At 42.5% G+C, this 144,179-nt stretch overlaps 2 protein-coding genes and 1 pseudogene across 2 annotated transcripts; 1 reads left to right on the top strand and 2 right to left on the bottom strand.

Moving 5' to 3' along the window:
- Nucleotides 1-30,062: 30,062 nt before the first annotated feature.
- LOC117980987 (uncharacterized protein KIAA2013-like) lies at nucleotides 30,063-32,221 on the bottom strand (annotated as a pseudogene).
- A 9,036-nt stretch (nucleotides 32,222-41,257) lies between these two features.
- On the top strand, nucleotides 41,258-134,691 carry LOC103783255 (integrator complex subunit 4-like protein 2). Its single transcript, XM_055114990.2, is given in 13 exon segments — nucleotides 41,258-41,424; nucleotides 52,919-53,039; nucleotides 67,717-67,788; nucleotides 70,134-70,308; nucleotides 78,915-79,067; nucleotides 79,070-79,119; nucleotides 82,600-82,742; nucleotides 85,030-85,145; nucleotides 86,032-86,165; nucleotides 88,382-88,539; nucleotides 102,506-102,586; nucleotides 111,806-111,865; nucleotides 134,453-134,691. Coding segments are annotated over 11 exon segments (1,317 nt in total). The 3' UTR covers nucleotides 102,534-102,586; nucleotides 111,806-111,865; nucleotides 134,453-134,691.
- On the bottom strand, nucleotides 90,424-94,294 carry LOC129393052 (ectonucleoside triphosphate diphosphohydrolase 6-like). Its single transcript, XM_055114989.2, has one exon. The coding sequence runs from the start codon at nucleotides 93,025-93,027 to the stop codon at nucleotides 91,573-91,575; it is 1,455 nt and encodes a 484-aa protein (XP_054970964.1). The 5' UTR covers nucleotides 93,028-94,294; the 3' UTR covers nucleotides 90,424-91,572.
- Nucleotides 134,692-144,179: the final 9,488 nt, after the last annotated feature.

Here is a 144,179-nt window from a genome sequence, read left to right as displayed (position 1 = left end):
TGTAGTCTCCTCTGTCGCCCAGGCTAGAGTGCCGATCCCTATGTTAGCTTGATGTGGTGGCTCATATCTGTAATCACACCACTTTAGTAAGCTGAGGCGGGAGGATCGCTTGTCAGGCCAAGAGTTCAAGACCAGTCTGGGCAAAATAGTGAGACCCCCTGCTATGGTTTGGATTTGGGTCCCTGCCCAAATCTCATGCCGAATTATAATCCCCAGTGTTAGGGGAGGGACCTGGTGGGAGGTGATTGGATCATGGGGGGAGAGTGCCTCCTTGCTGTTCTCCTGATAGTGAGTGAGTTCTTATGAGATCTGGTTGGTTTAAAAGCATGTAGCGCTTCCCCCTTCTCTCCCTTCCTCCTGCTCCAGCTATGTAAGATGTGCGTGCTTCCCCTTTGCCTTCCGCCATGATTCAAAGTTTCCTGAGGCCTCCCAGCCATGCCTCCTGCACAGCCTGTGGAACTGTGAGTCAATTAAACCTCTTTTCTTTATAAATTACCCAGTCTCAGGGAGTTCTTTATAGCAATGCAAGAACGGACTGATACAACCTCCATCTCTACCAAAAAAAAAAAAAATTGTTTTAATTACCTGGGCATGGTGGTGCACACCTGTAGTCCCAGCTACTCTGGAGTCCAAGGCAGGAGGATCACTCCAGCCTGGGCAACAAGAGCGAAACTCCGTCTCAGAAAAAAAAAAAAAAAAAATTTAAAAATTTAAAAAACGTAAAGAAAAAAATTATTTTGCTAAATCTGGCAAAGCCAAAGGGATGAAACTGACATTTACCGGGCACCTTCTGCACAAGTCAGTTCTCCTAGGAACCCAGAGAGGCAAGGGATTGGTAGCAATCTCTAGAGGCAAATATCCTCTAATATCCATGGTGTTCTTTGTGGAGCAGCTCAATGGATTTACTTAATGGGAACTGAAAGAAGGAAAAATGAAGACTTAGAAGGCTTCGATGATTTCCAATGCATTACTGTATACTTGTCTCTTCTTAGAAGCAATAGAAAAAAAAATCAGGAACTAAAGACAATCTATTACTCAAGCAAATGCTAAAGGCCTCCCATGGTCTTCAAACAAGAAGAGATGCTCTAAGATAAATTACTTCATTACGTTGATGCTTCATCATCCGTGGAAGCTGTGACTCAGAGCCCTCCAGCAACGATTAGGCAGTGCGTTCATGTCCCGTTAATGTCCCCAAACAGTGGGAGATGAATGGAGAACATAGGGCTGTGTTCGAATGAAAAAAGGGTTTTGTTCGGCGCTCTTTCAGCAGGGAATAAGTACTGATGTGGGAACTGAGCTTCAATTTACAACTAAGGATCACATTAAAAATATATTAAGATGACTACAGTGAAGCTTATTGTAGCTATTATTATTTCATTTAAATGAATCCCAGTTTCATAAGAACCACCAAGGGGGCTACCATGTCTAAAATGTAACTTCTCTTGCGAATCCTGAAATTTCTACTGACAAACAAAAGACTACGATGCACAATTAATTAATTAATTAATTAATTTGAGACAGAGTCCCACTCTGTCACCCAGGCTGGAGTGCAGTGGCACAATCTCAGCTTGCTGCAACCTTTGCCTCCCGGGTTCAAGCGATTCTCTTGCCTCAGCCTCCTGAGTAGCTGGGATTACAGGCATGCGCCACCACGCCCGGCTAAATTTTTTCGTATTTTTAGTAGAGATGGGGTTTCGCCATGTTGGCCAGGCTGGTCTAGAACTCCTGACCTCAGGAGATCTGCCTGCCTCGGCCTCTCAAAGTGCTGGGATTACAGGCGTGAGCCACCATGCCCGGCCAATGTGCAACATGTTTAAGACCAAAAGGACTGTTTTGCAATGAAGCAGATGAATCAACCAGTAAGGCCAACCCCTCAAAAAATGTAGCACTGAAGTTTCTTCAACATCTGCCTCTGAGACTTGTTCATATGTGCAGACACAGAGCAGGAAACTAAAGCAACTGCCTTCCTCTTTGTCACCTGAAATGAGAATGGAGAGAGGCTGGCAAGGAAATGATATGTAATCTTCCCTCCTTCCTGATTTTCTTTTCTATCCTTTTTTTTTTTGAGTTGGAGTCTCGCTCTGTCACCCAGGCTGGAGTGCAGTGGCACAATCCCAGCACTTTGGGAGGCTGACGGGGGTAGATTACTTGAGGCCAGGAGTTTGACACCAGCCTGGCCAACATGGTGAAACCCCATCTCTACTAAAAATACAAAAAATTAGCCAGGCGTGGTGGCATGTGCCTGTAATCCCAGCTACTTGGGAGGCTGAGCATGAGAACTGCTTGAGGCCGGGAGGTGGAGATTGCGGTGATCTGAGATCGTGTCACTGCATTCCAGCCTGGGCGACAGAGTGAGACTACCTCTCAAAAAAAGAGAAAAAAAAGAAAAGAAACATTTACAATCTATTCACTCTGAAATTTACAGTCTATTTACTCTGAAGCCTGCTACCTGAATGCTTCATCTATGAGATAAAACTTTAGTCTCTGCAACCTCTTATTGTAACCCAGATATCCCTTTCTATTAATAATAACTCTTTCAACCAATTGCCCATCCGAAATTTTTTTTCTTTTTTTTCTTTTTTTTTCTTTTTTTTTGTTTTTTGAGACGGAACCTCGCTCTGTCGCCCAGGCTGGAGTGCAGTGGTGCGATCTTGGCTCACTGCATGCTGCATGCTCTGCCTCCTGGGTTCACGCCATTCTCCTGCCTCAGCCTCCTGAGTAGCTGGGACTACAGGCGCCCGCCACCACACACCACTAATATTTTGTATCTTTAGTAGAGATGAGGTTTCACCGTGTTAGCCAGGATGGTCTCGATCTCCTGACCTTGTGATCCACCTGCCTCGGCCTCCCAAAGTGCTGGGATTACCGGCATGAGCCACCGCACCCAGCCCAGAAAATTTTTAATCTATCTATAACCCAGACCAAACCAATGTAAATCTTTAAATGTATTTGACTAATGTTTCATCCTTCCCTAAAATGTATAAAATCAAGCTGCGCCCGGACCACCTTGGGGATGTGCTCTCTTGCTGCTACGCTTTCTGCAAATTTTCCATACAATTTTTCTTTTTCTTTTTTTTTTTTGAGACAGAGTCTCACTCCATTGCCCAGGCTGGAGTGGAGTGGCACGATCTTGGCTCACTGCGACCTCTGCTTCCCAGGCTCAAGTGATTCTCCCACCTCCGCCTCCAAAGTAGCTGGGACTACACGCCCAGCTAATTTTTGTGTTTTTTGTAGACAGGGTTTTGCCATGTTGCCCAGACTAGTCTTAAACTCCTGGATTCAAGCAATCCGCCCTCCTCAGCCTCCTAAAGTGCTGGGATTACAGGCAGGAGCCACTGCACCCAGCTAGAAGAGGGAAAGTTCAATATAGTTGATCCTCATTATTCAAGATAGTTACGTTCAAAAAAGTCACCAAGGACACTGGATTGGTGAATATTGAATCATTTGCTGTAAAGGAAATGCAGGATTGGGTGTCTCCAAGCCTCTGGTCACAACATTTTTATAAAGCAATCAATACATAATCTTCTTTTATGTGTGTGTGTTAAAGGACGCCTTATCTAATACATATTGTTGATTCATTGACATTGAACTCACGCCCAACAGCATTGTAACTCATGCCTGAGCAAAGCTTATCTAACAAATGTACCTTCTCCATTAGGTACTTCACAGCCTTCTTGCACTCAGAGACACTGGATAGCACTTCAGGAGGACACTTAGGGGCCTTCTGTTGTTGTTGATGTTGAGATGAAGTCTCGCTCTATTCCCCAGTCTGGAGTGCAGTGGCGTGATCTCGGCTCACTACAACCTCCACCCCAAGATTCAATCGATTCTCCTGCCTCAGCCTCTGGAGTAGCTGGGATTCCAGGTATGCGCCACCATGCCCGCCTAATTTTTTTAATTTTTAGTAGAGACAGGGTTTCACTATGTTGGCCAGGCTGGTCTCCAACTCCTGACCTCAGGTGATCCACCAGCCTTGGCTTTCCAAAGTGCTGGGATTACAGGTGAGAGCCACCGCACCTGGCTGGGGGCCATTTTAAGCAGCAAAATCACAAAAAGCACAGAACTGTGAAAGATGTGACACTGAATACACTGCAGAGAGGACACTTGTTTGCAGTCTGAAAGCTGAGACAAGAAGGCAGAGTGTGGCCAGGTGCGGTGGCTCATGCTTGTAACCCTAGCATTTTGGGAGACTGAGGCAGGAGGATCACTTGAGGTCAGGAGTTCAAGACCAGCCTGGCCAAAATGGTGAAGCCCTGTCTCTACTAAAAATACAGAAATTGGCCGGGCATGGTGGCTCACGCGTGTAATCCCAGCACTTTGGGAGACCAAGGCGGGTGGATCAAGAGGTCAAGAGATCGAGACCATCCTGGCCGACATGGTGAAACCCCATCTCTACTAAAAATACAAAAATTAGCCAGGCATGGTGGCACCCGCCTGTAGTCCCAGCTACTCAGGAGGCTGAGGCAGGAGAATCGCTTGAACCTGGAAGGCAGAGGTTGCACTGAGCTGAGATTGTGCCACTGCACTCCAGTCTGAAGACAGAGCAAGACTCTGTCTCAATAAATAAATAAATAAAAATAAAAATACAGAAATTAGCCGGGCATGGTGGCACATGTGTGTGGCCCCAGCTACTCGTTGAGGCAGGAGAATTGCTTGAACCTCAGAGGTGGAGGTTGCAGTGAACCAAGATCATGCCACTGCACTCCAGTCTGGGCGACAGAGCAAGACTCTGTCTTAAAAAAAAAAAAAAAAAAAGAAGGCAGAGTGTCACCTTGTTGGACCTCAGCTGGGAATGGGTGCATCATGTGACTTAAATATTTTGCTGCTCTCTGCATGTACATGTCTTCAGATAATAGCAAAAGCACCAGAGGTATTGATTTGGGGTCCAAATACATTTTAGAAAGGTAGACACATTTATATATATGGAACCCATGAATAATGAGGATGGACTGTATGAAGAATTGTTAATAGGAGACTAGAATAACGAGGGTTTGAGTAGTAAGAAGGGAACTCTGAAGAGTATACAGGCAGATGCGGGGGGCTCATGTCTGTAATCCCAGCTCTTTGGGAGGCTGAGGCAGGTGATTAGCTTGAGCTCAGGATTTGGAGACCAGCCTGGGTAATACAGCAAGACTCCATTTCTAAAAAAAAAAAAAAAAATTTTTTAATTAGCTAGGCATGGGGGCTCATGTCCATAGTCCCAGCTACTCGGGAGGCTAAGGTGGGAGGATTGCTTGAGCCAGGGAGGCAGAGGTTGCAGTCAGCCGAGATTATACCACTGCACTCCAGTCTGGGCAACAGAGTGAGACCCTGTCTCAAAAAAAACAAAAAGTATACAAGTAGTAGATACAAGGAACAGCTACTACCCCTAGGACTGAGATATGACACTTATGGAAACAATCACCCCTGGAGGGCTGAGATCTTGACCAGGTAGAGAGGGTACAGCCCTGGGTCACTGAATAGCAAAGAAGACAGTTGACGTGATGCCCTGCTGGTTGGTGGATCTTGCTGGAAATCTACCCTCAGGGTAAACTTTTCATGGCAAGGTGTCTCACTGAAGGTACTCTGCTGCAAGACCACCAGAGGGGAGTGCCAGGGGAAGCTGCCTGCCAATGAGTGGTATAGGAGCTGGGCACTGGAGAAGCCATCAGCAGGAACCAATAAGCAAAACCCTTTCCTCCTGCAGTGTCTCCCCAGCGCCCTGTACTGACAAAACTTAAAATAACATTGTGCCTCCTGGCAAAGGAAAGCTATTTAAAGGGCCCAGATCCATTTTTACCCAGAAGGCAAAAAGGATGGATTTGGAGCTGGAAGGCAATAGATCAAAAACTGACTGTTTTGATGTTTTTTATTTTCTTTTTTTAGAGATGGGATCTTGCTGTGTTGCCCAGGCTGGCCTCAAACTCTTGGGTTCAAGTGATCCTCCCACCTCGATCTCCTGAGTAGCTGGGACCATGGGCTCCTGGCATTGTGCCTGGCTGTTTAGTGGTTTTAAAAAATAATTCTACAAGTATGAAAAACAAAAAAGTGTAATTAAGAAAATTAACATCTTGGCTGGGCGCGGTGGCTCACACCTGTAATCTCAGCACTTTGCGAGGCCAAGGTGGATCACCTGAGGCCAGGAGTTCGAGACCAGCCTGGCCAACATGGCACAACCCCATCTCTACTAAAAATACAAAATTAGCCAGGAGTGATGGTGGGCGCCTGTAATCCCAGCTATTTGGGAGGCTGAGTCAGGAGAATCCTTTGTGCCCGGGAGGTGTAGGCTGCAATGAGCTGAAATTGTACCACTGCACTCCAGCCTGGGCAACAGAGACAGACTCCATCTCCAAAAAAAAAAAAAAAAAAAACAAAATTAACATCTCTAGTGTTAACCACTCTTTTCATTTTTTATGAATTTTTTATAGTCTTTTCTATGCCTGTAGTTTTTCATTTAAAAAAATAAATTAGGTTCATATTACACATGCTGTGTTCTTACCAGCCCTTTTGAGTTAACAGTGTCATCTTTCCATATTAACAATTGTGTACCTGCATCACTTTTTTTTTTTTTTTTTTTTTTTTTTTGAGAAGGAGTCTCACTCTGTCTCCCAGGCTAGACAGCAGTGGAGTGATGTCAGCTCACTGCAACCTCTGCCTCCCAGGTTCCAGTGATTCTCCTGCCTCAGCCTCCCAAGTAGCTGGGATTCCAGGTGTCCACCACCATGTCCGGCTAATTTTTTTGTACTTTTATTAGAGATGGGGTTTCACCATGTCAGCCAGGCTGGTCTCAAACTTCTGACCTTAAGTGATCCTCCCACATCGGCATCCCAAAGTGCTAGGATTCCAGGCGAGAGCCACCGCACCTGGCACTTTTTTTTTTTACAGCTTGTGTCTTAACCAGTTTTATGGAAGTGCCACTATTTAGCCAATTCCCTGTTATTTTGTTGTATATACAGTTTGTTTTCAATTTTGTTTCATTTATAAGCAGCGCTACTGTGGACGGTCTTATAGTTAAACCTCTAACATATTTATGTATTTAGTTTACACTTTGGGAGTAGAATTTTAAGTACAAAACCTAGGTATATTTTAAGTGTTTTTGTTACTGAATACCCAGTTCCATTCAGTTCAACACAAATGAAATACGTCAAAGGTTTTATAACAATCTGAAATTCTACCAGCAATCCATAAGAATACTTATTTTCTTCTATTTTTTTTGAGACAGAGTTTCGCTCTTATTGCCCAGGCTGGAGTGCAATGGCACTGCCTCGGCTCACCACAACCTCTGCCTCCTGGGTTCAAGCGATTCTCCTGCCTCAGCCTCCCAAGTAGCTGGGATTACAGGCATGCACCACCACGCCTGGCTAATTTTGTACTTTTAGTAGAGACAGGAGTTTCTCCATGTTGCTCAGGCTGGTCTCAAACTTCCAACCTCAGGTGATCGACCCGCCTGTGCCTCCCATAGTGCTGGGATTACAGGCGTGAGTCACCGGGCCCGGCCGAGAATACTTATTTCCGTCTACACTAACACGGGATGTTATTTTATTTTATTTTTTGAGACAAAGTCTCGCTCTGTCGCCCAGGCTGGAGTTCATTGGCACGATCTCCACTCACTGCAACCTCCGCCTCCCGGTTTCAAGCAATTCTCCTGCCTCAGCCTCCTGAGTAGCTGGGACTACAAGGCATGCGTCACCACACCCGGCCAATTTTTGTATTTTTAGTAGAGATGGGGTTTCACTATGTTGGTCAGGCTGGTCTCGAACTCCTGACCTCACGTGATCCGCCTGCCTCGGCTTCCCAATGTGCTGGGAGTACAGGTGTGAGCCACCATGCCCAGCCGGATGTTGTTATTTTTTTAAAAAACTTTGCTAATTATAGGCAAAAATGCTATTTGATCCATTTCTGCATTTTTTTGGTTACTAGTAATGTTGAACTTTTTGTCATGTTGACTATTTGCATGTTTTTCCTTTTTATATTGTCTGTTAATGTCTTTGCCCATTTGCCTTCTGGGCACACAGTTTTAGAGAAGCCTGTTCACTTTCATGAAATGTAAATAAATCTGAAACAAATTAAACATCAATTATAGTTTAAAATGCTAATAAAAATTCTTATTTTCAGCCAGGTGTGGTGGCTTATGCCTGTAATCCCAGCACTTTGGGAGGCCAAGGTGAACGGATGCTTGAGCTCAGGAGTTTGAGACCAGCCTGGACAACATGGTGAAACCCCATCTCTACCAAAAATACAAAAATTAGCCAGGGGTGGCTGTGTCCTAGCCACTGTGGAGGCTGAGGTGGGAGGATGGCTTGAGCCCATGAGGCAGAGGTTGCAGTGAGCTGAAACACCACTGCACTCCAGCGTGAGAGACAGGAGTGAGAGCCCAGCTCAAAAAAACAAAACCAAAAACAAAAACAAAAAGGTCCTTTGAGTACCAGAAAAATTGTCAATGGGAATACTTTCCTCAAGGTCTTGAAAATTAATAATAAATCAACAAATCATTGATGGTAGTGGCTGGTGTTGCTTTCTTCTATATCTAGCTAGTTATCACTGAACAAACATTTTCTAAAACATTTTCGATGTTTCAGAGCAGAGATTTCAAATTGACAGCCAAGGGACGGATTCATGCATAATTTACTCTCTTTTATTTTGCTTTATTTTTCTTATGGTATTTACAAGTAATTAACATACATTATATAGCTACTTATCTCTCTGTTACAATAGGATATAAGATCCACAAAAATAGCCAGACACAATGGCTCATGCCTGTAATCCCAGCACTTTGGGAGGCCAGGGCAGGAGGATCACTTGAACCCAGGTGCTCAAAGACCAGCCAGAGCAACATAGGGAGATCCCACCTCTTCAAAAATTAAAAAATTAGCTGGGCGTGGTGGTGCATGCCTGTAGTCCCAGCAGTTTGGGAGGCTGAGGTAGAAGGCTCACTTGAACCCAGGAGGTTGAGGCTGCAGTGAGCCAGGATCATGCCACTGCATTCCAGCCTGAGGGACAAAGTGAGACCTACCTACCTCAAGTTAAAAAAAAAAAAAAATCCACAAAAGGCAAAGACTTAATCTCTTTTAATGATTATTGTATCTCCAATTTCTAAAATACTGTGTGGCATATAATGCACCTTCAGAAAATATTTGTTGAATTCACGCATTTAGTAATTATTTATTGAACTCCCACTGCATCCTAGGCACTGGATTAGCTAGACTTGGGAGGTAAATGCCTCTGCCTCCATGTAGTGTCTTTAAAATATGATTCTCGGCCAGGCATGGTGGCTCACACCTGTAATCCCAGAGCTTTCAGAGGCTGAGGCGGGCAGATCACCTGAGGTCACAAGATCGAGACCAGCCTGGCCAACATGGTCAAACCCGGTCTCTAATAAAACTCCAAAAACTAGCCAGGCATGGTGGGGGGCACCTGTAATCCCAGCTACTCGGGACGCTGAGGCAGGGGAATTGCTCAAACCCAGGAGGCAGAGGTTGCAGTGAGCTGAAATCAAGCCACTGAACTCCAGCCTGGGTGACAGAACAAGACTCTGTCTCAAAAAATAAATAAATAAAATAAAGTATGATGCTCATTAAAACCAGATTGAAAACAATGGAAATGTTTTGGAAATAAAATATACACACTGTGCCAGTATGTGGATTCATTACTCATTAATTCTATGACTATTTTTTGAGAGCCTATTTGCAGTCACTTGGGGACACAATAATATTAAAGACAGATTCTGTCCCTGCGGATATGGCATTGATAATCTATCAAGGGAGGTAGACATTAAGCAACTAATTAATCGTGATTGTGCCAAGTACATAAAGGAGAAAGACAGGTGCCTATAAGCACTCATGAGATTTCCCTGAGAAAATGATACTTACACTTCTACCAAAGGGATTAGAAGTTACACAAGACAAAAGGGAAGGGAAAAAAAGAACAGTCTCATCGAAGAAAACAGCTGGTCAGGAAAGATCTTGCTGTACAGAAAGACCAAGGGGGGCACTGTGGCTCCCGCCTGTAATCCCAGCACTTTGGGGGGCCGAGGCAGGTGGATCATTTGCGCTCAGGAGTTGGAGACCAGCCTAGGCAACATGGTGAAACCCACAAAAATACAAAAAAATTAGCCAGGCATGATGGTGTACACCTGTGGTCCCAGCTACTCGGGAGGCTGAGGTGGGAGGATCACTTGAGCCTGGGAAGTGGAGGTTGCAGTGAGCTGTGTTCACACCACTGCACTCCAGCCTGGGTAACCAAGTGAGACCCTGTCTCAAAACAAAAACAAAAAGAAACAACAACAACAACAAAAAGACCAAGAGAATAATCAAGGGAATAATGACAGCCAGAGACCAAAGAGGTAGGCAGGGGCCATATTATATACTCATGGGCCAAGTGAAGGATGCTCGCTTTATTCCATGGACAGCTGAAGGTTTGTAAGCAGATGATCTGATTTCTACATTAAACAGATGACTCTGGTTTCTGTATTGAGAATGGTTTGGCTACACAGACTGCTTAGATATGGCAGTAGTCAAGGCGGTAGCAACGGAAATAGAGATGCAGACAGCTTTGAGAGATATTTAGGAGGTGGAAGTGGCAACACTGATTGGAAGGGGTTAGGGAAGGGAAAGTGTGAGAGAGAGGAAGACACCCTGGTTCCTGGCGTGAACAGCTGGGTGGATGATGGGGAGCTTTTATGGGATGTGGAGTGCGAGAATCCGTGGTTTAGGGTAGAAGAGGAGTTCAGTGCAATCAAGGCACAGCTATAAATGTGGAGGCAGAAGTTTCAGAAGCAATGAGTACCCTTACTACCATAGAAGATGCTCTGATTTTTTTTCTTTTTTCTTTTTTTTTAAGAAATTTTTGGCTAGGCATGGTGGCTCACACCTGTAATCCCAGCACTCTGGGAGGCTGAGTTGGATCATTTGAGGTCAGGAGCTCAAGACCAGTCTGGCCAACATGGTGAAACCCTGTCTCTACTAAAAATACAAAAATTAGTTGGGCATGGTGGCTCACACCTGTAGTCCCAGCTACTTGGGAGGCTGAGGCATAAGAATCGCTTGAACCTGGGAGGCAGACATTGCAGTGAGCTGAGATCACACCACTGCACTCCAGCCTGGGCAACAGAGTGAGACTCGGTCTCAAAAAAAAAAAGAAAAGAATTTTTTTACCCAATAGTAAAATAACCAACCAATGCGCTGATATTTTTTAATCAACTTCGTTGAAGTATGTTTTACATAATAGATTTTCATATGTTTTACATAATATAATAAAATTCACCCATATTACATGTACAGTTCAACAGGTTTTGACAAATGTATATACCTGTGTAACCACCACGATTAAAATACAGAGCTCTTCTGTCATTTCCAAAAATTCCCCAGCACCCCTTGGCAGTCAATTCCCCCTCCATCTCAGCCCCAGGCTTTCTGTCATTATAGTTTGCATTTTCTAGAATTCCATATAAATGAAACCATAGAGCATATATACAGTATACATATGAAATAGGTATTCACTTGTATCTGGCTTTTTTATTTCCTTGGAGACAGGGTCTTGCTGTGTCACCCAGGCTAGAGTGCAGTGGTGCAATCACAGCTCACTGCAGCCTCAACCTCCCAGGCTTGAGAAATCCTCCATTCCCAGCTAATTTTTTTTTTTTTTTTTTGGTAGAGACTGGGTCTCTCCATGTTGCCTAGGCTGGCCTCAAATTCCTGGGCTCAAGCAAACCTCACACCTCGGCCTCCCAAAGTACTGGGATTACAGGCTCCAGGCCATGTATCTGGCTTCTTTCACTCAGCATAATGTTTTTAAGATTCATCTATGACAGGGACCAGCAAACTAGGGCCTGTGGGCCAAATCTGGCCCAGTACCTGATTATGCAAAGGCCTAAGAGCTCAGCATGACTTTATATTTTTAAGTGATTGAAAAAAAAACTCAAAGAAGAATATTTTGTGACACATGTAAATTAAATGAAATCCAAAATTCAATGTCTATAAATAAAGCTTTATTGGAACACAGCAACGCTCACTTGTTTACATACTGTCTGTGGCTGTTTCCATGCTACAGAATCAAATACTTGAGACCGAGATCGCAAGAACCGAAACTACAGCTTGCAAAGCCTGAAATATTTACAACCAGGCCCTTTACAGAAAAAGTCTGCCAACTCCTAATCTGTGGTGTCCCATGGATCAATAATGTACTCCCTTTACTTGCAGTACAGTACTCCATTCCATTGTAGGGATAGGCCACAAGTTGTTTACCTGTTTGTCTGTTGATGGACATTTGGGTTACTGCCCAATTATCCTTAATCCACGTGATATGCTCTGATGTTTTGCATCCTATTTCATTTTTTTAAAAATTGCTACTCATGACCCAATGGTTGATATCACAACCCACTGATGAAGTACTCTCAGTTTGATATAGATGTTAATTGAAATAATGGAGGATGAAATTATGTAGAAGAAGAAATCAAAAGGACTTTCCAGGCTGGGCACAGTGGCTCACGCCTGTAATCCCAGCACTTTGGGAGGCTGAGGTGGGTAGATCACCTAAGATCAGGAGTTTCAGACCAGCCTGACCAATATGATGAAACCCCGTTTCTACTAAAAATAAAAAATTAGCTGGGCATGGTGGCACGTGCCTGTAATCCCAGCTACTCAGGAGTCTGAGGCAGGAAAATCGCTTGAACCTGGGAGGTGGAGGTTGCAGTGAGTCAAGATACGCCACTGCCCTCCAGCATGGGCAACAGAGCGAGACTCTGTCTCAAAAAAAAAAATAAAAATAAAAATAAAAAAGGCTTGCCAGCTGAGTGCTGAGGAAATCCAACAATTAAACATTGGGTGGAGGAGGAGGAAACTCCAAAAGACATTGAGAAGGAACAGGCAGAAAGGGAAGGTGACGATCCGGAGAATTTGATATTGTGGGAAGCATGGAAAGTCAGTTTCAAGAAGAAAGTGATCATCTGGTTTTAGGGCTGCTGAGAGGTCAGGTGTGATGGACTGAGATGGTTTTAGTGACACTGGTTTGGGTGGAGGGAACAAGGCCGAAGCTAGATTCAGATGAGTTGGTGGTGCTTGTGTGATGAGAAAACTGAGACCATTAGGTGTAACCAGAAGGGGATGTGGATGAAGATAAGGAGTTTTTATTTGCTTGTTTTTTGAGCATAAGAATGTTTAACAAACACTAAAAGGCAAGCATAACCAGAATTTTACAGATGAGGAAACTAATATACCAAGAGGTTAAGTAACTTGCCCAAGTAGTTTTCACTTATACAGCTTAAAAAAAAAAAAAAGAATCCAGTTCTACTTGTAGCCACAGTCTGAACTCTAACCAATGGGCTATACTATCGACAAGGGAAAAAACTGGCCCAGACATAATCCAATTTTTGTACCTTTGAGTTAAAAGTCTACAGTTGAGGCTGGGCCTGGTGTCTCATGCCTGTAATCCCAGCACTTTGGGAGGCCGAGGTGGGTGGACCACCTGAGGTCAGGAGTTGGAGACTAGCCTGTCCAACTAGTGAAACCCCGTCTCTACTAAAAATACAAAAATTAGCCAGGCTTGGTGGCACGCACCTGTAATCCCAGCTACTCAGGAGGCTGAGGCAGGAGAATTGCTTGAACCCGGGAGGCGGAGCTTGCAGTGAGCAGAGATGGTGCCACTGCACTCCAGCCTGGCGACAGAACGAGACTCCATCTCAAAAAAAAAGGAAAAAAGAGAAGTGTTTGAGGCCAGGCTCGGTGGCTCAGGCCTGTAATCCAAACACTTTGGGAGGCCGAGGCAGGAGGATCACTTGAGGTTGGGAGTTTGAGACCAGCCTGGCCAACATGGTAAGACCCTGTCTCTACTAAAAATACAGTGTGTGCGATGGCGCACGCCTCTAGTCGAAGCTACTCGGGGAGGCTGAGGCAGCAGAATCACTTGAGCCGGGGAGGCAGAGGTTGCAGTGAGCCGAGACTGCGCCGTTACACTTCAGCCTGGACAACAGAGTGAGACTCGTCTGGAAAAAGAAAAAGAAAGAAAAAGACAGGTCTGTTAGCAGCACATAAAGCCATATGTCAGTAGAGATTAAACCTCCCCACAATTGATGGCTTCATGCTCCAAACTGTACAATATTCTGCTTATCTCTCTTCACTAGTCCATAGAATGTTGCATTATAATGTATCAGTTTTCCTATCTGTGCATCCACAAGCCAAATGGTTTCAACTTTTTTTTTTTTTCGGGGATGGGGGAATCACAGACTTGAGTATATAAGGAAGACAATGGATGTTTTCCCCAGAAAAATGCACTCACTCACACACAAAATGTTGAGTATAGTTTCAGAGACCTCCATCTGCATCCCAAAGTAAAAACTTCTACCCAAAATAGTGTTTTTCTTCAGGGCAGAGAGCTTGTCTTTGGTGTGTGTGTGTGTGTGTGTGTGTGTGTGTGTGTGTGTGTGTAGACGGAGTCTTGCTCTTGTCGTCCAGGCTGGAATGCAGTGGTGCAATCTTGGCTCACTGCAACCTCCGCCTCCCAGGTTGAAGCGATTCTGCTGCCTCAGCCTCCCGAGTAGCTGGGATTACAGGCGCACACCACCACACCCACTAATTTTTCTATTTTTAGTACAGACGAGGGTTTCACCATGTTGGCCACGCTGTTCTCCAACTCCTGACCTCAGGTGATTCGCCCACCTCGGCCTCTCAAAGTGCTGGGATTACAGGCATGAGCCACCGCGCCCAGCCTTTTTTAAATTTTTAAATTTTTTATTATATTTTGTTTTTGAGACAGAGTCTCGCTTTGTCGCCCAGGCTGGAGTGCAGTGGTGCGATCTCTGCTCACTGCAAGCTCCGCCTCCCGGGTTCACGCCATTCTCCTGCCTCAGCCTCCAGAATAGCTGGGACTACAGGCGCCCACCACCATGGCCGGCTAATTTCTTTTTGTATTTTTAGTAGAGACGGGGTTTCACCGTGTTAGCCAGGATGGTCTCGATCTCCTGACCTCGTGATCCGCCCGCCTCGGCCTCCCAAAGTGCTGGGATTACAGGCGTGAGCCACCGCGCCCGGCCCAGCCTCTTATTTGTATTTTTATTGTTTTTTGAGATGGAGTCTCGTCTTATTGCCCAGGCTGGAGCGCAGTGGCACAATCTCGGCTCACTGCAACCTCTGCCCCCGGGGTTCAAGTGATTCCCCTGCCTCAGCCTCCCAGGTAGCTGGGATTACAGGTGTTTGCCACCACGCCCAGCTAATTTTTTGTATTTTTAGTAGAGACGGAGTTTCACTCTGTTGGCCAGGCTGGTCTTGAACCAGCCTCTTATTCTTTTACATACTATTTCCAGCACAACTGTCCAAGATGGCAGTCAATAAATGTTTGGCTAAATATAATAAATAATACGGTTGATTATTTCCACTTTTTCATGTTGGGTTTTCAAAGTCTACTTTTAAAACAGTCAAGTTAACTTTTCTCTCTAGTATTTGTTTTGTAGAATCTATTATACTTTGTAATGTAATCCACAGAAACTTGGAGGTGACTTTAGTAAAATTTACTAGTTTTGAATGATACCCATGCTGAGGTGCTCAGAGGTGAAATGTACTAACATATATCGATGGATGGATATATGGATGCATACGTGATTAAAGCAAATATAGGGAAAATTAACCGTAGAATCTAGGTAGTGGGTATATGGTTGTTCACTGTACAACTGTTTAAACTTTTCTACGTTTGAAAAATTTCATAACACGTTGGAAAAGTGACTTGTTTTGCTCAAGCAGGGGTACATTCAATCTTCAATTCTTGAAAGACATAAATCTATCTTTCCTTCTGTTTGGAAAGCTCTTTAGAGAGTCAGAATAATCCCCACAGTAGAGTCTAAACCAGCACACAAGGGTTTTTTGGTAGAAAATAATTTTATTAACATAACCAGGCAATTTACCAAATACAACGTAGATAGCTCAAAACATGGAGTTACTGCGCTGAAAATGTGACCCTGTTTACACAGATTTTGGGACGAAGAGTATAAAACAGGAGAGAAAAGGAGTAAGATTGCGGTTGTAGCGTCATCGCAGAGGTGAAGTGTTCCATTGATTGCCACTGTGGTAGTCTATATCAGTTTCCCACGTTAAGGTGGGAGGAATCTACTAAGCAAATGTACGCCCTCCCCATTCGTTCGAAACACATTGCAGTAAAATTGCAAAAGTGGCCGGGCGTGGTAGCTCACGCCTGTAATCCCAGCACTTGGGGAAGCTGAGACGGGAAGATCGCCTGAGGCCAGGAGTTTGAAGCCAGCTTGGGTAACATAGTGAGACACCCCCATCTTCTCTATTAAAATGAGATTTTAATTTTTTTTTCTCTTCAGTTCATCGGTTAACAAGATAAAAAAATTAATAAAAAATTAACTTTTTAAAACATTTAAAGTAAAGTAGGAGTGGAAGCAGTATGTGGACTCATGGGGCTTGGGTCTGAATCCTACCTAGATCGGCACTGCGAAATGGGGATAATGATCTCCTAGAGCTGCTGAAATAGGAAAATGGACGAACAGCAGCTGATGTATTAATATTATCATTATTACTACTACCCATTACCTGACAAGTCATAGTTGTGACATGAAAGAGGCTGGACCGGTTGTTTCAACAATTTTTTCCGTCTAGAATTCGGCGGTAAGGTCTGAGACAACACCTCAGCTTAGATCAGTGCCTTCTCTGAACAGCGTTCACTAAGCAGCCCCCAACCCCAAAACCCCCAAGTCCCCGGGCGCCGAGGACGCTGCGAGTCCTGCGCATGCGCAAGGTTGCCCACTCGCTCACCGCCTCCTTGGCGAATGGCCTGTTCCATTCTCGAGGGATGCCGGCGGGAGGTGAGGCGGGAGACTTGGAAGCCTGGGCCCGGAAGTGAGGTGCGTCACTAGTATTTCCAGCCTTTCACTCCATGAATAGTACTTTGTGATTTTATGCTTCTACCTTGATGATTGCAACAGGCTGCTGGAAAAAGTTTGGTGAACAATCCACCGGGCATCCTCCCCCCTTCACCTGCGCACGTTAGGGAGGGCCGGGGTGGCGCCCAGGTACGGAATCCCAGAGGGCTCCGCCCACCGCTACCGGAACCCGCCCCGCCGCCCCTCAACCGTCAGGTTCGCCAGCCGGCGGCGCCGCCTGGCAGCTCCTCCTCTTCTCCGCCCCGCTGGCCGCGGGCGCGGGGGACGTCAGCGCTGCCAGCGTGGAAAGAGCTACGGGGCGCGGGAGGAGGAAGTAGAGCCTGGGACCGCCGGGCCACCACCGGCCGCCTCAGCCATGGACGCGTCCCTGGAGAAGGTCTGTGCCGGGAGGGGGCGATGGGGACGGTGCTGCGGCCCGGGGCTCCCGCTTCCGAGGCAACTGTTTCCCAGTCGCGAGCTGCCATGGTGACCCGGACAGGGGGACGCGGGCTGACAGGCCCCGCCTGAGGAGGCCTCGCCGGGAGGGCGGCTGGGGCCCGGGCGCGTCACGGGGCCGGGTGTCTCTTGGGTCCCCGTGGGCCGAAGAGGCTGGGCGGGGTTCCGTGGGGGCCGCGAGGGGCCCGGAGCCCAGGACTGGGACCGCGGGGCCGACCTTGGGCCCTGCCGAGGTTCCGCGAGTGGCCGGCCTGAGCTCGGCTGGCCCTTTCGGAGGACTGGGAGCTCTCCGTTGGCGGCCCCAGATGCTCCCGGAAAGAAGCCGCAGTTATTTCAGAGCCAGCTGCAAACCTGTAGGTTTTTCTTGGTCTCCGAGTTTGGAATGAAAATTGCTAAAGCAGTGGTTTTCCAACTTCAGCCTGAGTGGGAATCGCCTGGGGCCTTTGGTAAAATGCGGAGGTTCAGTCCCGGGGTCAGAACCTCTGGGGGCGGGACCGGGAACTGCGTGTTTAACCGCCATCGCCCCCCTCCCACTCCGCCCCACGCAGGTGATTCTGATGCTGAGCCTGCGATCACCGGGCGAGAACCTCTGAGTTCCAGAAAGGGGTGGGTGTTGCGTAGATTGCGAATTGAGTTTCGGGGATCGCAGCTGCTCCACAACTTCCTGGCTCCCCCATTCCAGTGGCGAGGAGGGATCCCCGAGTCAACTCGAAATCCACTGGTAACAGAGCCTACCTCTGGTTTCCCCTTGGGGGAACGGCAGCGTGGTGTACCTGGCTGACTGCTCTACCATGTGAAACGGATTCTCATTGTCTCAGTGTTAGGGCTTGTAAATGGAAACCAGTTTGGGTTTCTTCACGGATTCCTGCTTTCGGTACCTGACATTCTGCCCTCCCTCAAAGCCCTTCTCTCTGTTCCAGCTTGGGAGTCTGCTTGTCCAATCCAGTGCATACCCGGTTTTTCATGCATGTGGCATTCAGGAGCAATGCTCGTGTTTTAAGACGGCTACATTTTAATTTTGAGCTGGTAGGAATAATATATTTTGTCTTTTTTCAAGGCAGCAGCTGCTGTAGATTTTGTTCACTTGTCACTGGAGAGTTGAAGGCAATAATTGTAAAGGTTGGGCCAGATGTCTTCATGTGCTCACAGTGGTATAGCCTACTCCTGGGTTGCTTAGCATAAATTGGGTGGAAGACAAGAAAAAGATAATATGGTTTTCTTGTGCCGTCTCTGGGGTGAATGTTACGTGTTTTCCTGGCTGGGAATAAAGTCTTTCCGGTCGTCTGATTAGCAGAGTGTCTACCTTTTGGTACTTTGAGTTTGTCCAGATGAGTGGTTCTTAAAGCAGGGGGCAATTTATTTCCCCAGGGGACATTTGGCTATCTCTGGACATAGTTTTGATTGTCACAATGGGGGCAGGGAGGTGCTGCCGGTACCTAGTGGGTAGAGGCCAGGGACGCCTCTAAACATCCTACGTTGCACAGGACAGCCCCCCACGCTGGAGAATTCTCTGGCCCAAAATGTCAGCAGTGTTGAGGCTGAGAAATCCTGGTCAAGATCATGTTTATAACACCAGCAGTTGAGTACAAAATGATGCAAAGTGGTGTTATCAATTTCCTAAGAAGGTGGGTGGGCTTCATGTGATTGTAATTGGAATCCTGAAGAACTGGGGTGATCTTTCCTCCAGGAATAATTAGCCTTTATAGGAAAATCTGCAGGGTGGGTCAGAATCCTGCTTTAAATATTACTTTTCTGGCATTTGATCAGTAGGTTACAGTAGTTGCTCCCTAAGTGTTAATTGATGATAAAAGATCTTAAACTCTCTCAATGAGGATCGCAAGAGGGACTGAAATTCCAGTGTGTTTAATATTGGAGCATTCACAAAAATTGTAGTGATCTTTTAGGAATTCAGAACATGTGGGCTGGAGGTTTCTGCCTTAGGTCAATGTGAAAATTCTGAGTGTAAGTTTTTCAGAACTATGGGACTTACTTTTTTTTTTTTTTTTTTTTTTGAGAGGGAGTCTCCGTCTCTTGCCCAGGCTGGAGTGCAGTGAGGCGATCTCGGATCCCTGCAGCCTCCACCTCCTGGATTCAAGTGATTCTCCTGCCTCAGCCTCCCGAGCAGCTGTGACTACAGGCGTGTGACACCACACCCGACTAATTTTTGTATTCCCAGTAGAGATGGGGTTTCACCATGTTGGTCAGGATGGTCTCAAACGCCTGACCTTGTGATCCTTCAGCCTCAGCCTCCCACAGTGCTGGGATTACAGGCGTAAGCCACTGCACCTGGCCGGGACTTAGATTTATATTCCCTGAAGTAATACAGGGCCTTAGATGGAATGAACGATTTATATTGGTGCTAATTGGGCAGAAAAGAAAAAGCATTGCTGTAATATGAATGTTGATGACTTTATGTTCTGAAAAATAGTCTGGGTCAAAGTGAAACATTTAATTGTGTTCATTATTCCTGTTTCTTTGAGGAATAGACTATCCTGCGTTAAATTCTACATTGTTAATATAAACTCAAGAGCTATGTGAGCAGTTGTAAATGATCCCATTTAAACTGATTGTTGCGTAATTTATACTGATTACAGAAACCACAATGTTATTTGATGCTCACTCTCTAAAATTTAAAATAATATCTCTCACTTTAAAATGTATGTGAAAAAACAAAAACAAAATGTAGTATGTGATCTTCATTTAGTAGAATCACTCAGTGATTTGGATTTGGTCCAAATGTAATTCTGTCCCTTGCTTTTTCTGTTATGTAAACGTGCAGACCTGTGATAACAGAGCCATTTTCTCGTCACGATTTGCTTTTCTTCCACAACAGTATCAGTTTTCTTGTATCTGAGATCAGTGATGTCCCAATAAATCAGATGGGTTAATTGAGGAGGCAAAGGAAATTCAAACTTAGGAGAGTAGGAGTAGGGGCTTTGCCCCTGCCCCCCACTGTATGTCCAAGGCATAAGGAACAAGGCCCTGTAGCAGAGTCTCACAGTGTGTACTTATGTTAATATTCAATAAGGAAAATGCCACAGGAAGTAATCACTATAATGATGAAGATTTTAAGTTATTAAACACACCTTCCAGTAAAAAACCTGTTATATTATTATTATTTTTGAGACAGGATCTCTCTCTGTCACCCAGGCTGGAGAGCCGTGGTACAATCTCGGCTCACTGCAACGTCCGTCTCCAGGGCTCAAGTGATCCTCGCGCCTCAGCCTCCTGAGTAGCTGAGACTACAGGCACTCACCCCCACACTGAGCTAATTAAAACAATTTTTTTGTTCTCGAGACAAGGTCTCACTATATTGCCCAGGCTGGTCCCAACCTCCTGGGCTGAAGCCATCCTCTTGCCTTAGCCTCCCAAAGTGCTGGGATTATAAGCGTGAGCCACCGTGCCAGGCCAAAACCTGCTACTCTAAACTTGTAGAATAGCCCAGACCTTTTTCTGTTGGTTAAAAGATCTCATTCTTCCTGGGTATTATGTTTAGGCAAGGTATACTGCAGTTTGTTTGCATTTACTTTAATTCTGTCCTTGAGCAAACTTAAAGCAGTTTCTCAGTGTCAGCACTAGTGATATTTTGGGTCAGATAATTTGCTGTTACGGGGGCTGGCCTGTGCATGGCAGCATGCTTAGCAGTGTCCCTGACCTCTGCTCAGTAGATGCTAGTCGCACTCCCTACCCCCAGTTGTAACAATAAGAAATGTCTCAAGATGGGGGCAGTTGTCCCCCAAGGGGTAGAGGGAATTGCCTGTCATTGAAAGTCCCTAATTTAGGGAATCTAGAGCTACAGTTCCGGTTTGGTCACCACTAGCCATATTTGGCAGTTTACATTGAGATTAAAATTAAACACAATTTATAATTCATTTTCTCAGTCATGCTAGCCACATTTCAAGTGCTCAGCAGCCACATGTGGCTGATGTCTGCTACACTGGGCAGCACAGATGTGGAACATTTCCATCGCAAAGAAGGTTCCACTGGACAGTGCTAAGAGCTGGCAATTCGTGTTTTTTTTTTTTGAGATGGAGTCTCCCTCTGTCGCCCAGGCTAGAGTGCAGTGGCACAGTCTCGGCTCACTGCAACCTCTGCTTTCCGGGTTCAAGCGATTCTCCTGCCTCAGCCTCTCAAGTAGCTGGGATTACAGGCACCCACCACCACACCTGGCTAATTTTTGTATTTTTAGTAGGGATGGGATTTCACCATATTGACCAGGCTGGTCTCAAGCTCCTGACCTCAAGTGATCCACCCGCCTCGGCCTCCCAAAGTGCTGGGGTTACAGGCATGAGCTACTGTGCCCAGCCAATTACTTGTTATATCTAATTCTCATCTCTGAAAGAGGCAACTTTGACCCTGTTTCTGACCTAAATCAGCACAACTCAGCCCATTTTTGGTTCTTGAACTCATCCTGAGCTAAGTGTTTCTTTCCTGCTATTTGGGACTGATTTTAGAAAATTCTTTGTCACCTTGCTGTTATGCTAGAGGTTTATAGTAGCATCAATGGAACGTTCCTGATCATTACTTACTGATAAGGACTCCGAGAATTTCTATTCCTGCTCCTTCCTTAAAAAGCATGAGAAAAGAACCCCTGTTAGGCAAGGTTGAAATGACCAGTTTCCGTGTATGGCTTTGTAGATCCCACTCTTTTATATAGAATGAGAGGAGATGAGAGGCTGTAATTGTAGCTTTCATATAAAGCCAATTCCAATGTTATAATGTGAGGGTTTTGCATACAGATGCATGGTGGCTATGGCTGTAAATGATTATCTAATACTGGCTGTCAGGGAAAACTGATGGGACTCGGCCATAGTACAAAGTTCCTGATCCTAGATATTTATGGCTTTGTTCATTCTTGATTTATTCAAGATTGCAGGGGAAGTCAGTGGCAGAGCTATTGATGGTCCCATTTCCGTCTTTGCTCCACTATATCTAGGATTATATGAGTTATAGGTAGAAGTTGGTTGAGCTTGATTTCATCTGTTGTCACCTAAAGCAGAAACCTGTTTTGATGTATAATTTTTTTTTTTTGAGACAGAATCTTGCTCTGTCACCCAGGCTGGAGTGCAGTGGTGCGATCTCAGCTCTATGCGACCTCTGCCCCACTGCAACCTCTGCCCCCTGGGTTCAAGCAATTCTCCTGCCTCAGCTTCCCGAGTAGTTGGGATTATTTTTGTGCCACGCCCGGCTAATTTTTGTTTTTTTTATTTTTTATTTTTTTGAGATGGAGTCTCGCCCTGTGGCCTAGGCTGGAGTACAGTGGCACAGTCTCAGCTCACTGCAAGCTCCACCTCCCAGGTTCACGCCATTCTTCTGCCTCAGCTGGGACTACAGGCGCCCACCACCACACCCAGCTAATTTTTTGTATTTTTAGTAGAGATGTGGTTTCACCAAGTGTTAGCCAGGATGGTCTCGATCTCCTGACCTCCACCTCAGCCTCCCAAAGTTCTGGGATTACAGGTGTGAGCCACCGCGCCCGGCCAATTTTTGTATTTTTAATAGAGACGGGGTTTCGCCATGTTGGCCAGGCTGGTCTCCAACTCCTGACCTCAAGTAATCTGCCCACCTTGGCCTCCCAAAGTGCTGGGATTACAGGTGTAAGCCACTGCACCCAGCCTTGATTTATAATTTTTATTAATCGAAGGTGAGCTGTGGTCAAAGCCCAGTGCTGAGTGCTGACAGAGACACAAGGTGAGTAAGATGTGGCCCCTGCAGGAGGTCACGTTCTGGTAAGGGAGTATACTTTTTTTTGGACAAATCCTTGTATAGAAAGGGATAAAAAGCATAGGAATTAAGAAACAAATTGTGAGTGCAAGGAGCAAGTGACCAGGAAGGATTATGTGAAAGAGATTCTTTAGGCAGAATATTTAGCTCAGAATTATGTTTTTCTAGAGTTTAATTGTAAATGTAATGCAGACCTTTACTTTACGAGTGTGCCTCATATTATTGCTGGTAGATAAAAATCAAGAAACAGGAAAAGCATCTCATCTTTACCTTTCTGATTTGATTGATCGCTCCCTAACAATCCCTGAACAAGGTAAATCCTGAATGGTGATAATCATTCAACCTTCATCTCTGCTAAAAGCATTTCTTTTCCTCCCAGGCAAAAACAAACAGTGCCTGCTGTCTAGCACTAGTTAAACTAGTTAAACACTGCCTATAAAGCTTATCTTAAGGAAGAGTTATAACAGTATCTGCTTCTGTTTAGCAATTTTCTTTTTGTTTCAGAATAAAGGTGTGATTCCAGGTAAACAGTAAAGTTTTTAGAAATAGAGCTTCCCTATTGTATGCTATTTTTCCATCAGTGTCATTATCTGGAAGTGTTTACTCATGTTATAAGATCTGTGTGAACTGACACTGCAGTAGTGGTCTCTGGGAACACAGGTTTTTGGAACACGGAGTTGGATCTCTAGCATCTCCAACGTATATCTGAGTCAAGTGATTAGAGGCTTTTTCCCTCCTTCACATACTGCTCTCTGACTGAGATGTGATCTGTGCAGTTAACTTTGCTGCCTCCTTTCCACTGTTGCATATTTTTGTCCTTTTCTTTTGTTTCTTTTTTTTTTTGAGATGGAGTTTTGCTCTTGTTGCCCAGGCTGGAGTGCAGTGGTGCGATCTTGGTTCACTGTAACCTCTGCCTCTGGGTTCAAGCAATTCTCCTGTCTCAGCCTCCTGAGTAGCTGGGATTACAGGCGCCCACCACCACGCCCAGCTAATTTTTTGTATTTTTAGTAGAGACAGGGTTTCATCATGTTGGCCAGGCTGGTCTTGAACTCTGTACCTCAGGTGGGCCACTGCACCCGGCCTATTTTTGCCCTTTTCTTTCCTATTTTCTGCCTATCTTCTTGAGGAATTTGTAAGGTTAAATACTTATAGTTACACCTTATACAGTACTTGGCTAACCCTTTTCAACTAGGAAGATTATGATGCTTAATCTTAATGAGCCAGTAATTACAGTATGTCTTCATATTCTCACAGACACACTCAAGCGTAGAGACCATGATGGTTAAAAATAAGACTTTCAAATGACAATATCCAGTTCTTAGAAGATGAGAGGAGACGGCTGAGCATGGTGACTCATGCCTGTACTCCCAGCACTTTGGGAGGCCAAGGTGGGTGGATCACCTGAGGTCAGAAGTTCGAGACCAGCCTGGCCCACGTGGTGAAACCCCATCTCTACTAAAAATACAAAAATTAGCCAGGTGTGGTGGCTCACGCCTATAGTCCCAGCTACTCAGGAGATTGTGCCACTACAACAGAGTGAGACTCCATCTCAAAAAAAAAAGAAGATGGGAGGAGACAAAAGTTCTGGTTCTTAATTAAATACTATACTGTTGAATCAGGCAAAAATACTTACAAATGTAGAAACTGAGACTCCAATAAGATAAACCAGGTTTACAAGTCACTGTATCAGCTTGGAGGATTCCTGTCCTCTTCTCTCATCCTTGGCCCATAAGGAACATTATGTTCTTGCTGTGGCTTCTCAGTGGTATGTATTATAATAGACGTGTGTGGTGTTTGGGGAACTTGTTTAACTAGTGCTAGACAGCAGGCACTGTTTGTTTTCGCCTGGGAGGAAAAGAAATGCTTTTTGCAGAGATGAAGGTTGAATGATGATCACTATTCAGGATTTACCTTGTTCAGAAAGCTGTGGGAGGCAAGAGTAGTTAAGTTAGGAACAGCTGTCTGGAGCTTTACCTCTTGCTTTTTATCTCAGCCGAAGGTAGATAGTGATTTTTTTTATGTCTAATGCATATGGTATAAACTAGCATCTCATAACTCCAAGGTCTTCTAATATGAGCAGCTGGTTTCTCTTTGGTTAGCCCTAAGAGGCCTCCGAAATAAGTCCTAAAAGTCCCCCAAATAAGAACATTCCTCTCCTGAAAAAAAAACTTTGTTGAAACAAAAGTATTATATACTTCTAGCATTGATGAATGTTACAATTAATATACTTTTAAAAATAAATTTTAGACTTTCTTTGTTATAGAGGCTGCTTCTCTTAAAAGCCTTCTCTTGGCCGGGTATGGTGGCTCATGCCTGTAATCTCATCACTTTGGGAGGCCGAGGCGGGCAGATCATGAGGTCAGGAGATCGAGGCCATCATGGCTAACATGGTGAAACCCCGTCTCTACTAAAAATACAAAAAACTAGCCGGGTGTCGTGGCATGTGTCTGTGGTCCCAGCTAATTGGGAGGCTGAGGCAGGAGAATCGCTTGAACCCGGGAGGCGGAGGTTGCAGTGAGCCAAGATCATGCCACTGTACTCCAGCCTAGGCGACAGAGCAAGACTCCGTCTCAAAAAAAAAAAAAAAAAAAAAAAGCCTTCTCTTTGAAGGCTTAGCTCTGTATCTCTTAAACAGCAGTTATTCATGTCAGTTATTCATGTACCATCTGTGAATTTGGCCACATCACTGTACCACCTATACTATTATTTGCTTAGTATTTTCTTTTAAATCTACTTTACATGAATTTACTCCCCCTTTATGAAAAATTGAGGAACAGTTTACGTATAACAAATATACCCATTTTAATTATATAGTTTGTGTTTTGGAAGTTGTATATAGTGATATTACCACCAGCATGATCAAGATACAAAGCATTGACCTGGTGCAGTGGCTCACACCTGTAATTTCAACACTTTGGGAGGCCAAGGAAGGAGGATCTCTTGAGCCCAGGAGTTTGAGGGCAGCCAGGGCAACACAGTGAGACCCCTATCTCTATAAAAAATAAAAACTTAGCCAGGCTTGGTGGCATGCACCTGTAGTCCCAGCTACTTGGGAGGCTGAGGTGAGAGGATCGCTTGAGCCCAGGAGGGTGAGGCTGCAGGGAGCCATGATAGTGCCGCTGCACTTGGCCTGGGTGACAGAGTGAGACCCTGTCTCAGAAAATAAGTCCCCTACCCACCCACCCCAAAAAAGGTACAGAGCATTTCTGTCTCCCTGAAAATGTCCCTATGTCCCTTTGCAGTGGATCCCTGCCCTGCTTTCTGTCACTCTAGACCTCTTTACCCACCCATCCCATCCCTGCACCCCCGCCTTTTTTTTTTTTTTTTTTTTTAACTTAGATTTGTGCTCAACTGTAATGTCTCTAAATTCTGGGATTTGAGGTGTGTGTTTGTGTGGGTTTTTTTTTTCTCCAAATCACATAAAAGTGAGAGAGAGAGAGAGAGAGAGAGAGAGAGTGTGTGTGTGTGTGTATATATATATACATATATATATATATATATATTTTTTTTTTTTTTTTTTTTTCTGAGACGGACTCTCACCCTGTCGCCCAGGCTGGAGTGCAATGGCGCCATCTCGGTTCACTGCAACCTCCGCCTCCCAGGTTCAAATGATTCTCCTGCCTCAGCCTCCTGAGTAGCTGGGGTTACAGGCACACCACCACGCCCAGGTAATTTTTTGTATCTTTAGTAGAGACGGGATTTCACCATGTTGGACAGGCTGGTCTCAAACTCCTATCGTGATCCGCCCGCCTCTGCCTCCCAAAGTGCCAGAATTACAGGCATGAGCCACCGCTGCCGGCCAAATGTATAATTTTTTAAATTCTCACTTTGGTGAACTGGTTTAACTGAGGAAAAGTGTTGATTAGTGTGTTTTCAAAAGATGAATTTTTTTTTTTTCCCCCTGAAACAGAGTCTTTCTCTGTCACCTAGGCTGGAGTGCAGTGGTGCATTCTTGGCTCACTGCAACCTCTACCTCCTGGGTTCAAGCGATTCTCCTGCCTCAGCTTCCTGAGTAGCTGGGATTACAGGTGCCCGCCATTGCACACGACTAGTTTTTGTATTTTTAGTAGAGATGGGGTTTTACCATCTTGGCCAGGCTGGTCTCGAACTCCTGACTTCGTGATCTGCCCACCCCGGCCTCCCAAAGTGCTGGGATTACAGGTGTGAGCCACTGCCTAAGATGAAAAAATTTTTAAAGTGACTAGTTCATTAATTCCCAAATCTTAGGCTCTAAAGACACCTTTTATTTCTATTGTAGTTACCAGTTTTTGAAGATATGATAAACAACTTTTTTTTTTTTTTTTGAGACGGAGTCTTGGTCTGTCGCCCAGGCTGGAGTGCAGTGGCACAATCTCGGCTTACTGCAAGCTCCGCCTCCCGGGTTCACGCCATTCTCCTGCCTCAGCCTCCCTAGTAGCTGGGACTACAGGCATCCGCCAGCACACCTGGCTAATTTTTTGTATTTCTAGTAGAGACGGGGTTTCTACTGTGTTAGCCAGGATGGTCTCCATCTGACCTCGTGATCCACCTGCCTCGGCCTCCCAAAGTGCTGGGATTACAGGTGTGAGCCACCGCGCCTGGCCTTGCCAATTTATAATTTTCCGTTAGCTTTTTTGAAAAGTTGAGAGTTGCTCCTTGACCTCCTTTACCATCTTACCTTGCATTTGATTCTTGACTTTTCCTCCAACATTTAAATTGTCAGAACTTTTAAGCAATTTTAACATTACATATGTAATATTTCTTCTGGTAGTGAGGGAATATTTTAATATCCCATACTGTCTGAAAGTGATAAAAATCACCTAGCATAAAAACGATTCTTGGCCAGGCACTGTGGCCCACATTTCTAATCTCAGCACTTTGGGAGGCCAAGGCAGGAGGATTGCTCGTGCAGCCAGGAGTTTGAGATCAGCCTGGGTGACGTAGTAGGACCATGTCTCTCCAAAAAATTTTTAAAAATTAGCTAAGTGTGGTGGCATGTGCCTGTAGCCATGTCTGCTCAGGGAGCTGAGGTTAGAGGATCACTTGAGCCCAGGAACTCAAGGCTGCAGCCAGCTATGATCATGCCACTGTGACAGCCTGGACAATAGAGCGAGGTCATGTCTCAAAAAAAAAAAAAAGTTTGTAAAAAATGCTCACGAAGGTATGAATAGTAGGGCTTGTTTTATAAAATGAGCTAACTATTAAAGTCTCAGTTCTGGCTGGGTGCAGAGGCTCACGCCTGTAATCCCAGCACTTTGGGAGGCCAAGGCAGGCAGATTATCTGAGGGCAGGAGTTTGACCCGGCCAACATGGTAAGACCCCGTCTCTACTAAAAATACAAAAAAATTAGCTGAGCGTGATGGCGGGCGCCTGGAATCCCAGCTACTCAGGAGGCTGAGGCAGCAGAATCACTTGAACCCAGGAGGTGGAGGTTGCAGTGAGCCGAGATCAAGCCACTGCACTCCAGCCTGGGAGACAGAATGAGACTGCATCTCGAAAAAAGTCTCAGTTCTGTGACAGTGAGCATGCAATTGAATGGCTGTTCTTAGGAAAGGAGAATTAAATCATACCTATCATGCAACTGTGTTAGATAAAATTGTAGCAAAAATATTGAACCCACGTCATTTATACAACAGAATTAACTGTACTTGAAATATAATTTATGAATTTGTAGAGAGGCAAAACTGTGTCTAAATTCTCAGCAATTAGTATCTATCAGAAAATGTGCATGTAGATATACCCACTCTGTAAATGCTTTGTTGCACTTTTTTTGGTTTTGGGATTTTTGTTTGAGACAGAGTCTTGCTCTGCTGCCCAGGCTAGAGTGCAGTGGCGCGTTCTTGGCTAACTGCAAGCTCCGCCTCCCAGGTTCGAGTGATTCTTGTGCCTCAGCCTCCTGAGTAGCTGGGACTACAGGCGCACACCGCCACGCCCAGCTAATATTTGTATTTTTAGTAGAGACGGGGTTTCACCATGTTGGCCAGGCTGGTCTCAAACTCTTGACACTGGGTGATCTGCCCCGCTTTGGCCTCCCAAAGTGCTGGTTTTACAGGTGTGAGCCACCATGCCTGGCCATGCTTTCACTCTTAAAAATGCTTGGGTTTAAGAGTTGGTGGAAAAAGGAAAAAAAAAAAAAAAGCCCTGATCTGGATGATGAGTTTACGGCCATCTAGTTGAGACTGTTGTAAAGTAGAAATTTTCCCTGTAAAGAGTCACTTTCTTCCCAGGTGAAAACATTAATCAAGCAAGGATAATCTTTAAAATTAAACCTTAGTTCTAAATATGATTTTTGAGTACAAGCTTTTTTAAAGTGTTGAGTTGCTTCATTTACTTACTTGATAAAATTGAGAAGCAGTATTGCCCAGTGGTTAAGAGCACTGGTCCTAGAATTTTACTTAGTTTTAAATTCTGGCTCTAAAATGTACTATGATTTGGGGCTTGTGAGGAAGTAATGTGTGTAGAGGCGTTAATTATTAGCACAATGCCTGGAATATAGTAAGCAACCCAGTAAGTGTTAGTAATTATAAGGATCATAAATCTGATTGAATACTTACTCTGTGTCTGACCCTGCACTCAGTGCTAAGGGATTCAGAAATTATTTGACATTCTTCCGAGGAACTTGACATAGAATACTGTTTTTCCTTTGTTTTTTTGTTTTTTGAGATGGAATTTTGCTGTCGCCTAGGCTGGAGTGCAGTGGCACCATCTCTGCTCACTGCAGCCTCCGCCTCCCAGGTTCAAGCAGTTCTCCTGCCTCAGTCTCCCGAATAGCTGGGATTACAGGCACCCCCCACCACGCCTGGCTAATTTCTGTATTTTTAGTAGAGACGGGATTTTGCTATGTTGGCCAGGCTGGTCTCAAGCACCTGGCCTCAGGTGATCCACCAACCTTGGCCTCCCAAAGTGCTGGGATTACAGGTGTGAGCCACTGCGCCTGGCCTGTTTTTTTTTTCTGCCAACATTATCAAACAGTTTCCTATGTACTAACTAATAGACATCTTTATACATCTTTATACAATTTAATTCTTTTTTTTTTTTTTTTTTTTTTGCTATACAGGTTCATTTTATTGAGTGGAAAGCTTACAAAAGGTCCACTGGCCCCTTCCCTCCCCACGTGACACTCATTCCTTCCAATGCAAACTCTGGTGTATCCACACTCACTTCTGTGTCACTGGTTTCCCCCAACAAGGCACAAAGGGCGGGTGCTTCCAAAGGATCCCTTGCTCCTGGCAGCAGGACTTTCAGTGCTGGGTGTCTTGTGCAAATGGTGGCTGAAAGCAGGACTGTTAGTTCACTCAGACACTGGGATCTTCCTTACTCCTGAAGAGGGGCTTGGCTCCAGGCCCACAGTACTCGTTGTAGATGAGCTTGAAGAGGAAGAGGTGGAAGAGGGTGATGAGGGAGGCCAAGCTGAACCAGAAGAGGAAGGGCAGCCCGGGGTCCTGCTGAGCCATGTGCTCATGATGGGCCAGGATGGCCTTGAGGTGCAGTGTGTGCCGCAGGTCCTGCAGGTGTGTGAGGTCGGTGGAGATGTAGAGCAGTGGCGTGATGGGCTGTGTCACCATGACCGAGAAGGTGTGGCCCGTGGGCGCCGAGGTCAGCTCCACTGGCTCGTCCAGGCAGCCTGCCTTGCAGGCATAGATCTTGACAGGCTGGCCACCGGACTCCACGGACTCATGTAGGTAGGGCTTGCCCTCGGCATCCGCCAGCACGGCCAGGTTGATATGGTCGTTCATGTAGCAGATGCCACGCAATGCATAGCTGTTCTGCAGCACGTCGGGGTCGGCCTGGAACTGGAGGTGGTTCTCTGTGAACTGCAGCCCCCCGAAGCTGAGCACCATGCCCTGCAGGATGCCTGGGGCACCCACCTTCACCAGCCCCTTGCAGCCACGCTTCTGGAGGGTCAGCCTCCACAGGTCAGAGAGCTGCAGGATCTGCTGGACGGAGGACAGCCGCCCCGGCCACAGGTTCTCGGCGTGCATGGTGGCGTGCCCGCTGAAGCAGTGATCTTCATAGTTGAGCGTCGACTCCATCTGGTCTCGCTCCCTGTGGCTCAGGGAGGGGCTGAGCAGCGGGGCTGGCGAGCAGGAGAGCATGTAATAGAGCGTCAGGTTCACGGTGAGGCCAGACGGCCTGTGGGTGTCAGTGATCTTCTTCATTTCCACTCCTGGGCTGAAGAGCTGAGCCCAGAGGAGCTGGTGGTCTTGAAGCAGCTCCGCCGCTGGCATCTCCAAGAGCTCCAGCATTTCCTTCTGTGCCAAGTCCTGCAGCGCCTTGAGCTCCTTGGCTGCTTTGCTTTTGGGCACCTGGGGGTTAATGGGGCCAGAGACGTGCACCACCCACAGCACCGTCTCATCCAGCTGCGTCTTGGGAGCCACTTGGAGGCGGTTCACCAGCTTCTTGGCGGCCACCACCACCAGGTGCACCAACCCAGTGGGCGTAGGCGGGGACCGGCCTGAGTAGAGGAGGAACTGATGGTCTCCGACCTTCTCCAGGGTACTGGTGAAGGCCTTGGGGGCTGGGCCGGCAGTGGGCCCCACAGTCTGCAGCGCGGTCACGCGCTCCGTGGGGTTGTTGAGCTGGATGCGCTGCAGGTAGACGTGGGGTCGGCCCCTGTGCGCCAGAAAGCCCTCTTGCAGCAGCACGCAGTCGCGGCCGGACCCCGCGGCAAGGCCAGAGACGGAGGCGGGCCCGGGGCCAGCGGCCACGGGGCCAGGACCTGGGGACCCCAGCTGCAGGCAACGCACGCGGCGCAGCAGCCCCTCCCGCAGCAGCAGCACCGCCTCTCCAGCTTCAGCCAGCGCGCTCAGCGGGCGCAGCTGCACGAAGGGCACAAAGTCCGGCGCCACGGCGGGCTCCCGCTCCCCGGGAGTCACCCACAGCCGATTGGCAGCCACGTCCAGGGCCAGGAAGCCGTTGGCCACCAGGGCCGGCACTCCAGGGCCCAGCGGTACCGCCTCGCCGCGCTCCCGCAGGCCGCGCCAGGCGCGGGTGGCCGCCTCCAGGCAGGCAGACGGCTCGGTGGCGCCCAGCTCACCCCGGGACCAGGGCAGCAGGTGCAGGCCGCCCGCTGCCCGCTGCGCGCCGGACCCCCCCAAACCACAGAAGCAGCAGTAGGAGGCCAAGCAGGCAGAGGAGGCGGCGGGCCCAGCTGCTCGACAGCAGTCCCGGCAGCCCCTTGAGCCCCTGCTGCAGCCACATCGGGCCGCCAGGCGCGGGCAAGGGCGCGAGGGCGGCCGCCGGGCCCGCCGCCCAGCCCACCGGCCCGGCCGCCCGCGCCTCACTGCCCGCCCCAGACCGCGGCGCCCACCCCGGCCCCCGCCGCAACCGCCGCAGCAGCCGCCATCGCTGCTTCCTCCTCCTTCTCCTACAATTTAATTCTTCATTTAGGTTTGTGTCTGGCTGTTGCCCTGGTGTTGTTTATTAATGTTGATCATACAGCTATTTTGGCATTGCCCACAGCTATTGAGGATAAGAAATGTGATGAAGAAAGTGGTAGCTGCCCTCAGTAGAAGCTTATGAAGACGCTGTTTTTAGTTTTAAGGGATCAGTTAATCTACAACTTTTCATAGAGCATTCATTGGTTTAGATCTTAATATTATCCTGAAACTGGATAATACTTTATATTTTGAATTATCCAATTAATGCAACAAACACATGAGGGTCTATGGCATTGGAGTCATTGTTCACATTTATTCACCCAAACTTAACAGTGCTGCTTTTCCTACCCACCCACTCCCCCCTGGGCTTACTCCCTGAAGAGCAAGAACGATTTATTTATTTTTATTTAATTTTTTGAGACAGTCTTGCTCTGGCGCCAAGGCTGAAGTGCAGTGTCGCAATTTCAGCTCACTGCAGCCTCCACCTCCTGGGTTCAAGCGATTCTCCTGCCTCAGCCTTCCGAGTACCTAGGACTACAGGCATACGTGACCATGCCCAGCTAATTTTTGTATTTTTAGTAGAGACGGGATTTTGCCATGTTGGCCAAGCTGGTCTCGAACTCCTGGGCCTCAGGTGATCCGTCCACCTTGGCCTCCCAACGTGCTGGGATTATAGTCGTGAGCCACTGCACCCGGCCAGCAAGAACAATTTAAACATAAGCCAGTTTACGTTTACGTAAACTGCATGTGCACTCCAGAGTCAGAGATTCACCTGGGGATTGTGAATCTGCATTTCCCTCCTGCCTTTCAGTTTAAGCATCTTGTCATTACACGGGATTTTAGTGTTTATAAATGCATGTTCACACAATGTGGCTTCTAAACTATTTTGTGTGTATATATATGTATTATATATGTATATAGATATATGTGTGTGTGTGTGTGTGTGTGTGTGTGTGTATTTGTTGTTGTCGAGACAGGTTCTCACTCTGTTGACCAGGCTGGAGTGCAGTGGTGTGATCATGGCTCACCACCAGAGCCTCAACCTCCCAGGCTCAAGTGATCATCCCACCTAAACCTCCCAAGTAGTTGGGACTACAGGCATGCACCACCACACCTGGCTGATTTTTGTATTTTTTGCAGATATGGGGTTTTGTCATATTGCCTAAGCTGTATTTTGTCTGTCTATTTTTTTTTTTGTGACAGGTTGTTGCTCTGTCACCCAGGCAGTGGCACAATCTTGTCTCACTGTAGCCTTGACCTCCTGGGCTCAAGCAATCCTCTTGCCTCAGCCTCCTGAGTAGCTGAGACCAGAGGCATGCACTACCATGCCCGGCTTACTTTTTTTGTATTTTTTGTAGAGACGAGATTTTGCCATGTTGCCCAGGCTCATCTCAAACTCCCGGACTCAACTGATCCTCCTGCCTTGACCTCTCAAAGTGCTGGGATTACAGGCATGAGCCACCACACCTGGCATAGTTTATCTATTCGTAACAGAAATATTCATTATAATTCTATTGAAAGAAATAGCTGTGTTGCACTTAGAGAACAGTATGTTGATATCCACTCTGGCATGCCTTCCTAAGGGATTTTCAGGTTAATATGACAATTGGAGAATTGAGCCAACTTTAGACCCGTGGTGTAAAGAGAAGTCAAAATTAGTAGGAGTCTGAATCCTTGTCTTCAAGAAGCTTGTAATCTAATTGGAGAGCACATTTATACTGGAAAGCACATCTATAAAACAATTCACAGTAAAGGGTGTAAGGAATCATGAGGATAAATGGCAGCCACAAAAACTGCAAGCATTCTGTCCCATTGTCCCCATAAATACAACCAACATTTTCAAGCAACAAGTCTAGATTTTTGGTTTAGGAAAAAAGGCATCAGTATCATTAGAGGGGATGGGAAAGAGCAAAAGTGGCTTTATCTGTAAAGGCTTCCTGGAATTATTGACTTGTAATTGAACAGGTGCTAGGAGAGAGATAGATAAAAGTCATGAGGATGTTTCAGACACGATGGTCGTTGGGAGCATGAAGGTGTGAATCAAGCCAAACTGTTTATCTTATCATTTGGCTAGATGGTAGGGGACACACGGGAGTGTCACAGCAGTGAGGATCGTCAGGAGCATCACCAGCTGACTCAGGGGTGAAGATAAATTCTCTTGACCATCATATTCCTCATTCTCCTCACTGTCAGCACTGAGGCCTTTTTCGAGTGCTTTCTGAGCCTTCTCATAGTTAAAGTGGTGAATTTTATTGAAAACACTTGTTTTAAAATTTGTCTATTTTATCTAAAAATTTGGTCGTGGCTAAATGATTACCTTGTAAGCCCTTGTGGGAGCCAGTGTGATATAATTAGAGGTCAGAAACAGGAGTCAGGGACCCCAGGTTTTGGCACCTCATTGTCATTTATTAGCTCCATGACCATAGGCAAGTCGCTTAACCTCTCTGCATCTTAGTTTCCTCATCTCCAAAATGTTAGACCAGAATCAGACGTTTTTATGCTATACTTTTTTTTTTTTTTTTTTTTTTTGAGACAGGGTTTTACTCTGTACCAGGCTGGAGCGCAGTGATACAATCATAGCTTACTGTAGCCTCAAACTCCCAGGCTCAAGCGATCCTCCTACCTCTGCCTCCCAAGTAGCTAGGACTACAGGTGTGCACCACCACACCCAGCTAATTTATTTCTCACTATGTTGCCCAAGCTGATCTGAAACTCCTGGCCTCAAGTGATTCTTCTGCCTTGGCCTCCCGAAGAATTTTTTTTTTCTTTTCAATGACACTTTAAAAAAAAATTTTTTTTTAAATTTTTTAAAATTATACTTTAATTTTTAGGGTACGTGTGCACAACATGCAGGTTTGTTACATATGTATACATGTGCCATGTTGGTGTGCCGCACCCATTAACTCTTCATTTAACATTAGGTATATCTCCTAATGCTATCCCTCCTCCCTCCCCCCACCCCACAACAAGCAACAGTGTATGATGTTCCCCTTCCTGTGTCCATGTATTCTCATTGTTCAATTCCCACCTATGAGTGAGAACACGCGGTGTTTGGTGTTTTGTCCTTGAGAGAGTTTGCTGAGAATGATGGTTTCAAGCTTCATCCATGTCCCTACAAAGGACATGAACTCACCATTTTTTATGGCTGCATAGTATTCCATGGTGTATATGTGCCACATTTTCTTAATCCAGTCTATCATTGATGGACATTTGGGTTGGTTCCAAGTCTTTGCTATTCTGAATAGTGCCACAATAAACATACGTGTGCATGTGTCTTTATAGTGGCATGATTTATAATCCTTTCGGTATATACCCAGTAATGGGATGGCTGGGTCAAATGGGATTTCTAGTTCTAGATCCCTGAGGAATCACCACACTGTCTTCCACAATGGTTGAACTAGTTTAGAGTCCCACCAACAGTGTAAAAGTGTTCCTATTTCTCCACATCCTCTCCAGCACCTGTTGTTTCCTGACTTTTTAATGATCACCATTCTAACTGGTGTGAGATGGTATCTCATTGTGGTTTTGATTTGCATTTCTCTGATGGCCAGTGATGATGAGCATTTTTTCATGTGTCTTTTGGCTGCATAAATGTCTTCTTTTGAGAAGTGTCTGTTCATATCCTTCACCCACTTTTTGATGGGGTTGTTTTTTTCTTGTAAATTTGTTTGAGTTCATTGTAGATTCTGGATATTAGCCCTTTGTCAGGTGAGTAGACTGCAAAAATTTTCTCCCATTCTGTAGGTTGCCTGTTCACTGTGATGGTAGTTTCTTTTGCTTTGCAGAAGCTCTTTAGTTTAATTAGATCCCATTTGTCAGTTTTGGCTTTTGTTGCCATTGCTTTTGGTGGTTTAGACATGAAGTCCTTGCCCATGCCTGGGTCCTGAATGGTATTGCCTAGGTTTTCTTCTAGGGTTTTTATGGTTTTAGGTCTAACATTTAAGTCTTTAATCCATCTTGAATTAATTTTTGTATAAGATGTAAGGAAGGGATCCAGTTTCAGCTTTCTACATATGGCTGGCCAGTTTTCCCAGCACCATTTATTAAAAAGGGAATCCTTTCCCCATTTCTTGTTTTTGTCAGGTTTGCCAAAGATCAGATAGTTGTAGATATGCGGCATTATTTCTGAGGGCTCTATTCTGTTCCATTGGTCTATATCTCTGTTTTGGTACCAGTACCATGCTGTTTTGGTTACTGTAGCCTTGTAGTATAGTTTGAAGTCAGGTAGCATGATGCCTCCAGCTTTGTTTTTCTGGCTTAGGAGTGACTTGGCAATGCGGGCTCTTTTTTGGTTCCATATGAACTTTAAAGTAGTTTTTTCCAATTCTGTGAAGAAAGTCATTGGTAGCTTGATGGGGATGGCATTGAATCTATAAATTACCTTGGGCAGTGTGGCCGTTTTCACGATATTGATTCTTCCTACCCATGAGTGTGGAATGTTCTTCCATTTGTTTGTATCCTCTTTTATTTCATTGAGCAGTGGTTTGTAGTTTTCCTTGAAGAGGTCCTTCACATCCCTTGTAAGTTGGATTCCTGAGTATTTTATTCTCTTTGAAGCAATTGTGAATGGGAGTTCACTCATGATTTGGCTCTCTGTTTGTCTGTTATTGGTGTATAAGAATGCTTGTGATTTTTGCACATTGATTCTGTATCCTGAGACTTTGTTGAAGTTGCCTATCAGTTTAAGGAGATTTTGGGCTGAGACGATGGGGTTTTCTAGATATACAGTCATGTCATCTGCAAACAGGGAGAATTTGACTTCCTCTTTTCCTAATTGAATACCCTTTATTTCCTTCTCCTGCCTCATTGCCCTGGCCAGAACTTCCCACACTGTGTTGAATAGGAGTGGTGAGAGAGGGCATCCCTGTCTTGTGCCAGTTTTCAAAGGGAATGCTTCCAGTTTTTGCCCATTCAGTATGATATTGGCTGTGGGTTTGTCATAGATAGCTCTTATTATTTTGAGATACAGTCCATCAATACCCAGTTTATTGAGAGTTTTTAGCATGAAGGGTTGTTGAATTTTGTCAAAGGCCGTTCTGCATGTATTGAGATAATCGTATGGTTTTTGTTGTTGGTTCTGTTTATATGCTGGATTACATTTATTGATTTGCGTATGTTGAACCAGCCTTGCATCCCAGGGATGAAGCCCACTTGATCATGCTGGATAAGCTTTTTCATGTGCTGCTGGATTCAGTTTGCCAGTGTTTTGTTGAGGATTTTTGCATCGATGTTCATCAGGGATATTGGTCTAAAATTCTCTTTTTTTGTTGTGTCTCTGCCAGGCTTTGGTATCAGGATGATGCTGGCCTCATAAAATGAGTTAGGGAGGATTTCCTCTTTTTCTATTGATTGGAATCGTTTCAGAAGGAATGGTACCAGCTCCTCCTTTTACCTCTGGTAGAATTCGGCTGTGAATCCATCTGGTCCCGGACTTTTTTTGGTTGGTAAGCTCTTAATTATTGCCACAATTTCAGAGCCTGTTATTGGTCTATTCAGAGATTCAACTTCTTCCTGGTTTAGTCTTGGGAGGGTGTATGTGTCGAGGAATGTATCCATTTCTTCTAGATTTTCTAGTTTATTTGCGTAGAGGTGTTTATAGTATTCTGTGATGGTAGTTTGTATTTCTGTGGGATTGGTGGTGATATCCCCTTTATCATTCAATGAAACTTTTTACAAATAAAAACTTTACTACTTTACTCAAAACCCTGTTATACAAAACAGAACTGATCTGCTAGGGAGTTAGAAGTCCCAACTGCTTACCTAACCCTTCCTTCTCAGAGTCCTCCCAGGGACCTTAAGGCTCAGGAGAACACAGCTGGAAAATCCCTGGACTAGATCCCTTAGGTCCCTTCTAGAATGTAACAATTTCTGAATCTTATATTGATAAATGGAGTGGAATTTCTTAAAAACAATTTTCAGGAGGCAATGCAGTTTTAAATACGTACGTATTGTATGCCATGCTGTAAGATATTGCTAGATACAGTGAGCAATAGGAAAAGGTAAACACAGCTCTTCCTTTAAGCAGCACACTTAGAAGAGTAAGAGGGGAACAAAAGAGCTATAACTTATATATGATATTGTATGTATTATATGTAATATAATATATAATATATAATTTATTGTTATAACACAACTCATACTACATAGATTGAAGTCAACAAGAATTTTCTCCCTAAAAATAACTACAGAGATTAAGAATAGCAAAAGGAAAATGAATGCGTATGTTTTAATTCTGCAAAAAGTTCGGGCACAGTGACTCAGCCTGTAATCCCAGCAGAAGGATAACTTGAGCTCAGGAGTTTGAGACCAGCCTGTGCAGCATAATGAGACCTTGTATCTACAAAAAAATTTTGAAAATTAGCCAGGCATGGTGGCGAGCACTTGTATTCCCAGGTACTCAGGAGGCTGAGGTGGGAGGATCACTTGATCCCTGGAGGTCAACGCTGCAGTGAGCCACGATCAAACCACTGTACCCCAGCCTGTGTAACAGAGCGACTGCCTCAAAAATAATATTTGTCAAAATAGCTTGTCTTTGTATCACTGCCACATTGCTTGTCTGAAGCGAAGCTGACTCACTTTGTTATCATAAGTGATCTTACCAAAGACCAAGTTGTCCAGTTGCCTTGGAGTGTAGGTCGTGCGTTGCCAGCACCCTGGGGCTGTGTACAATGGCCAGGCTGAGGGGACCTTGTGGTTACCCCCATGGGACTTGTAACTTGTCAAGTGGGAAGGTGGTACCAAGTGAAGAAGGGTAGGGTCCTTGGTTTTGGCCTCACGTGGTTCTTCCCAGAATGAATGGTGAAAAAATTATAATTCTGCAGAAAAATTTAAATTCTATTTTACTTACTTTTTGGATGGGAGATAGGTGTACACATGGCACTAAAATTCAAAAGGAACTTAAGGAGGCCAGGCACGGTGGCTCACACCTGCAATCCCAGCACTTTGGGAAGCCAAGGTGGGCAGATCACTTGAGGTCAAGAGTTCGAGACTAGCATGGCCAACATGGTGAAACCCCCCCGTCTCTACTAAAAATACAAAAATTAGCTGGGCATGGCGGTGTGTGCCTGTAATCCCAGCTACTTGGGAGGCTGAGGCAAGAGAATCACTTGAACCCAGGAGGCAGAGGTTGCAGTGAGCAAGGTCATGCCATTGCACTCTAGTCTGGGCAACAGAGTAAGACTCCATCTCAAAAAATAAAAATAAAAACAGCGTCTTCCTCTAGGAAGTGGGGCTGGAAGACTTTTACTTTTTCTGTTATACTTTTGTACTATTGCAAGTTTTAAAATCATGTATTTCACAGTAAATCCAGAAGAAATTATGCACTTAATTTTTCTGGGTGAATTGTGTTATAGAGGTAATACAGGATTATTAAATCATAGGATACACGGAGAGGAGTTTAGTGTGATAAGATCCAAACAGATTGGCAAATTTCGAAGAACTTTACTGCTAGGCCAACACGTTTAGATTCCAAAATAGAACAAACATATTTAGAAGCAATATTCTGGCCCTTTAACAGTTTATTCTGTTTGTTTTTCCTTCTTTGATTACTTACAGTTGTAATACCTTTTAAAGACATTTTATCTCTTCCTTATTCCAAATTTAATTTAATACATAGAATATGTATATTTACAAAATATGTTAACTAAATGAATTATTTTTGAATTATTTTGAGACTTTCTAAAATAGTTTAAAGTATCTTGAGTTGTCATGAAACTAACTTTGAAAGGTGCTGATTTAAAGTGACAATATTTGTGGCCATGCAAGAAAAGAGGCACTGGACATTTTAATAAGCAGTTTAATAGAATTTAAATATATGGCATCCAATTACCGACAGAATACAAAGCATCATAAAGTATGATTTGCAGACATATTTTATAAATTGGAACACCTTAAGGATTCATGGCATTTGTGTAAAATGTGTGGTCGTTAACACATTTTAATACATTGATTCTATTGTGGAAGGTCGTGTGACATGGAATGTTAAACAATTAAAATGGTCAAATGTACTTCCATGTTTATGTGATTTGCATTCATAGGAAGAAAATGGGTAATGCCGAAGGAACATTGGCCTAGAGAAGCTTACTGAAGCAAGGGAATTTGGAGTGAGACTTTCTCCCGCTGCGGCTTTCTGCCCCCACACCGCGGCTTTTGCAGCTTTTTGCCTCCGCCGCCGCGGCGTTTTGCCGCCGCGGCTTTTTGCCCCCGCTGCCGGGGCTTTTTGCTCCCCCGCGGCCGGGGCTTTTTGCCCGCCGCGGCTTTTTGCCCGCCGAGGCTTTTTGCCCCCCTTTGCCGCGGCTTTTTGCCCGCCGCGGCTTTTTGCCCCCCTTTGCCGCGGCTTTTTGCCCGCCGCGGTTTTTTGCCCCCCGCCGCCGCGGCTTTTTGCCACCGCCGCTTTTTGCCCCCCGCCGCCGCGGCTTTTTGCGCCCGTCGCCCTGGCTTTTTGCCCTCGCGGCCGCGGCTTTTTGCTCCCCGCCGCCGCGGCTTTTTGTGGGTTTTTTGCCCCAGCTCCCACTGCTTTTTGTCCCCCCCCCGCCGCGGCTTTATGCCCCCGCCCCGGCGGCTTTCTTCCACCGCGGCTTTTTGCCCCGCATTTTTGCCCCCCGCCGCCGCGGCTTTCTGCTCCCGCCGCCGCGGCTTTCTGCTCCCGCCGCCGCGGCTCTGAGGGCGGGAGCGGCAGACTCCGCTGCCAGCTCTACTGGCGTCCTGGCAAGGGCAGCGCCGAGGGGCGCTCCCGGTCCAGCTCTCCCGGCTCGGGGGTTCCTTGCCTAGGCGCCCGAGCCCCGGGCTCCCTGCCTCGGCCGCTGTGGCCTGCATAGAGCGGCACTGTGCGCGGAGGCAATGGGAGAGAAGAAGGAGGGCGGTGGCGGGGGTGATGCAGCGGCCGCTGAGGGTGGCGCAGGGGGCACGGCCAGCCCGGGGCTGCAGCAGTGCGGGCAGCTCCAGAGGCTCATCGGCATCTCCATTGGCAGCCTGCGCGGGCTGGGCACCAAGTGTGCTGTGTCCAACGACCTCACCGAGCAGGAGATACGGACCCTGGAGGTAAGGGGTTTGGGGACCTGGGCTGGGCTCGAGGAGCGGCCCGGACACCTCCCTTGAGGCCCCAGTTCACTCCTGGCCGAGTTGCATCCTTGAGCCCGCGTCGCGCCCTTGGAGGCTTCCCCTCCCTCCTGCACTCGCTGATGCGGCAGCCGAGGGACCCGGGACCAGCCCTCACCTTGGGCAGGATTTGTGGGGCGGGTGCTTGGTGGGAACTGGGATGGAGGCTCTAGGGTCCCGTGGGGCGAGGGGGGGGGTGGGTGGGCTGCGCACGGACATCCCCTTACCCCCCGAATTTCCATCTGGTCTAGCCCTCTCATCTTGTAGGTGAGGAAACCAAAGGCCTGAGGGGGAACTGACTTGCCAGGAACCCCTGTTAAGGAGAATTAACAAAGTGTGGTTATTAAAGGAGAACTGAGTTGGGAGTCAGACCTGGAGTCCCACACCCTTGGTTAAGTCATTATACCACCTTGAGTCTGGCCTGTTGACTGAGGGTGAGCCACTCCAGCCTCGTCTGATTGTGGGGTCTTGACCTCGAGGGGTTTCGTGCAGGAAGAAGCAAATGGGTTTGCTTTCCTAGCTCTGTCCAGTACTTTAGGGACCCTGAGGACTGAAGAGATTCTTGGAGAGCCATCTGGTGTATGTCATGGGTGGGCGTTTCTTGAAGGTCTGTCTGCCCAGTGGGCTGGCTCAGCCCGAATGAACTGTCTTGAATCTTTGGAGTTGTGTGTGTACTTTTAAGGGCTTCTCATCCTTGCACCAAAAGATCCCCTGGAAATTAGGTGGGAAAACCTTACCTTTTGTGGGGCCTTGTGTTTGTCTTAAAAGTTCATGCACATGGCCAGGTGTGGTGGCTCCCACCTGTTATCCTGTCCTGGATCCCTTGAGTCAAAGAGTTTGAGACCAACCTGGACAATACAGTGAGACCCCATCTCTACAAAAGATAAAATATTAGCCAGGGGTGGCTGTGCGCATCTGTAGTCCCAGCTAGTACTGTGGCTGAGGCGGGAGGAGCACTTGAGCCTGCACTGAGCTGTGATCTCACCAGTGTACTCCAGCCTGGGCCACAGAGCAAGACCTTGACTCAACAACAACAACAACAAAAATTCTTGAAGATTTTGCATTCTGTCCCAGTATCCATTGGTTTTCATGTCAAGATAATGTGAGAAATTCTTTACAATTGCTTCCAGAAGGAATAGCCTTTTGATTTAGTGCACAGGTGTCCAGTCTTTTGGCTTCTCAGGCCCACATTGGAAGAAGACTGCTCCTGGGCCACACATAAAATACACTAATGCTAACAACAGCTGATGAGCTGAAAAAAAAAAAAAGGTTTGTGCAGAATTTTGGTGATACCCACGACCAAAGATAGGCGGAAAAGTCCTTGTAGTCACAGGGTTGGACACGGCTGATCTAGTGTCTTGTCGTCCGTTTTGGCTTTTTCCCTGTTTCCAGAATGCAGGTAGAGATGTAGAGACGTGCTCTCAGGACAGCTGTTGAGATAAAAAAAATTCGTTGTCATTTATTCCCAAGGACAGCTGTTTGTCATTTGCATTGAAAAAGTCTCCATTCAAACTGCTGTCACATATAAAATCTATTTATATAAGTCTGTATTTTTCTGTTGTCTTGGCCTTTGTGGGCAGTAGTGTGTTTTAACCAAGCAAACTGTCCTTCCAAATAATGAAGCCGAAGTCAGCCTGCCTGCTTGCCATTTTTCTTCCCCTTCCATTTTTCTAACCTCAGGATGGTTGTAAGAATGAATTAAGATTTGTGTTTAAGGCCGGGCACAGTGTCTCAGGCCTGTAATCCCAGCACTTTGGGAGGCGGAGACGGATGTATCACTTGAGCTCAGGAGTCCAAGACCAGCCTGGGCAACATACTGAGACTCCGTCTTGTATAATTAAATTAAAATTTAAAAAAAGAAGAGAAAAAGACCTGTGCTTAAAATTTAAAAAAAGGGGGGAAAGTGTAATGCAAAATGTGGACTATGCCAGCCATGATTGGGAAAAATAATTTTTCATACAGCATTATCTGTAGACTTGTATTAGCAGCATACTGGTCATAAGCGTTTTGCTTTCCTCAAATATGTTGAGGTAAGCTACTTTAAAGTGTGGTGGGGCTTTCTTCCACGTGGCTCCTGGAGGTGTTGAGTCCCAATTTAGCCAATTAATTTGGGTTTAGTTTTGATATGGATAAGGGAGACCAGCTTCATTCACGGTGCACACACAGTTTTGCCAGTAAGGAAAAAAAAAGCCACCTGAATGTTCCTACTCATTAGATGCTATCTGGAGAGCTCCTACCCCACCCCCACCAAGGCCCGGGCCCTTAAAAAGACTCAATGCAGCCTTTCTGTATCTCATACTGTATTCTTCAAGATGCTCCTGTGAAAGAAAGTTGTGCTGCACCAGCCATCTCCCTCCTGAAGATCCCTGCGGATGAGGATTTGTGTTTTAAAGGTTCTGAGAAGTCCTGCAACAACAGTTCTCAAACTTATTTGTCCAGGGGATCTTTTCTTCCACTGAACGTAGTTGGGGAGACACGGCCTTAAGCCTTGAGCAGAGAAAGAGACAAGAAACTGTTGGCTCACTTACAACCAAGTGTTGTGTTTATGTTTTAGGTTTTTATGAAACTGAGGTGCTGTTTGAGGTTCTAAATCAAACTGGGTGGTTGAAGAGAGGCTGGTATCCCTGTAGACTTAGCCAGCCATGAGAGGTTGCCTTTTGTTGAAGGAGGTGTTTTACAAAGGGAAATAGGGTGTCTCCTGGGCATCACATTAGCACTTAAATACATGTATCACTGAAATGAAATGAAATGATGAAATGATCAAATGAAGAAACGTAATGATGAAATGATGAAATGAAATGATGAAATGATGAGATTAGATGAAATGATGAAATCGAATGATGAAATGAAATAATGAAATGATGAAACAAAATGGTGAAATGAAATGAGGAAATGAAATGAAATGATGAACTGATGAAGTGAAATAATGAAGTGAAATGATGAAAAGATGATGAAATGAAATGATATGAAATGATGAAATGATGAAGTGAAACAATGAAATGAAATGATGAAATGAAAAGATGATGAAATGAAGAAATGATATGAAATGATGAGATGAAATGTAATGAAGTGATGAAGTGAAATGATGAAATAATGAAATGAAATGATGAATTGATGACATGAAATGATGAAATGACAAGATTAAAAGGTGAAATGAAACGAAATGATTAAATGAAATGACGAGATGAAAAGATGAAATGATGAGATGAAATGAAATCATTAGATGAAATGATGAAATCATGAGATGAAGTGAAATGATGAAATGATAAGATGAAATGAGAAATGGAATGATGAAATGGAATGATGATGAAATGGTGAAATGAAGTGAAATGAAATGATGAAATGATGAAGAAATGATATGAAATGATGGAATGAAATGATGAAATGAAGTGAAATAATGAAATGATGAAATAAGGAAATGAAATGAATTGACAAAATGAAATGATGAATGACGAAATGAAAAGATGAAATGAAATGAAATAATGAAATGAGATGAAAAGATGCTATGAATTGATGAGATGAAATGAAATCATGAGATGAAATGATGAGATGAAATCATGAGATGAAATGATGAGATGAAGTGAAATGATGAAATGATGAGATGAAATGATGAAATGAAATAATGAAATGAAAGGATGAAATGATGAGATGAAATGATGAAATGATGAAATGGAATGATGAAATGAAATGATGAAATGGTGAAATGAAATGAGGAAATGAAATGAAATGATGAAGTGAAATGAAATGAAATGATGAAATGAAAAGATCAAATGATGAAATGATATGAAATGATGAAGTGAAGTGAAATGATTAATGAAATAATGAAATGATGAATTGATGAAATGAAATGATGAGATGAAAAGATGAAATGAAATGATGAAATGAGATGAAAAGATGAAATGAGATGAAATGAAATGATGAGATGAAATGAAATCATGAGATGAAATTATGAAATGATGAGATGAAGTGAAATGATGAAATGAGGAAATGCAATGATGAGATGAAATGATGAAATGAAATAATGAAATGAAAGGATGAAATGATGAGATGAAATGATGAAAGGATGAAATGAAATGAAATGATGAAATGAGGAAATGATAAGTCAAATGATGAAATGATGAAATGGAAAGATGAAATGATGAAATGATATGAAATGAAATGAAATGATATTAAATGATGAAATGATGAAATGAAGTCAAATGATGAAATGATGAAATAAATGAAATGAATTGATGAAATAAAATAATGAAATGATGAGATGAAATGAAATGATGAAATGATGGAATGATGAAATGAAATGATGAAATGGTGAAATGAAATGAAGAAATGAAATGATGAAGTGAAATGATGAAATGAAATGATGAAATGAAAAGTTCAAATGAAGAAATGATGTGAAATGATGAAATGAAGTGAAATGATTAATGAAGTGATGAAATGATGAATTGATGAAATGATGAGATGAAAAGATGAAATGATGAGATGAAAAGATGAAATGAGATGAAATGAAATCATGAGATGAAATGAAATCATGAGATGAAATTATGAAATGAGATGAAGTGAAATGATGAAATGAGGAAATGCAATGATGAGATGAAATGATGAAATGAAATAATGAAATGAAAGGATGAAATGATGAAAGGATGAAATGAAATGAAATGATGAAATGAGGAAATGAAATGATGAAATGAAATGATAAGTCAAATGATGAAATGATGAAATGGAAAGATGAAATGATGAAATGAAATGATGAAATGATATGAAATGATGAAGTCAAATGATGAAATGATGAAATAAGTGAAATGAAATGAATTGATGAAATAAATGAATTGAGATGAAAAGATGCAATGATGAAATGACGAGATGAAAAGATGAAATAAAATGATGAGATGAAATGCAATGATGAGATGAAATCATGAGATGAAATGAAATGATGAGATGAAGTGAAATGATGAAATGAAATGTTGAGATGAAATGATGAAATGAAAGAATGAAATGAAATGATATGATGAAATGAAATGATGCAACAAAATGATGAAAGGATGAAATAATGAAATGAGATGAAAAGATGAAATGAGATGAAAAGATGAAATGATGAGATGAAATCATGAGATGAAATGATGAGATGAAATGTTGAGATGAAATGATGAAACGAAATGATGAAAGGATGTAATGAAATGAGGAAATGAAATGAAATGATGAAATAGATGAACCAAAAATACTTATTCATTTTTTTTCTTGGCATCCTTCTAAGAGTATTTTAGTGAGGTTAATTTCTAAAACTAAATTGCTATTCAATGACTTTACAGTTGGCCTTTGCACCACAGGGGTTTGAACTGTGCAGGTCCACTTAGCAAAACCAACAATTCTACATCCTTCTCCACACCCTGCCCATGAAAAGGATGAGGATGAAGACCTGTTTGATCATCTACTTCCATTTAATAACTAGTAAATATATTTTCCTTATGATTTTCTTTTTCTTTTCTCTGGCATGTTTGTTAAGAATACAGTATATAAGACATATAACATATTAAATATGTGTTAATTGACTGCTTGTGTTATTTGTAAGGCTTACAGTAGGCTATTAGTAGTTAAGTTTTGGGGGAGTCAAAGTTATAGTGGATTTTCTACTGTGCAGGGGGGCCAGCACCCCAACCTCCGTGTTGCTTAAGGGTCAACTGTACATGTTATTTCCTTTCCTGTAAGAGAAAAATGATGAGAAGGTCTTTTCTCCAATAAGTGTATTCAAAATGTAGCAGACTTGAAATGTGTTGGCGCCACCATTTTGCGTCTCACTTTGAAAACTTATTATTAAAAATCATACTAAAGCCTTACTTTTCCAACCTTAGAAAAAATGTTACAAAGAAAAGGAGTGAAACCATGCTAGTTTGCCCTGAAATTTGAAATTATCTTGTAAAAATATATTTTTACATTAATTGCTTCCAAAATAGAGATCAGTTGCATACAAATGGCAGGTCACCCTAATCCACCCTATGACTGCACTTAGATTCGTGAGGAATTGTGCCATCTAGAAAGGACAGAGAAGAGGAATAGAGTGCTCTGCGTCTTGAAATATAAACATGCACATAGACACATGCTTTGATTCTGTTATCACTGTGTACTTACTGCTAGGAAGAGGGCGTGTTTGTGTATTTTTATGCTAATTGTTATGCAAGTTGTTAATGATTTAGGCTTTCAGAACCATATAAAGGTTTTTTCCTTTCAGATATAAACTGTCTTGCATTGTTCTTCTGATCATATGAGGGATAAATTTGCCTAAATATTCTTCAGACCATAATGTTATGTCCATATAAATGCCAGTAGCAAGAGTAGAATCAACCACAACTGCCTTTGTAATTATTAAAAGCATGTGTGCCCATAAGTAATTGGCATTTTATATAATCAAGAATCTTTGATATAATAATCTCTCAACTATTTGAAACATGGCTCACATATATTAATTTTATATGCAAATATATGTATAATATCATTGTATATGAAACTAAATTTTGGACTTTAGAACAGCTACTTAGAATCTTGACTTAAATGTCCACAGTAATATTTGACTTAAAAAAATTTAGCCCACTGTCACTATGATGAAAAAAATTACTATAAAATTGTTTAAAAATTTTTTCCACCCTAACGTTTAGAACATTCTCACATTTGTGGTTAAAACCTATTGTGATTGTTCCTAGAATTTAGATAAAAAATGTTCCAGAAAGTTTGAAGAGAAGCACTTCAGTCAATTTGTATTTGTTCAAGCATGAAGAAATGGCATTTCATTGACATTTTAAAAACTATTCAGATTCCCTCTTTGAATTCAAGTGTTTCAAAGATATCTTATTTTTAAATACCAAAATAGGAATAGAATATGAAGGGCTGGTTATGAGTAATATGATACACTTTTATGAGAGGATGAGATCACAATAACAATAGCTCCTCTCATAGAATAGCCAGCAAGTCTCCACTAAATAACAGTGCCTTGATTTTATAGATGTTTAATCTTGGATATTGAGTTCATGTGAACCATTTGTAGACACAGGAGTTTATTAAAGAATTATATAATATCTTTCAAGTATTTAGAATAGTGTTGAAATTAAGCTTGCATCCCCACGATTTTCAGAGGTTCTGATGCCTAATAAACTCAGCCCCTTGTATGCCAAAATTGGCTTAAAGCCCACCCGTTACCCAAGCTACACTTCAAGCATCAAGGCTCAAAAATGTAATTTTAAATATGCAAGAGTTTGAGGAATTCACTACTCACACTTTCTTGAACAGTCTATCCAAGTGCATCAAGCAAAATGTGAGTAAAGAAATTTTGACCAAAGGATTGATAGTAATGTTGAATACGTTTAATAGTAGATCTAAGATTAAAAGGTGAGAGTGAGGGTGAGAAGAGTGTATGAATGCTTTGTGTTCTGACAAAGAGAATGTAGCACCCATGTCCTACCTGCTCGGTTGCATTGCCAGTGCCCACGGTAGGCTATTTTATCCCAGTTTTTAGGTTTTTTTGTTTTGTTTTGTTTTTTTCTTTTCAGGAGAGTTAGTCCAAGACCAATAACTCCATAACTGGTAGAATTGGAAGACTTCAATAGTGCTTAACATTTTGTACATAGCTTTATAACAGTTTTCTTTTTCTTTTTTTCTGAGAGATTCTTTTCAATATACCCAATCATGGTTGAACTCAAAGTCATTGCTTATTTAAAATCTACAACTGCTGACGTTTTGTATCCTTCACATTCCAGGTAATTGGTTTTTTTGTGCATTTTCTGTATTTTTCTCCGTCAGTCTGCCTAGATATTTGTTAGATTTAATATTTTAATATTTTTCTGAAAAAGTGAGCTTTTGCAGTTTTAAACATATACTCAGTTGTTTTAATTCTGCTTTTTCATGTACTATTTCCTCTTTTTTTTTTTTTGATACTATGTGGGAAGCCAAATAATTTAAAGGAAACTTGGATAGTAAGGACTCAGAGGAGCGGAAGTTAGTTGGCTGATTCAGATGTTTGGTGGCATAAGACTCTGTTAGTAATCTAGGCAAGCAGTAATGACAGCATCAAGGGAGTGAGGATGGACTGATAGTGTAGAATTTAAGATATAAGGTAGAATTTGCTTCCTTAATGAGTTCAGGTTTGCGTGTGTTGGGTACAAAAGTTTGATGGGACATCCATGAAGAGAATTCCAGCCATAAGTAGTTATAAAGGTCTGAACATCAGGAGAAATCAGAGCTAAGGGTAGGTATTCGGAGCCATCAGTATTTAGGGAGTATGGGGCTACCCAGAAAGAGTGAGTGGATTGAAACAGAGGCCAATGATTTCAGACCAAGGTAAACAGAAGTGTGCGCTTTGATTTTTACGGGGGGAGGAAAAACCCATAATTGGTGTTTGAGCCTGTGAGAACAGTACTGTGGGCTCCCAGCATGCTTTGCTGGGTTTTATCTGTTCTAGATGTTTTTATGCCATCAGTCTGTGATTCTCCTTCCAGACGTGGGGTAGAGTGCATAGTCAGAATATAGCCAGAGCAGCTGACAGAGGTCAAGATTCATTTTTAAGCAAAGATTCAAGAAGTTAAAACCACACACAAGTGTTTTACTGGGCATCCTTATCCAACTACCCTATATCTTCACTTTGAAAATAGTTTAAACATTGCCTGAGAGGACACAGAACTAATAGACTTTTGGAATTCTTCTTTGCAGGCCTGTAAATTACTCTCTGATGACTCTGAACAAGTGCGCAGTGCTGCAGTCTAGTTTATCTGGGTTGTCAGTCAGCTCTATCCTGAAAGGTCAGTGTGGGTGTAAGCTGGCTTTTGTTGATTGTGAAGCCGTTTTCCTCTCCTCTCACCATGCAAAAAGCCCACTTCTAGAAAAGAAATGTTGGTTAGATTTTTGGAAGGCAATGGGGAGTAAGGGAAAAGCACAGGCCCTGAAAATCAGATTGCCTGGTCCTCATTTTTCATCTCTGATAGGAGCTTTCTGTATACCTTCAGAAAGATACTTCACTTCTTTTGTCCTAATCTTCTCATCCATAAGTGAAGAAATTGGAATATCTTTCTTAAATGGTTTTCAGTACTTTACAAAAAAATCTTTAAAATTGTTTGGGACCCATTTTAGTTTGGCTTGCGCCAAATGCCGGACAAAGATACCAGATGAGTTTGAGAATAATGATCTCTTATGTAGTTTTCCTGGTTAAAAATATTTTCACAGCAATTAAATTAACCACAGTGATTCTTTGAGGAGGTAGGCAATATTATTTATTATATTTTGTAAGATAGAATATGATATTTATAAATATTCATCTTTTATTTATAAATATTTATAGAATATTTTATTTTTCCTTGTATAGGAAAAAGAGGTGTTTTTTCCTCTTCATTAAACTGCCAAAATTTGAAAACCAGAATGGATTAATAAACCTGTAGGAGTAGGCTCCATTTGTAGTAGACTCCTTTTTAGGACTTAGACACATACAAAGAAAAGAGCTAACTGGAAATTGTCTCTTCTTTTAGGACTGGATTGATAAGTAAGTTTTATATTGATTTATTCTGAGATTTAATGTATTTATAGAAGTTCAGTCTGGACACGGTGGTGCCTGTAATCCCAGCACTTTTGGAGGCCGAGGTGGGCGGATCACCTCGGGTCAGGAGTTCAAGACCAGCCTGGCCAACATGGTGAAACCTCATCTCTACTGAAAATACAAAAATTAGCCGGGCATGGTGGCACACGCCTGTAATCCCAGCTACTAGGGAGGCTAAGGCAGGAGAATCGCTTGAACCCGGGAAGTGGAGATTGCAGTGAGCTGAGATCGCACCACTGCACTCCAGCCTGGGTCACAGAGCAAGACACTTTCTCTCAAAAAAAAAAAAAAAAGAAGAAGAATTTCAGTTACAGAAGATAATAAACTTAAGGATGTGAAATATTTGGTGGAAGCTAGTTTTTGATAATTTCATAAATCTTTGAACCTTTGGTGGGTTACGTACTTTTTTTTTTAAGGCAGGGTCTTGCTCTGTGGCCCAGGCTGCAGTGCAGTGATGTGATCTCGGCTTACTGCAACCTCCAACTCCTGGGTTGAAGCAATTCTCATGCCTGAGCCTCCCAAATAGCCGGAATTACAGTTGCGCCCCACCACACCCAGCTCATTTTTTGTATTTTTAGTAGAGATGAGGTTTTGCCATGTTGGGTAGGCTAGTCTTGAACCCCTGGCTTCAGGTAATCTGCCCACCTCAGTATCTCAGTGTGCTGGGATTACACGCCTGGCTGAACCTTTGGTGGGTTACACACTTTTATTCAATACATTGAGAATTTGCACCTGATTGCAGTGGCTCAGCCCTGTAATCCTAGCACTTTGGGAGGCTGAGGCGGGCGGATTGCTTGATCTCAGGAGTTTGAGATCAACCTGGGCAACATGGTGAACTGTCTCTACTAAAAATATAAAAAATTAGCTGGGTGTGGTGGCATGCTTTTGTAGTCCCAGCTACTCAGAAGAGTGAACTGGGAGGATCACCTGAGCCCAGGAAGTTGACACTGCGGTGAGCAGTGCTCATGCCACTGCACTCCAGCCTGGGTGACAGAAGTGAGACCCTGTCTCAAAAAAAAAAGCATAATTTGCAATGCAACTGAAAGAGTTGGTTTGTACTCCTAGAGTGATTTGTTTATTTCAAACTGTATTTAATCATTCTAGGATTTGAACTATTCAATTATCATTTTTGTGTGTGTCAGTCTTCATTGACTGCTCTCAGTTTATTGAGCCTGCAGCCTTACTTACTTATGTATTTATTTGTTTATTATTATTATTATTATTTGAGATGGAGTCTCGCTCTGTTGCCCAGGCTGGAGTGTAGTGGCACTATCTCGGATCACTGCAACCTCCACCTTCCAGGTTCAAGCGATTCTCCTGCCTCAGCCTCCTGAGTAGCTGGGATTGCAGACATGTGTCACTGTGCCCGGCTAATTTTTATATTTTCAGTAGAGAGGAGGTTTCACCATGTTGGCCAGGCTGGTCTCAAACTCTTGACCTCAAGTTATCCACCTGCCTCAGCCTCCCAAAGTGCTGGGATTACAGGCGTGAGCCATTGCACCCAGACTGTATTTATTTTTTGAGACAGGGTCTTGCTCTGTCATCCAGGCTGGAGTGCCGGGGTGTGATCTCAGCTCACTGCAACCTTCACCTCCAGAGCTAAAGTTATGTTCCCACTTCAGCCTCCCAAGTAGCAGGGACTATCAGCGCATGCCACCATGCCTAGCTAATTTTTGTATTTTTTTTGTAGAGATGAGGTTTTGCCATATTGCTCAGGTTGGTCTTGAACTCTTGGGCTCAAGCAATCTACCTGCCTGGGCCTCCCAAAGTGTTGGGATTATAGATGTGAGCCACTGTGCATGGCCTGAATCTGCAGACTTAGATTCATGTTTTGTTCTAAGTGATTTCATTTCTTTTCTTTTAATGTAGCATTGTCCCAATTCCTTCTTCTAATGAAGAAATACGCTTAGTTGATGATGCGTTTGGAAAAATTTGTCACATGGTCAGTGATGGCTCTTGGGTGGTTCGTGTTCAGGCAGCAAAACTGTTGGTAAGTTATACTTTTTATGTATGTATGAATGCATGTATATATTTATTTATTTTCTTTTCTGTAGAAATGAGGCCTGTGTGGCCCAGGTTGGTCTCAAACTCTTGGCCTCAAGCAGTCCTCCTGCCTCAGCCTCCCAAAAGACTGGGATTATAGGCTGGGTGCGGTGACTCACACCTGTAATTCCAGCACTTTGGGAGGCGAAGGCGGGTGGATCACGAGGTCAGGAGATTGAGACCATCCTGGCCAACATGGTGAAACCCCGTCTCTACTAAAAATACAAAAATTAGCTGGGGCATGGTGGCGCACGCCTGTAATCCCAGCTACTTGGGAGGCTGAGGCAGGAGAATCGCTTGAACCCGGAGGTGGAAGTTGCAGCGAGCCAAGATCACGCTGCTGGACTCCGGCCTGGTGACAAGGAGGAGACTCTCATCTTAAAAAAAAAAAAAAAAAAAAAAGGCTGGGATTATAGATGTGAGCCACTACACCCAGCCAATAATCCTTTTTTTAAATGAACACATTGCTTGTTAAGTTTTTACAAACATTTTGAGAAACTACAGATGGGGCAGTGTGACCTGAATTTAAAACCCCAGAATTTCTTTTTCTTTTTCTTGAGACAGGGTCTTCCTCTGTTGCTCAGGCAGGAGTGCAGTGGTGCAGTCACGGCTCACTGCAGCCTTGACCTGCCAGGCTCAAGCGATCCTTCCACCTCAGCCTCCTGAGTAGCTGGGACTACAGGCATGTGCCACCCTGCCTAGCTAATTTGTATTTTTTGTAGAGATGGGGGTCTTGCTTTGTGCCCAGGCTGGTCTTGAATTCCTAGGCTCAAGTGATCCTTCTGCCTTGGCCTCCCAAATTGTTGGGATTGCAGGTTTAAGCCACTACTCCCAGCCCCAGAATTTCTTAATATAGAAAGAAATAGTTCACTCTCCTGTTCACTTTTAGAACTAGAAAGAATCTTAAAACATAATTCTATTAACCCTACTAGGAATTAAGATAGCCGGAGCCTAGAGAAAAAGGAAAACAATAAAAAAAAAGTTTTTCCCATTTATGAAGCACTTGTTATGTCCTAGTTCAGGAGGCTCAAACCCCCAGGCTGTGGACCAGTCCTGGTCCATGGCTTGTTAGGAACCAGGCCACACAACAGGAGGTGAGTGGTAGATGAGCAAGTATTACTGCCTGAGTGCTGCCTGCTGTCAGATCAGCAGCTGCATTAGATTATCATAGGAGTGTGAACCCTATTGTGAACTGAGCATGTGCGGGATCTAGGTTTCCTGCTCCTTGTGAGAGTCTAATTCCTGATGATCTGAGGTGGAACAGTTTCATCCTAAAACCACCCTGCTTCACCACCCTCTCTGGTTTCTTCCATGAAACTGAACCCAGATGCCAAAAAGGTGGGGGACCACTATCTTAGATAATTTGAAGGAGGCCCCTTACATATATTTTCTCATTTTCTCTTTACAGTAATCCTGCAAGATAGATGCCATTATCCAGTTGGGGCATGGTGGCTCATGCCCATAATCCTAGCACTTTAGGAGGCCGAGGTGGGTGGGTCACTTGAGCCCAGGAGTTCAAGACCAGCCTGGGCAACACAGCAAGACCCCATCTCTATTTTTCAAAAAATAAAATTTTAAAAAATTTAAAAAAAAATTTTTAATGCTGTTATCATTTTCTAGATGAGAAAACTAAGGCTCTGAGGAGTTAAGTTATCCAGCTTATACAGAAAGAAAATTGTAGAGTGAGGTCAGATCCTGATCTTGCATCTTTTAGCCTGGTACTTTTCTGTTTTCTTTTTGAGGACTCAGCACATTTATTGAAAATTTTTAACTTTTGTGGCTCACGCCTGTAATCCCAGCACTTTGGGAGGCCAAGGTGGGCGGATCACGAGGTCAAGAGATTGAGACCATCCTGGCCGACATGGTGAAACCCCGTCTCTACTAAAAATACAAAAATTAGCTGGGCGTGGTGGCGCACGCCTCTAGTCCTAGCTACTTGGGAAGCTGAGACAGGAGAATCGCTTGAACCCGGGAGGCAGAGGTTACCCGGGAGGCAGAGGTTACCCGGGAGGCAGAGGCGCAGTGGCTCACACCTATAATCCCAGCACTTTGGGAGGCCGAAGCGGGCAAATCACTTGAGGTCAGGAGTTCGAGACCAGCCTGGCCAACATGGTGAAACCCCATCTCTACTGAAAATACAAAAACTAACCTGGTGTGATGACACACACCTGTAGTCCCAGCTATTCTGGAGGCTGAGGTGGGAGAATCACTTGAACCTGGGAGGCAGGGGTTGCAGTGAGCTGAGATTGTGCCATTGCACTCCAGCCTGTGCAAAAGAGCGAAACCCTGTCTCAAAAAAAAAAAAACATTGTTTAACTTTTAAGGGATAAAATTGTTTAACTTTTAAGGGATAAAATTGTTTTGTAATAGAGTGTTGGCCTAATAGCCTTATTTTATATCTGTGTTACCTTGTATATGTCACTTGATATTAGTCTCAGTTTCCTTATCTGTTAAGTGGGGTTCTAATATCTCTCATATTTACCTGACAGTGTTGTCATGATGCTCAAATGAGATACAGTCTATGAAAATGTTTATAAACTAAAAAGTACTATACTATGTAGGGTGGATGGGGGCATAGTATATAACTATATGTGTGTGTAAGTATCTATAAAAATTTGTATACGTGTCACGGCAGGAAAATCTGTGATTCTTTTTGGACACTTCCCCTTTGAGTGCCCCCAGCCCTGCCACTCTTGGTGAGACTGTTGGCTGAATGCTTTGTTTCTGACTGTACTGGACACTGATCCAGTGATAGCTTTAGTCCTGTGACCAGTATTTATGGGAGTACTTGCTGAAACCTGTGTGAAGCATTTTCATGAGATATAGTAATGGATGATTGGAGTATTTCCACTCTTGTGCATATTAGCGTTAAACAAGCCAGCTGTTACTGATTTTATTTCTGAATTCATATTTTAAAACTTTCTTTTGGGTTATGAATGTTTTAAAATTCAGAACAGTCTAATCATTCATCAGTTCCTTTCATTTGGCATTTACAGAGGATCTACAACGAACTCTAGGTGGGAGTGGGGAAGAGAAAGATGTTTTAGAGGAGTAAATTAATGATATATCTTTACCCGAATAGGCAGTTTTAAAAAGTAATCCTTAAAGTAAGAATCATTCAAAATTTTCAGTTTTGTACTCTATAGGATCTGAAATTTATTTGCATAAAGTTGTATGTATAACATATGGTACATTGAAAGGATTTCTACTTGAATGACTCTAACTTGAGTCACATGCCTTGTGTTATAATTTCATGTTAAATCCGAACAGCTTCAAATTATATAAGTAATTATGTTTGTATTCAGAAATAATAATCATTCTTACCTTGCTGATAATTACTACTATGTATAGAGTTCCTGGCCTACTAAATGAGGCATTTTTAGTCATACATACACACATAAATACACACATATTCACACATAAATATTAACCCACTTCTTTATATACAAGCACACATGCCTAACTCATTTGCATACTTTTGCAAGTAACTTTTAATCTTTTTAAACTCTCTGAGGTAAATGTATTACTTATAAATAACAAAATTAAAATTTAGGAATGTGGTATAATTTTTCTGAGACCACACAGATAGTAAATGATAGATGAGGACTTCAAACTTCATAATCTAAAGCCCATGTATAATCCTTTCCTGGTGAGTATCCAGTTGCACATTGGGATTGGCCAGTTAAGGCCCTGCTGGTTTATTAGTATCTCTGTGCAAGCTAAGAGGTAAAGCTGCCCTACTCCAGCTCTCCAGTAGATAAACCTGTGATCAAGTGATTTGTGTATAATCTTTCATTAAAAATTAATTAATTTTTAAAAATTGACACATTGGTTGAACTAGTTTACAGTCCCACCAACAGTGTAAAAGTGTTCCTATTTCTCCACATCCTCTCCAGCACCTGTTGTTTCCTGACTTTTTAATGATTGCCATTCTAACTGGTGTGAGATGGTATCTCATTATGGTTTTGATTTGCATTTCTCTGATGGCCAGTGATGATGAGCATTTTTTCATGTGTCTTTTGGCTGCATAAATGTCTTCTTTTGAGAAGTGTCTGTTCATATCCTTTGCCCACTTTTTCATGGGGCTGTTTGTTTTCTTCTTGTAGATTTGTTTGAGTTCATTGTAGATTCTGGATATTAGCCCTTTGTCAGATGAGTAGATTGCAAAAATTTTCTCCCATTCTGTAGGTTGCCTGTTCACTCTGATGGTAGTTTCTTTTGCTGTGCAGAAGCTCTTTAGTTTAATTAGATCCCATTTGTCAATTTTGGCTTTTGTTGCCATTGCTTTTGGTGTTTTAGACATGAAGTCCTTGCCCATGCCTGGGTCCTGAATGGTATTGCCTAGGTTTTCTTCTAGGGTTTTTATGGTTTTAGTTCTAACATGTAAGTCTTTCATCCATCTTGAATTAATTTTTGTCTAAGGCGTAAGGAAGGGATCCAGTTTCAGCTTTCTACATATGGCTAGCCAGTTTTCCCGTCACCATTTATTAAATAGGGAATCCTTTCCCCATTTCTTGTTTTTGTCAGATTTGTCAAAGATCAGATGGTTGTAGATATGCGGCATTATTTCTGAGGGCTCTGTTCTGTTCCATTGATCTATATATCTGTTTTGGTACCTGTGGCGATTCCTCAGGGATCTTGAACTAGAAATACCATTTGACCCAGCAATCCCATTACTGGGTATATACCCAAAGGATTATAAATCACGCTGCTATAAAGACACAAGCACACGTATGTTTATTGTGGCACTATTCACAATAGCAAAGACTTGGAACCAAGCCAAATGTCCAACAATGACAGACTGGATTAAGAAAATGTGGCACATATACACCATAGAATACTATGCAGCCATAAAAAAGGATGAGTTCATTTCCTTTGTAGGGACATGGATGAAGCTGGAAACCATCATTCTCAGCAAACTATCGCAAGGACAAAAAACCAAACACCGCATATTCTCACTCGTAGGTGGGAATTGAACAATGAGAACACATGGACACAGGAAGGGGAACATCACACACCAGCGCCTGTTGTGGGGTGGGGGGAGGGGGGAGGTATAGCACTAGGAGATATACCTAATGTTAAATGACGAGTTAATGGGTGCAGCACACCAACATGGCATATGTATACATATGTAACTAACCTGCACATTGTGCACATGTACCCTAAAACTTAAAGTATAATAAAACAAACAAACAAACAAAAATTGACACATTGTATATATGGGGCACAAGTTGATGTTTTGATACACATCTATGTTGAATATTAATCCAATCAGGATAGTTAGTATAGTTATCACATCATACATTTATCATTTCTTTGTCATGAACTTTCAACAGCCTCTCAACAGCTATAATATTGTATATTTTGTAATATACAATATTTTACTGTTAATCATAGTCACCTTTATGTGCAGTTGAACACCAGAATTTATTTCTCTTAATTGTGACTTTGTATCTGTTGTCCAGTCTCTTCCCATTCTCTCCTACTCCCTCCCCTCCCCAGTGTCTGCTAACCACTGTTTTACTCTCTGCCTCTATGATATCAATTTTTTTCTGAATACTTTAAGTTCTGGGATACATGTGCAGAATGTGCAGGTTTGTGACATAGGTATACATGTGCCATGGTAGTTTGCTGCACCCGTCTACCTATCATCTACGTTAGGTATTTCTCCTAATGCTGTCCCTCCCCGAGCCCCCCACCCTCTGACAGTCCCTGGTGTGTGATGTTTCCCTCCTTGTGTCCATGTGTTCACATTGTTCAACTCTCACTTATAAGTGAGAACATGTGGTATTTGGTTTTCTGTTCTTGTGTTAGTTTGCTGAGAATGATGGTTTCCAGCTTCATCCATGTCCCTGCACAGAACATGAACTCATCATTTTTTATGGCTGCATGGTATTCCATGGTGTATATGTGCCACATTTTCTTTGTCCAGTCTATCATTGATGGGCCTTTGGGTTGGTTCCAAGTCTTTGCTGTTGTGAACAGTGCTGCAATAAACATACGTGTGCATGTGTTTTTATAGTAGAATGATTTATAATCCTTTGGGTATATACCCAGTAATGGGATTGCTGGGTCAAATGGTATTTCTGGTTCTAGATCCTTGAGGAATTGCCATGCTGTCTTCCACAATGGCTGAACTAATTTACACTCCCACCAACAGTGTGAAAGTGTTCCTATTTCTCCACATCCTCTCCAGCACCTGTGGTTTTCTGTCTTTTTAATGATTGCCATTCTAACTGGTGTGAGATGGTATCTCATTGTGGTTTTGATTTGCATTTCTCTAATGACCAGTGATGATGAGCTTTCTTTCATATGTTTGTCGGTCGCATAAATGTCTTCTTTTAAGAAGTGTCTGTTCATATCCTTCACCCACTTTTTGATGGGGTTTTGTTGTTTTTTTTTTTTTTGTAAATTTGTTTAAGTTCTTTTTAGATTCTGGATATTAGCTCTTTGTCAGATGGATAGATTGCAAAAACTTTCTCCCATTCTGTAGGTTGCCTGTTCACTCTGATGATAGTTTCTTTTGCTGTGCAGAAGCTCTTTAGTTTAATTAGAACCTATTTCTCAATTTTGGCTTCGTTGCCATTGCTTTTGGTGTTTTAGTCATGAAGTCTTTGCCCATGCCTATGTCCTGAATGGTATTGCCTAGGTTTTCTTCTAGGGTTTTTATGGTTTTAGGTCTTATGTTTAAGTCTTAGATCATGCAGTATTTGTCTTTCCATGTCTGGCTTATTTCACTTTACATGATGTCCTCCAGGTTAATCGATGTGGCAAATTACAAGATTTTATTCTTTTTTTATTTTCTTTAAGTCAGGGTCTTGCTCTGTTGCCTAGGCTGGAGTGCGGTTCCACGATTGCACAGTCATAGCTCACAGCAACCTCAAACTCCTGGGGATTCCAGCCTGGACAACAGCGAAACTGTCCCTAAAAGAAATTAAAAACCAGATTGTTCTTCTTTTTTGATGTAGCCATTTATTGCTGTATACTTATCTCTTAGAACTGCTTTTGTTGCATACCATAGGTTTTGGTATATGTTTTAATTCTTGCTTGTGAAGCGTGTTTCTTCTAGGCAATGTATACTTAGATTTTGTGTTTTAATCTATTCAACCAATGTATACCTTTTTTTTTTTTCTTTCTTTGAGACAGGGTGTCTGTCTCTCTGTTGCCCAGGCTGTAGTGTACCTTTTAATTGAAGAACTTAATCCATTTATATTCAAGATTTTTTTCTACTTCTTCTTCTTCTTTTTTTTTTTTTTTTTTTTTTTGTTGTTGTTTCTTTGAGACAGGGTCTCACTCCATCACCTAGGCTGGAATGCACTGGTGTGATCTCAACTCACTGCAACCTTCACTTCCTGGGTTCAAGTGATTCTCGTGCCCCAACCTCCCCAGTACTGGGATTACAGGCATGTGCCACCATGCCCAACTGATTTTTTTGCATTTTTATTAGAGACGGGTTTTGCCATGTTGGCCATGCTGGTCTCAAACTCCTGGCCTCAAGTGATTCGCCTGCCTTGGCCTCCCAAGGTGCTGGGATTACAGGCATGAGCCACCGTGTCCAGCTATATTCAAGATTGTTATTGATAGATAAGGTCTTATTCCTGCCATTTTGTTAATTACTTTTTGGTGGTTTTGGAGATCCTTTGTTCTTGTCTTCCTTTCTTGTTGTTTACCTCTGATTTAGTGGTTTTCTGTGGGGCCAAGCTTTGTTTTCATTCTCTTTCTTGTTTGTGTATCTGCTGTAACTTTTTTCTACATAGACTATAGAGTCTTCAGTTAGGCTGGTGTGGTGGCTCTTGCCTATTATCCCAGCACTTTGGGAGGCTGAGGCAGGCAGATCGCTTGAGCTCATGAGTTTGAGACCAGCCTGGGCAACATAGTGAGACCTCGTTTCTACTAAATAAAGAAAAAAGAAATCAGCCGGGCATGGTGGCACACACCTGTAGTCTCAGCTACCCAGGAGGCTGAGGTGGGAGGACCACTTGAGCCTGGAAGATTGAGGCTGCAGTGAGCCATGATCAGGCCACTATGCTCTAGCGTGGGCATCAGAGTAAGACTGTCTCAAAGGGGGAAAAAAAAGTCTTGCAGTTACAATAGAATGTTTTAAGCTGATAGCAACTCAACTTTGGTTACATAAAAGGACCCTAGGTTTTTTCCCTCCCCCCTTCAATTTATATTTTTGTTGCCTTAATTTTCTTCTTCATCTGTTATGTGTTCCTTAGCTACTATTTGTAGCTGTTGTAGTTTTTGACCATTTTAAATTTAACCTTCGTACTAGCAGATTGAATATTTTATATGACATATTGTATCACTGGGGTTTGATCTGTTTGATTTATGAGTTTACCTTTACTGGTGAGTTTTATACTTTTGTGTGTTGTTATGATAGTGATTATTGTCCTTTTGTTTCTAGTTGTATCATTCAATACCTTGAATATATTAATTCCATCCCATTCTCTCCTGGTCTACAAGGTTTCTACTGAGAAATCTATTGATAGTAATGGAGATTCTCTTGACAATTTTCTCTTGCAGCTTTGAAAGTCTTACTCTTTGACTTTCGATAGTTTGATTATAATGCACCTTGGAGAGGATCTTTTTGGGTTGAATGTAATTGCGAACCTTTGAACTTCCTGAATCTGGATGTCCGTATTTCTCCCACTACTTGGCAAGTTTTCAGCTATCATTTCATCAAATAGGTTTTCTGCGCCTTTCTCTATCTCTTCTCCATCAGGCAATCTTCAATGCAAGTATTTGTTTGCCTATTGATGTCCCATATGTTCCAAGGCTTTCTTTTATATTCTTATTTGGTTTTTTTTTCCCCTCTTAATGGGTTATTTCAAAAGACCCATCTTCAAGGTCAGAAATTCTTTCTTCTGCTTGATCCTAGTCTATTGTTGAAGCTCTCAATTGTATACTATTTTTATTTTTTTCATTGAATTCTTCAGTTCCAAGATTTCTGTTTGGTTCTTTTTTATGATATTGATTTCTGTTGAATTTCTCATTCGGATCATGAATTGTTTTCCTGATTTCATTTAATTGTTTGTCTGTATTCTCTTGTATCTCACTGAGTTTCCTTTAGATCACTATTTTGAATTCCTTTTCAGGCATTTTGTAAGTGTCCTTTTCTTTGGGGTCTGTCATTGGAGACTTTTTTCCTTTTTTTTTTTTTTTTTTGAGATAGGGTCTTGCTCTGTCACCCAAGCTGAAGTGCAGTGGCATGATCTCAGCTCACTGCAACCTTCTCCTCCTGGGTTTAAGTGATCCTCCCACCTCAGCCTGCTGAGTAGCTAGGAGTACAGGCGCATGCCACCACACCCGACTAATTTTTTTATATTTTGTAGAGACGGGTTTTGCCATGTTGCCCAGAATGGTCTTGAACTCCTGAGCTCATGCTATCTGGCTGTCTTGGCCTCCCAAAGTGCTGGGATTACAGATGTGAGCCACTGCCTCCAGCCAGGAGACTTAACCGTATTCCTTTGAGGGTGTAATGTTTCCTTGATTTTCGTTTATCGTGTGCAAGATACTGGATGTTGATATCTGTGCATTTAGTAGCGTAGTTGCTCTTTTCAATTTTATTGAGTAGCTAGTATATAGTAACAGTCTTTTTCTGTAGATGGTTTTAGGGTATTAGCTGGGTATGGTGTGTTGCCTTTGGTTCTGGGTGGACTCAATGGGTGGTGTAATAATCCTTGTCAGCTTCAGCTGTGATCTTCAGCTATAATCCTAGTCATTGATGTTTGCAATTGCCTCAGTTGCCTAGGCTGTGGGAGTTTGTGATGGCAATGCTATAGATGAGGGTACTGAGCTGATTTTTGGCCAAGACATGTACAGGCTAAAATGGCTGCCAGGCTGTCTATCTGGTTTTCCAGGGAGGCAGTAGTTACTGCTGTGGTGGCTGTCGTGCTGGGCTCAGGCCTTTGCTGCAGCGGCCTGCTGGGCAGCTCTGTGGCTACGTAGGGAGATGGGGCTACTGCCTGGTTGGCTGTTGCTTTGGGCTAGGCTCAAATGCTTTTGTGCAGTGGGGCTGGGCAGTTTGGCAGCAGTCTATGATAGGGGGCCAGGGCTACCACAGGACCAGGTGGACTGTGTGCTGTGGGACTGTGGGACTCTATTATCGCCTGTTTTAGGGGACAGGACCACTGAATTGCCAGCTATCAGGCAGGGCGTGGGCAGGTGGTTCTGTGATGGGTTGTGAGGAAGTAGGGCTGCCACAGGATTGGCTTTTTGGCTGAGTACTGGCGCATGCATACTTGGCAGCCCAGATGGTTGTATGGAACAGGGGTGTTGGGTAAAGCGCTGCCAGCTGTCTATTTGATGGCTTCCTTGCTGTGCAGGTCTGCCTGTTTTCTGGGTGGTTGGTAGCGCTGTGTGGGGTCTGATGCTGAAATCATCGTCACTCTGTTTGACCTAGACTCTATGTGGATGGGGTTATGGTGCTGCAGGCCATTGTGTGATCACGGTAGAATGATGACTGGTTCTCAGGGATGAAGAGAGTCAGTTGCTACTGGTCCCCAGGGCAGGATGCACACTAGTAGTGAGTCTAGCTTCAACTTGGTGCCATGCTACAGCAGCTTAGGACAAGGTGGGCTCCCATTCTGAGGCAATACAGCTGAATGATCTCTTGGCTACTCTCCAGACTGGATTTGTGGCCACTGAGGACTTAAGGACTCTCCTTTATCAAGAATTGCTGGTGGCTGTGGCAGCAGTGGGGACCACTGATAGGTATCTCCAGCTTACTTTTTCCCTGTAAGAAGCTCCTCTGATTTTAAGCTGATTTTGTCAAGGGAGACAATGCGGCAGGTAGGAAGCCTCGCTCCCTTCCCTGTGGTGCTATCCTGAGGCTTCCATGTTCCACAGGGATTTTGCCCTTTCTCTGGTGCTCTGCAGCATATATCTACAGTCATTTTAGTTGAAATATAGTTATTTGTTATTTTGGTCTCTTTTTGTTGTGGGTGATGTGTGCCAGGTAACTCTGGTAAGCCATTTTTTAAAACAAATCTGCATACAGATTGAGTATCCAAAAATGCCTGAGACCAGAAGTGTTTTGGATTTTGTTTTGTTTTGTTTTGTTTTGTTTTTGGATTTTGGAATATTTTATTTGTATTAGACTTACTTGTTGGGCATCCCAAATCTGAAATATGCTCCAAAATCCAAAATCTGAAGTGCTCCAGTGAACATTTCCTTTGAGCATCATGTTGGTACTCAAAAAGTTTTGGATTTTGGAGCATTTTGGATGTCAGATTTTTGGAATTGGGATGTTCAACCTGTATAATCTTTAGATCACCTGTTCAGCAAATCGACAAACACCGAGGACAGTTTCTGTCTTCAACGAAGTTGATAGTCAGGTAGCCAGGGATAGCTAATCAGTGAATAATAATACCTGGTACTGGTAGGAAAGAGCACCAACCACAACCACAGAAGCCTTCTTGGAGGAGCTGATCTCTGAACTGAGTTTTCAAGGATAAGTAACTAGGTAGCAATGCAGAGAAAGAGAAAATATGAGCAGGGATATAAAAGCAGTACATTATCATGCATAGCAATATACTAAGCTGCAATATCATACTAAACTACAAGCAGTTTAGTGCTTTCTAGTTGGGGGGTAATGTTCAATATAGGGGATCTGTAATGAGGTAAGTTGGAGAGGAAAACAGAAGCCAGGTTCTGCAACAACTTAGCTTTGTAGCCTCGAGTCTATCTTGCTTAAAAAGTGAATAGTTTCCAATCCCTTTGGCTTATAGCAGTATGAAAAATTTTCTGATATGTGTTATATCAGAAAATTCAAAACCATGTAAAAGAGGTTAGCTTTTACTTATTTATAACTGCCCTCTTTGTGGGGCAAAGAAACTTGAGGTCCCAGTAAGCAGATTCATGGGACTATTTAGAATACAGTCACTACTTTTATAAGCCTTAAGAAGTCATTGACCTTAAAAATTACAACATTTTCAGGCTGTTAGGTTATAGACTTTTATGCCTGTAAGTCTGCCCATGACTGGTCTTTCCCAGGGTAAATGCAGATATTCCTAGTTAGTGGCAGTTTTATGTCTGATGTACTTATCACCTAGTTGCATAGACTTATGTTATTTATACCAGTTGAGCAGTTTTTGCTCTTCAAGCAGGTGTGATAATTGTTAAATATCTTGTATCTAAATTTCACATACATTTAATAAGGCTCTCAAGTGAAATGGTTTTCTCAGTGTTAAGTAAGGTTTTTGTAGCATTAACTACCTAAATTTAGGTTGTTAAGTAGTGCTAGTAGTACAGTTGGAGAGATTCCATCTTAATCTAAACATGTTTGTCTTGGTTAAAGTATACCAGAATGTAGCTTTTTTTTCTCATTGGTGAGGTGCACTTTATAATGAACTCATTATCTTTTTGGCCAAATCTGTTTCTCTATGTTTTCGTAAGTGATACTATCATCTGCTAAGTCATGAACCAGAGGAATTTGGGAATAGTTTTTCTATGTCTTACATCCATTGAGTCACAACTCATATCAGTTCTTCCTTCTTGACATCCCCTAAATCCATCCCTTCTCCATTTCCACTGGTCCTGCAGTAATAGACATCTCACCATTTTTCAAGTGGATTACTATGCTATAGGACTCTGTGTTTGTGGACTTAAAATGGAAAGCTTCACCTATTCTTAGGTGACATTGAAAATTTATTTCAAGTAATGATATTTAATTTTTGGGGGCACAAATTTGCATAGTACTCCCTCTGTGCTGCTGTGTGGGTTGAGCGTGCAGCTGAGGGCATTGGAGGAGGGCACTGGGAATTATGGATGAAGCAACTTACTGTGAAGTCATGAAAACTTTTATTCTAGTAGAAAAAAGCCAACAGCTAATGCTGGTGGTAAAACTAGAGAGAGATTTAGGAGGTCTTAAGCGTTTATAGTTCTTATTTATAAAATTGTTGTTGGGATTTAAAAAATGGATGTTAGATATGACATTGACTCAGATCTATGTAACAAAAGAAAAAGTGGTTTTGAAACTACTTTAGTCAAAATAGTACAGCAGTTGTTTTTGTGGAATCATAGGAAAGGTGTTAACTTGAGTAAGGACATTCCCCAGGAACATGTAATTTTCTATGAAAAATTTGATTAGAGAAAAGATCTGAGCCTGTATAAGCATTTCCACATTTATTAACTTAGGAATTAGAGAAGATCTCAGATAAATTTCTTAACGTCTAGGACCTGCTCCAACAGCCTCTGAAACTAGTCTTTTTGCTTTCATTTTGATTCCTTATGGTCATTAGTCATACTGTTGCAAGATGGGCTTTATGAAATATAAATCTATGTTCTCCCTTACTTAAAATGAGTAAGTTGCCTAATCTCAGCCTCAGTTGTCATCTAGAAAATGGGGATGAGAGGTATATGGGATTATTGGGAAGAATAAATTGGAAAAATATAAGTAAAATATTTTATACATTGTTAAGCTCATTAGATGTTTAACAGGGATTATGTAATAATTATTTATAAGGCAAACCCCTTACTATGGCAAATAAGGCTCTTTATTATCCTATCTGTACTGCCTCATTTTCAGGAGCCCTATCTTACGTTCCATTCATAAAACCACTTAATATTTCCCACTTGGCATTTGCACTGTGATTTTCATTTCTCCAAGTATACCTCTCCCTGCCTGTACCTTAATACTGCTTGTTCTCTCCATTCCCATGGCATCATTCATAGATATGTATTACAGCATTTCATACCATATTGCAGTAAACTCTTTTCTTGTCAGTTTCCCTTACTAGTCTGTGAGATTGAGTGTACAGCTGTTGTCTTTTTATTTTTGTATTCTTGTTCCTGGTAACTGTAGACATAGAATTGAATGGTTGCTAAATATTTGTTTAATTGAATGCATGAATGAATGAACAGATGAATGGAAAGAAGAATGAAAAGGAGTGGAGAGTAGTCGTTAAGGGAAAGGATTTTGGAGCCTGGATTTATCTCCTAGCTCTGGAATTTATTCTTTGTGACCGTCAATATGTTATTTAATCTTTTTGTGTCTTTTCTCCATATACAAAATGGGACTAATATAGTATTTACTTCTCAGGGTTATAGTGAGGATTTAAATGAGTTAATATACGTCTAAAGCCCTTAGAATAGTACATGACACATAGTGGCCGGGCGTGGTGGCTCACGCCTGTAATCCCAGCACTTTGGGAGGCCGAGGCAGGCAGATCACCTGAGGTCAGGAGTTTGAGACTAGCCTGCCCAACGTGGTGAAACCCTGTCTCTACTAAAAATACAAAAAATTAGCTGGGCATGGTGGCGGGCACCTGTAATCCAGCTACGCAGGAGGCTGAGGCAGGAGAATTGCTTGAACCTGGGTGGCGGAGGTTGCAATGAGCTGAGATCATGCCACTGCACTCCAGCCTGGGTGACAAGAGCAAAACTCCATCTCAGGGAAGAAAAAAAAAAAAAAAAAGCACAGTAGGTGACACATAGTAAGCTCTATTTAGGTGTTAGCTGCTGCTAATATTTTTATTTTCCTGCTGATTCAGAACCCATAGCATCTTTACTGTCATGAATAATATTATCTTTATGCACTTAAATTGGCTATAGACTGAATTTTAAGATAATGTTCAAATCATAAAAGTTGTTTTATATGCTCTGGATTTTTCTTTTTATAGGGCTCTATGGAGCAAGTCAGTTCTCATTTCTTGGAGCAGACCCTTGACAAGAAGCTGATGTCAGATCTGAGGGTACCTTTTATTCTTTGTTGTTTAAACTGGGTTTCTGTAACCAATGTAGGGGGGCAGTATTGTGAATTGTGTTGATTTAACTTAGCAGCATTTGTTAAATTAATGTATGATAACTGTATTACATTTTAATTTAAAATCTTAGTAAATTGAAGCAAATAACAAGTGACTTCATTAAATTTCGTATTATTGTAATGAAATACTTTGCACAGGTTATGCTTTACAAAAAAGAGGCAAGATTAATTTTCTAAGCCAGGTGCAGTGGCTCACACCTGTAATCCCAGCACTTTGGGAGGCTGAGGCAGGTAGATCACTTGCGGCCGGGAGTTTGAGACCAGTCGGGCCAACATGATGAACCCCGTCTCAACTAAAAAACAAAAATTAGCTAGGTGTGGTGGCATGTGCCTGTAGTCCCAGCTACTTGGGTGACTGAGGCAGAGAATCACTTGAACCCTGGAGACCAGAGGTTGCAGTGAGCCGAGATCGCACCACTGCACTCCAGCCTAGGCAACAGAGTGGGACTCTGTCTCAAAAAACAAAACCCAAAAAACAACAACAAAAAACCCCCAGAAAACCCCAAAAGATTAATTTTCTATTTGTTAGGAACTACAAAGGCCCATTCTCATTTTGTGAGATGGTATGACATTTTAGGACTCCTTTTCAGCAGCAGTTACCATGGAAGACTGAGTAAAGCCTTTCTCCAAACAGTAACAAAATACCCCGCACCCCACGCCATTTTTTCTTCTTTTTTTTTTGAAACTGGGTCTCACTCTGTTGCCCAGGCTGGAATGCAGTGGCACAATCATTACTCAATGCAACTTTGATCTCCTGGGCTCAAGCATTCCTCCCACCTCACCCTCCTGAGTAGCTGGGACTACAGGCATACCTCACCATGCCCAGCTAATTTTTTTTATCTTTAATAGAGATGAGGTCTTGCTCTGTTCCTCATGTTGGTCTTGAACTCCTGAGCCCAGGCAGTCTTCTTGCCTCTGCCTCCCAAAGTGCTGGGATTACAGATGTGAGCCATTGTGCCCGGCCCCAAATGCCTCTTATGAAATGCCCTTAAGCTTTGATTGTGATGGTTCACTAACGTGGTTTGCAGAAGCAAATTTGAGTCTGAGAAAATAATATGTACATTCATTGTTAGTACCTCAATTTTGAAATTATAAAAGTGATATTATAGAGTTGTAGAATTTTTGATAAGGGAAAGGAAAACAATTTACCCATATGCCTGCTACCCTAATATAATGACTTTGATCATTTTGGTATATGTCTCTCAGCTCTTTTTCTGGTGCATAGTTTTTTTGTTTGTTTGTTTGTTTTGTTTTGTTTTGCTTGAGACAGGGTCTCGCTCTGTCGCCCAGGCTGGAGTGCAGTGGTGCGATCTTGGTTCACTGCAACCTCTGCCTCCCAGGCTCAAGTGATCCTCTCACGTCGGCCTCCTGAGTAGCTGGGACTACAGGTGTGTACCACCACACCCGGCTAATTTTTTGTAGTTTTTTAGAGGTGGGGTTTCATGAGAGGCTGATGTATAAAGCAGAGTGCCAGGTCATTCATTTGTGATGAGAACCATAACTGTCAAGTGGACTGGATAGACTAACCGGTATATTCCACCTTAGGCAAGCTCTGTGTAAAGTGAGTTTACTAGATTATTTAGTGACTGTACTGTAGCTGAAATAGAACGCAATGTTGCCAAATAGAAAAATACTTTTGCTGAGACTGAAGATAATTTTTTTTTTTGAGGCGGAGTCTCACTCTGTCGCCAGGCTGGAGTGCAGTGGCATGATCTCGGCTCACTGCAACCTCCACCTCCTGAGTAGCTGGGACTACAGGCACGTGCCACCACGCCCAGCTAATTTTTGTACTTATAGTAAAGATGGAGTTTCAACATGTTGGCCAGGATGGTCTCAATCTCCTGACCTCATGATCAGCCTGCCTTGGCCTCCCAAAGTGCTGGGATTACAGGTGTGAGCCACCTGCTCCCTGCCCGATAATTGTTTTCTTAGAGTCAATGTATTGTCTACCCAAGATGGTTTTTGGAGGGGCACTGCCATTATTTGCCTCTCTTTTCCTATGTTGCTGCCACAGCAAACATAACCAACTTTCTTAACACATTCTTCAGCTATCTTTATCCTCTTTAATTAGGTACTTTCAGCTAATATAGACCAGCAAGGCTTTGGTTTCATTTTAAGTTGAATTTGCGTTTCTCTTGTAAGAACTACTGATAATTTTTACAAACGTAACTCTCAAAGAGCAGTTTTATTTTCTGCCTTCCCATGTTCTCAGGGTTCATCTTAGTGTTCCTTCATGAACCTCCTACAATTGGTAATTGTTGTTGTCCTCTGCAGAGGAAACGTACTGCACATGAGCGTGCCAAGGAACTTTACAGTTCAGGGGAGTTTTCCAGTGGCAGAAAGTGGGGAGATGATGCTCTCAAGGAAGAAGTAGATACCGGGGCTGTGTACTTGATTGAGTCACGAGCTTGTGGAGCTTTTTTTCATGGGTTGGAAGATGAGATGTATGGTAAGTATGACTGTATAATAGCAATAGCACTCTTTAAGTGACTGCTGTGTGTCAGGCATTGTACTGGGTGATACACATGTATCGTTTCATTTAGTCCTCACAGTAACTCTGGGAAGTACTTACTATGCTTTTTATTTTACACACAGAAGAGACTGAGGCCCCAGTAGTATGAGACAATGGTAAAGAGCAAGAGATTTGGGTTCAGTCAATCTATATTTAAATTCCAGCATTTTTATAAAACAGGGATAATAATAACTATCTTTCTGAGTTGTGAGAATTAAATGAGGTTCTGTATACATAAAGCACTTGGCATAATACATGTGCCTATTTATAATAAGCACTTAATAATTGGTAATTAAAATTGATATTAATAAAAATAATAACTTGATATTACTTACCCAGCTAGTAAGAGACAGAGCAAGATTTAAACCTAGGTATGTCTGACTGCCAAACCTTTATATGACTGATGAATATTTTATTTCACCTTCATTTTTGAAAGATATTTTTGGGCCAGGCGTGGTGGCTCACACCTGTAATCCCAGCACTTTGGGAGGCTGAGGCTGGAGGATCACTTGAGGCCAGGAGTTCAAGACCAGCCTGGTTAACATGGTGAAACCCTGGATCTACTAAAAATACAAAAAATAGCTGGTATGGTGGCATGCACCTGTAATCTCAACTGCTAGAGAGGCTCAGACACAAGAATCACTTGAACTCAGGAGGCAGAGGTTGCAGTGAGCTGAGATCGTGCCACAGCACTCCAGCCTGGGCAAGCAACAGAGCAAAACTCTGTCTCAAAAAATAAATAAATAAATAAATATAGAAAGATATTTTTGTGGGAATCCAATTCTAGATTAATAAGTTTTTTTTTTCCAAGAGACTTTTTTGTTTTTTGAGACAGGGTCTCACTGTGTCACCCAGGCTAGAGTGTAGTGGTGTGATCACAGCTCACTGAAGCCTTGACTTCCTGGACCCAAGCAATCCTCCCACCTCAGCCTCTCGAGTAGCTGGGACCAGAAGCACATGTCACCATGCCCGGCTAATTTTTTAATTTTTTGCAGAGACAGGGCCTCCCTATATTGTCCAAGCCAGTCTTGAGCTCCTGGGCTCAAGTGATCCTTTTGCCTTGGCCTCCTAAAGTGTTGAGATTGCGGGCGTGAGCCACTGTGCGTGGCCTCTACCAGTCTTTTAATGATATTGCTCCATAGTTTTCTGTTGAGAAATCTGCTGTCGTTTTTATCTTCCTCTGTATATAATGTGTCTTTTTATCTCAAGCTGCTTTTAAGATTTCTCTTTATCACTGGTTTTAAACAATTTGATTATGATATGCCTAGGTATGGTATAGTTCATGTCATGTTTCTTTTGTTTGGAGTTTGTTGAGCTTCTTGAATCAAATAGTTTTCATCACAGTTGGAAATTTTTTTTTTGCTATTATTTCTTTCTCTCTCTTTTTTTTTCGGGGGGTGTGGCGGGGACAGAGTTTTGCCCAGGCTGAAGTGCAGTGGTGTGATCTTGGCTCACTGCAATCTCTGCATCCTGAGTTCAGGCAATTCTCATGCTTCAGCCTCCCCAGTAGTTGGGACTGCAGGTGCCCGCCACCACTCTTGGCTAATTTCTGTATTTTTAGTAGAGACGGGGTTTTGCCATGTTGCCGAGGCTGGTCTCAAACCCCTGAGCTCAACTTATCTGCGTGCTTCAGCCTCCCAAAGTGCTGGGATTACAAGTGTGAGCCACCATACCCAGCCACTATTATTTTTTTAAATTTCTCTGACTCTACAGGCCCTTTGGCGACTTTCATTACACATGCATTAGGATACTGACATTGTTTTACAGCTCACTGATGCTCTATTATTCCTTCCTTCCTTCCTTCCTTCCTTTCTTTCTCCAGTTTTTATTTTCTCTTTGTGTTTGATTTTAGATAGTATCTATTGCTTTGTCTTTGAGTGTTGCAAGATATAATCTGATGTTAATCCCACCCAGCATATTTTTCATCTCAGACATGTAGTTTCTGTCTCTAGAAGTTTGATTAGAATTTGGGTTTTTTCCACCCTGGACCACATAAGGAGACCCTATCTCTACAAAAAATTTAAAATTAGCCAGACATGGTTGTGCATTGCCTTTAGTCCCAGCTACTTGGGAGGCTGAGGCAGGAGGATTGCTTGAGCCCAGGAGTTAGAGGTTGCAGGGAGCCATGATCACACGAGTGCACTCCAGTCTGGGTGACAGAGCAAGACCCTGTCTCAGAAAAAAAGAAGAAAGAGTTTGGGTCTTTTTAGTATCTACCATGTCTTTCTTAACATACTTAATCTTTCCTCTAGCTTTGTCAACAGATAATATGTTTATAATTGTCTTACTATCCTTGTTTACTAGGACTATTATTTCTGTGATTCCTAGGTTGGTTTTGATGGATTTTTTTTCCTCCAGTATTATATATTCATCCTGTGTATATTCCATCCTGTGTCTTTTCATGTCTGATAATTTTTAATTGGATGCCAGACATTATAGATTTCACTTTATTGGATACTGAACATTATTTTATTCCTATAAATATTTTTGAGCTTTGTTCTGGGATCCATTTTTTCAGGTCTTATACTTTGTTAGGCAGGATTAGAGTAGCATTTAGCCTACAGCTTACTTTTCTCCACTAGTGAAGCAAAAAACTCTTCTTTTTCACTACTTGAAGCACAAAACCTCTTCTTTTCTTTTTTCTCTCTTTCTTTCTTTCTTTCTTTTTTTTTTTTTTTTGAGACAGGATCTTGCTCTGTTGCCCAGGCTGGAGTGCCAAGGTACAGTCACGGCTCGCTGCAGCCTTGACCTCCTGGGCTCAAACAACCTTCCCACCTCAGCCTCCTAAGTAACTAGGACCACAGGTGGACACCACCACACCTGGCTGATTTTTGTATTTTTTGTAGAGATGGGTTTTGCCATGTTGCCCAGGCCAGGCTTGAAGTCCTGGCCTCAAGCAATCCGGCCACCTCGGCCTCCCAGAGTTTTAGGATGACAGACATAAGCCACCACACCTGGCTGCAAAATTCTTCTAAGTTAACTGTGGTTTTATAGGCCCTGTGTGACCTCTGGAGATTGTTTCCTCTCATTGTTTTCAGTGGTTCTTTTCCAGGCCTCAGATGGTCTCTGTCGCACAGATCAGAATTCAGCTGAAGACTTGAGGCGACCATCTGCAGATCTCCCAAGCTCTCTGTCTCTCTGTGTAGTTCTCTCCTTTCCAGAAATTTGCTCTATGAACTCTAGCCACATTGGACTTCCCAAACTCCTAGCTCAATCTTCTCAACTCAGGGAGAGAAGACCTAGTGCCTGGAGTCTCTCTAAACGGAATTGTAATCATTGAGATCACCTCATTTATTTCCCATCTCTCATGGATTGCAGTCCTTTATTGCCAGATGCCCAGTGTCTGGAATGCTGTTGTTTCATATATTTTGTCTCTGTCTCATCCTTGGAGGATAAAGCTGGTCCTCATTACTCCATCTTGTAATAGACATCCTATAAAGCCCATGTGATTTCCATATGCTATCTGTCTCACGTACATCTCCGAATTTCAGTGCTTTGAGATGATTGACTCCAGCCTCTTCATTATCAGCAAGGGTAACAGACCTGGTGAGGTAATGTTGATTGTCCACATTTTACAGTAAATTTGTGCCAGAGACCTGTGCCAGGTCTTAAAAATGCCTATACAATCATACCTCAGGATAGAACTGCTTCTTAGAAGGGCAAGAATATTATTTTTGAAAGAAAGTTTTTCATCAGTAGATGTAAGAATTGGGTTAGCCTATCATTTGTTCTAAAATGTTCCATATGTATAGAAAGTAAATCTACCTCTGCTTTTTGATTCTCTATGAACTTAAAATATGAATTACAATTTAAATAATATTGGATAATAAGGAAGTCCAGTTATTAAAACCTATTTTACTCTAAAATGAGTAACTGAAACCTATTTTGTTTCTATTAGCATTTTTGCTTTGTTTCGTTTCTACAACTGAATTTCATCACTTTTAACATTTATATGATTTAGTTATACAGTTTTCAGTTTGCCATTAAGATTTTTTAAATACTTTTTTTATACTTTTAAGTTCTGGGGTACATGTGCAGAACGTGCAGGTTTGTTACATAGGTATACACGTGCCATGGTGGTTTGCTGCACCTGTCAACCCGTCATCTACGTTAGGTATTTCTCCTAATGCTACCCCTCCCCCAGCCCCCCACCCCCTAACAGGCCCCAGTGTGTGATGCCCCCCCACCTGCAGTGTCCATGTGTTCTCATTGTTCACCTCCCACTTATGAGTGAGAACATGCGGTGTTTGGTCTTCTGTTCTTGTGCTAGTTTGCTGAGAATGATGGTTTCCAGCTTCATCCATGTCCTTGCAAATAACATGAACTCATCCTTTTTTATGGCTGCGTGGTATTCCATGGTGTATATGTGCCACATTTTCTTTATCCAGTCTATCATTGATGGGCCTTTGGGTTGGTTCCAAGTCTTTACTATTGTGAATAGTGCTGCAATAAACATATGTGTGCATGTGTTTTTATAGTAGAATGATTTATAAGGCTTTGGGTATATGCCCAGTAATGGGATTGCTGGGTCAAATGGTATTTCTGGTTCTAGATCCTTGAGGAATCACTACACTGTCTTCCACAATGGCTGAACTAATTTACACTCCCACCAACAGTGTAAAAGTGTTCCTGTTTCTCCACATCTTCTCCAGCATCTGTTGTTTCCTGACTTTTTAATGATCGCCATTCTAACTGGTGTGAGATGGGATCTCATTGTGGTTTTGATTTGCATTTCTCTAATGACCAGTGATGATGAGCTTTTTTTAATATGTTTGTTGGTTGCATAAATGTCTTCTTTTGAGAAGTGTCTGTTCGTATCCTTTGCCCACTTTTTGATGGGGTCATGGTTTTTTTCTTTTTTGTGTGTGTGAATTTAAGTTCCTTGTAGATTCTGGATATTAGCTCTTTGTCAGATGGATAGGTTACAAAAATTTTCTCCCATTGTGTAGGTTGCCTGTTCACTCTGATGATAGTTTCTTTTGCTGTGCAGAAGCTCTTTAGTTTAATTAGATCCCAGTTGTCAATTTTGGCTTCGTTGCCGTTGCTTTTGGTGTTTTAGTCATGAAGTCTTTGCCAATGCCTGTGTCCTGAATGGTATTGCCTAGATTTTCTTCTAGGGTTTTTATGGTTTTAGGTCTTACATTTAAGCCTTTAATCCATCTTGAGTTAATTTTTGTATAAAGTATAAGGAAGGGATCCAGTTTCAGTTTTCTGCATATGGCTAGCCAGTTTTCCTAACACCATTTATTAAATAGAGAATCCTTTCCCTGTTGGTTGTTTTTGTCAGGTTTGTCAAAGATCAGATGGTTGTAGATGTGTGGTGTTATTTCTGAGGGCTCTGTTCTGTTCCATTGGTCTATATATCTGTTTTGGTACCAGTACTATGCTGTTTTGGTTACTGTAGCCTTGTAGTATAGTTTGAAGTCAGGTAGCGTGAGGCCTCCAGCTTTGTTCTTTTTGCTTAGAATTGTCTTGGCTATGTGGGCCCTTTTTTGGTTCCATACTAGTATATATATTTAAGGGGCACATGAGATGTTTTGATACAGGCATGAAATATGAAATAATCACATCATATAGATAGGTATCCATCTCCTCAAGGATTTATCCTTCGTGTTGCAAATGTTATTAAGATGTAATCAAATTAACTTAAGTTTAAAAAGTGAGTATACCATAACCAGGTATCAGGTACGACAGCTTTCTAATTTTATCACATTTATACAATTCTGGGAAAATTTGGGTTTTAGGGGTGCATTGCTGGGAATGAAATGGAGCCTTATTTCGCTGGCTGTTCACTCTAGTGTAGTGCCTCACATACTTCTAGTCTTCTAATTTATCCATCTTCTCTCTCCTTTTTGGGACTTTGTGCATGCAGCTTTTCTTCTAGAAAGGCCTTTTTCTTTCTTTTGGCTTAGCAGCTCTTTTAGTTATTGTTTTTAGGGATCACGTATTACAGAAAGCCACCTCTGATCCCATTGATTGGGCTATATTTCTTCATATGCATTTTCTTACATTCCCTGTGCTTTTCCATGGCAACAGTCATCACTCTGTAATGCAATTAACTGTTCTTATTTGTAAGCCTGGGGGATAGTCTTGCTTTTGTTCATCTTTGTGTCTTTAGTACTAAGTACAAACCTAATAGGTAGCTAAGTCTGGACCCAATTATACATGTGCAGATGCTGAGGATCAGTCTTTTTTAAAATATAGTATAGTAGATTCCTTTTCTCTGCTCTGTACCCATGGGGAATCTGTGACATATTATTTATTTATTTTTAATTAACTTTTTTTATAGAGATGGGGTCTCACTATGTTGCCCAGGCTGGTGTTGAACTCCTGGGCTCAAGCGATCCTCCTGCCTTGGCCTCTCAAAGTGCTGGGATTACAGGGATGACATGCCTGGCTGACATATCTTCAACATTCCAAAAAGTTCAGTGGAAAATGTCAATTTTCTTGCTTATAGTCTGGCTGTTCAGGCAAAGTAAAATACCACATTTCTTTGCTTCTGCTTGGAACTGTATCAGCTGAGGTCACACTGATTATCTCTTTCTGATCAGAAATTCCTTCCTGATTGCCTTGGTGGACTTGCAAACGTTACATATGAGTCAGTGTGGTGTAATGGTTAAAATTCTAGGAGGAAGAGCCAGCACTTAACATGTTTGGGTTTATCTCTAGCTTGCCTTATAATTAGCAATTTCATGTTTAAATTATATTATTGTGAAGTGAAGAAAATTGTTCTCTTCTGATGAAAAGGAGGAATTCATAACTACCAAGAAAAACCTGAATCATCTGTCTTTAATGTAGTAACTCTACTTTTAACATGTCTATAAAACCTTTCTTTATACAAAGAGGAAATTGTGTTTGTGAGTTTTAACCACAACTTTAGGTACTTTTTGTTTTGTTTGTTTTGGAAGAGTCCATTTTGTTACAGAAGCATATGGGAATCACTAGAAAAAAACAACCATGTATAGAAGTCTTGTGAGCATTTTCTGTGTCTTACTCATTTCTCATCTTTGTATCCTAGCCCTTAGTACTGCACCTAGCATATAGTACGTGTTCAGGACCCATTTATTAGTGAATGAAGAAAGGGCTTCCTCGGATCAGTGGCTTTATTGTTTACATGTTCTGAGCGTGCCAAGGGGTGGAAAACATGCCTCTGTTTTCAGGGTGCTTACAGAACCCAAACCTATACCCTAGGTGATACTTATTGAGCCCTTAAAATATGCCAGGCAGAGTCCCTATGTGCTTTACCTGTATTATCTCATTTAGTCCTAACAACTCTGTAAGGAAATGAGTATTATCTCCATTTACCAGGTGAGAAATTTGAGGTGCCAGGAAGTTGAGTTACTTATTCAAGATCACCCTCCAACTGTGGAGGGATCATTCACTACAGTGTGCTCTGAGACCTCTATCATTCCAAGCATGTATCCTTAACCACTATATGATTTTAGCCTACAATCAACAGACCTGAGTATTGGTCCTATTCCTGCCCTCATTCACTTTGAGGCAAGTTAATCCACGTTGCTGAATTTTACCTGTAAAATTCGAACAATGATATTTAGTCTACTTTAATCTTAATAATAATGATAACATTATTTACTAACTGACTTTTTAAAAAGTACTGTGGTTGGAATACTGAGATAAGTTAGACAATTGAAGTTAATGTAGACAGACATGTGACTTCATCACATATATGTGGAGTCAGATTGAAGCCATAGTCCTTGTGATACTAAAGTCCATGTTCTTAGATCGACGTTAAGGTGGGTGGTATGTGAAACTGTGGGCATAGAGATCTCCCAGGGAGAGTTTATAGAATGAGAGGAGTAGAGAATAGAAGACAGCCTGAAGGAGAAGGAATCCATCTTGGACTTTTCCCATGGCTCTTAATTTGATATGAGTTACTTTATATGTATATAAAATATGGGGCTTCAGTGTGTTGCTCAGGCCGGCCTTGAACTCCTGAGCTCAAATGATCCTCCTACCTCAGCTTCCTGAGTAGCTGGGACTTTGGTGTATGGCACTGCACCTGGCTGATGTGCAGTTTTTGTTTTTTTGTTTTTGGAGTTTTTTTTTTTTTGAGACAGGGGCCCAGTCTGTCACCAGGATGGAGTGTAGTGGCACGATCATGGCTCACTGCAGCCTCAAACTCCTGGGCACAAGTGATCTTCCTGCCTCAGCCTCCCAAGTAGATGGGACTATAGGCGTGCGCCACCACACTTGGCTAATTTGTTTTTTGTGTGTTTTGTTTTGAGATAGGGTCTCGTTCTGTCACCAGGCTGGAGTGCAGTGGCACGACCTTGGCTAACTGTAATTTCTGCCTCCCAGGTTCAAGTGATCCTCCCATCTCAGCCTCCCAAGTAGCTGAGAGAACAGGCGCACACTACCACAGCCAGCTAATTTTTTAATATTTTTGGTAGAAACAGAGTTTTACCACATTGCATAGGCGAGCTCAAGTGGTCTGCCTACCTTGGCCTCCCAAAGTGTTGGGATTACAGGCATGAGCCACTATGCCCAGCCTGATGTGCAGTTTCATTTGTTCTTTTTTCTAGAGGTTCGTATTGCTGCTGTGGAGGCCCTCTGCATGTTGGCCCAGTCTTCACCCTCTTTTGCTGAGAAGTGCCTTGATTTCCTAGTTGACATGTTCAACGATGAAATTGAGGAAGTACGTCTGCAGTCCATACATACCATGAGAAAAATCTCTAACAAATCACCCTCCGAGAAGATCAGCTTGACACTGTCCTGGCTGTGCTAGAGGTGAGTGTTCCTAATTTGTTACTCATTTCTTCATCCCTCACCCCCCCTGTTAAAATCAGGTATTGGTGACAGAACAGTATATCAGGCAGCACAGTTCTGTTTTCTTACCATACCCCTCCCCTAAGATGGAAGAAATTGACTGTGAAACAGGAAATTTGAATAAGCTTGGTCTTTCTGTGATCAAGAAAGGATAGGATGCCTAGGGAATACATAGTGTCTAACCTGAATTGGCTGAGGTGAGGTTGGGAAGAAGGAGGAAGTGCTGTAGTGGACACTTGAAGGAGGAGTAGGACTTAACTAGGCTTTTTTTTTTCCTTCTTCTTTTGAGATAGGGTCTCACTCTGTCACTCAAGCTGAAGTGCATCTTTTTTAAAGGAGAAGTGACACTGGTGGTAGGATGAAAGGGTACCAGACAGAGGGAGCAATGTCTAAAGATGCAGAGATAAGACAGAATATGATATATTCAAGGAAGTAAAAAGAGTTTATTATAATGATAGCGTAGAGTTGAAGAGATGGAAGAGTGGAGGAAGTGGCTATAGATAAGGTAGGGGCTAAATAATGAAGAGTTCTTTTCAACCTTTAATTTGATTTTATTCTTGTAGTGAATCATAGGCTGTTATAGCAGCAAGTGCTCTTAGGGATTGATTCATTCTACCCTGGGAATTTTATAGAGAAAAAAATAAGTTGTCTGAGTTAGTGGCTGAACCAAAATGTAAACACAGAGTTGCTTCCCAGGCCGTACAGCTCTAGGTAGTTCTTGTATTATTTTTCTAAAATGTCTGGATTTTAATTGCAACTACTCAAGTTCTTCAGAGTATTCATAAATGGGGTTTGTCCTCTGGTTTCCTTTTTGGGGAAGATGGGGTTCAGATGTGAAAGGGATAGTAATTAGGTGCTTAGTTTTTAGAACACTTGTAACAGATTTCTACTGCATACTTTAAAGAATAGCTGGTGCTTTGGTTTTGAAGGTCCCTACCATTCTCTCAGCTGCTTAGCACTTCTACTAAGATTTTTCCTGAATTATAAATCTTTATAATTTTTTCATGTATTTTTTCCTAAAAATAAGTTTACATTCTATGTGTGGTTCTTCATGGGTGGCCTCATACATAGTGTAGCCACTCCTTTCCTTTTTAGCTTTCTTTTCCACCATTCCTCACCTTGAACTTTATGCTGAAGTCACTTTCCTACACATATTGCTTTTCCTCGCAATTTTACCTTCAATGTAATTTCCCCCTCAGTTTGCAAAACTGCCACTTTAACCCAGGAGACGTCCACTTATTCCCACAGCCTATATTAGGTAACATATCCAGGAAGCCTTCCCTAACTGTTACTCCCAGCCCTGGGTGGGCTAAATGCCACCACTCTATTCCCATAGCACTCTGTGTATACTGCTCTAGCATTTTTCAGTAATTCTCTATTTCATAAGACTGTGAGCTCCTCAAGGTGTCTTGACTTTTCTTTTCTCTTTTGTTTTCCTTTCCTTTCCTTTTTCTTTTCCTTTTTCCTTTCCTTTCCTTTTTTTGTTTTTGTTTTTTTGTTTGTTTGTTTGTTTTTTGCTTTTTGAGGCTGAGTCTCGCTCTGTTCCCCAGGCTGGAGTGCAGTGGTGCGATCTTGGCTTACTGCAACCTTCACCTCCTGGGTTCAAGCAATTCTCCTGCCTCAGTCTCCTGAGTAGCTGGGATTACAGGCACGCACTACAATACTAATTTTTATATACATATTTTTTAGTAGAGATGATGTTTCACCATATTGGCCAGGGGCTGGTCTCGAACTCCTGACCTCAAGTGATCCACCCACCTTGGCCTCCCAAAGTGCTGGGATTATGGTGTGAGCCACCGTGCCCAGCTGACTCTTCATTTTTTTATTACCAATGTCTTGCAGCAGTGTCTGGCACAATTAGGTGCTCGGCAAGTGTTTGCTGAGTAGCTGAGCTATGTTCCAAGCTATGTTTTGATGTACAGAATTGTTCACAGGTATGCTTATTTGTGAGTACTTATGTATATAACTCACAAAGAATCCTTGCTTTTTAATTCTTTTCAGGAGTTCAGACCCATATAAACTTACAGTAGACTATTCTTCCACCCTGCTGTGCACTGCTCCCTTGTATTTTCTATGTCACTGTGCTTCATTGCTTTGAGCCTTACCTTGCTGACCCTTCCAGGTGGAATTTGCCTTTTTTTTTTCCTGCTATGTCAAGATCCTACCCTGCCTAGAAAAACTCACTTCTTTATTCAACAAGCACTGTCTATGTATTAGAAATATAGGGATATCAAAACAGACAGGATCCCTGCTGTCATAAAATTTATATTCTAAAGAGAGGTGGAGTAAACAAACAAAATGATTTCAGATGGTGATAAATGTTTTGCAGAAGATAAACAGTATGATGGAGGAATGGGGAATTTCTCTGTAATTTGAGTGGTTAGTAAAGACTTTCTGAGGAGATGATGTTCAAGTTGAGTCTTGAATGGTAAACAGAAGCTAGCTATGTGAAGACTGGGAGAATAACTTCAGGTAGAGGCAACAGCTAGTGGGAAGGCTCTAAAACACAAGTGAGCTTTGTTGTGTTTGCAGAATAGAGAGAAAGCCGGTAGGAGTGAACCACAGTGAGAAAGTAGAAGTGTGGCATGAAATGAAGTCTGAGAGGGGATTAGGGAGAGGTGGAGAGCCTTGTAGGCCATTTTAAGATGTCTGGATTTTATTCTAACATTATGGAAAACTGTTGCAGAATTTTATGGATAGGAGTGACATTTCGATTTGCCTCTCTTTTAATATTTCTCATTCTTGAAATCTTGAAATTCACTTCAGATAGATCGACTCTTTCCCTCACTCCTCCATTTAGCACATACAGGTATACCTCTCTTTATTGGGCTTTGCAGATATTGTATTTTTTTAATAAATTGAGAGATTGCGGCAACCATGCATTGAGCAAGTCTATCAGTGCCATTTTTCCAATAGCATGTGCTCACTTTATGTCTGTGTCACATTTTGGTAATTCTTGCAATATTTCAAACTTTTTCATTATTACATCTGTTACAGTGATCTGTGATCAGTGATCTTTGATGTTACTGTTGTAATTGTTTTGGGATGCCACAAACTGTGCCTGTATAAGATGGCAAACTTAGTAAGTGTGTGTGTTCTGAGTGTTCTGCTAACTGGCCATTCCCAGCCTCTCTCTTAGCCTTTCTTCTTAGCCTGTCCTTTTTCCTAGTTGCAAAAAGGCTCTTGTACCTTCAGCATCATGATTGAGTTCCAGAGAGGATGGAAAAGGAAGGTTAAAGAACAAAGGGGATAAAGCTACTGCCTCTGGTCCTTTATCAATAAAATGAAAGATATTTCAGGAATTTCAGCCAAAAAACTTCCACATACTTTGTTACATGGCCACCCTAGATGGGAAGGTGGCTGGGGAGAAGGGGATGGTAGACAGAGGCTGAGTCTGCTAACCAACAGTAACTACTATTATTATTACTTTTTTTTTAAAAGGATTCATCCAGAGATATTCGAGAGGCTCTTCATGAACTCTTATGCTGTACTAATGTTTCAACCAAAGAAGGGATTCATCTTGCATTGGTGGAGCTGCTGAAAAATTTAACCAACTACCCTACTGATAGGGACTCCATATGGAAGTAATGACTTTTTTGCCCATTTACTCACTGAGTCGCATAATGTGGTAAATGTACAATGCTGACATTTGTTCCATCCTTATAGATTGAGGGTAGTACGGCCCTGAATTTTGCCCTTACTTTAGAAACCTGATTCAACTTAACCGCTCTCAGGAATCTGATTCCTAAGCGGAATGTCACATTTTAGATTACTTACTAATTTGTGCGTCTATCCACCTAGCAAATATTATGTGCCTGCTGTGTGCTGACTACGCACCAACCCTTGTGGTAGCTATTACAAGTATAGAAATAAATTAATTAGATTTCCTCTTTCTCCTATATAGTGTTTTGTTTTGTTACTTTTTTTTTTTTGAGATGGAGTCTCGCTCTGTCACCTTGACTAGAATGCAGTGGCGTGATCTCAGCTCACTGCAACTTCTGCCTCCTGGGTTCAAGCGATTCTCCTGCCTCAGCCTCTCGAGTAACTGGGATTATAGGTGCACGCCACCATACCCAACTAATTTTTGTTTTTTTTTTTAGTAGAGATGGGGTTTTACCATGTTGGTTAGGCTGGTCTTGAACTCCTGACCTCAGGTGATCCACCTGCCCTGGCCTCCCAAAGTGCTGGGATTACAGGCATGAGCCACTGTGCCCGGCCTTATTATTTTTTGTTCATTAAGTTCTGGTTTAGAAGGTGCACTTAATTGGCTGGGTGCAGTGGCTCACGCCTATAATCCCAGCACTTTGGGAGGCTGGGGCGGGTGGATCACCTGAGGTCAGGAGTTCAAGACCAGCCTGGCCAACATGGTGAAACCTCATCTCTACTAAAAATGCAAAAATCTGCTGGGCGTAGTGGCACGTACCTGTAATCCCAGCTACTTGGGAGGCAAAGGCAGGAGAATCGCTTGAACCCTGGAAGCAGAGGTTGCAGTGAGCCGAGATTGTGCCACTGCATGCCAGCCTGGGCAACAGAGCAAGACTCAGTCCCCCCCCAAAAAAAAACCATAAACAATAATAAAAATATATAATTACCTTGCTTGTATAGTTCCTTATAGTTTATAAAGGGCCCTCAGGTAGTTATAATAGCTAACATTGAGTTCTTACTATGTGACAGACACTTTGCTGAGTACTTTATGTTAGTTATTTAATGCATATAGCAACTCTATGAAGTAATGACTTTTAATCTCATTTTGTAGATGAAAAAATTTACTTGCATAAGGCTACTTACTTTCAGACAGATCTGTGATTTCAGGACTTCACCCGGGATATCAATTAGAATGTTTTTGCCCACAAATAAAAAAGACAATCTGATTAAAAATATCTTAGCCAATAAGTCTGTTTTTTCATAACGAGGTCAGAAGGTTGGTTTCAGGATTGGTCATTCAACAGGGCTCTCTTTGGTTGCTCTGCAGTTCTCTTGGCTCTTTTTCTTTTTTTTTTTTTTTTTTGAGACAGAGTCTCTCTTTATCGCCAGGGTGGAGTGCATTGGCATAATATCGGCTCACTGAACCTCCACCTCCCAGGTTCAAGCGATTCTCCTGCCTCAGCCTCCCGAGTAGCTGGGACTACAGGCCCGTGCCGCCATGCCCAGCTAATTTTTGTATTTTTAGCAGAGATGGGGTTTCACCATGTTGGCCAGGATGGTCTTGATCTTTGACCTCCTGATCCAGTCATCTTGGCCTCACAAAGTGTTGGGATTATAGGCGTGAGGCACCGCACCCGGCCGGCTTTCTTCTCATAGTTGTAAGATGGCTGCCTCATAAGATAATATCTCAAGACAGAAAGGAAGGGTCATTCCCTTTCATGCATTGCTCTTTTGATTTGCAAAAACATCCCTGAGAAGCTCCCCAGCCAGCATAGTCTCGTGCTCCATTGTCTAGAACTGGCTTACTTGCCTACCAGCAAACCAGTCACTGGAAAATGGGAACGGGATTGCCATGATGGGTTTAGACCAATAGTGGTTCAGCTCTTGGGCTGGACCTGCCTTTTCCGAGCACTTTGCTGCCTGCCTGATACCTGAGTAAAATCAGGGCTCTCTCAGGAAGAAAGATGGGGGAAATGGCTGTTGGTTAAATAAACAGTTCTTTTATCTTTATAATAACCAGTTTTTTTAGATGAATTAACCAAGTTCCAGAATAACTGGGTGACTTATCTGAAGTTATAGAGTTAGCAAAAGTATATGGTTGAGAATTTCCAATTCCAGTTCAGGTTTTCTGATTCCAGTTCAGGTTTTCTGATTCCAGTTCCTAGTACTTTTCAAAGGACTAACTTTACTAATTTGTTGATGTGCATTCTTATTTGTTTGTTTCAGGTGCTTGAAGTTTCTGGGAAGTCGGCATCCAACCCTGGTGCTTCCCTTGGTGCCAGAGCTTCTGAGCACCCACCCATTTTTTGACACAGCTGAACCAGACATGGATGATCCAGCTTGTATCCTCTGTGCTTAGGATGGGCCCTGATGTGTTGGCAGGCAGCTTTGGCATCTCCTTCTGCAGTGTAGCTAGGGTGGTCTGAGTTTTCTTTTCTTTGCTTTTCTTTCCTTTTTTTTTTTTTTTTTTTTGAAGACAGAGTCTCATTCTGTCACCCAGGCTGGAGTGCAGTGGCCTGATCTCGGCTCACTGAAACCTCTGCCTCCCAGGTTCAAGCAATTCTCCTGCCTCAGCCTCCTGAGTAGCTGAGATTATAGGCGCCCGCTACCACACCCAGCTAATTTTTGTATTTTTAGTAGACACGGGGTATCACCATGTTGGCCAGGCTGGTCTCAAATTCCTAACCTGTTGCTTGGGCTGGAGTGCAGTGGCACCACCCCGGCTCACTGCAACCTCCACCTCCCAGATTCAAATGATTCTCCTGCCTCAGCCCCCCAAGTAGCTGGGATTACAGGTGCCTGCCACCACTCCCGGCTAATTTTTGTATTTTTAGTAGAGACGGGGTTTTACCTTGTTGCCCAGGCTGGTCTCAAACTCCTAACCTCAACTGATCCACCCGCCTCAGCCTCCCAAAGTGTTGGGATTACAGGCGTGAGCCACCATGCCTGGCCAGTATGTACTTTGATAGGCAATATAGTTGCTTACTTTATAGGCAAAATCATTTCCATTTTTTTGTATTCTTGGCAGTCTCTGGCATTTTTAAAAACCTTTGGTAATTGGGGGTGTGGGGGGAGTAGGGGAATGTATTTTGTTGTTTGTATTTGCATTTCTTTGATTATTAGAAAATCATAGTCTCTTGATGGAGATTTTGGAGGTGGAAAGTGAGAGTGCCAGAATCTGGCCAACCTTTTATACTTCCAAGTTTACTTAACCCAGTGATCTATCAGATATTGCAGTTTTGGTACTTATTTTCAATGCTGCTAAAACCTGTCCAACAATGCGAGCATTGTTCTCAGATCACACCTTCAGGCACTATGCCTACCTCCGAGACAGTCTTTCTCATCTTGTTCCTGCCTTGAGGGTATGTTGAAAACATCTGTTGTCCTTGTTTTTATTTTGCACGGGGTAGGGGTATTTTTGTTCATGTTTTCCTTTGAGATGGGGGTCTTGTTATGTTGCCCGGGGCGGTCTCAAACTCCTGGGCTTAAGCCATCCTCCTGGCCCAGCCTCCCAAGTCGCTGTGATTACAGGTGAGCACCACTGTGTGCAGCTTGTTTTTGGCTTTTTATTTTTTGTGCTTTGTGGTTATTAAATAGTAGAAAGCAGTCCATATATTCTCTGAAAACTTGTTTGTTCATTCTCTTTCTCTCTTGGGCTCTTTGCCATTGTTTTATACTTTTGCTTTTGTATCCTTTACCTTTTAAGATGGTTCATTTTTTTTGGTGTCCCTGGGTTATTGATATTAGGCAAGAAGAAAGGAACCTGGAACAATAGATTATATTTTAGATCAAGAATTTAAATTGTCATATATATATATATACACACACATATATATATACACATATATATACATATATACATATATATATATTTATTTATTTATTTTTATTATTATTACTTTTTGAGACGAAGTCTCGCTGTGTCGCCCAGGCTGAAGTGCAGTGGCGCGATCTTGGCTCACTGCAAGCTCCGCCTCCCAGGTTCACTCCATTCTCCTGCCTCAGCCTCCCGAGTAGCTGGGACTACAGGCACCTGCCACCACACCCGGCTAATTTTTTGTATTTTTTAGTAGAGACGGGGTTTCACCATGTTAGCCAGGATGGTCTTGATCTCCTGACCTCGTGATCTGCCTGCCTCGGCCTCCCAAAGTGCTGGGATTACAGGCGTGAGCCACCACACCCAGCCTAAATTGTTATATTTTAACTATTACATATAGCCATGATTCTCCACAAGTGCTTATTTTTTAAAAATAAAACCTTTACTATTTTTAAAACCTAGAGGTATAAAGAAGAAAATTTAAAAATGGATCATAATAATAATAGCAAACACTTCGTGAATGCTGTGGCCCAGGTACTCTTCCAATCTCTCTATTTGCATTAACTCATCCCTGCTTGGGTGACTCCAAATCACTTTATCTGGAGTAATATACAAAATGAGGCCAGGTGCGGTGGCTCATGCCTGTAATCTAAGCATTTTGGGAGGCTGAGGCGGGTGGATCATCTGAGGACAGGAGTTCACGACCAGCCTGGCCAACATGGTGAAACCTCATCTCTACTAAAAATACAAAAATTAACTGGGCATGGTGGTGGGCACCTGTAGTCCCAGCTACTCGGGAAGCTGTGGCAGGAGAATTGCTTGAACCCAGGAGGCAGAGGTTGCAATGAGCCAAGATTGCGCCGCTGCACTCCAGCCTGAGCGACAGAGTGAGACTCCATCTCAAAAAAAAAAAACAAAAAACAAGTAGATACAAAATGAAAAGTGAAATACTCTTTGCTCTCTCCTCCCCATCCATCTTAAAAGGTAACCACTTTTAACAGTAAGAATAAGTATATCTGAAGGGCTAGGCCAAAAATAAAAAAAAATTATTCTCATGAAAAAATTGTATGCTATATAAGTTTATTTGGGAATAAATCATTACTCTTCCTTCAAGTGAAAGATAAGATAGTGTTTTAAAGATAAATGTGGCCGGGTGCAGTGGCTCACGCCTGTAATCCCAGCAGTCTGGGTGGCTGAGGCAGGCGGATCAACTGTGGTCAGGAGTTCGAGACCAGCCTGACCAACGTGGAGAAACCCTGTCTCTACTAAAAATACAAAATTAGCTGGGTCTGGGGGCGGCCACCTCTAATCCCAGCTACTCAGGAGGCTGAGGCAAGAGAATCGCTTGAACCTGGGAGGCGGAGGTTGCAGTGAGCCGAGATGGTACCATTGCACTCTAGGCAACAAGAGTGAAACTCTGTCTAAAAAAAAAAAAGATGTAGCAACAGTTTAATTTTTAGTCTCCTTCCTATGGTTGGCCCATTTATTTCAGTTAGCAATAGAAAATATTATACCTTTCTGTTTTTCTCCTGGCGCTGTGGCTGTATTGGGTAGACCATGTTTGCATTTTGTCTCTTTCTCTTTAACTCCCAATTGTTGCTGAGGAAGGGGATAAATGTTATTTATAGAATCTCCTAGCCTTTTTTCCCCTTTGTTTTGTTTAGCTCACATTTTTAATATGCTTTTATGTGTTTGTGTGTGTGTTACCAAAAGCTGAGCCACCAAACTTAATGACTCTATAATCCCACTGTGTTTGCTTAGTTACCAGGTAGAAAACTGGTGTCATCAGCTGTTTCTCCCAGCATCATACCTCAAGAGGATCCTTCGCAGCAGTTCCTGCAGCAGAGCCTTGAAAGAGTGTATAGTCTTCAGCACTTGGACCCTCAGGGAGCCCAGGAGCTGCTGGAATTCACCATCAGGTAGGGTAATCATCCCTTCATCTGACAGAGTTAGTGCTGTTACACTCAGCTTGACTGTTCTGAATTCTGGTGTTGGTTACTAGGCTTGATATTCTGACTCTATTGGTCTACATTCACACACGGTTTTATGGTCTGTTTATATTTGGATTAGATTGTGGTTTGAACATATTTTTTAAAAGAGCTCTTTATATTCATGACTCGATTGATGATTAGTACACAACAGAAATAGTTACAAAGAACCTGTTTTTAGTTTTTTAATTTTATATATTAGGATGAGTGACCAAAATGCAAAGTAACAGTGGCTAAAACAGGAGCAAAGTTTAATTCTTCCTCATAGGCAGGACAGGGCTGAGATGACCATCAAGGATCTAGGCTTGCCCATTCTTTTTTTTTTTTTTTTTTTTTTGAGACAGGGTCTCACCCTGTCACCCAGGCTGGAGTGCAGTGGCATAATATCAGCTCACTGCAACTGCAGCCTCCTGGGCTCAAGTGATTCTCCCACTTCAGCCTCCCAAGTAGCTGGGACCACAGGCATATGCCACCACACCCGGCTAATTTTGGCTTTTTTTTTTTTTTTTTTTTTTTTTTTTTGTAGAGTCGAGGTTTCACCATGGTGGCCAGGCCGGTCTCAAACTCCTGAGCTCAAGTGATCCTCCCGCCTCGGCCTCCCAAGGTGCTGGAATTACAGGCGTGAGCCACTGTGCCCGGCCTAAGCTCATTCTTTCTTGTGTCTTCATCTTCTGCATCAAGCAGCTCTGCTTAACAATTCAGAATCTAACTGTCCCCCCTGTATTCCATCCTGTGGGGAAAAGGAAACGGGAAGAGAAAGGTATCATCTCCACCCTGTGGTTTGTTTAAAGACACTTCCCAAAAGTTGTACACTCTAATTTTACTTGCATTCCATTGACTAGAACTTAAGTCACATGGCCATCTCTCACTTCAAGGAGCGAGGACATGCAGTCTTTATTCTGGGTGACTAATGCCTGGTTTACATGCGATGACTCTAATACTCAGGAAGAATGGGAGAAAGATATTGGGGAACAACCAAAAGGCTCTGCCAGACCTTCCTCAAAATGGCCTGAATGATATGAAAAGAATTTAAACTCATTTGCTTTTAGCAAAAGCAGTATTGTTTGCTCTTAAAAGATTAAAAAATTATGTCTTTTAAGAGCAAACAGTACTGCTTTTGCTAAAAGCAAATGAGTTTAAATTCTTTATTGTTTGCTCTTAAAAGAGAAAAATATTATATCGGCCAGGTGCAGTGGCTCATGCCTGTAATCCCAGCACTTTGGGAGACCGAGGCGGGAGGATCACTTGAGGCTAGGAGTTCAAGACCAACCCCGCTGAGTGAAACCCCATCTCTACTAAAAATAGTAGCCTGTAATCCCAGCTACTTGGGAGATCGAGGCATAAGAATCGCTTGAACTCGGGAGGCGGAGCTTGCAGTGAGCCAAGATCACGCCACTGCACTCCAGTCTGGGCAACAGAGTGAGACTCCATCTCAAAAAAAAAAAGAAAGAAAAATATTATATTATATCATTTGTATCTTGGTTGAGATCTCTTTTGATCTGCCCGGAAGAGTATTTGGCACCAGCCACATTCAACTAATAATTTTTAGTGGATGATTTCATTCCATACACTAAGAAACAAGCTCTGTGCTAGATACAGATCAGCTAGCTAGGATTCTGCCCTTAGAGAGCCCATGTAGACAAGATGGATATAGACAAAGACTTATGATGGTGGATAACAGCGCTTTGTACTTTGTTCATGCTTTCCTGTCCATTATTGCATCTTAACATGTTATAAAGCCGGCCAACTGAACCATCCTCCAAGTTATGTTTTCCCATTATATTAGGTCATTCATTCACTTAGCAGCATTAACTATTTGTTTTTTTTTTTTTTTTTTTTTTTTTTTTTCCCTGTCAACCTTTTATTGGGAGTGGAACACATGAGGTTCAGCTCGTGCTGGGCACTGTACATTCACTGAAGCAGCTCAAGGGGCTCAGCCCCGGCACTGACACCACACTGAGCAGGATGCACGGCCCGGGGCTCACACTGTCCATGGAGGAGGTGGGGTCAACCCGTGGTGGGCGGATGGTGGCCCGAGACACCGAGAGCTTGGTTCTGGGACTGTGGCTCAGCTGACCCGTGGCACAGCTGCATCTAAGACATGGCCCTGGCTAGGCGGGAACGGCTCACAGTAGCGATACATTCACAGGACACAGTTGGTGTCCAGAAAAGGGGGCTCAGAACACAGTTTCTACACAAGCACTTGGCACCCACACGACAGAGACGTCACTCAAGCAGCACAGCCACAAATAGTTTACAGCAGCTCATGCCCGGCATCCGCCCATGCTGGGAGACTCCCTGAAGGGTGGGCACCTGCCATCTGTGAGGAGGTGCCTCCCTCCATCATTAACCCCAAACCACACAATGTGTGAGGAGAGCAGGCCTCTGGGTGAACTCACACATTCATACCCAAGGAAGAGGCAAACACACTCAAGTCCAGAGTTCCCAGTGGTGCCGCCCAGACCTACTGTCCCGGGGGTGTTATGGCTGTCCCTCGGCTTCCCCAGAGCAGCCAGGACAGCCTGCACTGCCTCCCAGACTCTCGCAGGAAGGGGAGCTCTGCCCTGGGGAGGAAACTGACAGGCTGGGAGACAAGACTCCCATCGCAGGGACACGCACAGCAGCAGCCACAGCCCCGCGGACGGGGCATGGGGATGGGACAGGCAGGGAGCCACACTGCCCCCTCAGTGTGTGCCTGTGGTTCTGTCCTGGTCCTGCCCACTTGGAGCCCAGGCAGACAGGTGGCATTGAGCAGGGCCCAGGTCCAGACAGCCCTCTGGCCAGATGTGACTGGAAGAGGCTGATGCCAGGGCAGCACCAGGCCTTCTGCAAGTCCCAGAGCCAGTGTGCAGAAAGTGCCACCACGGCCTGTGCTGTGGCTCCTCAGGATGAAGTCACGTCCAGGACAGGAGGGTTTATGCAGACACACAGACACTGCTGATGGGGACAGGGATGGCTCGGCCACTATGAGGCTGGACTCTTCTGTCTGTTCAGGGAGTCGATGTAATGAAAAATGGCCCCCAGAGCCCAGCTGGTCTCAACATTGTCAATTTTCCGAGTGAGCTTCAGTACTTTGCTCCTGGGAAAGCCGAACTCCTGGAGTAGCAGGCTGACGTAGGTGAGGTCCATGCACGCGAAGGGGCTGCTCTGCGGCTGTGTCTCCAGGGTCCGACACACGTACTTGGCTGCGATCTCGAAGTCCCCCACCACCAGGCTGCCTCCCTTCTCCGCATCTATGAGGCCCACACCAGCTGCAAGGTCGTAATAGTAGGAGAAAGCATAGAAGTCCACATGCTTCACTTCCTCTGTCCTGTGCACTCTGTTTTGAAGGACCTCTGACACTCTGGCAGCACACAGCTCGTGCAGGCTTGCCACTGCTTTCTGCCCTGAAACCCTGTACGTGACTTCTGCGTGTTCCCACTCTCCTTTGAAACTGGGAGACAAGCAAGGGCTGACCAACTCCTTTCCATCCTTAGCAGGCTGCCCCTCCACGCCGCCCAGGATCGCCAGGCGTGCCGACATCAGCCCGAGCCCGAGGTAGCTGTAGGAATAGAGCTTGTAGGTCCTGTTAAACATCCGCAGTGCCGTCAGGTAACCGGGTGGGGAGGCCTGCAGGGTGCCCTCCACGCGTGGCAGGAAGGCGATCTGAGTGGATCCTCCGCCCAAGTCCAGCATGCCCACGCTGCTCCCTCCTGGAGTTTTCAAGCTGCCTGTCAGGAAGTTGATGGTGATCCACGCCGAAACGCCTTCATCTGTTCCGTTCATGATGGAAACACAGTCATCCCCTACAAGGAAAGGCGATGCTTTAAATACTTCTTTCACCTTCTGCAGTAACTTCTGGGCCTTTTCTTCAGGTAACAGGCGTAAGCCAGCTGTGGCCTTGAGGACCAGAGGGGTGGCCTTCCAGAAGTCGAACGGAATGTCCTGTTTAGCAACATCCAGTAGTTCCTGGATTCCCTGAGCGCTCTTTTCAACATCATCGGCATAGGCAGAAAGACCTGGCTTCAGTGCTTTGAAGGTTTCGTGGGTTAACGTGGGAGTTTCTCTGGGGGGCCGGGTGAACTGGAAGACGTGTACTCGGGTGCCAGTGCTTCCTGCATCAAACATGATCCCGTAGAAGACCTCGTGCCCATCTGCAGCTGTCCCCAGGGGGCTGTGGGCCTGCTGACCCCACCGGGCCCCCGGGGCTGCCCTGGTGATGCTGAAGAAGGCCTGGGTGGCGGTGGCCCGGTGCCACTTGATGTAGGCAACATAGATGAACACGCCCACACACAGTCCCAGGGGGTATGCCACCTTCGCCACCCGCAGGCTCCCGTGGTTGGATATTTTTCTCATCCTTGTTTGCCAAGGACCGTGCTGCGGCTGCTGAAAACTGTAGCTCGTTTTTCTGGAAGTTTCATAACGGATACCTTTTTTCATTCACATAGCCCATTCCGTGCACCGCGCGCTCCGCCACACCCACGGAGACGAGTGCCCTTTTCCGGGGAGCAGGCGGCAGCCGGTCTTTTGGGCTCCCCCGCCCCGGCCGGCGCCACCCCGGCCTCCACCCGCGGGATACGACCCCACAACTATTTGTTTATTCTAATAAGCCAGTTGCTGAGGGTAGAGAGAAATAAGAAATGACATTTGTTCTTAAGGTACTCACTGTTTATTACAGGACGCAGAAATCATCAATTTGATAAATGATACAGTGAAGAGAAGCATAGATGCTGTGGAAAAACAGATGAAAGGCCCTGACCCATCACAGTAGTAGTGGTGAGGGATGCTTCACAAAGGAGAAGATCCTTTAGCTAGTATGAAATGATAACTGAGCATGTCAGTTTCGTAGTCCATGTGCAGAAGAGAATTCCAACTTCAGCAGACATTAGAAGAGCTGGGAGACCTGAGGGAGAACAGCCTCCCAGAACTGCAGTGGTGTAGTATAGAGATTGAGTGAATGGAGCTTTGAAGGCAGACTCATTTTGGTTAACGTCTGAGCTAATACAGTCATGCACTGAATAACAACGTTGTGGTGGTCCCATGATTATATTTTTACTGTACCTTTTTTATGTTTAGATACACAGATATTTACCATTGTTTACCATATTTACCAATATTTACCATTGTAACCAGTGTTACAGTTGCCTACAGTCTTTAGTACAGTAACATGCTGTACAGATTTGTAGCCTAGGAGCAACAGACTATCCCATATAGCCTAGGTGTGTAGTAGGCTATACCATTTGGATTCGTGTAAATATACTCTATGACGTTTGTGAGACAAAATCACATAACAGTGTATGTCTCAGAATGTATCTCCATCGTTAAACAACGCATGACTTGTAGTTGTTTGATCTTAGTCAAGGGTTCATTTGCAGAAAACAAAAGAGGCTTTTAACTAATTTAAGCAGAAAGAAATTTATTACAGAATGTTGCATGGCTCACAGAGTTGTTGGGAAAGCTAAAGAAACAGACTAGGTGGAATATCCAGGAATGATTTCCAGAGCCACACAATGAGTGGGCCACCAAGGAGGCTGATGTTCCTGCTATTATCAGGAAAGCTGCCTATTGAGTCAGGATGCTACCAATAAAGCTGCTGGCTCCAGAACCGTGTCTTGCATTCTGCCTTTCTTCCGACTTCACATTGTTCCCTATACAAAACTCATGCGAATGTGTTTGATTGACTGATAATAAATCACGTCTGGAACCTAGCTCAAGGGAATCTGAGAAATGCAGTTTTTAACTTTGCAGCTTATGTAGTCCAGGAAGATACAGTAGATGAAGATAGGAATACCACGTGTGAGTGAGCCAAATCCAGTATATGCCGTAAGTACCAACTGCTGTTAGCTCCAGTTTACTCACCTGGGGGACTTGGTGACTTGCTGGGTGCAGGGGTGGGAGTGAGGAACTGAGAGATAAATGGGTGGTCTGATACTCTAGTAATCCAATAAAAAGTTGAGGGTGTCCTGGGCTCTCCTGGGAGTGCCGTGGGCTTGGGCTGGACAGGTCATGGGGAGAATGCTGGGTAGGTGGGTGCAGCTGCAGCCACAGGGGAGCCAGAGTGTGCAGCATGTGTCCAGCGTGAGCCTCCTGAGCTTCCACCTGGGTCACATAGTCTTTGTGCCCCTGGGAAGCCTCTAGAAGCCACACAGAGGCCCATAGCAACTCTCATGCCCTGGAGGGTCTCACCAGCCACTCCAGTGATGGGCCCTCCAGTAGCTCTGGGACCCAAGCAGGGATGATTCACAAAGTCCCTACCAAGCACAGGCCTTCACAGTTCAACAAGAAAATCCTACTGTTGACTGGATTTTTAAAAATCAGTGGAGGAGATCACACTAGAAATGATAGATACTGCAAGAAACAAAGCTTGAGTGAAAGCTTGTTACTGTAATGAATGGACTCACACATATCACTGCTTTGCAGTGATAGCATCAGCCAAAAAGGCTGCAGAACATGAATCATTAACAAGTTGAAATATGTCAAAGATGGCTGTGTGGTGTGAAGAAGCTGCATTAGCTGCACAGGCTAAGCCTAAATGATATTCCAAATGGCAGAGTGTTCACCTGAATACCATCACTGTAATCAGTAACAATAAAAGATAGGGAAAGCTGAATTATTTTTAAGGTTGAAATGATTTTAGCATGACAGTTTGTTCTCTTGCCACTGTACATTGAATCATATACTTGATATTTATTGTGTGCCTGTGATGTGCCAGTAACAGTACTCTAAACTAGGAGTCACCAAACTACAGCCTGCGGACCAAAGCTGGCCTGTTGCCTGCTTTTGTATGTAAGATCTGATTGAAGCACAGCCACGCTCATTTGTTTAGGTATTGTCTATAGTTGCTTTCATGCTACAATCACAGAGCTGAGTAGTTGCCACAGAGACCATACGGCCTGTAAAACTTAACATATTTACTATTTGACCTTTTACAGAAAAAATTTGCTGACCCTGCTGTAAGTTCTGGGCAGTCCACAGCTCTGTAAGCGGAGATTCCAGTCCTTTCTATACCTCTTGTGAAGCGATTTCTCTTCTCCCTCAACAAAGTGTTTAGTTTTGGAGGCCACTGAATGAGGTTGTTGGCCCTGAGCCCAGTAAAATAAAGTCTACTTCCTGACTCATCCCCACCTAAATAAACATTTAGATTTTGTCCTTGACAGTTTTATCCTGTTGGCACTAAAGCAAGTGCAAAAGGCACAAAAGCTGGCCAATTTGGTGATCAGCTGCAGTGCTGGCTCTTAGAAGGTACTCGCCTTCATGGTCTGGGTTTCCTGAGATGATAGTCTTGCTAGGCAGTGGCCGGCCAGATCACTGTCCTAAGTTTGGGGCTCTGTGTTTCTAGCTTGAGTGTGTATTCAGGAGCACAGGCAGGATGGTGAAAAATCTGGAAAGGGAAGCAGATGGACCATAGCAGTGAGGGCACCTGCGACACTTTACAACCATCATTGTAGACATGAAGTAATTTGCTAAGAAGAGGCAGAACGAGGATTTGAGTTCAGCTTTGTCAACTCTAAAATCCATATTCTGTGATGTGCAGTGATTTACAGGGGATTCCTGTATCACATGAGATTAGATCAGTTGACCCCTGGGGTTCTCCACAACTTACACTTTCTGAGTTGTTATGGAGTGAAATGTTAGCCTTTCATACGGAAGGTTCTCTGATGAGGACTGGAGCCACGTATTTGTTAGTATGAGTGTAAAACAAATTTCACTGTCATACACAGTGCCCTGTTTTGTAATCCAAACAGCCATTTAACCCAATGAAGATCTCACCTATGAGCCAGATGCTGTGGCTTGCACCTGTAGAACTGTTGTGAAGATTATTGTAATGATATATGGTAAAAGCATTTTGAGAATATCAGTTACATAGATAATAGTTGGACATTTATGGATGTTTGCTTTAAAATTTAAACTAACTGGCCGGGCGCGGTGGCTCACGCCTGTAATCCCAGCACTTTGGGAGGCCGAGGTGGGTGGATCACGAGCTCAGGAGATGGAGACCATCCTGGCTAACACGATGAAACCCCGTCTCTACTAAAAATACAAAAAATTAGCCAGGCATGGTGGCGGGCGCCTGTGGTCCCAGCTACTCGGGAGGCTGAGGCAGGAGAATGGTACGAACCTGGGAGGCAGAGCTTGTGGTGAGCAGAGATCACGCCACTGCACTGCAGCCTGGGTGACAGAGCGAGACTCCATCTCAAAAAAAAAAAAAAAAATTTAGACTAACTATGGCTTATTTAACATACTGGACATGCTCTTGACATTTTGTAACTAAATCAAATTTTATAAATGTAATCATGTTTAAACTCACTAGCAGGGTTGAAGGGGATTGTCTTTTAAGGAATGCTGCAGTCATTTGTCTGCTATTTCTCAGTATGAATAGTGACCTCCTGTTTTTCAAAGTTTACATTTTTGTGTTAAGTCCATGAAAGTGCTGTTGCTATACACACTGTTGTTTCAGGAACCATATCACCTTAGAAGTGTTCCATAATAGAGAATTGTTCTTTTGGAGTAAAATAGCTCATTATAACCTGAAACAGAAGGGGCTTCATTTATTAGAGATAGAAAGAAATGTACTACTTTTCTTATGGGAATTCTTTTACACACTAACCATTGAAGAACATGGGATTTTTTAGTTGAATTCTTTAAAATCCTCTTTTTGCTTTGAAACTTTTATTGTCTTTTAGGGAGAGCGCCTATTATGTAGTATTGGAACTGGTCTAGTAATTAAAGAGTAGAAATACACGTTTGTAATCTGTCATCATCTAGGTGCAGGAATAAAGATGGCGTTTTAGAAGTCACCAAGACTTTGTATTTATTTTGTATTTCCTAACATTCCTTTTTGCTCTACTAAGCTACTAAGAGACATAATTATAAATTTGATTTTTAGAGATTCTAAGAGATTGAAAAAAATAAACTGCATTTGATTTGCACATCCAGAATCTTTTTGACTATCTTTAATAGTGATTTAAATAATTAATTCAGCCTATTGTGTAAACTTAAAAAGAATCACTATATGTAAATGTGTTTACACATAGTGGCATAGTGGCATCATATAGATTGCTAATGTGTGTGTTCCTGGGAGGAACTGTTTTGCTCTGCCTGATAGCATCTAAAGAAAAGTGGCCCAGTGTATCCAGTTGTTGTTTTTTTTTTTTGGAGATGGAGTCTCCCTCTGTCGTTCAGGCTGGAGTGCAGTGGTGCGATCTCGGTTCACGGCAACCTCTGCCTCCCAGGTTCAAGCAATTCTCCTGCCCCAGCATCCCGAATAGCTGGGACTACAGGCGCACTCCACCAGGCCCGGCTAATTTTTTGTATTTTAGTAGAGATGGGGTTTCACCGTGTTGCCCAGGCTGGTCTCGAACTCCTGAGCTCAGGCAATCCACCCACCTTGGCCTCCTAAAGTGCTAGGATTACAGGTGTGAGCCACCGCGCCTAGTCGTATCTAGTTTTAAATTAGTTTTGGTCTCATCTGTGTTTGATGTAATTAATAAATAAATGAAAAGAGTTTAATAGCAAATAAATAAATGAGATGCAATATGATATGGTTAAAAAAATACTTTTGGAGTCAGAGCTGATTCTGTCTAGTTCATGTCGTTTTGTTGTTTTTTTCTGTGACCTTAGGCAAGCCACTTAAATTCTGATCTTTAGTTTCCTGTTCAGTGAAATAGGATTAATTGCAATTCATATTGTGAGAATTAAGTGAGCTCAAGTAAGGAAACAGCTAGCACAGTACAGTGCACATAGAATGTGCTCAGTGTACCTTTCTCATTAGAGCCCGTAGTCTCCTGATGGATGTCTAGACTGAGGCTTCCTAAGAATTGTGAGCATAAAGTGACAAAGAGAGGAAACACTGGGACACAGGATTTTTCCCAGAGCTAACAAGTTTCCATTTTTGTTTGTACAGAAGTTCAGATTTCTTTTGGCTAATTGTGTTGGATTGGGTTACATCTTGTTCTGTGCACTTCAGAACAACTGCTACAATTCTGGGGCAGGGGAATAAAATAACATTTGGAATCAGTTAGTTAATGTACAGTCAGTTGGTCTGTATTCTGTATAATTGTCATAGAAGGCAGAATCTTCCTGGAGAGGAAACACAAATGCTTCTGAAGTAGAATACTTCAGGGCTGTCTCTTGCAAGAGAAAAATCAGAGAAGTGAAAGGAAGAGACCATCTGGCCACCAAACTCATACTTCACAGTTGGGCTTAGCTAGTCTATGGTCTTGGCTTTCATTGTGCTGGGTTCCCATGCTTTGGGTAGGCCTTCCAGGACCAGTTCAAGCAACCCAAATGAATAAGAAGTGATATCTATCATACATTAATTCTTCAATCACTTTGAGAGTAATTTACTCTTTGCCCCTTTGTAGGCATCTCCTTCTTGATGTCAAAGTCCCCAGGAGGCATCGTTAACTATCATAACGTTACCCACCAAGCATGAGATGGGAGGAAGTGGCATAGTCCAGTGGACAGTTTTTTCCAGGCTACTGTGAAACCTGATGTGTTATGCCGGCTCTGAAACAGACAGCTTCCCAAGTGACTCAGACCTTAAGGTTTCCCACAGTTTCCATTTCTATTCAGAATTTGATGTTGCTATTAAAAAGTAATGAGGCAGCTTTCTATGAATGCTGAGATGGTTAGGTAATACACAAACACACACACACTCACATTCCTCCCCTAAAAAAGAAGAAAGCAAAGAAAACCAGTACTTTTTGTAAATGCATGGCATATCTCAAAATTCAAAAGAAACTGGTAATAGTAGTTGCCTCTGGGAAGGTATACAGGGTGGCAGGGCTACAGGGCACAGGCGTAGGAAGGGGGACTAATTTAATTTAATTTAATTTAATTGTATATCCTTTGAATGCTATACCTTAAGTATGTATTAACTATTCAAAAAAACTAATTTTTTTTTTAAAGAACATCTGTTCTTTAAAGTCGTAGAACATTTTCATCACTCCAAGAAGTTCCTTCATGCCCCTTTGCAGAGTTGTTTGGCTTTTCCAAGCCTCTGTGAAACCCCAGGAATTCAAGGAGGCCATGGAGAAGAATCCACTTTTCTATAGTAGCAAAATATGGTGAGGAAAGAGAAGTGATTACTCCTAAAAAGAACACATAATTGTTGGTTATTCAATGACAAGGAGTGACAGTGTAGGTAAGGGGCCCAGAGCCAGAACCCAAGGCAAGTGTGTTTAATAACAGGAAAAAAGCTAAATAAATTTTGGTACAGCTACCTAGCAGTATATTCTGCAGTCAGTAATTCTTTATGAAGAATTATACAACAACATGACAAAATACTTAGGGTGTAATGTTATGTACCGAAAAGAAGGGGAGCCAATCATAATCCCAAAAGATAGTCCAGAACATCATAGTCCTAAACTGTTTAAATTCCAAAAGACTAAAATCCCTAACGTCTAAAATCCCAAAACCACAGCCCAGAAAATATCAAAATCCCCAAAATATAATTATGGAAGAAATAATTTAAAAAATTTAAAGATATTTATTTTTTAAAGGGGAACTTATTTGAGAAACATAAAAACACAACAGAATACTTTATACACCACTTAATATAATAAAACAGACAATAATAACATACATTTTTGCAAGCATAAACACTCAGGTTACTAATAACATTTGGGTGGGTCTAACAGTTATGAGCAGATGAGCCATATTTATAAAGAAATTGGTCATAAAGGGAAAGGTATAAATGCATATCACTTTGGTTGTTAATTGTGTATACCCAGCTTTTTAACTCTGGTCATCTGAAATACTGTGCCCAACAACCTCAAGTCTTTTGATGAGATTGATGGAAACTGTGCTGGGTCACCACTGCATATGCAGTCACCCAAAGAGCTGAGATCTCAAGAAATTTTATCTTTCACAAATGCAGATGTACGAAAAGGATATCTCATTTATCGAGGAAGTTTCAACATTTTATGTACACACTCAATGCTTATACACAAAGTCAGTATTGTGATAATGCACTTTCATGGAGTCAGATTTCTGATATCCAAGCAGCAGAACCCAGAGAGTCTGTTTTGCTATTTTGCGTTTTTTTTTTGTTTGTTTTTTTTTTGTTTGTTTGTTTGTTTTTTGAGACAGAGTCTCAGCTTATCACCCAGGCTGAATACAGTGGCGTGATCTCGGCTCACTGCTGCGACCTCTGCCTCTTGGGTTCAAGCAATTCTCCTGTCTCAGCCTCCCAAGTAGCTGGGATTACAGGTGTGCACCACCATGCCTGGCTAATTTTTGTATTTTTAGCAGAGACAGGGTTTTGCCATGTTGGTCAGGCTGGTCTCGAACTCCTGACCTCAGGTCATCCACCCACCTCGACCTTCCAAAGTGCTAGGATTACAGGCATGAGCCACCGCTCCCAGCCCATTTTGTCTTAAGTATTTGTTCTCTCCTGGCCAATGGCTGATTGGATGGTGCCCGCCAACATTGAGGGCAGATAGTCTCCACCTAGTACACTCAGATTTATACACTAATCTCTTCTGGAAACACTCTCATAGACACACCCTCAATGTGTAAAACAAAATAATGTTTTACCAGGTTTCTGATATTCCTTAATCTGGTCAAGCTGATACCTAAAATTAGGTCCACAAGTCCACCCCTTGTCAGCTTGGCACTCATACGCATCTCCTAAAGCCATATTTAATTTCCAAATAAAGACAATAACATGGTAATAGTTGTGCCTAACATGATACAACTAACATGATGCAACTATCCTGCATGCAACCCAAAACACACTAATCACTTCCCCAGAATTTGGATGTCAGGATTTCAACATTTGTGATTGTATGTTTTGGGATTATGATCTAATCCCCAAACTTAATTCTGCTTTCTGACTACAACTGTCAAAAAACATGCATACAAGAAATGATTAGAAGTAAATATTCCAGAAATTCCTATAGTTTATGTGTAGTTTAGACCTACCACTGTTTGATAGCCACCAGATACATGGGACTCTTGAGCACTTGAAAAGTTGTTAGTCCAAACTGAGATGTGTTATTAAGTGCAAAATACACACTGGATTTCTCAGACTTAGTATGAAAAGAAAATGTAAACTATCTAATTAATAATTTAAAAAATACTGCGTGGTGAAATGTTAATATCTTGGATATACTGGGTTAAATAAACTTTTTTTAAAAATTAACTTAGTCTTTGTATCTTCAAAATTAACTTACATCTTTGTAATTTAAAAACTGTGGCTATGAGAATATTTAAAATTATATATAGCTCATGTTATATTTCTATTGGACATTGTTAGTCTAGGTTTTCTGTAATGTCATTTGATTACATCTGTAATTCAGAAGGACTGAGAAAATAAGAGGCTGTCACAGAAGTTTGTGCAAGAGATGAGGTCATGTGGATGGATAGGTGAGAGAGATGGAAGGTAAAATCGTGGCTCTTAGTGGTGGTTTTGAATGTAGAAGATTGAAAGAGGGAGAAATCTAGGAAAGCTGCTTGATTTCTAGTTGAATATGTTGGTAAAGTGGTTGGGGCTTATAACATAATGAGCATAGGGGAAAAGAAAAAAGAACCACAGTCAAGGAAGAAGTATCTAGGTGGCTTGGGTTAGTCCAGTGGCTCTGGGAACAAGGAGTGCCTAGAGCCCGGAAGCTGGCTTGCCTGCGCATTCTGGTGAAGGTTTCATGGTTCCTGTCCTCTGCTTCCAGAAGCACTGATCTGGGACACAGAGCCTTTGGGCCAAGAATTGGATCAAATGGGTGGGAATTCATTTAGCCCAAACCATTGGTCTCATCTTTCTCCATAATAGATACAGCTTATTGGGTTAAAAGAATAAGATTAATTGAGAAGTCCTGTTCATGGTAGACTTTCAAAGGAAAACAAAAATGTAAATTCCAAATGATATGCCAGTCTTTGTGACATTGGTATTCTGTTCCCTCCTGATTTGTCTGTGTAGGCCTTGCAGGAAAAGTCGTGGAATGTAGCTGCCCCTTCGTATTTGAAGCAGAGTGATTTGGCCTCAGCAGCAGCGAAACAGGTAAGCTTATTTAGACCTTCCCTTCAAACAGGTCTCTGTCCAGGAATTGTCTGGTCCAAGGCAGAGCCAGAGGCCTTCCTATAGCTCTGTCTCTGTAGGCCTTGCAGGAAAAGTTGTGGCATGTAGCTGCCCCTTTGTATTTGAAGCAGAGTGATTTGGCCTCAGCAGCAGCAACACAGGTAAGCTTATTCAGACCTTCCCTTCAAATAGGTCTCTGTCCAGGAATTGTCTGGTCCAAGGCGGAGCCAGAGGCCTTCCTGTAGCTCTGTACCTCTGCTGTGGCCTCCCTAATTTTAGGCTATGACAGAAGTTAGTGATATGAGAAGGAGCATAACTAGGGGACGCAGCACTGACTGTGGACTCAGGGGACCTGGGTCCTAGTCCCAGGTCTTCCTCTGATTTGCTGAGTGATATTGAGCAAGTTACTTAAATTCCCTGGATTTTTTCTCTTCTATAAAATGTGGCAGTTGGGCCGGGTGCGGTGGCTCACACCTGTAATCCCAGCACTTTGGGAGGCTGAGATGGGCGCATCACTTAAGGTTAGGAGTTTGAGACCAGCCTGGCCAACATGGTGAAACGCTGTCGCTACTGTCATGAATCTTTCATCTGAAAATGTAGCCCAACTCAGTTAAGGTTGTTTATATCTTTAGCCTGTACCATCTCTTCAACATTAAAAGGTCCTGGGTAGTTCATTAAGTAGGCTTTAATTTTATTTGTCTCTAGTTTATTTCTTTTTAGCTTTGAGCCGTTCCCCTTTGCACCTAAGTATAGAGACTTGGTGATCTCTTGCAGGTCAAGTCTTCCAGATAGGGAGTCTGTAAATGACCCAGGAGGAAGCTAATGATGGTGACTGTTATTGTTACATTACAGTTCACTAAATGATTTCAAGACTATTAGCTTAATTAACCCTCATAATAATCCCATTAGATAGGAATAAGTATTAAGTCTATTTTAGAGATGAGGCAGTTAAGGCTCAGCAAGGTTAAATTCATAGAGCTATAGGTAATACAGTCAGGACTTGAGACCAGATCCTCTGATACCCAGAATCTGTTTTCTACTACAGTGCTGAACTCTTGTCTGATCCAGACTCTTTCTCAGACCTGGTATGTGGCTTATTGTAGAAGAGTAGCATTTAATGACTAGAACCCGATAGTTGAGCCACATTGGAAGGATGGGACCAGGGAGCAATAATTTGGAAGGAAAAGAGGAAAGGAATTACCATTGCTGTATACCAGATACTGTGATAAACACATTGCATGCTCCATTTGATACTTGAAACTTTATGATATTGGTACTGTTTCTTCCCTGTTTACAGAAAGGGATTGAGACACTCATGTAATTTAACTTGTCTTATTGCCAATTGTAAGAGAGTCTGGAGTCGTTTCCGTGACCCTAGAGTGTTCACTGGGAGGCAAGCACAGAAGAAAAAGAGAAGCATCATTTTGATGAAAATCGCTTATTTGGATGGAACCAAGCAAGATCGGGGACTTGATCTGGGGTCATAGACAATGTTTTCTTGCACTTATTTCCATCCCAAACTCCCTCAGATCAGGCCCATGGAACAGTCTGTCAGGATAACTAACATATGGTTAATAGTTCCTGATGCTTAATTCTTGAGGACTTTGTGGGGATTGGGTTTCCATACATAATATATATTAGTTTGTTCCCACAGCAGAGTGGGCTTCATTTAGGATAAGAAGCAGTGCTTTCAGTGCTTTGCAGTTTGCTTAGTGATTAAACTTTCTTATCTTCACATCATCAACTAAGATGATTTTATTACCAGGTCAGTCTTCTTTTTAAATAGGCAAAATAATTTATTCTCTTTTTACAAGGCATACTATACTAATTTCTTTCCACACTTAAAAGCATAGGGATGTAAAATCTCAGTTAAGAGTTTCACCTAAGGTCATTTAACAGTAGAATTCTATGCTGCTCTCAAGTAAGACTATGATATTTTTATTGATTGTTAATTATCTTTTCTTTATCGATTATGGAAGAGACCTACAAAATGGAATTCATGTAGAGTGGTGTGGAGAATAAGCAGGTGGTGATTATACATCACATGAGGCTGCAGGCCAAAGCTTTGCAACTTATAATAACAGCACGAACTACACGAGGGTAAGATGTGGGGTTGGCCAAAATATGTGGCATGTTCCTTTCAAAGATACTTCGAATGCATTCAGACATCACACGAAAGTTAATGATAAGTAAAATGAAATTTAGGAAAGACTAGCTAAGGAATGTGTGATCTATTCATTTTTTTCAGATATTACAAATTCTGTTGTTGGATCAGATTAGACCCTTGGAAATCCAATTGTGCGTCTCCCTTGCTAAAAACCATCTGGTGACTCTCCATTACATATAGCACAACACTAGACTTTATCTGGCAATAAGGACATTCTGTATCCTCCTACTTGATAGATTTCCTCAAGAGTTTAGTGCCAGGGACCACTTTTTCTGTTCTGAAGAGACTAATAAGCTTTTTCTCAGGCAATAAGGATAAATTAAGAGGATGTACTGGGAAGTCAGACTACTTTGTTCAAATCTTGTCTTTTCTACTTACTAGTTGTTTGGTTATGAACCTTTCTGTACCTTGTTTCCCTGTACAAAATGAAAATGAAGACAGCATCTACCTCATGGCATTTCTATGAAGAATAAATGAGATAATAAAATATAAAAACACTTAGCATGGTACTTGATACGTAATAAGAGCTCAGTGTAATTATAGCTGTAAGACTTTCAGATAACTGGAATTGCCACATTTCATTGATTCCAAGATACACATTTTTTATTATTGTAACTTCTCTGAAATCAGATATTTTGATGGTGTCCCATAGTGTTTTTTGTTTCTTACTATTTCATAAAATAAAGGTGCATCTTAAGAATGATGGCATCATAGATTTGATACAAAAAAGTACTTAGGTGACTCATTGCCAGCTCACAGACATGTTTGATGCTCAGTCCAGCTGCTGCGTCAAAAAAAAAAGTGGCATAGAGATATAAATATGAATGTTTAAACACAGAAACATACTAGGTCAGAAATAACATCCTGAAAAATAAAATATTTTATTTCTTCACTTATCTTGATAGTGACCTCATAAAGTCAAAGAATCATTTAATCGTAAAGATATTCATATGTGGCCGGGTGCGGTGGCTCACACCTGTAATCCCAGCACTTTGGGAGGCCAAGGTGGGCAGATCACAAGGTCAGGAGATCAAGAGCATCCTAGCTAACATGGGGAAACCCTGTCTCTACTAAAAATACATAAAATTAGCTGGGCATGGTGGCATGCACCAGTAGTCCCAGCTACTCGGGAGGCTGAGGCAGGAGAATCTCTAGAACCCGGGAGACGGAGGTTGCAGTGAGCCGAAATCACATCACTGCACTCCAGCCTGGGCAACAGAGCAAGACTCCATCTTTATAAAAAAAAAAAAAGATATTCATATATTCATTTAACAAATGTTTAATCCCTACTATGTGCCAGTTATAGCTGAAAAAACAAAAGTGCTTGTGATGGCATCTATACTGTTTTTTAAAAAAGATTTTTTTTAGTTTATATATAATTGTTACAAAAATTAAAATATTACAGGGTAAGTGAAGGTTCTCTGGTAATCTACCACTTCGAAAACAGCTGCCAACATTTCATGTGTATACTTCCAGATTTTCCCAAACCATATAAACATAGGTTATAAAGATGTGTACAATAACATAAAGGGGATCATACCATACTTTGCTGTTCTGCCTCCTATTCCTTTCACCCAACATTATAATATGCTTATCTTGTCGTGTCATTATATAAAGATACTAATGTTTTTAGGTCTTTATTCATGCTATAATATTTTATATTTTTCTTTTTTTTTTTCTTTTAGACAAAGTCTCGCTCTGTCGCCCAGGCTGCAGTGCAGTGGTCCAATCTCAGCTCACTGCAACCTCTGCCTCCTGGGTTCAAGCGATTCTCCTGCCTCAGCCTCCCAAGTAGCTGGGATTACAGGCATGCAACACCATGCCCGGCTAATTTTGTATTTTCAGTAGAGACAGGTTTCACCATGTTAGCCAGGCTGGTCTCGAACTCCTGAACTCAGGTGATCCACCCAACTCGGCCTCCCAAAGTGCTGGGATTACAGGCGTGAGCCACCGAGCCCAGCCTATATTTTTCATTTGTATGCGTTCCTGTTTTTTTCTTTTTTTTCTTTCTTAAGTTTTGCTAGATTGTTTTCTTTTGTCTTCCAGGGGTTTGAAAGTTATGCACCGTAATTCTAAACACTTCAAGTGAGAGGCAGTAGAACATACTGGTTAAGAGGGCTGTGGTGCCACACTGCTTGGGTTCACATCTTGACTTTACCATTTGCAAACTGAGTAACCCTTGGACAAGTTACTTAACACTTCTTGGCCTCAGTTTGTTCCCATAAGTTAAACTGAGATAATAGTAGTACCTGTCTCTTCCTCACAGGGTTATTGTAAGGGTTATTGAATTATTATATGCAAAACCATTTATTTATTTTATTTATTTATGAGACAGAGTCTTGCTCTATCACCCAGGCTGGAGTGCAGTGGCGCGATCTCAACTCACTGCAACCTCTGGTTCCCGGGTCCAAGCAACTCTCATGCCTCAGCCTCCCAAGTAGCTGGGACTACAGGCACATGTCACCACACTCAGCTAATTTTTTTATTTTTAGGAGAGATGGGGTTTCACCATGTTGGCCATGCTGGTCTCAAACTCCTGGCCTCAAGTGATCCACCTGCCTTGGCCTCCCAAAGTGCTGGGATTCCAGGCGTGAGCTACTGTGCCTGGCTGGATTATTATATGCAAAGCCTTTAAAATAGTGTCTGTCACATCCATTATAAATACTTGATACATGTTAACTAATATTAGTTTTAGTAATACTGTTATTACTTTTATTTTTAATGAACATATTGAACTTATATTTATCAGCATAAAAAGTTAAACAGAATTTATGGTCACCTCTCTAAGATCAAGGTGATCTAAGAGATCAAGATGATCTAAGATGAAGATGAAGATTTTAGTATGCTTTTGTTTGTCTCTTACTGCTTAAGTAATTTAGGCCAGTTGGCCGGGCGCAGTGGCTCACGCCTATAATCCCATCACTTTGGGAGGCCAAGACAGGTGGATCACGAGGTCAGGAGTTCAAGATCAGCCTGGCCAAGATGGTGAAACCCCATCTCTACTAAAAATACAAAAAATTAGCCAGGCGTGGTGGTGGGCGTCTGTAATCCCAGCTACTCGGGAGGCTGAGGCAGAAAACTGCTTGAACCCAGGAGGCGGAGGTTGCAGTGAGCCGAAATCATGCCACTGCACTCCAGCCTGGGTGACAGAGTGAGACTCCATCTCAAATAATAATAATAATAATTATTATTATTATTATTCAGGCCAGTTAAGGTCTCTTACTGAGCAAAAAATAATAATAGCAATTTGGGCTAGATGCAGTGGCTCATGCCTGTAATCCCAGACTTTAGGAGGCCAAAGCAGGAGGATCACTTGAGCCCAGCCAGGAGTTTGACCCCAGCCTAAGCAACATAGTGACACCCTGTCTCTAAAAAATAAAAATAAAAAATTAGCTGAACATGGGTGGTGTGCACCTGTGGTCCTAGTTACTTGGGAGGCTGAGGTGGGAGGATCCCTTGAGCCCAGGAGTTCGAGGCTGCAATGAGCTATGATCATGCCATTGCACTCCAACTTGGGCAACAGAACAAGACCCTATGTCTTAAAAAATAATAACAATAATATGGCTGGGTGCGGTGGCTAACGCCTGTAACCCCAGCACTTTGGGAGGCTGAATCGGGTGGATCACGAGGTCAGGAGATCGAGACCATCCTGGCTAACATGGTGAAACCCCGGCTCTACTAAAAATTAAAAAAAAAATTAGCCAGGCGTGGTGGCAGGTGCCTGTAATCCCAGCTATTTGGGAGGCTGAGGCAGGAGAATGGCATGAACCCAGGAGGTGAAGCTCGCAGTGAGCTGAGATCCCACCACTGCACTCCAGCCTGGGTGACAGAGTGAGACTCCATCTCAAAAAAAAAAAAATAATAATAATAATAATAACTTGGAGGTTTGTTTCAGCTGATTATGTTTTTATAATGTAGCTTATATTTTTATGTTTATAAATATAATCTTTTAAAGTTATAAGTACATAATCCTTGTATATCCTTGTTTATTTTTATTTTTAATTTTTTTATAAAATATTTTTTATTTTTAAAAATAATAGAAACATGGTTTCACTGTGTTGCCCAGGCCAGTCTTGAACTCCTGAACTCAAAGTATCCTCCCACCTCGGCCTCCCAAAGTGCTAGGATTACAGACATGAGCCACCACTTATAATCTTTATAAGTTTAGCTCCAACTTTGCCACCACTGTTCTCTGTCGCCTTTTAAATTCCTTTGCTCTCATACATAAATGGAATTCTTTTCCAATATTTCCATATTGCTATGGTGCCTTTATTTATTTATTTTATTGGGCAACCCCCGCCAAACCAGAATAGGTTCATAGAGACTCTCTGCCTTTGCTATGTTCCCTTTTAGTATTTAATGTTACAGTTGAATGTTTTATGTCAGTCTGGTTCTCTTCCCTACAGCTTATTTTTCATGCTCAAACCTTTAAAATTTTCTTTCTTTCTTTAATTTCACCAGGATATATCTAGGTATGTGTTTTCTTTCAATATTCTTGCTGATCTTCGGTGGGAGTTTGAAGTATCAGCTGTTTTTAGCTCAGGGATTTTTTTTTTCTCCATTATTTCTTTACTTCTTCTATACACTCTAGTCTGTCATACTAAATGTTGGATTTTCTGGATCTATTTTTCCTATACATACTTTTCTTTTGTAATTTCAATTTCTTTGTTTTTCTATTCTATATTCTGAGTAAATTCTTTTTTTTTTTTTTTTTTTTTTGAGACGGAGTTTTGCTGTTGATGCCCAGGCTGGAGTGTAATGGCACAATCTCAACAATCTCAGCTCCCTGCAACCTCCACCTCCCGGGTTCAAGCGATTCTCCTGCCTCAGCCTCCCAAGTACCTGGGATTACAGGCATGCGCCACTGCACCCGGCTAATTTTGTATTTTTAGTAGAGACAGGGTTTTTCCATGTTTGGTCAGTCTGGTCCTGAACTTCTGATCTCGGGTGATCCGCCTGCCTCAGCCTCCCAAAGTGTTGGAATTACAGGCATGAGCCACTGTGCCTGGCCAGTAAATTCTTTAATATGCTCTTTTTAGTTTATCATTTCAGTTTACATTGTTGTTGATTCCGCTGTTCTCAACTGTTGAGTTTGATTTCATTATTATGTGTTTTATTTCCAAGTGTGCTTCTCTACTATTTTTTCCTTTTTTTTCTGCTGTATAGTTTCTCTTCTTGTCATCTGCTGTTTCTGTAGCAGTTTCTCTTGCTTTGTCAATGTAATATCCTTTTAAATCCCTGTTAACTCTCACTGAGGTTGTTGATTAGAATTTTTTAAAAAGTTTTCTGTGCTTTCTTACCTTGACTTAACTCTTTTTGAGGACTGCTTGGTCTCCTTTACAGCTCCTGATTGTCATTTATAACACCTAGTCATTTTCCATTGTCTTTGCCTACTTACAGTGAAAGTCTAGACTAGTTTAAATTGGTAATTTGTATTCTTTAATGATTGTTAGCCCCCGAGTGAGCCTCACTTTCATAGCTTTCCTTCCCTCACACCAAAGGAAAAGTAGGAGATCTTAGTATTAGAGGCCTACTTCATGTATATGGCCTGTTGATGAGGATGCCTGCTCTTTTTTGACGTCTGGGGAGAGTTCCCAAATCTTTTTGTATTTTACTTCCTGGAGTCTCTCCAAGATGATTCTCTATATAATCAGGCAAACAAATGAGGAAATGTCACTGCTTGGCCAAATTGCTTTCCTTTGTGCCCTTGCTTGGCTGGAATTCTCCCTTCTAGCCCTCTCACTCCTTGTGGTGTTTGGTGGGTAACCTCACTATGAAATTTCACTTCCATTTCTGGTAGAAGATTAGTTTAAAAACTTTCAAGTGCTACTTTTTTTTGTTGTTTTTTTTTTTTTTCAGGAAAAGAATTAGAATGAATGTTGCTTCCAGAGTAGGTTTCCATTTGCCATCTACCCCCGGCCCCATTTTTTGTTCATCAGCAAATACTTATTGAATGTTGCCTGTGCTAGGAAATATATGATGAAGAATACAAAGTCTACTCATGGAGACTATATTTTAATAAAAAGACTAAACTTTGACATCATTCTCTTACATATTTTTACATAGGGAAAGAGTATTTGTTTTATCTTGGTGGGAACTTTTATTCCTCCAATGAATAATATATTAAAGAAAACAAGTGGGAAATTTCATGCAGAAATTACATACAAGAAATAGGAAGAAAATATACAAAGGTCAAAACTTAGTAAGTCATATTGACCTAGCACGTTGCCTGGATTATTTAGGTATGCAATAACTTTTTACCGAAATGGAATGTTCTCAAGTACTGTGAGGCCAAGTAATTCAAGATAGAGAGGAAGGAACACCATCTATGTCTGTCGGCAAAATAGTAGCAAAACCTTTTCCCCTCTCGCATAGGAATTTGGTTAACTTTTTAGGTATGTTTCTTGGAGCCCTTACAGTATCAACTACATTAGTAGGCTATACCGCTATGGAAAAAATGATCTCTGAGTAAATTGCATGTAGACCAGAAGGAAATATAAATGAACTAGTTTCCAGATGCCGATACAATGGCTGTAGGCTTCATTGAGTGCAGTGATTCTTGAAACTGGATAGATCTTGCAGCAGTCCACACAGCTATCTGGGAGCTTTCATCCCAATGCTGACAGCTCATGTGCAAGGAGATGAGATCTAAATCAGATAGGTATAGAGACCATACTAGCTGAGATGCTAATGAAGCAAGGACTCCTGAAGAAGGGGAACTTGACACTGTGCTGCCCACATGCTGTGCTTCTCTTCTGTATTCGTAGTGAGTCTAGTGCCAAGTGTAGCCTGTGATAGTCTTTGATTTTTAATATTCTTTGAGCTTAATGGGCACTGCAGTGGTTTAATCAGGTCTTGGGATCCCGACAGGTGTTTCCCCCAGGTCCATTAGGAGTCTTCTGTTACTTTTAGAGATCGTTTTTATAGTGTAATATACTAATTTTCCTTTAATTTAGGCTCAGGTTTCTGGGACTTTTGGTCCTCCTCAGTTTGCAGATTTCACAAGCAAATTATTTTACGTTTCTTCTCTACAGACTTTACCCCTTATTTGGGATGTGTGAAAAATTTTTACAGGAAGTAGACTTTTTTCAGAGGTAAGTATTTTATAACTCTTCCGGCTTATAAAATCTTGGTTACACGGAGTATAGCACTTGCAGGCAATAGGAACAATCACAAATCACATTCCTTGGTTTAGCTTGTGCAGCCAAGCTATCATCTGTGGCCATGTCGTTCACCTTAAATTAGGAAAAAAAAAACTAATTTGGTTTTTTTCCTTAATATTATAGAAACTTCTTTGAAGTTGGAGCTTCAAAACTAAACCTACCAGGAATCACTTGCATTTAGCACTCAGCTAGGCCATAAAAACACAAGTAATATGAAGAAAACGTGTAAATACGTTTGTTGAAAAAAATCATTAGTCATCTGTTTTTTTCAACACTGTTCGTTCACACCATTCTTATTTATTTATTTATTTATTTATTTATTTATTTATTTATTTATTTGAGACAGAGTCTTGCTCTGTCACCCAGGCTGGAGTGCAGTGGCGCAGTCTTGGCTCACTGCAGCCTCCGCCTCCTGGGTTCAAGTGATTCTTCTGCCTCAGCCTCCCAAGTAGTTGGGACTACAGGTACCTGCCACCACACCTGGCTAATTTTTGTATTTTTAGTAGAGATGGGGTTTCCTCATGTTGGCCAGGCTGGTCTCTAACTCCTGACCTCAAGTGATCTGCCTGCCTTGGCCTCCCAAAGTACTGGGATTACAGGCATGAGCCACCACAGCGTCTGACCTCATTATTATTTTTTGAGACAGGGTCTCACTCTGTCACCCAGACTGGCACAGCTCACTGCACCCTTGAACTCCTGGGCTAAAGCCATCATCCTACTTCAGACTCCTGAGTAGCTAGGACTACAGGCATGTGCCACCATGCCTGGATAATTTTTAATATTTTTTTTAGAGATGGGGTCTTGCTGTGTTGCTGAGGCTGGTCTCAAACTCCTGGCTTCAAGAGATCCTCCTGCCTCTGCCTCCCAAAGTATTGGGATTACAGGTGTGAACCACTGCACCAGGCCCACACTGTTCTTATACTTGCATATTTCTCTGTAATCTACAAACAATTGTTTTGTAATTTTGTGGGTAAATTTTATTTTGTAGAATACATATATTTTTTCAGAGTTTTATATGGAATGAATCTGTTAAAGCACATGCAGTAGTTGAATGGAAAGCTTGATGAAGAAATAGGAGTCAAGGGAGTGACCAGACTTCTGGTATGCTGGCAGAATAATACTGGGAGAAGACATAGGATCTTAAAGCACTGATGAAGTCTGTTTCATTTCTTCCGCCCATTGTCTCTGCCCTCATGAAGTTCACCAAACCTGAGGTTTTTGTGACTCTGTACTTGTCATTGGGGTGATGATAGCTTCTTACAGGGCTGAGTTGCAGCGCTACCTTCACCAGCAGGTAATGCTGTCTAGCAAACTGTACCATCTAGCTTGGCTTTTTAAGATCCTAGTTTTGAGGCTGGGCGCGGTGGCTCACGCCTGTAATCCCAGCACTTTGGGAGGCCGAGGCGGGTGGATCATGAGGTCAGGAGTTCGAGACCAGCCTGGCCAACATAACGAAACCCTGTCTCTACTAAAAAATACAAAAAATTAGTAGGGCGTGGTGGTGGGCAGCTGTAATCCCAGCTACTCGGGAGGCTGAGGCAGGAGAATTGCTTGAACCCAGGAGGCGGAGGTTCCAGTGAGCCGAGATCACGCCATTGCACACCAGCCCGGGCAATAGCGCGAGACTCCTTCTCAAAAAGAAAATAAAAAATAAATTCTAGTTTTGAATCTGAAATAAGTTCATGCCTTACTTTTGGCTTTAGATTCTTTAAAGTAGAGAGTCTGTTTTTGCACAGTTGGGTTGAAAAGATTTTTGGGAAGATGATAGCTCTGAATCCCCAAATTTCTTCATCTGATGTTCTTAATTCATCCTTTGAGTTCCTGCACAGATATCACCTCCTCAGTGAGATATTTTTTGACTATCCACTGGCACGAGGCCCAAAATTGGATCAGTCTGAGCCAGGAGTAACGTACTTAACTTTTCTGAGCCTCAGTGAGGCATCATCCCCTCTGAGTCTCAGTGTTTCTGCCACTTGAATGTAAGCTCCATTGAAGCAATCGTTTTGTTCTCTTTTGTTCACTGTTTCCAGAACCTAAAATAGTGCTTGGTGCTTCGTAGGTCTTAAAAATGTATTTGTTAAAATAATTAATGAATCTATAATATGAAAATAAAAATTCTAATGATGCATAGGATTGGTGGGAGTTAAATAAGATCATGTAAAACACTTAAGAGTATGCCTGGCACATAATGGTTATCAATAAACAGAGGCCTTTCTGATGATCATGTGACTGAGGCATGATTGTATAGGTACCAGTCTATCTTGGTCGTAAACTGCAAGCTCCTCTCACTTCATCATTCTTCCTACTTCAGGGTTTGGTAGGTGTCTGGGGCCCAGCCTGTGGTGAATGAGTGCACAGTTGAATGAGTCAGTTGCTTCTGTTTGTTCCTCCAGGTATTTCATCGCTGATTTGCCCCACTTGCAGGACAGCTTTGTGGACAAACTCCTTGACCTTATGCCCCGATTCATGACATCCAAACCTGCAGAAGTGGTCAAAATTCTACAGACCATGCTGCGACAGAGTGCCTTTCTGCATCTCCCACTTCCAGAGCAGGTCAGGGTCTATTTGGCCCCTGTAGGCCAAATCTGTCCAGACGGTCAAAAATCTTTACCTTGGTGATCTTCTTTGACCAATGGAGCAGCTGGGCTAGGCTCTTCCTCTGAGTGGCTCCCACATGCCCACTCATTAGATAAGGAGACAGAAAAAAGATGTGTTTTCTTGTCCAGGAATGACCTGGCTTTAGAATCATAGGATTTTCCTCTTGCTTACAGATCCACAAAGCCTCAGCCACCATCATTGAGCCAGCGGGCGAGTCAGACAACCCTTTGCGGTTTACCTCTGGGTTGGTGGTTGCCCTGGATGTTGATGCAACGCTGGAGCATGTGCAGGATCCTCAGAACACTGTTAAGGTCCAGGTCTGTCGGGTTTGGGTCCTCGTGGAGCTTCTAGACTGACCTTGTGTTGAAGTATTTAATGTTAGTACCCCTGTAGTCTCTACTTGAGGGACAGAAACTGGGACAGGAGAAGAAATGAGCCTCTGTGGGAAAGAACCTAGGCTTGAATCTCAACTACTGCTGAGTGTGGTTTGGAGCAAGTTACTTTAAACTCTGAGTCTCAGATTCTACAACTGACAAATAGGAGGAGTTGACATAAAGAGATAATGAATTTAAAGCCCCCAGGACCTTTGCTAATCTTGTAATGTGACGTTAAGATTTGGTCTTTTGTTACAGAAAACTATAATAAACAAGTTCCTTTCAGGCTGTGAGTCAGTCAGCTGGCAGATAAAACTTCTGGATGGGAAAAAGCGATTACTAGGAAATATTCTTTCCCAAGTTACATAGATGTAATAGAGACACATGAGAAATGTAGTAGAGACACTAATCAATTCAGACAGTGCAGTTAAGCCCCACAAAGAGTACTACTCCTTCATTCATCCATCTGTCCACTCATTCATCCTTCCTTCCATCCATCTGTGCAATCGTGTTTACTCTATTGCATGCACTAAGTGCTGTGGTTGCCAAGGTAAATATGTCACAGTTCTTCCTCTCGGGGTGTGCACAGTTTCACTGAGAGACATACAAATGGGCAGGCAATTATAAAACAGGGTTTGGTGAGTAGACATGCACAGGATGGGTCATCTCCTATACTGTCTCCTAAAAAACCCTTTCAAAGCACCTCTACCACATGCAGGGCTAAACCTTTTAGAGTATTCAATTTGGAGTGTGGTGGAGGCTCAGGAAAGGAAAGGAGAAGGGCACAAGGGATATGAGAGAAGGGCCAAAGGGATATGAGTCAAAGCAGGGATGCAAGCACTGGCAGGAAGTACAATAAGGGGACAGAAAAATAGGCTGGAACAGGCAGAGAAGGCTTCCTGGAGGAGGTAAGGATGAATCAGGCCTTGAAGATTACGCTATTCGGCTATGGTGACAATAAAGGAATGGGCCTTCTGGCTTCCAAGCAGAAATTATTATAAATTATGAGACCTGCAGAGAACTAGTTCTGAGCTAGCTGTGAAGTTGTATCGCATATTGGAGTGTTTTTGTTTTGTTTTGATTTTTTCCACATTAGTGGTTGTCCACCTTCACTGCACTTTAGGATTACTCAGAAAGCATTAAGAACAGATGAATAGGTGTCAGCCTACATTAATTAAATCAAAATCCTGAGAATAGGGCCTATGGACACTAGTGTTTAAGAGTTCATAGGTGATTCTAATACGTAGTCAGTGATACCGGCAGAACTACTGTTTTACCTTGTCCCTGAAAAAAAACTTCACTGATCACCTGAGTGTAAAGGAGATTGTAGGCAGGTTACTTAAGGGTCATCTCCTAGACTGTCTCCTAAACCCCCTTCAAAGCACATCTACCACACGCAAGGCTAAACCTTTTAGATACCTTATAGGTAGAGGGACGGGAAACTCACTGCCCCATCGTGGGACAGGTCCAGTGCTTTGAAAGTGCCATCCAGTCCAGTCACCACACCCTGAGTCATTCCTCTGTTCCAGGCACTACTTCAGGTGCTCGATAGAGATATAGCAGTAAACATGCCTCAGAGATGACACTGAGATTACATTCCCCATTAAAATACTGTAGATCTGTTCTTTAAAGCAAAGCCTGTAGAATTCCATTCATTAACTATTTATTTTATTTTATTTTATTATTATTATACTTTAAGTTTTAGGGTACATGTGTACAATGTGCAGGTTTGTTACATATGTATACATGTGCCATGTTGGTGTGCTGCACCCATTAACTCGTCACTTAGCATTGGGTATATCTCCAAATGCTATCCCTCCCCCCTCCCCCCACCCCACAACAGTCCCCGGGGTGTGATGTTCCCCTTCCTGTGTCCATGTGCTCTCATTGTTCAATTCCCACCTATGAGTGAGAACATGCGGTGTTTGGTTTTTTGTCCTTGTGATAGTTTGCTGAGAATGATGGTTTCCAGTTTCATCATGTTTTATGGCTGCATAGTATTCCATGGTGTATAAGTGCCACGTTTTCTTAATCCAGTCTATCGTTGTTGGGCATTTGGGTTGGTTCCAAGTCTTTGCTATTGTGAATGGTGCCGCAATAAACATACGTGCGCATGTGTCTTTATAGCAGCATGATTTATAGTCCTTTGGGTATATACCCAGTAATGGGATGGCTGGGTCAAATGGTATTTCTAGTTCTAGATCCCTGAGGAATCGCCACACTGACATCCACAATGGTTGAACTAGTTTAAAGTCCCACCAACAGTGTAAAATTGTTCCTATTTCTCCACATCCTCTCCAGCACCTGTTGTTTCCTGACTTTTTAATGATCGCCATTCTAACTGGTGTGAGATGGTATCTCATTGTGGTTTTGATTTGCATTTCTCTGATGGCCAGTGATGATGAGCATTTTTTCATGTGTTTTTTGGCTGCATAAATGTCTTCTTTTGAGAAGTGTCTGTTCATATCCTCCGCCCACTTTTTGATGGGGTTGTTTGTTTTTTTCTTGTAAATTTATTTGAGTTCATTGTAGATTCTGGATATTTGCCCTGTGTCAGATGAGTAGGTTGCGAAAATTTTCTCCCATTTTGTAGGTTGCCTGTTCAGTCTGATGGTAGTTTCTTTTGCTGTGCAGAAGCTCTTTAGTTTAATTAGATCCCGTTTGTCAATTTTGGCTTTTGTTGCCATTGCTTTTGGTGTTTTAGACATGAAGTCCTTGCCCATGCCTATGTCCTGAATGGTATTGCCTAGGTTTTCTTCTAGGGTTTTTATGGTTTTAGTTCTAACATGTAAGTCTTTAATCCATCTTGAATTAATTTTTGTATAAGGTGTAAGGAAGGGATCCAGTTTCAGCTTTCTACATATGACTAGCCAGTTTTCCCAGCACCATTTATTAAATAGGGAATCCTTTCCCCACTGCTTGTTTTTGTCAGGTTTGTCAAAGATCAGATGGTTGTAGATATGTGGCGTTATTTCTGAGGACTCTGTTCTGTTCCATTGATCTATATCTCTGTTTTGGTACCAGTACCATGCTGTTTTGGTTATTGTAACCTTGTAGTATAGTTTGAAGTCAGGTAGCATGATGCCTCTGGCTTTGTTCTTTTGGCTTAGGATTGACTTGGCGATGTGGGCTCTTTTTTGTTCCATATGAACTTTAAAGTAGTTTTTTCCAATTCTGTGAAGAAAGTCATTGGTAGCTTGATGGGGATGGCATTGAATCTATAAATTACTTTGGGCAGTATGGCCATTTTCACAATATTGATTCTTCCAACCCATGAGCATGGAATGTTGTTCCATTTGTTTGTATTCTCTTTTATTTCATTGAGCAGTGGTTTGTAGTTCTCCTTAACATCTGTTAAGGAGATTAATTAACATCTGTTAATGAGAACTTTCCTTGATTAAATATTCTGTCATTGGAGATTGGTACATTTCTTTGTCAAGGGCAACAGTTTTTAAGCCATTCACATACACATGTTCCTGGGAGAAGTGACACTGGGGAGATTTTTTTTTAACCCCTGAAAATGAACATATTGGAGAATACATTCATGATCTCTCCACAGGCTCTAATAAAGTGGGGGGAGACCTGGGTTCTGCACCTGGCCTTGTTGTTGTGGTTAAGGTTGCTTTCAGGCGATGGCACCTGTTCTCCAGGTGTGTCTGGACTTGTACTTGCTTTAGCCATATATGGTCACCAGGGGGAGGAGTCACCCCACAGTTGCCTGGAGCGCCCACGCTCTCCAAATTCACAGCTTGAAATGTCACCTGTGGCCGTCTGCGGTCATCCACGGTTTTCTTTCTTACCTTTTCTTTCTTTCCTTCCTTCCTTCCTCCCTCTCTCCCTCCTTTTTCCTTCGTTCCTTCCTTTTTCTTTTTTTCTTTCTTTTTCTTTCTTTCTTTCTTTCTCCCTCTCTCTCTCCCTTCCTTCTTTCTTTGTCTTTCTTTCTATCCTTCCTTCCTTCTCCCCTCCCCTCCCCTCCCCTCCTCTCCCCTTCCCAACAGAGTTTCGCTCTTGTTGCCCAGGCTGGAGTGCAGTGATGTGATCTCAGCTCGCTGCAACCTCTGCCTCCTGGGTTCAAGCAATTCTCCTGCCTCAGCCTCCCAAGCAGCTGGGATTACAGGTGCCCACCATCAAGCCTGGCTAATTTTGTATTTTTAGTAGAGACGGGGCTTCCCCATGTTGGCCAGGCTGGTCTTGAACCCCTGACCTCCGGTGATCCATCCTCCTCGGCCTCCCAAAGTGCTGGGATTACAGGCGTGAGCCACCACAGCTGGCCATCCATGGCTATTTTCACCATGCCTCGCTTTCCCCTGTTGGTTCAGTCACCCTCAAAGGACAGAGCCTCTGTGCTATAGGCCTCCCCCCGGATCTGTGCATTGCCTAATATGACTGGACCCTCCTCCCCACCCCCCATCCTGCCCCAGCTCCTCTGATGACATCATCGGCTCTGGAGCCACCACTCAGCTTTCTGCAGGAGGGTCCCCTCCCTCCAACCCCACTGGCCCCTCAGGACCCCACATCCCCCGGCACCGTCTGGTGCAGGGACTCTTTTTTCTCCTATACCCCACGTACTGTAGAATCTAAGGTAGGGTCTATATCCTTCATGGTTCCTGTGGTCGTGTCCAAGACCTTTCTCTTTCAAAGGCAGAGGAGTCACCTGCTGTCCCTCTCAGTGACCGCTGTCTGCTGGTCTTCCGCTTGCACCTCGTCATCCATTGAGGACTTGTGTTCCTGGCTGACTGCGTTCTCCATCCTTCTTGCCATCTTGTAGAGCAGCAACCCCTCTACATTCCCCCAGCAGGTTTGCAACAGTGATTTCATACAAGATGTTGGTGTCGTCACCCACGTGGACAGGCCAGGCTACTCCCCGTCTCTCTGGGCACTTAGACTGCTGAAGCTCCAGTGAGCTTTTCCAACTTGCCTCTCAGCCACCACTCCCTGCCTGCAGTCACACTTGGGACCCTCCATCACCTAGAAAGGAGACTTCAGACAGCTCTCTGCTGACCTCTCTTCTCTTGCTCCAGAACTCTCCACTTGGCCTCCCCACCTCATTGTGACTCTCTCTGTGGTCATTGCCTTCCTTAATCATGGTTCATAATTAAAATCAACTCCTGCAGGGCGAGGTGGTTCACGCCTGTAATCCCAGCACTTTGGGAGGCCGAAGTGGGTGGATCACTTGAGGTCAGGAGTTCGAGACCAGCCTGGCCAAAATGGCAAAACCCCTGTCTCTACTGAAAATACAAAAATTAGCTGGGTGTGGTGGCAGGCGCCTGTAATCCTAGCTACTAGGGAGGCTGAGGCAGGAAAAATCGCTTGAATCCGGGAGGTGGAGGTTGCAGTGAGCCGAGATCACACCACTACACTCCAGCCTAGGCGACAGAGGGAGACTCCATCTCAAAAAAAGAAGAAAAAAAACCTCCTTTTTCTCTCTCTCTCCTGACATTGTTCCCCTGGGCAAGGGTGACATGAACAGGCTGGATCTCTTGCATCTGCATCTGGACAGCCAAGCATCACTGGGAAAGCACACACTCAGCTGCACTTTCACTTTATTTATTCATCTATTTATTCATTTACTTATTTATTTATTTATTTATTTATTTATTTATTTTAGTGACAGGGTCTCACTCTGTCACCCAGGCTGGAGTGCAGTGGTGTGATCAGAGCTCACTGCAGCCTCCACCTCCTGAAGCGATCCTCCCATCTCAGGCTCCGTGGGAGCTGGGATCACAGGCGTGCACCACACCATGCCCATCTAATTTTCTAATTTTCTATAGAGATAAGGTCTCGCCATGTTGCCTAGGCTGCTCTTGAACTCCTGGCCTCAAGCAATCCTCCTCACCTCAACACCCCAAAGTGCTGGGATTACAGGTGTGAGCCACCATGTTTGGCTGTACTTTGACTTTTTTTTTTTTTTTTGAGACGGAGTTTTGCTCTTGTCACCCACGCTGGAGTGCAGTGGCGCAATCTCAGCTCACTGCAACCTCTGTCTCCCGGGTTCAAGCAATTCTCCCACCTCAGCCTCCTGAGTAGCTGGGATTACAGGTGCCCACAACCCTGCCCAGCTAATTTTTATATTTTAAGTAGAGATGGAGTTCCACCATGTTGGCCAGGCTGGTCATGAACTCCTGGCCTCAGGTGATCCACCCATTTCAGCCTCTCAAAGTGCTGGGATTACAGGCGTGAGCCACCGCGCCTGGCCTGGCTGGACTTTCACTTTAAATTCAGACTTCAAGTGGGCTTCCTGGCAACCCCTCTACACTCCCCCAGGAGGTGAAGGGCCTGAACATCCCTTTTCTGCCAAAGGTGAGGCAAGAGCCTCTCCCTACCAACATCTCTCTTCAGTTCCAAGGATGAAACAGATAGTAGCCATAAAAAGAGCAGAGGACAGCAGGAATAAAATTACCTCAGGTACTGAGGTTACAAGCACTGCTGGCCACCAGTTGCTCACCTTTCTTCAAGAGATTAGACATGAACAAAGAATGATGAGGTCACAGGATAAGCAAACTCTATGTCTTTAGATCTGTACGCAGTGTAGACCTCCAATGTTTAGAAACAGAGAAAGTAGAAAAAGGCAAACTCATGTTGCTATTTGGCCTCGGCCCTAATGGTCAGGCTGTGGTTTTCTGTTTTCTCCTGTTGTATGTGGTGCTGTGTGAGTATAATCACCAATCACATGTATACATGTCCACATGTATTTCTGCATTTCTCAACATTATCTTACAAGATATTCAACTTTAAATCAGGGGGAAAAAATTAGTACTTTTAGGGTGCCCACTATTAGAAGGTAACTAGTAATCAGGCTGTCATTGAAGCCTGGCATCTTATCTGCACTGGGTGCATGTATTAGTTAGCTGTTACAGTGTAACAAACCATCCAAAACTTACTAGCATCATAATTGAGATGGTCAGGCATTTAGGCTGGGCTCAGTGGGACCATTCTTCTGGTCTCAACTGAGCTCTTTCAGACATGTATTATCAGCTGCTTGTTGACTAAGCAGCTGTGCTTCTGGGAATGAGCTTCTGCTTCTGGGGCTGTCAACGGAGGCAACTTGCTTCTCCTCCCCATGGTATCTTGTCTGGCTTACATGGGCTTTTTTTCATAGAGATGGCAGCATTCTGAAAGAAAAACAGAAGGATTCAATACCTTTTGAGCCTACGCCTCAAACTAGCACACTGTCATGTTCACGGGTTTCCACTGCCCTGAGCAAATAAGGCCAGCCAGATCCAGGGATTGGAAAACAGATTCTGGATCTCAATGGGAACAGCTGTAAAAGCACCTGGCAATGGGCATGGATACAGGAGGGATAAAAAATTGCTACCATTTTTGCAATAAGCATCATTCTGCCTTTTTTTGCGTATGTAGTTTATAGAACTCTTCCACGTCAATAAATTGTCCAAAGACCCACAGCTACTAAGTGGCTGGGCTGGGACTCAGGATCAACTCCGTGTGACCCTTGAAATCCTGGAGAGTGACATTTCTAAAATAGAAGTCAGATTTCTTTTAGATTTGTGCCCATATAGTACTGTTTATTATTAGAATAATCTTAAAATGGCTGGGCATGGTGGTTCACACTTGTAATCCCAGCACTTTGGGAGGCCGAGGCAGGCAGATCACGAGGTCAGGAATTCGAGACCCAGCCTAACCAACATGGTGAAACCCTGTCTCTACTGAAAATACCAAAAAAATTAGCCAGGCTTGGTGGTGGGTATCTGTAGTCCCAGCTAGTTGGGAGGCTGAAGCAGGAAAATCTCTTGAACCTGGGAGGCAGAGGTTGCAGTGAGCAGAGATCACGCCACTGCACTCCAGCCTGGGTGAAAATAAATAAATAAATAATCTTAAGGAATTGCAGAAACACATGGCGGCTCACACCTGTAATCCTAGCACTTTGGCAGTCTGAGATGGGAGAATCACTTGCACTCAGGAGCTCAAGTGCAGCCTGGGCAACATAGTAAGATCCTGTCTCCATAAAAATTTTTTTTAAAAAATTAGCCAGGCATGATGAGGCATGCCTGTAGTTCCAGCTCCTCAGATAGCAGAGGTAGGAGGATTACTTGAGCCTAGAAGGTCAAGGCTGCAGTAATCCATGATTGGTTACACAACTGCACTGTAGCCTGAGTTATAGAGTCAGACCCTGTCTCAAAAAAAAAAAAAAAAAAGAAGCAGCAGCAGAAAAAGAAAGAAATTGCAGGAGCATTTGAAAAGGACATAGAATAATTTGGAAAAAGTAGCTGAAGGATGAGTTGAGAAAATCAAAGCCAAAACCACACATGACTTATTTTTTATCATAGAAAAAAATTGAAAATTAAAAAAAAAACTCTAGAGAAATTAAATGTTACAGAGTTTAATTGAACAAAGAATGATTTGCAAATCAGGCAGCCTGTGGAGCCAGAGTAGGCTCAGAGAAACTCCAGCACAGCCACATGGTAAGAAAATATTGATGAACAGAAAAAGCAAAGTGACACACAGAAAATGAAAGCGAGGTACAGAAACAGCCAGATTGGTTACAGCTTGGAATTCGCCTTATTTAAACATGGTTTGAAGATTTGATATCCTTTTAGTGGGAAAATCACAGTGGTTAGTACAGGAATGCGTTACAGTTCGGTTTCAGTTTACTATGTACAAAAAGAAAAAAAAACCTATTGACCAAAATTAAATGAAAGGGGACAGCTTCAGGCTATAACTAATTTAACAATTTCTCGCTTTTGGTTATCTTCTCAAGTTTGAGAGACAGACCAAAACTTTATACATTATATACTGCCATCGTCAAAGATATACTTATTTAGTCTCAAATCTCACTGTGAAATAGCAGAACTGTGAGTTTTGTAAAGTGGAAATGAGAACTTGAGGATATTAATTTTTTAAAGAATTACAGTAGAGGGGACCTCTTTATGTTAAAATTTGCTGCTTACAGAATAAAAACAAAACCTGGCCTGTTAGCATCTACCTATTTTCTTAAATTTTTAGTTTGAGTATGTCATATTTAGCATGAGTGACTCCATTTTGGTTTGGTTTGGTTTTGTCTGTTTGGGCCTGGTGCGTAAGCTCAGTCCAGAATAATAGCCTCCAATAATTTCTTTTAAAAATTCCCCCGTTTTGGTTAAGTTTTCACATACGTCAGAGTGTGACCAAAACTTAGGGCCTTAGTGCCTCTCTCAGTTTCCATTATTTTGGGTTTTTGTTCTTATCATGTCATTTATAGGTTATGGTGTCCTCATGGTCGCATATATCTTTGAGTTTTCATCATTCCCATTAAAGAGAGACCATTTGACATTCTAGAGATGACTGCATGCAAACATTTATAACTTTTGAGAGAATACAGTGCAGTAGGGAGACTACTATTTTGACTATCAGGAGGATAACACCAAGAGTTTGAAGTATGCTTTTTAACCAGGGTCCCCATGAACAAACCAACTAAAATTAAATAGATCAAATAATTAGCTAAATAAGTGGTCTACTCATTTCAACCAAGAAGTCTGTTTCTTTTTTCTTTTCTTTTTTTTTTTTTTTTTTTTGAGATGGAGTCTCACTCTGTTGCCCAGGCTGGAGTGCAGTGGCACGATCTTGGCTCACTGCAAACCTCTGCCTCCCGGGTTCAAGTGATTCTCCTGAACACTAAACACAAAAATTAGCTGGACATGGTAGCGCATGCCTGTAGTCCCAGCTACTAGGGAGGCTGAGGCAGGAGAATCGCTTGAACCTGGGAGGCGGGGGTTGCAGTGACCTGAGATCATGCCACTGCACTCCAGCCTGGTGACAAAGTGAGACTCTGTGTCAAAAAAAAAAAAAAAGACCAAAAAAAAAAAATTATGTCGTCTTACACACCAGGACTTTTTCTCCAATTTATGTGCATAGCACTGATAACTGAGTGGTTCTCATAGGTAATTTTACTTGGACCACAGAGTTTATTTAAAGAGCACATCTAAAAAATTTCAGTACTTGCTGATTTAGCGTAATAATGTGGCAGAATATTTTTCTGATATTCAATTAATTTTTGTCTTGCCTGGGCTCACAGTTTTATGAATCCGTCTTTTCATGGGAATGCTCATGATCCTTACCCAGTTCAAACAATATGATCCTAAAATTATCAGAAACAGGACTCAACTTGTCTGGTCACTTTCCATCTTTTCATGAACCTCCTAAAGACACAATACTCTAGGATTTTGTGTGCTTTTGAGGTTTTTAGAAACTAAATAAGAATTAAACCATTAACTGTGAAAATTACTTAAATGGTTATGAAAAAACAAATAAAAAATTGATTATATCTGTTGCCTATATTTGTTCATAATAAACATAATTATGACTAATAGCATATAAAGAGATATATATTAGATTTTTAGAAATTCTATAAAATTTTGGAATAAATATTAATAACATATTCATTAAAATATAAGTTGAAGGAGGTCAAACATCATTTTTTTTTTTTTTGAGATCGAGTCTCACCCTATCGCCCAGGCTGGAGTGCAATGGCATGCTCTCGGCTCACTGCAACCTCCACCTCCTGGGTTCAAGTGATTCTCCTGGCTCAGCCTCCCAAGTAGCTGGGATTACAGACGTGTGCCACCATGTCCAGGTAATTTTTTGTATCTTTGATAGAGACGGGGTTTCATCATGTTGGCCAGGCTGGTCACGAACTCCTGACCTTGTGATCCACCTGCCTCAGCCTCCCAAAGTGCTAGGATTACAGGTGTGAGCCACCGCGCCTGACCCAAACATCATTTTTAATTTGACCGTGCTTCCCATGCAATTTAACATATCAAATAATCCTGTTTATCACTCTTTTGGATGTTGCATTGGCTCTCTGTAGCATCTAAAAGTTAGGGGTCAAAAACCAATAATTTTAAGGTTGGGCATCGTGGCTCATGCCTGTAATCCCAGTACTTGGGGAGGCCGAGGCCAGCGGATCACTCGAGGTCAGAAGTTCGAGACTGGCCTGGCCAACATGGTGAAACCCCATCTCTACTAAAAGTACAAAAATTAGCTGGTCATGGTGGCACACGTCTGTAATCCCAACTACTTGGGAGGCTGAGGCAGGAGAATCTCTTGAACCCAGGAGGTGGAGGCTGCAGTGAGCTGAGATCAGGCCACTGCACTCCGGCCTAGGCAACAGAGCAAGACTTTGTCAAAAAAAAAAAAAAAAAAAAGTCTTTTTTAAACAGTTTCACTCTTGTTGCCGAGGCTGGAGTGCAGTGGCGTGATCTTGGGTCACTACAACCTCTGCCTCCTAGGTTCAAGTAATTCTCCTGCCCTAGCCTCCTGAGTAGCTGGGATTACAGGTGTTTGTCACCATGACCAGCTAATTTTTTGTATTTTTAGTAGAGATGGGGTTTTACCATGTTGCCCAGGCTGGTCTCAAACTCCTGACCTCAGGAGATCCACCCATCTCGGCCTTCCAAAGTGCTGGGATTACAGGTGTCAGCCACCATGCCCGGCCAAAAAAAGACAATTTTTAAGCTGAAATTTGATTTTAGAAAGACTGTCAAATATGTCAGAGGGTTAAAATACTTGACCAAAATAGGATCACAGGTCACCGTAAAATAATAGTCATTCATTTAGCCAAAGTGATAATTAAAAGATTTTTAAAAACAAAACATTTTACTGTTTGATGCAGGAGATTAAGTTTTTCAATCAAAAATCTGAAAAAAGGCAGTATGAGAAAAATTCTACCTCTCTTTTAAAATTTATTCAAAAGGTAAACAAAAATACATTACTGTGTCATATTAATAATAATACATAAAATTTTGTTCAAAAGAAAATCAGCTTTTACTTTTGTATTAGTATATTATCAATACTAAAGTTAATTTTGGTGAAACTTTAAAAATAAATCCATCAAATATATTATTTTTGTCCACTCTAGATTTCTGTATTTTATAATATTTTTAACTTCTAATGTTTTAATCTACATTCATCTTATTTTTTCAATTTGAGACAACCTTTAAGTAATTTCAAACTAGACAAAATGTTTCTAACTTTCTTCATGAAAGCATGCTTTGTTTTTGTTTATACACTCTCTATACCAAATTGTTATTCCTTAAATCTAGTAGTTTTAAATATACATATTAATTACATTAACTCTGAGCAACCAAATTTTTAGTGAAATTTCCAGGAAGTAATTTTGAACTGTTTTGTATCATTATTTTTAGATAAAAACCATTTTCTATTTTAATAAAAATATTTTCTCAAATTTTCTGTTAACTAACAGATCTAAATATATTTAACTTTTCTATATCATGTAAAAATAAGATTCTAGTCATGCATGGTAGCTCATGCTTGCAATCCTAGCACTTTAAAAAGCCAAGACATAAAGACTGTTTAAATCCAGGAATATGAGACCAGCCTGAGCAACATGGCAAAACCATATGTCTACACATAATACAAAAATTATGTGGGCATGGTGGCCTGCACCTGTAATACCAACTATTCAGGAGGCTGAGGAAGGACAATTGCCTGAGCCCGGAAGGCTGAGGCTGCAGCAAGCCATGATCAAGCTACTACACTCCATCCTGGGTGACAGAGGGAGATCCTTTCTGGGGAAAAAAAAAAAAAAAAAAAGGCCAAAACATATAAACTTAAACTTACGGAGTTGTTTGTGTTTTTTGTTTTTATCATTATTATTTCAATAGAGGTGGTGTTCGGTTACATGAATAAGTTCTTTTGTGGTGATTTGTGAGATTTTGGTGCATCATCTCCCCAGCAGTGTATGCTGTACCCAATGTGTAGTCTTTTATCCCTCACCAGCCCCCGCCCTTTCCCCAAGTTTCCAGAGTCCATTATGTTACATAATTCTTATGCCTTTACATCCTCTAGTTTAGCCCCCACTAAAAAGTGAGAACATACAACGCTTGGTTTTCCATTCCTGAGTTACTTCACTTAGCATAATGATCTCCAACTTTATCTAGATTGCTGTGAGTGCCATCATTTTCTTCCTTTTCATGGCTGGGTAGTATTCCATAGTATATATACATATACCCTATTTTCTTTATCCACTCGGTTGATGGGCATTTAGGCTGTTTCCATATTTTTACTATTGCAAATTGCGCCGTTATAAACATGCGTGTGCAAGTGTCTTTTTCATATAATGACTTATTTTCCTCTGTGTAGATACCCAGTACTGAGATTGCTGGATCAAATGGTAGTTCAACTTTTAGTTCTTTAAGGAATCGCCATATTGTTCTCCATATTTATTGCACCAGTTAACATTCACATCAGCAGTGGAAAAGTGTTCCCTTTCATCACATCTATACCAACTTTTGTTCAATTATATATAAATATATATAATATATATATAAATATTATATAAATATATATTATATTTATATATTATATTTATATATTATATAAATACATATTATATGTTATATTTATATATTATATAAATACATATTATATATTATATATTATATTTATATATTATATGAATACATATATATTATAGTTATATAACATAAATACATGTATATTATATTTATATAACATATAAATATTATATATTATATTTATATAACATATAAATCCATATTATATATTATATTTATATAACAAATATATATATTTATATAATATATAAATACATATATTAATATATAAATATATATCATATATTAATATATAAACATATATATTAATATATAAATATATATCATATATTATATTTATATACTATATAAATATATATCATATATATTATATTTATATGCTATATAAATATATATCATATATATTATATTTATATGCTATATAAATATATATCATATATATTATATTTATATACTATATATCATATATTTATATACTATATAAATATCATATATTTATATACTATATATCATATATTTATATACTATATAAATATCATATATTTATATATTATATAACTATATCATATTTATGTATAACTATATATCATGTATTTATATATTATATAACTATATATCATATATTTGTATATTACCTAACTATATATCATATATTTGTATATTATGTAACTATATATCATATATTATATTTGTATATTATATAACTATATTATATATAATATTTGTATATTATATAACTATATATTATATATATTTGTATATTATATAACTATATTATATATATTATATTTATGTATTATATAAATATATATTTATATATTTATTACATAAATGTATATTTATATAGTTATATATTATATAAATGTATATTATATATTATATAAATATATAATATAAATTATATATTTATATATTACATAAATTATATATTTATATATTATATATACTACATATTTATATATTATATAAATATGTAATTTTTATATATTACATATTTATATAATATATAAATATATATTTATATATTAAATATTTATATATAATATATATTTCATATTATATAAATATAATATATTATATATTATATATTATATATCTTTATATTATATATTTATATTATATAATTATATAAATATATATATTTATATAATTATACATTATATATTATGTTATACAATTATATAAATATACATTATATATTATATAAATATACATTATATATTATATAAATATATAACATACATTATATATTATATAATGTATATTATACATTATATAAATATACATTATATATTATATAATATATATAATGTATATTATATTATATATGATATATATTGTTTATATATTATATATTATATATTATGTATCATATAACTATATTATATATTACATATTATATAAATATATATTATATATGTTATATATTATATATTACATATTTGTTATATAAATAATATATATTACATATGTTATATATTATATATTTATTATATAAATATATATTATATAATATATATGATACATAATACATATTATATTATGTATTATATTATATATAATAAGTATATATAATGTATATTTATATAATATATAATATATAATATATTTATGTAACATATGTAATATATAATATATATGTTATGTATATATAATATATATTATGTATTATATATGTTATATATTGTATATTATATATTATATATATTATATGTTATATATATTTATTATATATCATATATCATATAATATATATTTATTATATAATATATATTTAATATATATTTAATATGTAATATATATTATATAATATATATTTATTATATCATGATATATATCATATATGATATATGATATATTATGTGATATATATTATACATTATATATCATATATGATATATCATATATGATATATTATATGATATATTAAATATATTATATATAATATATGATATATCACATATGATATATGATATATATGATTATGATATATGATATATGTAATATATATGATATATATGTGATATATGATATATATGATATATGATATATTATATGATATATATATGATATATGATATATATTATATGGTATATGATGTAATATATATTATATATAATATATATTATATATTTATTATGTATAATATATAATATATATTATATATTTATTATGTATAATATGTATTTATTATATATAATATATTATTTATTATGTATAATATATAATATATATTATATATTTATTGTGTATAATATGTATTTATTATACATATATATTATGTATAATATATATTTATTATATAATGTAGATTACATAATTATAATAAATATTTATATTATATTTATATTATACATATTATTTATATTTATATATATTGAGAAGGAGTGTCACTCTGTCACCCAGGCTGGAGTCCAGTGGCAAGATCTCAGCTCACTGCAACCTCTTCCTCCCAGGTTCAAGCAATTCTCCTGCCTCAGCCTCCCAAGTAGCTGGGACTACAGGTGCACGCCACGTCGCCTGGCTAATTTTTGCATTTTTAGTAGAGATGGGATTTCACCATGCTGGCCAGGCTAGTCTCAAACTCCTGGCCTCAGATGATCTGCCTGCCTCGGCCTCCCAAAGTGCTGCGATTACAGGCGTTAGCCACTACACCCAGCCTGATTTTTTAATCATAGCCATTCTTTCAGGAGTAAGGTGGTATCACATTGTGTGTTTTTTCTGATTTTTGTTTTTTGTTTTTTGTTATTTGTTTGTTTTGTTTTTTGAGACAGAGTCTTGCTCTGTACCCGAGTCTAGAGTGCAGCAGTGCAATCTCAGCTCACTGCTACCTCCGCCTCCCAGGTTCAAGCGATTCTCCTGCCTTAGCCTCCCGAGTAGCTGGGACTACAGGCGCCTGCCACCACACTCGGCTATTCTTTGGTACTTTTAGTAGAGATGGGGTTTCACCGTGTGAGCTAGGATGGTCTCCATCTCCTGACCTCGTGATCCACCCACCTGGGCTTCCCAAAGTGCTGGGATTACAGGCGTGAGCCACCACGCCCGGCCCACATTGTTTTGATTTGTATTTCCCTGATAATTAGTAATGTTGAGCATTTTTTCATACATTTTTTGGCCATTTGTATGTCTTCTTTTGAGAATTGTCTATTTATGTACTTAGCCCACTTTTTAATGTGATTATTTGTTTTTTTCTTGCTGATTTGTTTGAGTTTCTTGCAGATTCTGGATATTAGTCCTTTGTTGGATGGATAGTTCGTGAATATTTTTTTCCCTCTCTGTGGGTTGTCTGTTTAATCTTCAGATTATTTCTTTTGCTGTGCTTTTTAGTTTAATTAAGTCACATTTATTTATCTTTGTTTTTGTTGCATTTGGTTTTGGGAACTTGGTCATAAACTCTTTGCCTAAGCCAATGTCTAGAAGAGTTTTGTCTATATTCTAAAATTTGTATAGTTTCACATATTAGATTTAAGTCTTCATCTTGAGTTGATTTTTCTTTAATATAAGTTTTTTTTAGACAGAGTCTCATTCTGTCACCCAGGGTGGAGTGCAGTGGTGGTATCTCAGCTCAATGCAGCCTCTGCCTCCAGGGTTCAAGAGATTCTCATGACTCAGCTTCCTGAGTAGTTGGGATTACAAGCATGTGCCACCACATCCGCCTAATTTTTGTATTTTTTTTTTCTTCAGATGGAGTCTTACTCTGTCGCCCAGGCTGGAGTGCAGTGGTGTGATCTTGGCTAACTGCAAACTCCCCCTCCTGGGCTCAAGCACTTTTCCCTGCCTCAGCCTCCTGAGTAGCTGGAATTACAGGTGCCCACCACCACGCCCAACTAATTTTTGTATTTTTAGTAGAGACTGGGTTTCTCCATGTTGGTCAGGCTGGTCTCGAACTCCCAACCTCAGGTGATCCACCCGCCTTGGCCTCCCAAAGTGCTGGGATTACAGGCGTGAGCCACCATGACCAGCCATTCCTGAGGTTTTAATAACCTGATGTTTCTCTCCTGTTGGAGACAACCCTGAAGATCAGTTTTTACCCCAGAGGACTGACCAACAAGAGGTCAAGGTGTGCTTGAAAAAGCTGGTGTAGGAGTTGGTTCAGGAAAGGTCAGGCTGTCCAAGCATTCAGGAATACCTGTGTGACTCTCGTTGTAATTAGCACTCAGGTCCCAGAGAGCTACTCGCTGCATGTGTCTTTGACCTGCTGTTGATTCATCTCCTCTGCTAAGAAGGTGGGTGACGGCTGGGCTACTTACACCTAGGAGGGTGTTCCAGGCCAGGCCCCAGGGAGCCTAAAATAATCAAAAAGGTCAGAATCTAATTTGAAAATAATGTCTTCAAAGTAAAATATTGAGGGTGGCCACAAGGAGAATAGATTTAAGTTGACCTGAATATACATTTCAATTAACAACCGTTAAAAGTGGGTATTTTTGAAAAAAACAACAAGGCAGTTTCTAAGTTGTTTACCAATAATTTACATTGAATTCATAAGCTATTGATTGGCTACATGTTTTTCTTTGTTTTACAAATTCCCAGAAAGAGAAATAATGGGTGAGACAGCTAGTCCAAAATGAAACTTTTTTAAGCAATTGTCCCTGGGCACAGGTGTGGGGTGAGACTGAAGTCCCATACTTTCATTTCTGTGTGCTTGATAAATTTTGCAGCCCTCACAGACCTGAGACTGTTCTGAGATATTTTTCTTCTCTCACCTCCTTGTTCAGGACACATGAACCATTAACAAGAAAAATATTTAAATAAGAAACTCACCAAGCCAGGAGAATAATGAATGCCTGGATGTGCCCTCTAGGAATCTGGATCTCTTCTCTTTTCCCCACCCTGCCCTCAACTCCCCTTACATACATACAACCTGGATCACAAGACCCAAGAAAACCATTCCACCAGCTGCTGAGAGAAGAGCCACAGAAGGACCCAGAACTTCTCCATGGCTACCTTAGAGCACCCTAAAATGTGCTAACAGCCATTGTTAGCATTCAGGAGCTGTTTATTCCCATTTTCACACTACACTAAAGAATTTTAAACAATCACAAGATAGACTGGCTGGAAGTTGGTGCTTGGAACATCCCATGTCACCTAAAAGCACAGTGCTGCAATCTCAGGTACACATCTGCCCATCTGCTACCCAAATAAAACAATTGTTATCAAGAAACCAGAGCCCATGCAATGGCGATGCATCAGCTGGGTGTGGTAGTGGCCAGCTAGCAGGGCCTTGGCTGTGTGAACTAAAGGGTATCTAAGACAGGTCTCAATCAATTTAAAAAGTTTTTTTTGCCAGGGTTAAAGACATGCCTGTGACACAGCCTCAGAAGGTCCTGATGACATGTGCACAAGGTGGTCGATGTAGAGCTTGCTTTCATATATTTTAGGAAGACATGAGACATTAATCAATATGTGTAAGAGGTACATTGGTTCGATCTGGTAAGGTGGGACAACTGGATTTGGGGGCTTCCAGGTCATAAGTAGATAAGAGACAAAAGATTACATTATTTTGAGTCCTTGATAAGCCCTTCACTGAATACAAAATTTAGTCTGCCTCAGTGAATCTGCATTTTTACATAAACAATAGGGCAGAGGAAGAAATCAGATATGCATTTGTCTCAGATGAGCCTCAGAGGGATGACTTTGAGTTCTGTCTGCCCTTTGTTGACAAGGAATTTCTTTATGGGCAAATTGTGAGGAAAATATGTAGCTTTTTATATTTGTAGCTATCTTATTTAGAAATAGGAGGCAGGTTTGCCTGACATAGTTTCCAGCTTGACTTTTCCATTGGCTTAGTGATTTGGGGGTCCAGAGGTTTATTTTTCTTTCACAGTGGGGACCACTTTTATTATCTAGTGTATATGTTTAAACTAGACAGAATAAGACATGATATATATTCATAAGTAGTAAATATAGGTTAATAAAAAACTTGTAAACGCAAATGTAACTAATGCTATGCCTTTCAGAATAGCCCATCCTAATTCTTCCATTTCTCATTGACTATAATTCCAATAGACTTTTCCCATAATGTTGTAGTGGATCTTAATGTCAGAGGCATTCAAACGATAGGGACAGGAGGCAGAGAAATTTGGGGAGGGCAGATCCCTGGTAAGGGCCCCACCCTCATGCCAAAAAGCCTGATAGCACTGCTCAAAGTGAAAATTTACATCTCTGTTTTCCCGCTTGAATGTTGCCTTTTCCAAAACCACCCATGTCCCACCCCACCCTGCTTCTTGTGCCCACAGAAACCCCAGGCTCAGCCAGCAGAGAGAGGAGAAGCAGCTGGACATTGGAGACTATGATTGGACATTAGAGAGAAGGAGCTTGACTTCACAGAGAAAGCATGATGGAATAATTTCAGAGAAAAGTCTGGCCAGGGATGACCAGACTTCAGGGGAAGATAATCTTGCTCAATATCCTTTTCTGCTCCCCTTCCTGCTGAGAGTCACTTTGATTGGCAATAAAATATCTCACATTTACCATCTTCAATTTGTTCTTGCAACCTCATTCCTCCTGGATGCCAGACAAGAACTCAGGTGCCATGAGTATGGGTGCAAAAGGCTATCACACTGTCCCTCCACTGAGCTGTTAACACTTAAGCTATCCATGGACAGCAAAGCTAAAAGGGCACTGTAAGAGTCCTTCTGGGGTTTCAGAAGTCATGAGCATCCCCCAGATGCTGCCATGGGGCCAGTACAGAGTTTGCTCCTGCCAGGGTCCAAAAATGTCTCAGCTCCTGCACCCAGTCACCTGCATGCTCCCCCTCCCACAAGTGGTGGAGCACAGTGGGCTGAGTGAGTGGAGTTTGCCCCTGCCAGCACCCGTGCACTCCAGTTCCCACCTGTGAAGGTGTCAGAGAGAGATTCTGCTTCAAAATCAGAGCGACTCCATGTTAAATAGCAGCTGGGTGAGATAAGGCTGAGACCTACTGGGCTGCATTCCCAGGAGGTTAGGCATTCTAACCTTCTATCAGGATGAGATAGAAGGCCAGCATAAGATATAGGTCACGAAGACTCTGCTGATAAAACAGGATGTGGTTTAAAAAAATGCCAGCCAGAACCCACCAAAACCAAGATGGTGATGCTCATTCTCACTGCTCATTATATGCCAGTATAATGCATTTGCATGCAAAAAGACTCTACCACCAGTGCCATGACAGCTTACAGATGCCATGGCAAGATCTGGAAGTTACCCTGTAGCCTCTAAAATGGGGAAGAACCCTCAGTTCTGGAAAATTTCTGCCCCTTTCCTGAAAAACTCATGAATAATCTACCCTTTGTTTAGCATATAATCAAGAAACAACTATAAGTATAGTCAATCGAGCAGCCAATCTCACCGCTCTGTCTATGGAGTAGTCATTCTTTTGTTTCTTTACATCTCTAATAAAATTGCTTTCACTTTACTGTATGAACTCATTCTGAATTATTTCTTATGGGAGGTGCAAGAACCCTCTTTTCGGATATGGATTCAGACCCTTTTCCAGTAACGTTAAGACAAGTTTGGCTAGGCACGGTGGCTAACGCCACGGTGGCTAACCCCAGCACTTTGGGAGGCCGTTGGCAGGTGGATCACCTGAGGTCAGGAGTTCAAGACCAGCCCGGTTAACATGGCAAAACCCCATCTCTACTAAAAATAAAAAAATTAGCTGGGCGTGGTGGCATGTGCCTGTAATCTTAGCTACTCAGAAGGCTGAGGCAGGAGAATCATCTGAACTCAGGAGGTGGAGGTTGCAGTGAGCCGAGATTGCACCATTGCACTCCAGCCTGGGCAACAAGAGTGAAACTCTGTCACACACACACACACACACACACACACACACACACACACACACACACACAAAAGAGAAGATTATGTGTGGGATTCTTTACTCAAGGAATTCTTTACTCAGTGAGTGAATTCAGAGAGTACAAAGTTGCAGAGGGAGAAAGAAATGTCTTTGAAAGGATTATGAGGAACAAAAGTCACAGAAATGCTTCCCATTGTTATTTACTGGCACATATATTCTCACTTTGGGAGGAAATGCATCTAATTTCAGACCGTGGTTTATAGAAGGTGCTATGAACCAGCAGTAAGTTCATATCCAGAACTGCTCACTACAGAGGATTTTGTCTCCTGGCTGGTATCATAAATTTGTCTTTCACTGGCTCCTTTAAAACTTCTATAATGGTGGTAGATTTCAGTAAAGTGGAGCCCCCACAACCCAGCCTGTTATAGGTAGATAGATAGACATGATAGGGGCAGGAGAGGGCTCTCCCCTACCTCACCCACTAAAAATGTTAGGTGATGGTTTGGCAATTATGGCATTGCCTCACTAAAAGTGATAAATTGGCAGCGAAAGCCAGGGAGAGGCCAGTTCCCAATGGTCCACACCTGTTAACATTTAAGTGTTCATTAATGGCAGGCCCCAGGGAAAAGCAACTTCCTGGGCATGCACACTGACAGACAAAAAAGGCAAAGTATGGTCTTCTGGGTACACTCCACCGGAGAAAAGAAAGCCTCAGATGGGCATGCGTTTAAGTTCCTAAACTTACATACATACATACTGCATGTACTCAATTCCCAAGGGTAAGGAGGGCATCACATCTGCAGAAAGCCCACCCTAGGGGAAAGAGGTGAGTCTATAAAGTCCCGGGATCAAAGTTAAAGACCCCCTTTTTTTTCCCTCTTTTTAACCTTCAGGCACCCACTTGGATCTCTTCCAAGCGTTCTTTCCTGCTCTAAAGCCTTTTAAATAAACTTCCATTCCTGCTTTGAAACTTGCCTTGGTCTCTTTTTCTGCTCCTTCAGTCGAATTCTTTCTTCTGGGGAGGCAAAAATTGAAGTTGCTGGAGACCCACACAAACTCGCCCCCCAGTAACTCGGATCTCTTCCGTTGGTAACAAGCCTGCCCACCCCTTGCATCCATCCAGCAGCGACATCCACCTTGAGCATGCTGAGGTACGGCATGCCGTCGGTGCCCACCTTCCTGCTGTTCACCTCCCCATGCTAAGCCACTTCACACCGCACAGTGGAGCTCCACCTCACTGCCCAGCACCACCATCTGGTTGAGCAGCAGCCATGTATGTAGGATGGGCCAGTGAGGACAGCAATGTGTAAGGGCACACAATAGCTGGACAGATTCCTCACTGCCTGACTCTGCCTGCAGCCCTCGCCCAGCACATCCAGGCCATATGCCTGAAGGATGCTGCCTGATACTGTTTTGCTCTGTGTCTGCATCCAAATCTCATGTCAAATCGTGATCCCCACGTGTTGGAGAAGGAGCCTGATGGGCAGTGATTGAATCATGGGTGTGAACTTCACTTCCCCCTTGCTGTTCTTGTGATAGTGAGTTCTCATGAGATCCGGTTGTTTAAAAGTGTGTGGCACTTCCCTCTTTACTCTCTCTTCCTCCTGCTCCATCCATGTAGGATAGGTCGGCTTCCTCTTCACCTTCCTCCACGATTGTAAGTTTCCTGAGCCTCCCCAGCCATGCTTCCTGTATAGCCTGCAGAACCGTGAGTCAATTAAACCTCTTTTCTTCGTAAATTACGTAGTCTCAGGTAGTTCTTTATAGCAGTGTCAGAATGAGCTAACACAATGGGGAGCTTATTCTCCACTAGGCTCTCCATGACCAGGCTCCACAGCTGGTGCCACTACTGTGGGTGGATCCTCAGGTGAGAGGACTGGATCACAGGCCCTGCCCTGCAGAGTCCTCCACCCTGGACCCCACACTCACACTCGCCCAGGTCCAAAGGTCATGCCTCCACCACCAGGCTGACCTTGATGCCCTGATGTGATGCACTTCATGGACTTCCTTGTGGTTCTCCAGCCAGGAAATGGAGAGTGTTGGATTGCTGGTGGCCACACAGCAAAAGTGAATGGGTTCAACAGCTGGCGTGGTCAGCAGCTTTTTGTCCATCTGCTGGGGCCGAGTCCAGTATGGGAACCCTGGCACATGAAGGCCACAACAGAGGTGAGGAACAGAGGCCCATCTGACCTGACCCCTTCAATGGGTCCTTCTGGCTAACTCCAGACTCAGTTTCCTCTTCTGCGGAGGGAGAATGTTGGCCTTTTGAGGACTCCTGCCTGGGCTGGACTAGACTCCCATGAGCATCACCACGATGTCCCACAAACCCTGGGCATTCTCAGGGCCGGGCTGTGTGTCTCCTCTCTTCTCTGTCTGCTTCCTCCAAGCTGCTACTCCTGTTGAGAGGCCCAGTGTGCTCCAATCTGAACTGGAGAACTTCAAGGCATGAGGGCATATTCCAGGGAAGCCCCTACCCTCCAAAGGAGGCACACAGAGGCAGGTCCACAGGGGCGTGGTCCAGAACCCAGCGGGCATCCCAGCTGGGTGGATGAGCCAGGACAGGCATTTGTAGCAGTTTTCCAGGAGGGTGAACTCAGATGCCCACAGTGTGGAGAACCTAGAAGGCAGTGGGGTGGTGTCTGCCCACTAGAATCTGAGGCCTTAGGCCACCCTATGCAGTGTTTCAGGACCTGGTGGGCACCTAATAAGGATAGAGTTCTAGAGGCTTGGCCTCCTGCCTATCTTGGTGTCTAGGGCTGCTGCCACCCCCTCCTGCACAGCCCAGTTGGCTTTCCTTTTTCTTGGGGGCTGTGGTGGGAGCTGCCTTCCTGTGAAGATTCATGGGGTGTCTGGGCCAGCATCTGTCAGAGGGAGGCACCAGGGGCCCAGGACAGAGGAGGGAGGGAGCCCCTCCCCATGGTAACCTCACTGTCATCTACTTGCAGAGACACATCCATCCCTCAGAGGAGGACACTGAGGCACGAGTGGGAGCAATGTGGGCAGAAGGTGGGAAAAGGCACCTCCCAGAGCTCTGAGCTGCCCTCCCAGGCCTCCCAGGGTGGGTGGTGGCCCACAGGGTGATGGAGAGAGCCCAGCAGGCTGTGGCAGAGACTATTTCTGGACCTGAGAGACCACAATGACAATCTGCCCACTGCCAGACGGTGCCTTCTGAAAGGTGGCCTACCAGTGACCCTCACAGCCCAACCAGACATGGGGCAGAAACCCAATCACCTGCCTGGGATAGCCAGATGGCCAGGAGCAAGAAGGGACTCAGGGCGAGAAAACCAGAGTGTGTGTTCCAGGGTAGTGGCCGAGGGCTCAGCTGAGCTGAGAAATTTAGATCCTCTTTCAGGATCTGCTCCTCTCCTGGGATCTGGGAAGGGACATGGAGCAGCCCAGAGGCCAGCCATGACTGGAGCCTCCACCACTGTAGGGTGTTGAGTGAGGAAGCACCCTGCAGCATGTGAAAGTGGGGGGGGGGGGAGGGGGTGGTGAGAGTCTCTCCCTGCCCTGAGTCTCTTGACCCAAGACTGATGTCCATGAGGCTACGCCAGGCCAGCCTCCTGGGGAGGATCACATTTTCTGCTGGGGAACCTTGTTCCCAATTCCAGGTCACTACAGTTAAGGTCCTCCAATGCATTGGGGGAGGCATGGGGTAGTATGGAGGGGGAGCAACACTCCATCATAAGGGCTTTGGGTCGGCCCCAGAGAACAAAAATCAAATTTAGACTGCTGTCTGAAGCTGACCACCCTAAGGGATTTTAATTTGGAGGTGAGATGAGGCCCTGGGGTCAGGAAAGGAACCCATCTTGTTTTGGACTCTTCAGCTGTCATGGGTAGGAGATTTGTTGCCAGCTATGTGCTTTAATTCAGCCTAAGGGGAGGGGGCACCCAGAAGGGACTCTGAAGCCAAAGGTGAGAGTCCTGTCTTCCTGCCTCCCCAACTCACTCCCCAAGAGTACACATTGGGCAGTAGAGTTTCCTTACAAAGTCAGGAAAGAAAAAAATCCAGAGACCAGGCAGGCTAATAAATCCTCACCAGGAATATCTGGCCTAATAATCAAAACAGCTCTGCCATATTCATTGTCTGGGACAAGGAAGAAAACTGAGGTTCGAGGTTCAAGGTGGACACCAAGAGTCTAGCCAGGCAACTGGCAGCCTGGAGCCCTAGAGGTCCCCGCAGACATCGCCCTCCAAGCCCACCCACACGCAACCTTTCCGCCAACGGGATGGCTCCACTCCCAGCTTAATCACCTTTAAATCACTCAGGGACCCCCTGGGCCACCTGCTCCACTCCAATCCACCTCGCTCACCCGTGAAGGGCCTCCCTATGCATGGTCGCCAGGCTGAGGATGGGGGTGTCCGTGCCCCCCTTGCCCAGGATGGGGGTTGCCTGTTTCCAGGGGAACAGGCTCTTGGCAGTCGCCCTCCAGGCCACCCCTCTCTAGTTGGTAGCCGGGAGTATGGTAGCGCGTGTGCAGGGCAGATAGCACACAGAGCGCTTGGCGATTTGGTTGGGAGTCGCCAGCGCCACACCTCGGGGACAGCGTCAACTTTCCAAGGCGGGCCTGGGGCACCCTCTCCTTCTCTGGCCTCGGGGCGCCTCCTAGAAGGCCTTCCTTTTCTCGCAGGCCCCTGACTGTCGGCGGTCCCACACTTCTGGGACATCTCCCCCATTACCTCTCCCTGGTGATGGGTGTGCACCCCATGGGGCAGACAAATCTCTTAGCCCACCAGGCTTGAGAGTAGGGTAGGGGCAGTGGTGGCACTAAAGTGTCACCGCATCACGCTGGCCACTTGCGGGCAGGGGCTGGGCTTCAGTTGACTCCTGCACATCCACCCTCCAAATTCCAGCCTCTGGCTTTGGGGCCTAGGGGCAGGGTCTGTGGACGCCACGGGCCAGGCTCCCCGCCAGGGCGTCGCACTTGGGTGGTGGCCCTGCAGCTCCTGGCGCCACACAACCGCTGTCCCGGCTCAAGCAGTGATCTTCTGAAGGAGTGGCAACAGAAGCCGGGACTAACCTGGCAGTGCCACTTACACGCGGCGCCTTTTCCCCATCCAGCCCCTGTGTCCAGTTCCCCAGCGTCCCCTGCAGGGCCCCGAACCCTCCTCGGTGCCCGCGGCCTCCTTCGCCGCCTGCTGCTCACCACACACCGCGCTGCCCTTGCTCAGGGCTCCAAGGCGGTGCTGGCCACCACGGTCACCGCCAGGCTGAGCGCGAGGGCGGGGCGGGGCGTCCACGGCAGGGGCGGGTGTCCTGGCGTCCTCAGTCTCCCAGAGGGTGGCAACCCCCGCGTCCCGCTCCGGCACCGGCGGGAAGAGAGCGCCTCCCGGAATCTGGTGGGCAAAGAGGGCGGCTCCTTACGTAGGCCGGCAGAGACAGAAGCTGGCGTGGCCGGGCTCCTGCTCCCCTATTCTCCGACCCCCGCCACCTAGCCCGCGCCACCCAGGGCTCCTGGATCGTCTGGCTCGGGGCTTCCTCCCCGCTGCGTTCCCTCCCTGGCGGCTGCAGAGCCCTCCTGAGCAGCGGAAACAAACTTCCCCGAGCAGGAAGCCCGTGCCCCAGCCTCCTCTCGGCAAGGACGAGCCCGCGGAACACCCCGGCCCCTCCGCGCCTGCCCTGTCCTTCTGGCTACGGGTCCAGGAGGGCTGGCATGAGACCAATCGCGACCCTGCGGTTCCAGAGCCTGCGTCCCGCACTGCCGAGACCACACAGTCTCCTCTCTTAGGAGCCTTGACATGGCCCTCTTGACAGGTGGTTGGGGGACCAGGGTGTGTGTATATGGGGGACAGTTGGTCAAAAGTGGCTTTTTGTTTCCCCAAAAAATAAAGACCCCTTTGAAATTTAAGGTATTTTCTTTTTTACTTAAAACTAGTAGGGTCTAATTATTTAAATGTACCCATGATCCTGTCAGTAAATTTGAGCACACTTTTATTCGTTTTTGTCAGTTAGTCCTTTTGCTTGTTTCTGTCTTTAAGGAGAATTTAAAATTCCACCTGAAATCAGTAAAGTATCTTCAGAAAAATTGTATTGAGAAAAGAGGCTTTTTCAGGAGGAACTGATATCTCTGGCGAATTTTCTGTCCCCTTGTTAGAGTTTATAAGTCAGTTATTTTATTAAAACTTAATTTCAGTAAAAATTTCCTATAGTCGGTGGAGCAATATAAAAAAATCTGGTGCAGTGGCAGTAGAGCAGTCTTTAGAATTCTTAGACATTCTGATGTGTCGAATTGAAGCCATGCCTGAAAAATTCATGTCACAACTATTATGTTATTTTTCAGTGCCACTCTTTGCCCTTGAGGGAAGCAATGCATTCCTTATAACTCTAGCAGCCCAAAGACCTATGGCTACAACACCCTTCAAAGATTACATTTTAATGAAGTAGACCATGAATACAAAAAAGCCTTAGCTTTTTTTTTTTTTTTTTTGGATGGAGTTTCCCTCTGTCCCCCAAGCTGGAGTGCAGTGGCTTGGTCTCAGCTCACTGCAACTTCCACCTCTCAGGTTCAAGTGATTCTCCTGCCTCAGCCTCCAGCTAATTTTTGTATTTTTAGTAGAGACAGGGTTTTGCTAAGTTGGTCAGGCTGGTCTTGAACTCCTCACCTCAGGTGATCCACCCCCCTTGGCCTCCCAAAGTATTGGGATTACAGGCATCAGCCACCACGCCTGGCCTCTTTTAGCATTTCTTGTGCCTTTACATATGTTACTTAAAGAGCGTTCAGAAATTATAATTTGGGTATGTTAGGATTTCATTCTGTTGGGGATTCTAAAAAGTAATACATGTGGCCGGGAGTGGTGGCTCATGCTTGTAATCGGTGGTTTACAATCTGTGGCTTGTAATCTGAGGCTCAGCACTTTGGAAGGCCGAGGTGGGCAGATCACTTGAGGTCAGGAGTTTGAGACCAGCCTGGCCAAGATGGTGACACCCCGTCTCTACTAAAAATACAAAAAAATTAGACTGGCGTGGTGGCAGCTGCCTGTAATCCCAGCTACTCAAGAGGCTGAGGCAGGAGAATCACTTGAACCTGGGAGGTGGAGGTTACAGTGAGCATGGAGATCGTGCCATTGCACTGCAGCCTGGGCCACAGAGTGAGACTCCGTGTCAAAAAATGAAAAATAAATAATATATGTAATATAAAATATATGTAAACCATGGCAGTTCTTCATTTCTTGTTGTTGACTTCTAAGTGTTTGTTATATATCTTAGATAATATTTCTTTTTTCTTTTTCTTTTTTTTTTTTTTTTTTGAGACAGAGTCTCGCTCTGTCGCCAGGCTGGAGAGTGCAGTGGTGCAATCTTGGCTCACCGCAACCTCCGCCTCCTGGGTTCAAGCAATTCTCCCACCTCAGCCTCCCAAGTAGCTGGAATTACCGGCACCTGCCACCACACCCAGCTAATTTTTTTGTTATTTAGTAGAGATGGGTTTTCACCATGTTGGCCACGATGGTCTCGATCTCTTGATCTCATGATCAGTCTGCCTCGGCCTCCCAAAGTGCTGGGATTACAGGTGTGAGCCACCGCGTCTGGCCATTAGATATTTCTTTCCAGACAGATATTTTGAAAATATTTTTCTTCCAGTCTGTGTCTTGTCTTCTTATTTAAATGAGAAGCAATGTCTTTCACAGTTTTTGTTTCTTTGTTTTAAAATTTCAATGAAGGGTGGCATATCATTGCTGTATTCGGAGATCCAGATCTTTTCCTGTTTTCTTCTAATTTTATAGTTTTATGTTTACATTAAGGTCTATGATGCATTCTGAGTTAATTTTTGAGAGGGGTGTAATGACTATATCTATATATTTTTTTGCATGTGGATGTCTAGTTGTTACAGTACCATTTGTTGAAGACTGTTTTTTCTCCATTGTATTGTCTTTGATTCTTTGTGAAAAATCACTTAACTATATTCGTGTGGATCTATATCTGAGCTCTGCATTTGTTCCTCTGATCAATTTGTCGATGATTTTGCCAATACGTCTCAAGATTACTATAAATTTATAATAAGTATTGAAGTTGAGTAATAACAGTCCTCTTTGTTCTTTTTCAATACTGTGTGCGTTGCTTGGTTTTTTCTCTTTATATAAATGTTAGAAGGTGTTCTCAATATCCATAAAATAATGTTTTTTGTTTAGATTAGGATTCTGTTGAATCTATAGGTGAGGTTAGACAGAAATGACATCTTGACAATACT

This window comes from Pan paniscus, chromosome 6 (assembly GCF_029289425.2).
Source record: "Pan paniscus chromosome 6, NHGRI_mPanPan1-v2.0_pri, whole genome shotgun sequence".
In the NCBI taxonomy this organism is placed as follows: Eukaryota; Metazoa; Chordata; class Mammalia; order Primates; family Hominidae; genus Pan; species Pan paniscus.
This window is presented reverse-complemented; position numbering and strand designations above follow the sequence as displayed.

Excerpts from the sequence above, each read along its gene's own strand:
- LOC129393052 (XM_055114989.2), bottom strand. The coding sequence starts at position 93,027 with ATGAAAAAAGGTATCCGTTATGAAACTTCCAGAAAAACGAGCTACAGT.